The 144,179-nt window shown below is 41.9% G+C and overlaps 3 protein-coding genes across 4 annotated transcripts; 2 read left to right on the top strand and 1 right to left on the bottom strand.

The window, feature by feature from the left end:
• Positions 1 to 15,955: 15,955 nt before the first annotated feature.
• Positions 15,956 to 17,324, bottom strand: cartl (cocaine- and amphetamine-regulated transcript-like). The gene is made up of 3 exons (XM_072670981.1): positions 17,193 to 17,324; positions 16,985 to 17,059; positions 15,956 to 16,063 (listed from the first exon to the last, which is right to left on the bottom strand). Exons 1-3 carry the CDS (start codon positions 17,322 to 17,324, stop codon positions 15,956 to 15,958), a joined length of 315 nt encoding a protein of 104 aa, XP_072527082.1.
• A 6,022-nt stretch (positions 17,325 to 23,346) lies between these two features.
• Positions 23,347 to 86,743, top strand: iqgap1 (IQ motif containing GTPase activating protein 1). Its single transcript, XM_072671813.1, has 37 exons — positions 23,347 to 23,618; positions 28,238 to 28,340; positions 52,600 to 52,756; positions 52,880 to 52,957; positions 54,026 to 54,102; positions 56,282 to 56,349; positions 58,344 to 58,457; positions 58,649 to 58,827; positions 59,395 to 59,482; positions 59,589 to 59,752; positions 61,196 to 61,280; positions 61,589 to 61,752; positions 62,305 to 62,465; positions 64,913 to 65,037; positions 65,554 to 65,717; positions 71,772 to 71,862; positions 72,869 to 73,036; positions 73,136 to 73,278; positions 74,244 to 74,414; positions 74,614 to 74,697; positions 74,825 to 74,896; positions 75,030 to 75,099; positions 76,485 to 76,849; positions 78,360 to 78,523; positions 78,635 to 78,859; positions 79,182 to 79,322; positions 79,611 to 79,695; positions 81,356 to 81,588; positions 82,435 to 82,567; positions 82,680 to 82,782; positions 82,859 to 82,994; positions 83,498 to 83,585; positions 83,674 to 83,883; positions 84,206 to 84,372; positions 84,472 to 84,594; positions 85,104 to 85,212; positions 85,387 to 86,743. The coding sequence occupies exons 1-37, from the start codon at positions 23,573 to 23,575 to the stop codon at positions 85,498 to 85,500; spliced, it is 4,968 nt and encodes a 1,655-aa protein (XP_072527914.1). The 5' UTR covers positions 23,347 to 23,572; the 3' UTR covers positions 85,501 to 86,743.
• A 2,780-nt stretch (positions 86,744 to 89,523) lies between these two features.
• On the top strand, positions 89,524 to 136,530 carry crtc3 (CREB regulated transcription coactivator 3). Of its 2 annotated transcripts, XM_072671605.1 has the most exons (15): positions 89,524 to 90,975; positions 98,520 to 98,630; positions 100,394 to 100,522; positions 108,504 to 108,565; positions 117,845 to 117,907; positions 120,430 to 120,533; positions 126,685 to 126,723; positions 127,288 to 127,373; positions 129,125 to 129,174; positions 129,327 to 129,544; positions 131,776 to 132,041; positions 132,326 to 132,565; positions 134,190 to 134,273; positions 135,385 to 135,580; positions 136,281 to 136,530. In XM_072671605.1, exons 1-15 carry the CDS (start codon positions 90,844 to 90,846, stop codon positions 136,484 to 136,486), a joined length of 1,986 nt encoding a protein of 661 aa, XP_072527706.1. In that variant the 5' UTR covers positions 89,524 to 90,843; the 3' UTR covers positions 136,487 to 136,530. The 2 variants fall into 2 exon arrangements, with proteins under 2 accessions (XP_072527706.1, XP_072527707.1); XM_072671606.1 differs by lacking the exon at positions 117,845 to 117,907.
• The last annotated feature ends 7,649 nt before the right edge of the window (positions 136,531 to 144,179 follow it).

Genomic DNA, 144,179 nt, shown 5'->3' with positions numbered 1-144,179 from the left:
ACAGGGTTCCTCAAGGGTTTTTAGAACCACGACAACCCAACTGGTTTCATGATTCTTCTCTACGATTAAAAAAAAAACCCGTAGATGGTTCTGACCCGAGTCCCACTCAGGAACACACTCGTTAGAGCAGCAGGGGAGCTCTTTGTGACTGTCACATCAAGCTGGCTAAAAACAAAGACGAGCAATGGGACCAGGATGGATCCATCTACAAAAGCCAGAGAGACCTTTCAAGTGTTTCTATTCCCAGGTGACGGATTTGTACCTTGTATCCATGTGTCAAGCAAAAAAATACCTGCAATAGGGAACACAAAGCCGGGACCGAGGATGCGACGGGAACGCTCCCCGTGGCTTATCAAAGGCTGAGAAAGATGAAAAACAAAAAGTTACAGCAGTAACATGTGCCTGGTTTACGTAACCCGGCAGCACATCCAGTTCAGACTAACTTTGCGGAGACGGCCGAGCTGTGAGATTTCCCCTGTCAGCTGGAATCAGCTTTATTTTGACAAGATGTTTTTTCCCCATAAATGGTTCCTGTTAACAGCACTGAATAATTAATACTTCCCCCTTTTCGCAGCTTTAGTCCTAATGCATCAGATAAGCAGCTGGAAGCGGCCTGTCAAGCAGTCCTGCTGGGGGAGTCGTCCGTTCTGCTATGAGTTCTGCTATGAGTTCTGCTAATGCTGTGAGTTCAAATGAGATGCTACATACATATTGAATACATTGAGGGTCGGTCATGTGACCTCCACAATAAACAGACACGTCCCTCTGTTTGTGGTGAGACGCCCAACGCCGAAAAGCCTTTCCATGTCTCTCCTAAGCCTCACCTCTGTCCGCTCCTGTACAATTTATGGCCCGGGGCGCCTGTCGTCCCAGCACACTATTTTTCAGAAACGCCATGCGGAAGAGGCCGGGGGTCCGCAGCCGAGCCCTCGTGCGTCATCATGAGGTAATTAAGGGCCTTCGAAAAAATCAGCTTCAACGCTGAAGCTCTCGGTTCTGCCTCCACAGCTTTATTTGTGGCGATGAGACGCATGCTTATTTCTGTAATTGCACTGTATAACTACAAAGTCTGCGTTCTGTGCCATTAACCCTTAAAAGTTTGCTAAAAATCTCCTCCCATCCACCGCCTACATCGTCCTTTTTTAGTCGTTAGCCTTACATCTCGAAAGCCAGGCCTCCAGATTGGGGACAGTCAGGGAGAAAGAGAAGAAAGGCTGTGACTCTTAGATGCACTTAGGGTTCGACAAATACGTCTTACAGTTAAAAGAATGGCAGAGAAAACAGCTGATTCCAACGTGTTCAATATTTCTATATGGATGAAATGAGCACATCATCACAGCCAGTCCCAGAATGGTGTAGATAGTAACCCACAGTAACCCACAGATGTAGAAATGTTTGTAGACAGCCTTCCAATGAATACGGTCAGCTACTTTCAGCTTGGCAAGTTCCTGTAGGGAATTACTGCCAATAGAATAGGACTCTCTAGAGTAGACCTACATGAACCTCTTGGCCCCATGCTGCCTAATGCCAGGCGTGGGCCAGAGGGGTATAAAGCCCCCCAGCATTGAGCTGTGGAGGAGGAACTCTGTGTATTCTCTAGAATGATGGTGGTAGTGCAACATCCAGTACTATTGGGATGAGTTGGGGATTAATCAAGTCCTCACAGCAATGTTCCTCCAAAATCTAGTAGAAAGTAGAGACTGGATAAAGCTGGATACTCTCTTGAAGACCCTTGAAGAACAACGAAGCAGGTTCAGCAACAAGAGCGTTCGTGAGGTCAGGATGTTGGATGATCACCACCTCACCTCATCATCCCTAACTCCCCAGCTCATCACAATAGTACTGGATGGAGCTCCACCAGCCATCAATCCAGAGTACACAGTTTAATGCTTGAGGGTGGGTAGGTGGGTGGGGGGGGGGTGCTTTATACCCCTCTAGTCCACGCCTGGCATAAGAAATGAGTCCCATTCTATTCTAGTCCTATTCTTGTTCTATTGGCAGTACCAGTATGGCAATGGGTGCAACTTACAGCAGCTGAATGCATTCATTAGAAGGGGTGTCCACAAACATTTGGACATATGGTGCATATGTTTAGTTGATTGTAAGTTCAAGCTATGATTTTATCTAGAAAGCGCCTACAGTGGGCTATACAAGTAAAGTTTTACCACCTCTCCTGTTACTGGTGTGGTACTTGCCTCTAGATGTTCAGCTGTATTGTCAATCCTCAGATTCTCCCAATGATCCAAAAGATGGATCTACAGTATATCAGCCTGGAACTGTGGAGACGCCTTTGCACACGTTTTGAACATCCCATTAATGGCAAGTCAGAAAAGTGGACATCTTGACGTCATGCTGTGACGAGTATTTATTCCAGGAAGTGCTAAACGAGGCAATTATGCACATCCCTGGGATTAGGCTAAACATCCCCAGACTGATAGACCGCACAAACTCCGACTCGAGAAAAGTCTAATTACTGAAATGTCAGCACCACTATTAGAAACTCGGGGTTGTGGCTTTTTTGTGGCGTAGTTGCCTATTACGGTGTAGCTCGAGCTGAGATTAAGTGGACACAAGGTCACCGTGTCATACCTAGCGTAGCAAGACCAGAAAATTGGGCCAGTTGGTCAGGAAATGGACAGCACAGACTATTCACTTATTGGCACCACAGCTGCAATCAGGAAGCTACTTCTTCTACTTCTTCAGCTGTGTCCCAATTAGTGCACTTGTGGTGCTGTGGTCCCTACCCAGGGCCACATGGCTGTGGGCTGTTTGTTTTTTTGCAGTTCAAAGGGGCCCTCTATGTGCCCTTAGTAGGCTTTGATGGGGGACATTTCAGCTTTGTCCCAAAAGGGTGAGCCGACATGCTTAGAGGAAAGTGCAGGGTCCCCGGCTCTGCCACACCAGCAATCAGACGCCCCTGCAGGCCAACATTGCGTAAGAGTGATTAAGGGAGAGAGCGCCATCTACTCACCCGGAGAGAGCACGGACAATTGCGCTCTCTTGGACTCCGGCTGCTGATGGCAAAGAAGCCTGGCTCAGGATTCACGAACTCGTGAAAAAAACCCTACATTTTTGACCTATGTGGCATATACACTACATGGACAAAAGTATTGGGACACCTGCTCATTCTTTGCTGCTTCTAAAATTACGGGTATTAAAAACACGTTTTTCCTGCCTCTCTACTGTCCAGGGAAGAAGGCTTTTAGAGGACGATTGTTTTAAGGATTTGATAGCATCCAGCAACAAGAGCATTGGTTTATCTGTTTATCTGCCCCAGAGAGTCCTATTCTATTAGCAGTACTTCCCTACAGAAACTAGACAAGCTGTGTGTGTGTGCATTTGCACATCTGTAATGGTAAATGCAGATGTAAATGCAGCGTCTCGTAAGGGTCTGTAGAGTTTGTCCGGTCCAGAGGAAGTTGAGAGCGGAGAAAGGTCAGTTACCCTTTTACATAAATACAGATGTCATGCCTACACTCATGGGAGCTGTGTGTGTTTACGTCCTCAGTCAGGGCCTGGTGTTTTTATCTGGAAAAAGCCCATTACACCAGTCACCATCCTCCTCCGCCAACAGCACAAAATAACGGATAAATAATTAAGGAAGCCGTGTTCACTGCAGTGTGTGTAATGGTTTACATCACTCACTGTTTTCCCTTTGGAGACTTTGTGCAGCTACTGAGGTTGACAGCTAATTCGTTAACCAGCAAAATAGAACAATTTGCTTTAAGCAGGGAAAGGAAATCCTCTGTAATTGCACAGAAAAGCTTCTGATGAAATTGCGAGCTTCATCCTGGGATATGAGTTTGTGAACTGCTGAAAAGGAAATCCGTTGTTCTTCCCAAAATATAATTAAATTCCAATGAAGCCCTCGTTAGATGTGGTGCTATTAGCAACTCAGCCACAGTAGCACATTCTGTTACATTTAACAAACCAACTGCCCATAGACTAAAATTAGAACAGAGACTCGACCGTGAAGGTAAACTCACTGGCCACTTTAGTAGAAATGCCAAAAATGTACATACAGTCTACTGCCTATGTCATCCTACAGTCCGTTTAGGTGTTTTGTGGCATCACACAACCCAATACATGTAAATATAGTATATCCACCTATTTTATTCTGCAGCCCATTTTAACAGTCCTCTCGTTGCTTTTATCACCGCCTGTTCACAGCCTACAGTCTATTTTTAATGTATTGTTTTGTGACATCACAAATCTTTTATATACCACATACTGTATGTCATAACAGCATATCAGTCTGTACTAGCCCACGTCACAAAACCTTCAAAATGCGTAAAAAATTTAGCAAAACTGTCTGTTCTAGCCTACAGTTTATTTTGAATGTATTGTTTATGTGACATCACAAATACTGTATATACCAAATACTGCATATGATTACAGTATATCCACCCGTACTAGCCCACGTCCCTTTGGTAACTCATTGTTTTTGTGACATCACAAAGCCGTCAAAATTCGTCAAAAAAATTTCAAAAATGTGTCTAAATTTTGTCAAACCATAGGCTAGAGTAGGCGGGTGTGATGAATTTTTGACGAATTGTTGACAAAATTGTTTGATGAATTTTGACGGTTTTGTGAAATCACGTAAAATATTTTTGTCAACAATTCGTCAAAAAATCGTCAAAACTGCCTATTCTAGCCTACAGTTTATTTTGAATGTATTGTTTATGTGATTTCACGAAACCGTCAAAATTCGTCAAAAATCTGTCAAAAATTTGTAAAAAATGTTGTAAAAAATTTCATCAAAATCATCTCAAAATTTCGTCAAAATTTCATCCACATTTCGTAATCAATTTTGTCAACAATTTGTCAAAAATTCGTCACAGCCGCCTGTTCTAGCCTACAGTTTATTTTGAATGTATTGTTTATGTGACATCACAAATACTGTATATACCAAATACTGCATATGATTACAGTATATCCACCCATACTAGCCCACGTCCCTTTGGTAACTCATTGGTTTTGTGACATCACAAAACCGTCAAAATTAATCAAAGATTTGTCAAAAAAATCATCAAAATTTCGTCCACATTTCATAAAAAAATTGTTAACAATTCGTCAAAAATTTGTCACAGCCACCTATTCTAGCCTATGGTTTATTTTGAATGTATTGTTTTTGTGACATCACAAAACTGTCAGAATTCGTCAAAAATTTGTCAAAAATTCGTCCAAATTTCGTCCAAATTTCGTCAAATATTTTCAACAATTCATAAAAAAATTGTCACAGCCGCCTATTCTAGCCTACGGTTTATTTTGAATGTATTGTTTATGTGACATCACAAATACTGTATACACCAAATACTACATATGATTACAGTATATCCACCTGTACTAGCCTACATCCCTATTACCATATTGGTCATTTGTTGTCTTTGTGACATCACAAAACCCCATCTATTGTATGTCATTACAGTATACCTGCCTATTACCTTATCTTATAGTTGAATTGTTGCTGTGACATCACGAATCCCAATCCACCTACAGCCCTTTAAAATTGACTGTTTATGTGACATCACAAATATTATATACCGCATACTGTCTGTCATAACAGTATAGCCACCTATTTTAGCTTACAGTCCTTTAACAATAACAAAACCCCGTACTGTATGTCTGTATGTCATTACAGTATATCCATCTTTTATATCCATTCTGATGTTTTTTTTATGACATCACAAAACCCAATCCATGTACATTTATTCTACAGCCCATTTGACTTTTCACTGTATTTGTGACATCACAAAGCCCCATACACTGTTTGTCATTGTTATTTATTCATTTATTACATCCTACAGTACGTTCAGAATTGATTTTGTGACATCACAAAACCACACACATCTGCACGTCATATAATCCACCTGTTCTATCCTACAGCCCTTTATTAAATCATTATTAACCCCATATTTGTCAGTAACCCCGCCTATTTTTCATTTGTAGTTGTTGTGACAGTGATGGATGAGTTTGAGGTAGGCCGATAAATTGTGCAGCTGTGGGCTACAAGTCCGCTTTCCTGTGGACCAATGGGCTAATCCATAGTCATATGATCCCCACCGGATCACTCTACACTGGAGATCACCAACCCTGGTCCTCGAACTTTAGTTTCAAGCCAACTCTGCATGGATGTAAAAGTGTCACAGTGTCCACTGGCTTTACCAGAAGTCCTGCATGAGCTGTAGAACATGTGGTTGGCCTGTAGGTGGCAGCACATGGTTGTACAAAGCAGGGTTGGAAAAACAAGAAAATATTGGATGATTATGAGCTCTTAAAAACACACACACACACACACACACACACACACACACACACGCACACACATTCGCATTACATTTTAATTTCTAACACAGCAGCTAACAAAATGATGCAAGCAGACAAGGCTGTAGCCACGGAAACAGCACACAAAGCATTAAATCCAGAAACGAAAAAAAGAAGTGAAAAACAGCCTTGAGTTAGAAGAGAAGCGATGGAGAGTTGGGGCTTAGTGGCCGGTTTAAGATCAACTGCTGTAGCTGTGAACTGACTGCTGCTTTGACTCAGGCCTAAACCTTTAACATTAACGCCACACAGCCAATATTATCAATAATAAGCTTCTATAAACATTAAAGGATCAATCTAGTGTAAATACAGTAAATACAGTCGGCTATAATATGACTATATGATATGCACACAAGTATAGCTTGTAAACTGACTTCATAAATACGTATACAGTCATGTGGAAAAGTTAGGACACCCCGTCAAAACGTTTGTCTTTTTTAACACATTTAAACATCTGGACATTTGATCTTTGATCTCCTTTGATCTTGTGCTACAAAAGGTTCTTTGAGCGATGCCATAGCAGAACCCCTTTTAGTTCAATAAAGAACCCTTGTTGTAACAGAGATGTGAGCATTAAATTGATAAAGAACCTTTACATCAAGAGAAAGCTTTTGTTTAAATGAAGATCAAATGTCCAGATGTTTAAATGTGTTTAAATCAAAAAAGAACAAACGTTATGATGGGGTGTCCAAACTTTTTCACATGTGTCATCCCTGCCTCTGTTTTGTGTCACCATGTGCTCTCATTTCTTGTTTGTTCTAGCCCCTCCTGTTCATTAGTGTTCCCACCTGTGCTTTATACCTAGCCACGCCCCCTTTAAATTAAAGGTGCTTTAGAGAACCGTGTTTTTACATGGTGGCTTTGCGGGTTAGAGCAGCGGGCTATAGATGACAGTGTTTCGGGTTTGGGCCACTGTCGGGCCCTTGAGTAAAGCACTGACCCCTCTCTGGTCCTCAGGCACTGCAGCTACGGGCACATGTTCTCACTGTCAGTGTGTGTATTTGCGCACCAGTCTGTATGTGTGTGTGTGTTCACTGCATTGATGGGTAAAAGGTGGAGGCCAAATTCAATCTGTGTCCGACACTCCTGCCGAATAATTGTCTTTGTCTTTTAACATGTAAAGAACCATCACCAAACTGTGCTGGACTTTGGCCCCCATTGCCCACCGCTGCTCTATACCAATGAAGGTTTCTCCCACATCTAAGCCAAGAACAACTCAAAACCCTTCATATTTAAGAGTATAATCATACAGATCTTCACTATTGGAGACTTTGGGGATGTTGTGAATAACCCAGAACCCAGAGCTCAGCGGGTACATTTTCTCGGCCTTGGATGGTGATGGATCATTTTCATATAGCACAAAGTAGCCAGTGGTGATTTGCTGGAGAACAATGCTGAAATATTGATGGCTAGAGAGGGCTAGAGGATAAATCAGCTGTTCCCACCTCTTACTGAGTGAAAACAGCAGCACTGAAGCATCCCCGGTGTAGAAATATAATATAATTGTTCTCAGCGTTTTTATTCATTAGGAATTTGTTCAGGCAAATAAGCACACAGTTAGTGTTCAGTGCTTAGTGTCTTTCCCTGATGAGCTTAGAGAACAAACTAACGCCAAACTGAGAGCCTTTCTGAGCCTTCCTCTGTCATTACTGCTGTTAAAAACTGTAATTAGTGTTAGATGACTGTGACACATTACTGTGTTTCCTCGTTGCTTATCCAACACCTGCGGGGAATTAATAATGCAGAGCTTAATTAAAGTACACGACAAAGCTCATAAGATCGATGGCTTAATGTAAATAGAGGGATCAGCAGATCCCTGGTCTATCTGGGCTTGTCTTGAATTTATGAGCAGAGTCTTTTGGTATTACAAAAGATCAATTTCTGTCCTGATGTGAGCTGATTTAGTTCATTTATTACTTTTATTTAAGGAGTGTCGGGCCTGATTTCAATAATAGGGCTGATCTGGTATGCAGCATTGCACTCCTACACTGCCTCTTTGGGCTAAAGTGTGATTTGGAATTTAACCACTTTTAATTTGATAAAGAACAACTGGGCCTTATTCACCTACTGTAAATTTCTTCTTAAAGCAGCTGTCCTTAAGATCTTTTCATTGCAGTTGAAAGCAGTAGCCTTTCTCTATGGGGAGGGGTGAAACTATTGTACTAAATGGTGATAATGGTGAGTGGTCTGGTAGGTTTTCGTGGGAGTTTTCCTTTTCACAGCTTTACATACTGACGTCACATGCACAGCCTCTAAAAGAGAATCCACCTGAGCAACCGTGGCGCTGCCAGTGGCTCTGCTACAGATATCAGAACGGCTACTGCAACGGCTACTGTAAAAGCTACTGCAAACGCGGCTCAGCAGTTAGAGTGCTGGGCTGTCGGTAACAGGGTTGTGGGTTCGATTCCCGGGCTTGGCAAGCTGCCACTGTTGGGCCCTTGAGCACATTTTTGCTGTACAGTGACAAATACTGTGTGTTCACCCACTGTCCAGCCAAAGAAACTGACTGAATATACTATACGTGCAATCTTCAGAGTCATCCTCTCTGTAAGTAGACTGCACCACAATGCACAATTTAACAGTACTCTTCCACAGAGAGGTCTCTAACCCCCCCCCCCCCCCCCCAACTTACAGACAGTTGCTTTACAGACAGTTCGATTCCTGGTCTGGATGACTATGCTGCACTACAGTCCTTGGGTATGACTCCTAACACTACACTGGCCTAATCTGTAATACAGGTAACCTTATAAGTCGCTCTGGATAAGAGCGTCAGCTAAATGCCATAAATGTAAAAATGTAAAATAACTTGATGTTGGTGAATGAGGCCCAGTGTTTCTCAGGCCTATTGCACATGAACATGGTTCATGGTTTTATAGAACTAGTGATTTTTGTATGGCATCACTCAAAGAACCCTTTGAAGTATCTATTTTAAGAGTATTCCCCTTAGGCCTCAGAAGTTAAGGTTAAGGTTAGGCTTAATGAAGCTAATGAGTGTAGCAGGTTAGGTTTAGGTGTAGCAGGTTAGGTTTCGGTGTAGGTTTAGGTATAGCAGGTTAGGTGTAGGTGTAGGTTTAGGTGTAGCAGGTTAGGTTTAGGTGTAGGTTTAGGAATAGCAGGTTAGGTTTAGGTGTAGGTTTAGGAGTAGCAGGTTAGGTTTAGGTGCAGCAGGTTAGGTTTAGGTGTAGCAGGTTAGGTTTAGGTATAGCAGGTTAGGTTTAGGTGTAGGTTTAGGTATAGCAGGTTAGGTTTAGGTGTAGGTTTAGGTGTAGCAGGTTAGGTTTCGTTATAGGTTTAGGTGCAGCAGGTTAGGTTTAGGTGTAGGTTTAGGTGTAGCAGGTTAGGTTTAGGTGTAGGTTTAGGAATAGCAGGTTAGGTTTCGGTGTAGGTTTAGGTATAGCAGGTTAGGTTTTGGTGTAGGTTTAGGTATAGCAGGTTAGGTTTCAGTGTAGGTTTAGGTATAGCAGGTTAGGTTTAGGTGTAGTTTTAGGTTTAAGAACATGCTCTAAGAATTCTTCACATGTTTAGTGCGTTTATTAAAAGAGTGTTGGGTCTGATTCCCTCAGTGAACTCAGCCACTTTGGGCTAAAGACTGATTAGGAATTGGTTTTAACTTCAGTTTGTTTGTGTACAGCCATTTAGAGGGAATGTAAATTATGCACAAATGTCTCCTGGGGAATGATTAAAAGTTCTTCAGCCGCAGGTCAAGAAAGGTCGCACTCAACCGCCAGTATATTGACATTACTTTTCTCTCAAGAGCATCGTTAAAACCACACTCATGGTTATGGTTCTGGAGGTAATAGCTGAAAGAAAGCTGTTTGCTAACACATGCCAGTAATTGCTGATAATAAAGGTGGTCCCGGCTCTGTGTGGGGGTCAATAGCAGCAGACAATTATGGGTCGAATAGCAGAGGAATGAAGAATTATTCACATCCAACAATAGATTTTAGCCCTGAAGTGTCACAGAAGGCAATCTAAAGTGAAGTGAAGAAATAACGGATTACAGAAGTAATCAAACGCAGCTGACCATTAACACTGGGCAGCCAGCTGGCTATTACACTAGAGTTACTGTGACTTTAGTTTAAACAGTAGTTTATAAAAAAGACTTGTTTGAGCATATTTTAATGGGCATTTTAAGTAAAGCACCATTAAAAATAGCTCATCAGTACCCAGCCAGCATGCTCATGTGGGAGGGATGTGTGCTAAGTGGGTTCTAGATTTATATTTACAGCATTTAGCTGATGCTCTTATCCAGAGCGACTTACAAGGTACATCATATTACAGAGGTGTAGCATTAGGAGTCTTGCCCAACGACTCTTATCGGTGTAGCACAGCATAGTCACCCAGATTGGGAATCGAACCCCAGTCTCCTACATGATGTGGTGGCTCTCTGGCAGGTAGTGGTGTTATCTATTGCGCCACACCAACCACGATGGGTCCCAGGTGGGGTTTCAGGTGTGTGAGTTTGTACATACTGGGACCCAGTTGGGATGTCCAAATGGGCACCATTGTTACAGCCCACCTTAATCCCACAAGGGTCCTTTCTAAGCCCCATATGCTGTGTACAGCCCAGATGGGGCCCATGTTTAACCCCTCCTGTCCCATCACTGTACCTGGTGGGCATCCATATGAAGAGTTGGTGTTAGGGCACAATAGGGTGACAATGCGTCCTCTTTTCCCGGGACATGTCCTCTTTTTGAGAGGACATGTCTTGAGTTAATGTAGTGTTTATATAATAATAGGATTAGGTTAATACTAGGTTTAGGTGTAGCAGGTTAGGTTTAGGTTTAGGTTTAGGTGTAGCAGGTTAGGTTTAGGCGTAGGTTTAGGTGTAGCAGGTTAGGTTGAGGTATAGCAGGTTAGGTTTAGGTGTAGCAAGTTAGGTTTAGGTGTAAATTTAGGTATAGCAGGTTAGGTATAGGTGTAGGTTTAGGTATAGCAGGTTAGGTTTAGGTGTAGGTTGAGGTATAGCAGGTTAGGTCTAGGTGTAGCAGGTTAGGTATAGGTGTAGGTTTAGGTATAGCAGGTTAGGTTTAGGTGTAGTTTTAGGTATAGCAGGTTAGGTTTAGGTGTAGGTTTAGGTGTAGCAGGTTAGGTTTAGGTGTAAATTGAGGTATAGCAGGTTAGGTTTAGGTGTAGGTTTAGGTGTAGCAGGTTAGGTTTAGGTGTAGGTTTAGGTATAGCAGGTTAGGTTTAGGTGTAGGTTTAGGTGTAGCAGGTTAGATTTAGGTGTAGGTTTAGGTGTAGCATGTTAGGTTTAGGTGTAGTTTTAGGTGTAGCAGGTTAGGTTTAGGTGTAGCAGGTTAGGTTTAGGTGTAGGTTTAGGTGTAGCAGGTTAGGTTTAGGTGTAGTTTTAGGTGTAGCAGGTTAGGTTTAGGTGTAGGTTTAGTTAATACTAGCATATTAGTGCTGTGATAGTATTAATAGCAATATGACTCTGGCCCACATGATCTCCATCAACTTAATAACTGTAATACGTGGAATCAGTACCAATCAGTTCAGCAACACTGAGCCTCAATCAGAAATCTGAGCAGCTTTCAGTGCAGCAGCGAAGGGAATTTGAAGGTTCTTCTCCTTTAGATTGATCAAGTGAAGCATTAAGAAAATGCATTCTGCTCCTAAACTCTATTAACACGATCTCATTTGAGCTTCTGAGCTGGTTCAGAGAGACACAGAGAGAAACTATAACTTTATGAGGGCAGTCATTAGCACACAAAGCTCCTCTTGTCTCATTTAGTGAGCTGTAATGGAATCATGGAAGCTCTGGGGCCTCCGTGTTTAGCAGCAGGCTGTGCGGAGCCGTGGCAGGCCTGAGAGCAGATAGTCTACAGAGAGCAGATAACTAAAGGCAAGCTGGTCTTTATTAGGCCACAAAGGAGGCATTCATTTCCCTTTTGCCTTCTTATAACACATCAAACTGTTGCATAGCCTGACTAACAGTAGGCTGGGTCTACAGTCTTACACATCTCTAAGGAAGTAAAGAATGGTCTAATTTGCTTTAGCCTTCTGCTTCCCCTGAAAGAAAGGCAGATTCGCTCACTGAGCGCTTCATTAGGAACACTGTACTAATACCCTAACCCGCCTTTGGCTCTCAAATCAGCCTGAATTCTTAGAGGAACGGATTTCACAGGATGTTGGAATTGCTCCTTTGAGATTCAGGTCCAGGTTGACGTTGCACCAATCCAGAAAGTGTGAAGTATAAACAGACACCATTCTGACTCCCTATTGGTTTATAAGTGATCCATCACACCTGCACACGTCCCGTCACTCTCCAGCAAGCACTCAGCAGACGTCTGTAGTCTAGTATGAAGTCTAGTACTGTGTCCGTGGCAGAGACTCAAGAGAGCTGCAGTGAAACGTCCCGACTGAGCCCCACATTTACATTCCAATAAAGCTTATTGATCACACGCCTCTGAAGTTTGACTTTCTGCAGCTTTACAAAACTTCTAGACAACGACTCCTCATATTTTCCTCCATGAAGCTCATGTTAATGCTCAGTAGAGCACAGAGACGCTCCTTTAATAGAGCTGATATTACTGAAATGCTTCATTTTCAATGGGCAGATCTGCAGCTGAAACAGGAGCCTAGTGCAGCCCAACATTTTTAACATCAACATTTTAATAGATCATTCTCCTCATTATGACTTTTAGAGAAATGTTTGGTTTTTTTTGGGGGGGGGGGGTAGTTCACTATAGACCCCTGTGACGCGGCCTGAGCTTTCGGGCTTCGTTTTCCTTCCATTACTTTTACTTTTCTACTTGAAGTCGTTCTGAAACCAGTACTTTTACACTGTACTTTTACTGGAGTAAAAAGCTTAAGTTGAGGCTTCAGCTTCTATAGAAGTCTTATATTAAACCTTAGTATCTCCACGTCTACCTGAGGAATGAATGTCAATACTTTTGACACCTTTGTGTGAATCTCTATTCTACCACATCCCAATGGTGCTCGACTGGATTCAGATCTGGTGACTGGGAAGACCGCTGGAGAACCCTGACCTCATTGTCATTGTCATGTTCCAGTTCAAGACCATTTTGCCTGGTTGTTACATGGTGCATCATCATGCTGGAAGCAGCCCTTAGAAGATCAGGGTCAAATGGGGTCATGAAGAGATGCACATGGTCAGCAGTTTAAAGGGTTCTGATATCTTGCCAGCCTGGTAGGGAGGGGCAGAGTGGGCAGCGTGCAGCAGATCTCCCTGGCTATGGTGCTGCGTCAGGACCTCCCGTCCATCCCGGACACGAGGAGCTTTAGCTTTCCCAGTTTAGCTTTAGCTTTAGGTCTCCAGGTTGAGCATACTTGAAGACAAGGTGGAGTCATGTTAGCCTTGTGGTTGGCCAGGGCTGTCCTGACTACCTTTTGGACCACCCATTCCACATGGAGAGGAGAGCAATACTGGTCAAATACAGCAGACAGTTATTAGACTTTGGAAAGGTCTTCATAAGGCATATTCTGTACATTTACAATGGGGGGCCGAGGAGCCAGATTAACATCATGAAAACTTTAAGGAAACTCAGATTTAGGTTCCCAAGGGCTTTAAAATCAGTGGACTTGGTGGAACAGGGATAAGGAACTCCAATCCTGAAGGTCTTGAGGAAAGGAGTTGAGGAAAAACCCCAAACAGTGTAGGAATCCAGCCCAGAGTTCCTTATCCCTGCTAAGAAAGTCTACTAATTATCAGGAGAGTCAAACTGTGCTGGACTCCAGACCCTGGTTCCCCACCCCTGTCCTATGGTAGGAGTTTTTATTAAAGACAGTGACGATGTATTAACCATATTATCAATCCTTTGTGTTTCACACTGATAAACAATAACAAGGAGAGAGAAGTGTAGACCCTAATGCCCGGGATGCGTGGCTCTCAGCAAGAGAGCACTATGGCGCAAAAGATGCAGTGCAGTATTGATGTGCCTTTATTATGAGTCTGAAATGATGTCTTGCTGGAGATGCGCTGTTGTCCCTGAAGGCGATGCTTTAAATGAGTCATTTTATAGCTTATTGACTCCTAAAGATTTGCTGCATGTGTGTCTATAGCTCACCTCCGACCTGCTGCACCTCTCTGAGGAGTGCTGCTCACAGTGCTTTCATTTCCCTCATTCTGCATGGCTCATTCTCCACGGAACACTCCACACTACACACTGCCATCCAGTTGACAGTCGGAGCAAACGGAGCAATTTCAGATCTCAGTAGGCCGTTGGCTTTCTCACATTTCATAAACAAAGAGCAGTGATGCTACGCTTTATGCTTTATGGCTCACGTACAAATGATGAGGACTGTCTCTCTCAGCAGGCCACAACACTCTGTGTGCCATGACCCAGGTTGATACACTCAGGATTAGGCCTGCTGTTAACTCTATGACAAGAGTGGTCCATCTACCCATACATCTTCTAATCCACCTCTTCTTGGTCAGGGAAGCAGTGGGTCCAAAGCCTATCCGGAATAATTGGGCCCAGGGTAGGGACAGGGCACGTGCATGTGACATGGCTTCTCTGCGAGTAAGTCTATGATGCCAAAAATATTCAATATTCTATATTCTACATGGGTTTATCATTACCACCTACAGTCATCTGCACCTACAGTTTGGGCACCCTGTTCAAATGACAAAATATTTTTTTTATTTATAATTTATAAGTGTAAATAAGTTCATATCCTTTACAGAGAAGCACATCTGCCTGTTTATTTACTTAATTCAATATATTGCAAAATAAAAATAAATAATAAATAAATGTGTCAAATGTGTGCAAAAGTAACGACACATCAAATACTTTCTGCTTTAGTTTTTTTTTTAAGTATGATACATTCAGTAAATACATAGAAATGAGACTGGTTGTGTGTGTGTGTGTGTGTATGTGTTTTGGGTGGGTATTTGCTTTTTTATCTGCAACAGCATTTTCATGGAGTGTAAAGCAGCTTTTAGTGATTGGCTGCTGCACAGCTGTTCCTGCAGCTGATGACTGATATGGGATTAATAGTCCTCCATGCATTAATAAACACCCATTTAAATCCACTTTTAGAACAAAGGAAAGGTCATTAAAATGCTAAGGACAATTCAGAGGCTCAGTAAATGAGGGCTTTATTGTGAAAAAGTAAATTTCTTTATGTTTTGCATGCCGTACAGTGTTTTTCAAGAATTGCTCCAGCTGTCAAGCTGCTGGACTGCGACAACAGAAACTTTCCAACCACCATGACAATCTCTCAACTCTAAAACACAACCCCAGCCATGGAGAAAGGTACAATAACTGTATTGCTGTCTCCAAAAAAACTGAAATAGAGATTAGCTTTAGGGTTTTTTTTTACCTTCTTTCTTAACAATAGTTTTGTTTAGTTCAGTCCATATAGTTCAATTTGTTTAAATGGTGTTGTTAACCACCCAAATGTACACAGTTTCACATTTGTTCATCACACAAATATAATAAATTAGTTCAGGAACGTGGTAAGAAACCAAGAAACCAAGTATGCACGTCTCAGAAAAAGTAAACCCATGCTCACTGACTAAACAAAGCAAACCCCCTTCTCTACAACACAAAACTAAACACATGTCCTGCTGGAATATCCCCCTGAACAGGGTGTGTGTTGTACACTGAAACAAGTGGAGGTGTTCTTCAGGCAGGCGATGGAGCTCAGAGCTGCTGCTGGAGCTTTAGATACACTTGAGAAGGATCGAGTTGCAGTAGGTTCCTCGGCTGCATTCACACAGCGGACCAAAGCGTGGACCCAACCTCATCGCACAGCGAGACCCAACCAAGCACTAAACACAAAACATCTCATGACCATCTCAGAATATACAGCTTAACACTTTACAATAGAGCACGCTCAGAGAAGATCTACTTACATAGGAAAAAGAAGAGAAGAAGGAGGAAGAAGAGGGTGAAAGAGAAGGAGGTGGGTGAAAAACAGTGTGGTAGAAAAAAGAAAGGAGATGAAAGAAGATTGAAGAAAAAGTAGGAGGAAGAAAATGAAGAGGAGGAAGTAGAGGATGGAGATAAAGAGGGATAGTGAGGAAGAGGAAGAAGAAGAGGATGGAGATAAAGAGGGATGTTGAGGAAGAGGAAGAAGAAGAGGATGGAGATAAAGAGGGATGTTGAGGAAGAGGAAGAAGAAGAGGATGGAGGTAAAGAGGGATAAAGAGGAAGAGGAAGAAGAAGAGGATGGAGATAAAGAGTGATAAAGAGGAAGAGGAAGAAAAAGAGGATGGAGATAAAGAGGGATAGTAAGGAAGAGGAAGAAGAAGAGGATGAAGATAAAAAAGGGATAGTGAGGAAGAAGAAGATGAAGAGCAGGAAGTAGTAGGAGGAAGAACAAGAAGATGATGATGGAGATGAAGAAGGGTGGCAAGGAGGAAAAAGAAGGAGAAGAAAAGATAAAGAGGGATGGTGAAGAAGAAGAAGAAAGAAGAAGAGGAGGAGGAAGATAAAGAGGGATGGTGAAGAAGACGAGGTATGAGGAGAAGAGGAGGAAAACCAGAAAATGGACGGTGATGAAGGACAAGCAGAATAAGAATAAGAACCAGACTAAGAAGAAGAAGAAGAGGAAGAATAAGAAAAGGCGGATGAAGATGAAGAGGGATGATGAAGAAGAAAAATGAAGCAGAGGAAGAGGAGGAAGGCGAAGATGAGGATGGTAAAGAAGATGATGAAGATGATGAAGTAACAGTGTCAGAAGAACTTGCCCTGGGGATGCCTCGTTTTGCTGTTGATGGAAGGTTGTCCTGAAATCTTCCCAGAAGTTCCTCCATTGCTTCAATCTGCACCAATGAGAAATCAGCTCGTTACACTGTTGTAGTTCTTCTGCTCTGTCTGTCTGTCTGTCTGCCTGTCTGTCTGTCTGCCTGTCTCTCTCTCTCTATGCTGAGGACCAATACATTTGGTTTTACTCACCAGCTCTTTCTCAGAGGCCACGTCGGAGCTCCGTCCATCTTCTGCAGATAGGTCGGGGGAAACCTGCCCGTTGCAGATGAAGGTGAACAGAGTGATGAGGAGAAGTGCAGAGAGAAGTCCTGAGCTCTCCATGGTCCTGAGTCACACACACCACCTTGGAGGAGCAGGAGGTCAACAAACCCACGCAACGCAGCCTCACACCGGCCCAGCACTGGCTTTATAAAGAGAGATGCCCCCGCCCTCCAGCTCAGCTTTATGGACTGTAATAGGCAGGCTGCTGCATTGAGCGCAGGTCTCCAATAGATGCACAGCAAACATCTCCATCAGAGCACTGCAAGAAAGGTTCCCCTGATGTTTCTTTTACATCACTCTTTCACGGCAAACCTTATGGTTTATGGACAAGGATCAGACATGGAATTTCACCTTTGTTTTACTGTGAAAAAGAAAGAACACCTAAATGTCTTACAAAGTGCATTCAGGTATCATACAGATCGTGTGGTAACTGCTGGAGCGAGCCGTGGAGTTCTCTCAGAGCTTCTGCTGGAGACACCAGGTACGAAGGTTCTCAGGAATGGAAAACCCCATGCTCACTAAAGCCACATAAAGCAAATACCCCCCTCCTGTAGAACATGAACAGCTGCTATTTCCTGCTGAACATTGTGTTGTGGGCTGAAGCAAGCCTTAGTGTTCCTCTCTCAGAGCTGCTGCTGGACCCTCAGACACACTTGAGCAGGATAGAGTTGCAGTAGGTTCTTTGTGGACCAAACCATGGAGCCAGCCTCATCACACAGCAAGCCCCAAAACATCCCATTACCACCTCAGAATATACGGCTTAATACTTTACAAAAGGGCATGTTTGGAGACGATCCAGCTGATCTGGTGATCTGGAAGATGATGAAGGACAATAAGAAGAAGAGAAGGAAAAAGAAAAGCAGAGGGAAGAAGGAGAGGAAGAAGAGGAGGATGATGAATAAGAAGAAGATGATGAACAAGAAGAAAAGGATAAGGGTGAAAAGGGATATGTAGAATGGTTGCATAGCTTAAACGGTTCCCACTTTCTTCCAGGCTGTTGCTACGTGGTTGCTATGGTATCCCAATTGGTTATTTTGATGTTGCTAGCTGGTTGCTATGGTATCCCAAGTGGTTACTATGGTGTTGCTAGGTGGTTGCTATGGTATCCCTAAGATTCTGCACACTCTGGGTTTGTTTCCCGGTCAGGGAACACCTCTGTTTCTTGGGGCAGTGGTGCTCCAAGTACATTTGTCCATAAGTAATCGGACAGTGGCATGATTTTTGTTATTTTGCCTCTGTTTAACTACTCAATGGATCTGGAAAGAAGAAGTCATGACGTGATTGGAATGAAATATAAAAAAAAAATGTACAACCCTCAATTTTCACCTAATGGCAAACTGAAAATGATCATAAATAAAAGGATTACTATCAATGATAATGCTCGGATGCAGATCTTGTGCAGTCAGGATCTTTGTATTAGTGATTGCATGAAGCCTGGAACCCATGGACAACACCAAATGATGTTTCCTTCACTGAGATGGATTGCCAGGTCTTTATAATTCCTGGTGAATTAAAACCACTGAATTAAAGCTGAAATTCTACACGTCAATCATGCGTCCATCCAGTCATCTTCTTATTCTGGTCAGGCTCTATGAAGAAACGTCTGAAAGTTCTTATCTTCAAATGAACCTTTTAATGTGCGTTGAGGAACCTTCAAGAAAACAGTTTTAAGAAGAAGAAGGTTCCTTGATGGTTCCTCAGAGTACCTTAAGAGGTTCCTCCACAGTTTCAAACTGAACAACCTCCAAAACTTCCTGAAGGATCTCATACTTTTAACAGTGCGGGTCCAGGTCCTACCTGGAATTATTGGGCGCAGGGCAGTGATACCCCTGGACAGGGCGCACAGCCAGTTCACCTACCGTGTGATTTTGGTAGGTGAGAGGAAACCAGCGTACCCAGAGGATATGCTAGACTCCTCACAGACAGTGAACCTACAACCCCAGGCCCCTGGCTAATACCAACAGTGTCCTAAAGAAGGGACAAATCCAAAACTGAGGACAAGGTATTGGGGACTCATCAGACCAGGCAGCCTGCCTTCCATTGCTCCAAGGCCCAGTCTAGACTATCTTTGGCAGAACCAACAGAAGGGTTACTGTGGGACAAGTCTCAGAAATTGATGATAGTTACAGGAGGAAATGTGTCACAACACACAGTGCAGCGCCCCCTGCTGCATAGCTGCAGACCAGTCAGAAAGCCCATGCTAACCCCTGTCCACAGTTAAAAGGGGCTACACTTTGCTAACAAGTGTCTGAACTGGATCTTAAAGGATCTGGTGTAACTGCTGTCTTGGTGACAGATATCACAGGACGCCTTCAGAGGTCTCGTACAGTGAGTTTTGGTGGCATTCAGATGAATATCAGATGCGTCAGATTTCGGTTAGGCTGAAAAGTGATGTATCGTTTATTTAAAGGGCAGAGCGTCCAGCCTGTAGTCATACTGAAACCCATCAGTGTGCAGTGCTGCTAAACGCTGTGCTCAGAGGTCCTGCTGAACGATGCTCAGACATAAATGCACACTCTGAAAGGTATGAGAGAGCAGAACCGAAACACTGAGATATGTATGGGTCTTATCAGTATTAGAGAACTGAGCTGTGTGTGTTTACTGAACTTCTTCAAAGCCTTTTGTTTTGATATTAGACGACCGGTAAATGGAAGACAAGTGTTAGTACCAGTAAAGCTGCCCTCCGCCTGCATCGTCTTCACCCTTTTATGTTTTTCTCAGTGTCTTATTCAGTATTTAGTATTTTTCTCTGTATCATTTGCAGTATTTTGTATTTTCTAAGCTTCTTATTCAGTACTTAGTATTTTTCTAAACTTCTTATTTAGTATTTAGTATTTTCTAAGCTTCTTATTTAGTATTTAGTATTTTCTAAGCTTCTTATTCAGTACTTAGTATTTTTCTAAGCTTCTTATTCAGTACTTAGTATTTTTCTAAGCTTCTTATTTAGTATTTAGTATTTTCTAAGCTTCTTATTCAGTATTTTGTATTTTCTAAGCTTCTTGTTCAGTACTTAGTATTTTTCTAAACTTCTTATTCAGTATTTTGTATTTTCTAAACTTCTTATTCAGTATTTTGTATTTTCTAAGCTTCTTATTCAGTACTTAGTATTTTTCTAAGCTTCTTATTCAGTACTTAGTATTTTTCTAAGCTTCTTATTTAGTATTTAGTATTTTCTAAGCTTCTTATTCAGTATTTTGTATTTTCTAAGCTTCTTATTCAGTACTTAGTATTTTTCTAAACTTCTTATTCAGTATTTTGTATTTTCTAAGCTTCTTATTCAGTACTTAGTATTTTTCTAAACTTCTTATTCAGTATTTAGTATTTTCTAAGCTTCTTATTTAGTATTTAGTATTTTCTAAGCTTCTTATTCAGTACTTAGTATTTTTCTAAACTTCTTATTCAGTATTTAGTATTTTCTAAGCTTCTTATTCAGTACTTAGTATTTTTCTAAACTTCTTATTCAGTACTTAGTATTTTTCTAAGCTTCTTATTTAGTATTTAGTATTTTCTAAGCTTCCTATTCAGTATTTTGTATTTTCTAAGCTTCTTATTCAGTACTTAGTATTTTTCTAAGCTTCTTATTTAGTATTTAGTATTTTATAAGCTTCTTATTTAGTATTTAGTATTTTCTAAGCTTCTTATTTAGCATTTAGTATTTTCTAAGCTTCTTATTCAGTACTTAGTATTTTTCTAAACTTTTTATTCAGTATTTAGTATTTTATAAGCTTCTTATTCAGTACTTAGTATTTTTCTAAACTTTTTATTCAGTATTTAGTATTTTCTAAGCTTCTTATTCAGTACTTAGTATTTTTCTAAGCTTCTTATTCAGTACTTAGTATTTTTCTAAGCTTCTTATTTAGTATTTAGTATTTTCTAAGCTTCTTATTTAGTATTTTGTATTTTCTAAGCTTCTTATTCAGTATTTTGTGTCTTTCTAAACTTCTTACTTAGTATTTTGTATTTTCTAAGCTTCTTTCTTTGTATCTTTCTAAGCTTCTTTCTCTCTTCTTAGTATTATGTACATTTCCCTATATTGTATTCAGTCTTTTATATTTTTCTCAGTATCTTATTCAGTATTTAGTATTTTTCTCTGTATTATTTTCAGTATTTAGTATTTTTCTCTGTATCTTTTTCAGTAGTTAGTATTTAAGCTTTAAGTTAATAAGCTACGCTTCTTATTCAGTATTTAGTATTGTTTTCAGTATCATATTCAGTATTTAAGCATTTTCTCAGTACCTTTTTTGATATTTTATATATTCTCACTCTTTTTCAGTATGTTCTGTCTTTCTCATCTTCTTATTCAGTAGTTTGTATCTTTCTCAATATCATAATCAGTATTTTGTATTGTTTTCAATATTGTATATAGTATTTTGTATTTTTCTTAACACCTATTTTGTATTTTTTGTCTTTCTCAGCTTCTAATTCAGTATTTTGTATTTTTTCAGACTCTTTTTCAGTACTCTAAATATTTTATATCTTTCTAAACGTCTTATTCAGTAATTTGTATCTTTCTCAATATTGTATTTAGTATTTTATATTTTTTCTCAATATCATATTCAGTATTTTATATTGTTCTCAATTTTGTATTCAGTATTTTGTATTTTCCTCAGTATTGAATTCAGTATTTTGTATTTTCCTCAGTATCTATTTAGTATTTTGTGTCTTTCTCAGCTTCTCATTTTTTTCTTAATATTGTATTCAGTATTTTATATTGTTCTCAATTTAGTTTTCAGTATTTTGTATTTTCCTCAGTATCAAATTCAGTATTTTGTATTTTATCAGACTCCTTTTCAGTACTTAGTACTTTTCAGTTTTATATCTTTCTCAATATCGTATTTAGTATTTTACATTTTTCTCAATATTGTATTCAGTATTTTATATTGTTCTCAATTTTGTTTTCAGTACTTTGTATTTTCCTCAGTATCGAATTCAGTATTTTGTATTTTCCTCAGTATCGAATTCAGTACTCCGTACTTTTCAGTTTTATATCTTTCTCAACGTCTTATTCAGTATTTTGTATCTTTCTCAATATTGTATTCAGTATTTTATATTGTTCTCAATTTTGTTTTCAGTACTTTGTATTTTCCTCATTATCGAATTCAGTATTTTGTATTTTCCTCAGTATCGAATTCAGTACTCAGTACTTTTCAGTTTTATATCTTTCTCAACGTCTTATTCAGTATTTTGTATCTTTCTCAATATTGTATTCAGTATTTTATGTTGTTCTCAATTTTGTTTTCAGTACTTTGTATTTTCCTCAGTATCGAATTCAGTATTTTGTATTTTCCTCAGTATCAAATTCAGTACTCCATACTTTTCAGTTTTATATCTTTCTCAACGTCTTATTCAGTATTTTGTATCTTTCTCAATATTGTATTCAGTATTTTATGTTGTTCTCAATTTTGTTTTCAGTACTTTGTATTTTCCTCAGTATCGAATTCGGTATTTTGTATCTTTCTCAATGTTGTATTCAGTATTTTATATTGTTCTCAATTTAGTTTTCAGTACCTTGTATTTTCCTCAGTATAGAATTTAGTATTTTGTATTTTCCTCAGTATCAAATTCAGTACTCAGTACTTTTCAGTTTTATATCTTTCTCAACGTCTTATTCAGTATTTTGTATCTTTCTCAATATTGTATTCAGTATTTTATGTTGTTCTCAATTTTGTTTTCAGTACTTTGTATTTTCCTCAGTAACGAATTCAGTATTTTGTATCTTTCTCAATGTTGTATTCAGTATTTTATATTGTTCTCAATTTAGTTTTCAGTACCTTGTATTTTCCTCAGTATAGAATTTAGTATTTTGTATTTTCCTCAGTATCAAATTCAGTACTCAGTACTTTTCAGTTTTGTATCTCTCTCAATGTCTTATTCAGTATTTTGTATTTTCCTCAGCATCTATTTAGTATTCTCTCTCTCTCTCTCTCTCTCTCTCTCTCTCTCTCTCTCTCTCTCTCTCTCTCTCTCTCTCTCTCTCTCTCTCTCTCTCTCTCCAGCAGGGGGCGCTGCCTCCCCTCTCTCTCTCTCTCTCTCTCTCTCTCTCTCCCTCTCTCTCTCTCTCAGCGCATAGTTTAGGATTGGGGCAGGAACACACCCAGAGCTCAGAGCTTTGAAGAAGAAAAAAAAACAGAGAGAAGAAAACAGGGCAGAAAGTTTCGCTGCAGAGAGGAACTGAGGTGGCCAGAGAGGCGCCTTCACCCGTCCGAGGAGAAGGAAATCTGAGGGAAAGTGAGCACAGCCACACGCAGGAGCAGCAGGAGAGCGCAGAGCTGCACTGAGGACGGACTGTAACTCTGTAACTTCTCAACATGTCAACCTCGGAGGAGAACGACGCGCTGCGCCCGCGATATGGCTGTGAGTACCCCCCCTCCCCCCCCTCCCCCGCAGCCCCCCCAAAACCCCCAACACCGACCTAACGTGGTGGGGGGCTTTGGTTTCTCTCAGCTTTTCGCTCTTTAGGGGCATTTTGTGAGGTTTTGCTGCTGCTGCTCCTCTCCAACAACGTGCTGAAGGACTTCCGCGTTTCAGCAAAGTCTCTCAGCCCTCCAGACACAGCCCACTGCCTTATTTCAGCCCTGCATCCTTTAGCTTCTTTCATAAAAGCTGCAAATGAAGGCTGACCGTTCAGTGGTGACCTGAGCAGTGACCAGTTACCTGATCTTTAGCTGATCTTTAATGTAGGTGTGTAATAAAAAGCTGCCTGGGCTGTGGAGGATGGTGTAGGTGCAGGGCAGTGCTGCACTAATGCATGGGCCTGTGACAGAGTGGAGCTCTGTGAAGGCCACTGGTCCCATTACTGACTGGCAGGCCTTTAAAGGAGTAGTTCATTGAGAAATCAGAAGGACTCAGTTTTTACCTGATCATGAATAAAATCAGTGGCTCTGCCCATCTGTAGTGTCTGAAACCTGCTTTTTGAGTAATACATCACCTAAAATCACTTTTTTTGGGTGACCATAGCTACATATGGCGTTCCCCTTAGCCTCGTATGCAGCCTGAAGTCTGCGGAGCCGGTCTGCGGAGCCGGTCTGCTGCAGTGCTGAAAGAGGGAAGTCTGTAGGCGATGTTTGATTGCTGAGCCATCTTTCGGGGTTGGTCTGCTCAGTGACGGGACCTGAACTTGAAAAGCTGGTCTATAGAGAAGCGCTGTGGACGTTTCTAAAGCCTGTAAGGTCAGGCAGTGGGTCAGGAAGAGTGACCTGCTTTGGACCAGGTGTTTTTACCGTGCTGCTGTGAGTTAGAGGAGCTGGCGGGCGGGAAGAGCTTGCTCTGTTTCCGGCCTTTACTGAAGACAGCTGTACTGAAGTGGATGGTTGAAAGGACACGCCTCTCTCTCTCTCTCTGTCTGTCTGTCTGTCTGTCTGTCTGTCGCTGTCAGTCTCTCTCATATATCAATATCTCTCTCATCCCTTATGTGTCGATCTGTCTTTCTCTCCCCTTTATCTGTCTCACTCTCACTCTCGTTCTTTCTCTCCTCTTTATCTGTCTCACTCTCTCGCTCTCGTTCTTTCTCTGCACTTTATCTGTCTCACTCTCTCGCTCTCGTTCTCTTTCTCTGCACTTTATCTGTCTCACTCTCTCGCTCTCGTTCTCTTTCTCTCTTTATCTGTCTCACTCTCTCGCTCTCTAGTTCTCTTTCTATCCTCTTTATCTGTCTCACTCTCTCATTCTCTAGTTCTCTTTCTCTCCCCTTTATCTGTCTCACTCTCTCGCTCTCTTTCTCTCTCCTTTATCTGTCTCACTCTCTCTCTCGCTCTCTCTTTCTCTCTCCTTTATCTGTCTCACTCTCTCGCTCTCGTTCTCTTTCTCTGCACTTTATCTGTCTCACTCTCTCTCTCGCTCTCTCTTTCTCTCCACTTTATCTGTCTCACTCTCTCGCTCTCGTTCTCTTTCTCTCCACTTTATCTGTCTCACTCTCTCGCTCTCGTTCTCTTTCTCTCCACTTTATCTGTCTCACTCTCTCGCTCTCGTTCTTTCTCTCCACTTTATCTGTCTCACTCTCTCTCTCGCTCTCTCTTTCTCTCTCCTTTATCTGTCTCACTCTCGCTCTCGTTCTCTTTCTCTGCACTTTATCTGTCTCACTCTCTCTCTCGCTCTCTCTTTCTCTCCACTTTATCTGTCTCACTCTCTCTCTCGCTCTCTCTTTCTCTCCACTTTATCTGTCTCACTCTCTCGCTCTCGTTCTCTTTCTCTCCACTTTATCTGTCTCACTCTCTCGCTCTCGTTCTCTTTCTCTCCACTTTATCTGTCTCACTCTCTCGCTCTCGTTCTTTCTCTCCCCTTTCTGTCTCACTCTCTTGCTCTCGTTCTCTTTCTCTCCACTTTATCTGTCTCACTCTCTCTCTCGCTCTCTCTTTCTCTCTCCTTTATCTGTCTCACTCTCTCGCTCTCGTTCTCTTTCTCTGCACTTTATCTGTCTCACTCTCTCTCTCGCTCTCTCTTTCTCTCCACTTTATCTGTCTCACTCTCTCTCTCGCTCTCTCTTTCTCTCCACTTTATCTGTCTCACTCTCTCGCTCTCGTTCTCTTTCTCTCCACTTTATCTGTCTCACTCTCTCGCTCTCGTTCTTTCTCTCCCCTTTCTGTCTCACTCTCTTGCTCTCGTTCTCTTTCTCTCCCCTTTCTGTCTCACTCTCTTGCTCTCGTTCTCTTTCTCTCCACTTTATCTGTCTCACTCTCTTGCTCTCGTTCTCTTTCTCTCCACTTTATCTGTCTCACTCTCTCTCTCGCTCTCGTTCTCTTTCTCTGCACTTTATCTGTCTCACTCTCTCTCGCTCTCTCTTTCTCTCCACTTTATCTGTCTCACTCTCTCTCTCGCTCTCTCTTTCTCTCCACTTTATCTGTCTCACTCTCTCGCTCTCGTTCTCTTTCTCTCCACTTTATCTGTCTCACTCTCTCGCTCTCGTTCTCTTTCTCTCCACTTTATCTGTCTCACTCTCTCGCTCTCGTTCTTTCTCTCCCCTTTCTGTCTCACTCTCTCGCTCTCGTTCTCTTTCTCTCCACTTTATCTGTCTCACTCTCTTGCTCTCGTTCTCTTTCTCTCCACTTTATCTGTCTCGCTCTCATTCTCGTTCTCTTTCTCTCCCCTTTATCTATCTGGGTATTTCTTGATCCCCTTTTTGTATCTGTGTCTGTCTCACCTCCCCTTATGTATATGTCTCTCTGTCTGTCTGTCCGTCCTTCTACCTGTCAGTCTGTCTACCTGTTTGTGTCACATTTGTGTATCTGTCTCTCCCCTTCATGTAACTATCTTTCCCATGCCTTTCTCTCTCTCACACACACACGCACACACACACACACACACACACACACACACACATACACACACAGAGAACCCCATGATTCATGTTTTCTTAATCTCCCTTTAGAATATACTCCTAATACTCACTGACCCCTCCCACCCCATTTCAGTACATTACTCACACATTTTCCACACATTTCTTTTTAATAGGCAACAAAAACTTGTATCTCCAAAAAAGCCTTCTTCATTTTCTTTTGGGTCGAAATAAAAAAGGTTGTCATTTTGGAGCATTTCTATTGGTCTGTTCATCAAGAATTATTGACACAATACAAAGAACAACTGCCAAAATTCACAGTGTCAAAAAGTGAAAATACAGCAAAAATGGAGATGCAAGGTTTTGCATTTGTTATTTGTCTGTTACCAAAAAAAACTGTACTTCTGTACCATAATCCTGATTTCAGATGCTCAGATGAAGCGTATCTTTATCTCCAGGCTGGAATATGAGGACCTCAGTAATGAATCGTTTTTCACTGGCGTTCCACGAGACTTCAGGCCCCTTAAATCATTTCAGCATGTGGAACCGTAGAGCTGGAGGAAGCTGGAGCCAACGCTGCAGCCAAATTACGTAATGTGCAGTGCGTCGGCTCCCAAAGCAGCCTGGTCGTATATACAGCAGTTCATAAATTAGAGTTATGGCATTTAGATTTATGAATGAGGAAATAAACAAGAGATGTTTTCTGCACATCATGCATCGCTGTTGTGGTGCAGCCTTTCCGGACGTCACGTCCTGGTAAAATGGCTAAGGGGGGCGGGGGGGTCTCATGAGTTCGAACTCTTAACAAGTCAAATCACACTCCGTTTAGCCAATCATGGCCTTCTGAAGTTCTTCTGGGCTTCAGAATTTAGTTGGATCAGAATTGGAGGATTAAGGTTGGACTCAAAGGTGTCTCTCTCTAGGAGCTGGAGAGCACTGATGTTGACACTACATATAAATATATCATAATACTTCCACAATATGACACTTTCACAATACACAATATCTCTCAATACCAACCCCCCCCCCCCCCTTTTTCTCCCAATTCGGTACTTTCCTAATACTATTAACCCACCCATTCACCCCTATCACCAATCCCCCCTAGCACTAGCAATGCTCCCGACACTAGGCTAAGGCTAAGAACTTCACACACGTCTCCCCCAATACATGTGAATCCACCCATCGCCTCTTTTCAAACCGCCATCAATGGGGCAGCCGACACCCTCGGAGGAAAGTGCCGGGTCCCCAGCTCCACTGCACTGGCTAACAGACCCCAGCATTGCTTGTGAGGGGAGAGAGCGTCTACCCATCTACCCAGCTGGAGAGAGCACGGCATGGATTTGAACTTGTGACCCCTGGGCTGTAGTCATAGTGGACCAATATACCAACCATAATTACAGATTATTAATTACACTGATGTTTATTGAACATTTCACTCACTGCTGCACTAAACCCAATTAACCAGAGCTAATTACCCAGTCATTTGATTTGTGTTCTTTAAAAATTAATGATCTTAATGAAGCACATTTTAAATATCATTATCATGATCAATTATTCTATAAATCCTATTTGTCCCAGGGGCCTTCATTAGTAATGTACGCTGATTATTTACAGGCTCTTTATAGTTGGTTAAATCTGTCCTCTTTATGCCGTACGCAGGGCTTCATTACTGTGAATGTACTGACTTTGCTCTCCCCTGCAGCCGTTCTGGACGGCGTGGAGCGGCTCACAGCTGAGGAGATGGACGAGCGGCGACAGCAGAATATGGCCTATGAGTACCTGTGCCATCTGGAGGAGGCTAAACGGTAGGCTACAAACTTTGGGCACATTGGTCATGTGATGTGATGATTTCCACGACACTAAAGCCAACCATCATTCTCACAGAGGCAGCAGTGCCTGTTTATGAGCAGTTAGTAGGGGCGACTTTTCCAGCTGTAAAGACAGAGCCGGTTTCCCTGTATTGGCAGCGACGCTGTCTGTTTCCACAACATGCCAGCCACCATAACTCCGTGCTTTCCTGTACAGACGACTGATGATGGTGATGATATTCTGACGCGTATTAAAGATGCTAAACGTCTCTGACCGAGTGTCCGGCTGCGTTTGCACGTACAGCAAGTACAGAGCCTTTTTTTTTTTTGCTGTGTAATAAAAGAGAAACCTAACCAACCTCTCTTTTAAGCAAATGCTGAATAAACAACATGCTGATACCCGCACTGGCACCACAGCTGCTGGCACTCACGCAAATTTTCACGTGTAAAAATAAGCAGCCTGGGTCCCAACTAGAGCTGCTGCTCTGACTGTGTGACCAGTGACATGCTCTGTGCTGTCTCTGATCTGGTCTGAGCCAACATGGAGGAAGCTCTGATTGCTGCAGTTTCAAAACAGGAGGTGTTGGACAACTCGTTTCATGGGGATTTTAAAATACTACACAAGTGAGAGACGGGACGGTACACGGTTCGAGAGGTGGTGGTGGTGATTAGATGGGCGTCGACTGGTTAATGAAACTGGTGATGCTGTTTACACCGGTGATTTCCAGCCCTGTCGCAGCCATGCCCATATCATGAGTTGACACACAATGCAAAAACCCGGTGTGACCTCGGCTTAAGGCTAATAAGCAATCTGCATGTCTAATATATAACAGCTTTATTTGTAGACACCTAAAAATAATTATAGAAATAAAAGGTTTCTAAAATAAAAGAATCGGGCAGTTGTTCTTTATATTTAATTCAAATTGTATGATAAATGGACCAATAGAAATGCTCCAAAATGACCCAAATGGCTTTTTTTCCTTCTCCTGTAAAGCTGCTATTTTGAAGATAGGAGTTCTTATTGAACGATATTTTGATATTTGAAGTCTGGAAGTGAGACTGAGGATCACATGGAAAGCGTTTTAGCACTCGAACACTGTTTACCTGTGAGCTAACGAGATCTGTTCCATCACCGTAGCCCTAAATGATGAGCTTAAATGGAAAAAAATGGAAAAATGCTTAAGACTTAATTATGCCTATAATCCACAGATATCATTCAGTTCTATCAGTTTTTTATGTTCTTTATATTGTGTCCAAATTTCATAACAAATGGACCAATAGGAATGCTCCATAATGACTGGGGGAAGATTGATTGATTGATTGATTTGATTTATTAATTTATTAAATTTTTGGGGGAGATACAAGGATTTTGTATGATGCACTTTCAGATATACTATGCATTGGATGTGGTGTCCATGTACAGGTCGTCGCTTTAACCTCCATGAAACTGAATTATGGCCTGTTGTGGTTTGGATGAGTAGAAGGTTGAAGGCCGTAAAGCTTGGGGGTTGAGGGTGGGGGGGGTTATAACTGCAGTAAAGTGCAGGTGTTTATACGTAATGAAGAAACTGAGGTAGCATTAGCCCGTGGCGGTTGGGCTTAGTCTGTCAGTATTGTTTATGGAGTGAGTCAGAACCCCTTTCACATCGCGAGGCACGGCCTGGCCTTGGAGTTGTGCAACATGTATTTTTCCCAGTCTTCTGGAGAATGTGGAAGCTACAGACAGCTGCAGTGGCCTAGTGTGGAAAGACTGTAGTGTATCAGCGCATGTTCTTGCCTCATAGTCTCACCACACACACACACACACACACACACACACACACACACACACACACACACACACACACACACACACACAGTCCTGCACACGCATGCACACACGTACACACGCTGCGAGTGCAAGAGGAAGTGACTCAGCCTCTGTTGATTTTCAGTATCTCAGTCTGTAGCCATAGAAACCTTTGGTTGTCATAGAGACGGGTTCCGGTGTAAGTCTCTATCTGTACGTCTGTGTTTGAGGTAGTGAGTGTGTTTGAGAACCCGCTGATAAAAAAAGGGGTGTTCATGTCTCGGATGATCTTAATTGAAGCTGTATTGGATTCTGTGTTCAGCAATGGCTGCAGACGCTCGGAGAGGGTTAGGGGAGATTTGGTGGGTTTGGTGATCAACATGATTGATTACTGAGCTCAGATTTAGTCAATCAGCTAACAAAACCTGCACTTGCACTGTCACCAATCTCCTCTCTGTAAATGCACAACCGAAAACACCTCAGCCAGCTCTTAACCTTCTCAAAATACATCCACACTAGAGCTGGGCGATATGGAAAAAATCGATATTGCGATATTTTATATTTTACGATAGTATCGTAATATTTCGTCATGTAGACAAAATGCACAGCATCATTTTTTTTTTTTTAACTGCGGCCCAAATACTCTCCCCATACTGAGTACCGTGATTTTTACTAATTAAATAAGACTGATGACACTCTTTGTAATGAAACGTGCAGTTAATCAGTGCTCTTTAAGCACTGGCGATATTCTTTAAGCGCCGACAAGTGGCTCCGATTTTAGCCTTAATGTTTAAATGAGGTCTACCCAGGCCGTGTTACTAAACCATGTTTATAAAACTTGTTTTCTTAGCTTTTCTACGCGTTTTAAGCAAATAAGCGTCGATTGGTGACAGTCTAGGTCCAGTGTTTGTTAGCAACGTTAGCCTAGCATCTCCGGTTGTGAACTAAATCAGCAAACTTCAGATATCCAACAGGTCTCAGCTGATTAACTGCATCTAGGGTCAGAGATCTATCCTGTTTATTCCATTTTTTTGCTGAGCTATTCCTTTAATGTATCCGACTGTTACTGCAGATAATAAGACTATATTTGATCTGAACCATCTGATCTAAATAATCTGCGTCAGCATCGATTTCAGCAAAGACAGACGTGAAAAAAAAAGACATAAATTAGGCTACGTTCACATTACCAGACTAAAGCGAGTCAAATCTGAATCCCTCCCCAAAAAAGACCCCCCCCCCCCCAAATCTAACCGCTCACATTCATGTAGCATGACTGCAAATCGGATACGTATCTAGGACAACTTATAAAAGTAACTCTCATCTGATTTGGAAAGATCATGTTCGACACATCTTTGGTTCAGAATGGGAGATGCTACGCTAACATTGCTAATAAACACTGCACTCGGACTGTCACCAACCTCCTCTCTGTAAATAAATGCCCGAAAACTCTCACATGCATTAAAGATCTGCATGTCGAATGTTTTCAAATCAGATTTGGTCCTAGATCGGATGCGTATTCATTTCGTGGTCATGCAACATGGATGTGTACGGTCAGATTTAGAAGAATTTAATGCCTCTTGCATGCATGCGCTTAGTGATGATGTCTTTACTTTAATGTACACTTCTAAGGATCTGTTCTTTAGTATCAGCAGAGATGTAAAAGGCGTCCCCCTGCAGTTGCCAAATTGGTCCATCCTACCAATAAATCCATCAAAAGGTCACTTAAATGACTTCTCACTTAAATGACGTCACCGCTGAGCCATGCATCCTATGCGAGAGGTGGTTTGTGCCGAGTGTGAGAGAAAGTGACCGAGAGGGTGTTTGGAGGGCTGTAAACATTCCCACTCAGGTTTGGCTCTGGAATGCATTGAGCATGTGGTCATGCAAAGTGCTCTGCATGCTAGTATGAAAGGAATTTACCTGCAGGTAGTGTTACGAGTGTGTGTGTGTGTGTGTGTGTGTGTGTGGGCTTGGCAGGTGTAGGATAGGTGTGGAGTAGAATGATAGACTTGATATTTGTGTTTTAATGCAAACTTGGAAAGATCTCCTGATACTGAATTTCCGGTTAGGGGTGTAAGAAAATATCGCTATATCGAAGTATTGTGATATTATTATGTTTTATAATATTTGATATTTTTTAAAAACACAGTATTTATTGATTTACTCTGATTTTCTTGCATATAATTTATTTAATTATTAAAAAAAAAAAAAATCACTTTAGCCAGCATCGCGCTGAAGTGATGTGGGGAGAAAGTGCCGTCTACCCACCCTGGAGAGACACCAAGGCCAATTGTGCTCTCTCTGGCGCCCAGCTGCTGGATTCAAACTAGCAATCCTCTGGTCATAGTGAAAGTGCCACTGGACCACTCGAGCCCTGGATCACCAGGTCTTTGCCAGTAAACAGTCCTACTATGAAGATCACCAGAAATAGTGTGGTCCCTTGACCCTTGTGTCTTATTTGGAAATTTGCCCTTATCTCTGTGTGTCTTTCCTCGATGTGCAGCAGCGTCAGTTAGCTGTGCAATGCAAATCTTATACCCATGTTATCTTTTCTCGTTCCACTCATCGCCTTTTCAGCAGGCAGGGCCGTCCACAGCGAGAGCCGAGGTCCTCGTTTCACGAAGGCCGAATTTGACTAGCGTATAGATAAGCAGTTTAAATAAGTAGTATTTGTAATAAGTAAAGAAACATGACTGAGTGGGAGGAGCCCGGGGGCCATAACGCCGACCCCACGCTGATGCAGTGTCGTTCTTTTGCTGTGGTTGTTGGAGAGTGGTCCTGTAGAGCTGTGTTTCCTGAATGCTGTGGATGTTTCTAGGTGTAAGCTTTACATCAGAGCAGAGCAAGTTCAGCATCACCTCCTTCTTTCAGTTTTGGAGCTATTTTGGGACAGAGCGTGAGGCTGGTTCTGAGGCACTACAGTTGAGGCACTACATGCTCTAGAAATATGTGCTTCTTCACAGTCTGCTGAGAATGACAGGCTTTGAGAAAGCTCACAGAGTGTTGACCTCACTAACGATACCTCTAAATAAAGGAGAACGTCACACAAGCTCAAAATTTACATGCAGTCCGACGAAAAGATGGAAAATGAGAGCCTGTGCACACTTTAAACTCCATGTAATCATCTTTTAATTATACTTATATACTTAATACTAATATGTTATATGGACAAAAGTATTGGGACACCTACACTCATATTCAGGAGCATTAATAAGAGCTTTTTCCCCTGCAGTTATTGAGTCAGCAGAGCATTGGAGGCCTTTATATATATATATGGTGGTTGGTGTGGCGCAACAGATAACACCTCTACCTGCCAGTGAGCTACTACACCACGTTGGAGACTGGGGTTTGATTCCCAGTCTGGGTGGCTATGCTGCGCTACACCAATAAGAGTCCCTGGGCAAGACTCTGAACACTACACTGACCCACCTCTGTAATACAAGTAACCTTGTAAGTCTCTCTGGATAAGAGTGTCAGCTAAATGCCATAAATGTAAATGTTAATATATATTTATTAGTGGAAGTAAGAGAATTTGCAGTTACTGTTCTCCTCCTAATGTGTTGAGCTGTTGTGTTAGCTGCATTTTGAAAATATGTGGTGAAGCTTCACATGACCAAAGCACCACATGATGGCTTGATGGATAGATAAACAAACAAACAAACAAATAAATAAATAAATACATAGGGCAGACCTATTGAAGGTCTTCTGCCTTTCTTTGTGGTTGTGTGTAATGTGCAGTAGGGCGTCTTCCTTCTGTGTAATGGTCATGCATTCTGAGCGCTGATGTAATACCATCAGTCAGCCACATTTAGACAAGTGTGAAGCTTGTTTAGAAGTCCCTGTTAGGTAGTATACGAACATGCCCCCCCCCCCCCTCCAGGCCACCCACTGCTGCTCATCAGAGCATTACCACTCCTCAAAACCTCTCATTTGCTGGGCGTTGATTGCAGGTTTGCCTGCAGTAAATGTGGAGGAAAGGAGAGGGTGCAGACGCTGAGGCTTGGGAAATGAAGAGAAGCTCTGCACTTCATCCCTTATGTGCTTATGTTTTTCTGCATGAATCAAAATCTTTGTTTTTGCCTTTGGATTCGAAGGTGTTCAGATATGGAGGTTAATTTTCCTCAGCCTGCACAGTTTTGATCGGTATTGTGACGTTGGACTTTGCAGAGCACTGCATATCATTACTGTAAAGTGCACGTTGTGTTCAGTGAGCGTTCTGTCCGATCACAGATATTTGAAAAAAGGAAGGGAGTTGGAGTTTGAGTTAGAGGCCCAGGATCCATATAAGGCCCGTCTCTTAAAGGTGCCCTAAAATGGAAAACTGTATTTATCTCGGTCTAGTTGACTAATGACAGTTTGGGGCTTGGAAGTGACAAACTGTGAACCTCAAACACTGCTGTTCCTCTTTCAAAAGCACAGACCACTTAAGTGAAGTAGAGCTGTGGAACGGGCCAATTTCAAATCCCCAAATCCCCAAAACTCCCACATACCTGAGTAACATGAGTCAAACACAAGCTGTTCTGGACAAAACGCATCAGCCAGATGCTGTAAATGGCTTCCTGTAGCTGCTGCCCGCATCAGATTCAAAACCCTGACACTGGTCTACAAAGCCAAGAATGAACCAGCCAGCCCCTCCGTACTTGATGGCGATGGTCAAAGCCGAACCGCACCAAGAGCCCTTACAGCTTCAAGTACGGCTCGGCTCGACCCGCCATCCCTCAAAATCCAAAGAAGACAAGCGTCCAGTTTTTCTATCCTGCACCAAAGTGGTGGAACGAGCTTCCCCTGGGTGTCCGAACAGCAGAGTCCAACACTCGCTGTCTTCAAACCCAGACTGAAGACCCTCCTCTTCTGAGAGCACTTGGGCGAATAGCAGAGTGGTCTCCTTATATTAATAAATTATTGGTCTATTCAAACTAGCTGAGGTTTTTCTTGGGTAAATAGCAAAGCACTTTTGTAAGTCGCTCAGGATAAGAGTGTCTGCTAAATGCTGTATGTAAATGTAAATGTACAGTGTAGAACGTGTAGCAGCAGGGCAGCGTCCTTCAGAACACGTCCAGGTAAACGATAGGTGGACCTTTTTACACAATAAACTCACATCAAGTCAAACAGAGCTGGAAAACGGGGCTAATTCCCCAAAAACACTCCCAAACCTGTTACATAACAGTGTTGACTTCGGAAATATTATGTAGGTGACATAACACAATGGCTACTTCAGGAGAATATAGAAATGAGGCTAAAAAAAAAAAAGGCTGAAAGCTAATGCTTACCCGCCGATGTGAAGCACTGGTCGGAGGGGAGTTGCACATTGCGGGAAAGCCAGTGAAGCTAACCAGTTGCTATGTCCAGCCAGGGAGTGACTAGCCAGTTAGCTAGCCAACCAGGCGTGCAGAGCGAACCAATGACCGAACAAGAACAAAGCTATGTGGCTAACCCAGCCAATAAGAGCAGACCTTTATTGATTTAGATTTATTTATTTATTTCGTTTTCCAGCATAAAAAAATAACAGGGTTGTTTGTTCACCTGAGGCCATATAACAGGGTTGTAAATGGGCTTGATAGGCCAAATCTCAGCATTTATGTCCCAACCAAAGCCTAAAATACTCAATATATGAACTTTTGGCACCTTGATGATCTAAAAGTTATTAAATTTACCCCAAAAATCGTCCTCCCGCTGGTTTAGCGCTTTGTCCATATTGTGATCACCTGTTGGCAGGTGTCTATTAGCAGGTTGGTGATTGGTGTGGTGTAGTGTAGTGAGCTGTCCCCATAGCTGACTGCTGTTTGATTCCCCACCATGCTACACTAATAAGAGTGCCTAAAAAGACTCCTATGACTACATTTTCCTCAGTGTGTAACATGATTCATACGGAAGCTGCTCTGGATAAGAGCCTAAAGACAAACGGCATTACTGTAGAATGTGTAGCAGCAGGGCGGAGCCCTCGAGAATGCGTCCAGTTCAGAGACAGGGGAGGGCCACTCTCTTCGATTACTCTACAGAGATACAGTCCTTTACCCCAGACCTCATTTCTCAGTGGTTTTACTTAGACTGGATGATACTGAATGTTGCCTAGACTGGAGTGTAGGCCTCTAGGTTGTGCTCAGGGGAGGAAAAGGGCCTACTCTCATGCATACCATGAAGACAGCAGGGAAAATGATGTGGTAATCTGAGTCGTTTTTTCCAAAGTCTGTGCAGACATAACACGCCATCGGGCGCTCTTATAAATGAGCAGAAATGTCTCATAAGTCTTCATGACGACCTTTCCGGGTCAGAAAATGGCCATAATTTTCATTTCTCATGCAGGAGAGTCCGTTTGCTGAAGCATTGAAGCTCTTGTGCATTCTGGAAGCTGTAAACATAAACTGCTGAGATGCAATTCGGAGCTATTTGAGCAGCTACAGGCTGGATTACTCTCCTGGTGGAGTCAGGCTGAAGAAGAGCGTCTGATGATGTCCGATAAGAGAGGAATTCAAGCACTCCCAAGCACTGCTATTTATTAATGTTATAAATAAGAAGCTGTTTCAGTGTTTCTCTCTTCCTTCGGTCCTCTGTTGTAACCATTGCCGCCTAATTGCAAGACCATTTTCATGCAATTTCCTGTTGTGCTGCGAGGCAGGCTTACAGCTGGCTTCTCCGCTGAACCCTCGTCTCACTGGCAGTCTGTGGGGAATAAGGCTCTGTGCATAACACAATGCGGAGGATGTGAGCTCTGCAGTTCAGAGGCCTTTCCCATGTTTTTACCTCAACTCAGCCAGCTTTTACACTCTCGCTGCCATTTTACAAAGCCGAGATTAAAACCGCATTGACATTTAGGTGTTTCTGATTGACCTTGGATTCATCAGACCTCACCCTCTCTGTGAGTGAATCGGACCACATTCTGTCCCATTTAGCCTGGCTAATGGGCTCCTCTCATATTTAGAGACAGGCCTTGAGTTTAAACATTTACTGGCCAAACTTGGGCTGGGCGATATTGTAAAAATATATCTATATTATATCTATATATTATCTAATATATATTTAAAGACATTTTTATGATTGATAATAGACATGATCGCAGACCGAATGCATCAGCAGCGACAGATCTTTTAAAACTACCTTCCAAATACTCGCCCATACTTGGTACAAAACAATGTTGACCTTAAGCTTCAGCCGCTACTGTTTTTAGGTCTGGCTGCTTGGCGACAGTAGTGAAGGGGTGAATGTCAGGTGGAGAATGGCTTTAAGGGAGTAAAGGTTTGGCCTGGCTCCCTGAGGGGAGTGGTGGTGGTGGTGGTGCTGGTGGTGGTTGGTACACAGTCTGTCTAAATACCACCAGGTTTAAAGGAACATGAGAGCAAGTTACAGAAAAGTATCTTCATGTTCCTGTAAACCTCATTAGCTATTAGAGGAAGGGGGGTTGGCAATTTTCCTAATCTGATGACTTGGGTAGAAATGATCACAGTTTTCAGTCCCCTGACACATTTATATAGTCGTTTGTAATGTGTAGAAAAGGGTATTTGAGATGGACTCTTATTCAATCTCTCAATCTAGTGATATCCCATTTTCATTATTAACTATAGCAATGGTCAAACGCCAATGATGGCGATGGTCAAAAGTCGATCTGCACCAAGAGCCCTTCCAGCCTCAAGTATGGCTCGGCTCGACCCGCCATCCCTTAAGATCCATGGAAGATAAGCGTCCAGGCTTTTTTCTGTCCTGCACCGAAGGGGTGGAACGAGCTTCCCCTGGGTGTCTGAGTCGTTTGCTGTCTTCAAACGCAGACTGAAGACCCTCCTCTTCTAAGAGTACTTGGGCGAATAGTAGAGTATTATGATCTCCTTATTGACTTGTGTTTAGTAGAGTCTAAGATTAGAGATATCTTTGAATTTGTAGTTTATTTAAACTAGCTGAGGTTTTTCTTGAGTAATTAGCAAAGCACTTTTGTAAGTCACTCTGGATAAGAGCGTCTGCTAAATACCGGAAATGTAAATGTAAATTCAAAGCTTTTTGATACAGCTAGCGGGTAGAGGCAAACTAAATCTTGTGTATTGATTGATATGATTATTGTAAGGCAGAAAGTGCATAAAATATGTGGATGAGGTGTAAAAGAGCTGAAAAAAGGCAAAAAGGTGTATGGTTAATAGTGCTGTAGTTTTACATGCTGTTCTGGACAGTTCTGGATGCAGAGCTGAGCTACAGTTCCTGTAAAGTTCATTTCCCCAGTATAGGAGGAGCTCTAAATGTTGGCTACAATAGTCTGGGTTAATGAAACGTAACTGATAATGACTGAAAATGCATTTTGAAAAGGTCCATGGTGGGGTAATAGCAATAAAGGTGGACCATTTGATGATATGATGGACATCTCAGTAGGCTTTCCTGCTGAAATTGTCAGTCTGTACCACTAATCAGCTGCAGGTTTGTAGATCCTGGTGTCCTGGTGTAGGTCCAGTGTGGAGTATTTTTTTAATCCGAACAATTCTGAGAGTCCAAACGGAGCAAATCTAGCCCTGGGCAGGAAGGTACCGAGTCATGTCCGAATCGAATGTTAAGGTACCTTCATCTTGCTGATTTGTAAAGGCCTTACGCATCCCATGGTCCACTTGGTTAGAGCTGGTTCGTCTCGAGAGATTTCTGACAAGAGATTGTGTCTGAATTCTGACTTTGTCTAATGACTGACACACTGGCAGGTGTGCTTCTCGGGCGCAATCTGGTTGTAGGTTCCTTCATCACAATGCTGCCTTCTAGGGTGACTGACTTATTGTGACCGCATAGGCAGCAAGGCTTGGAGGCAGCTCGTATTTCGCACGCAGCCCTGGTCTCACCCGCTGAAGCTCCGCCCATGATCTGGATTTTCAGTAGCATTTTGATGGCATGCATGAGACTAAAGGTTAACCAGCTTTGCAAGGTGGTGCCTGCTCTGTGCGCCATGATCAGTATTTCAGACCAGCGGCGTTCCTCATAATGAGATTCCCATGAGTTTACCTACACAGTAAGGTGGGGTAGATCATTTTTGAAGATTTTTGTTATGGTGATAACAGTAAGCTTTTCTAAGTATATGGAGGAGACTGTCAGGGCTTAATAAACACTGATCAGCTGCAGGGTTCATTACTAACAGTGTAATTAGACTGGGTTCATTAGATGAAGAGCAGCAGATGTTGAGTATCAATCACTATATTTCATTTACATTTACATTTATGGCATTAAGCAGATGCTCTTATCCAAAAACGACTTACAAAGTGCTTTGCTATTTACCCAAGAAAAACCTCAGCTAGTTAGAATAGGCTAATAGTTCAAAGATACCTCTAAGCTTTAGACATTACTAAGCACAAGTCAATAAGGTGACCATAGTACTCTGCTATTCGCCCAAGTATTCTCAGAAGAGGAGGGTCTTCAGTCTGCGTTTGAAGACAGCGAGTGTTGGACTCTGCTGTTCAGACACCCAGGGGAAGCTCGTTCCACCACTTTGGTGCAGGACAGAAAAAAGCCTGGACGCTTGTCTTCCGTGGATTTAGAGGGATGGCAGGTCGAGCCGAGCCGTACTTGAAGCTGGAAGGGCTCTTGGTGCGGATCGGCTTTTGACCATTGCCATGAAGTATGGAGGGGCTGGTCCGTTCTTGGCTTTGTAGGCCAGTGTCAGGGTTTTAAATCTGAGTACAGGAGTACAGTATTCAGTACAGGAGAGGATCTGAATAGTAGTTTATAAGAATCTGTCGCTGCTACTGATGTTTTTGGTCTGTGGTTATTATATGTATCCTGATAAACATCATGTATTGCAAAAAAAGTCTTTAAATATCGTGATAGTCATTTTACCATGTCGCTCAGACTTTTTTTTTTTTTTTAAAGAATCAAACATTAGAAAATGGACTCTGTATCTGTCTATCCATCTATATTTATGTATCTTTGATGCTAATAAGGTGAGGAATGATTAAGTAAAGATGTAGTACAAAAAACACAGAAACAACTGCGTCACACACATTGAGATTTGAGAGGCTATGTCCAAAACCACATGGTCCATACTAAATAGTGTGTCAAAAAGACCAAAAGGGTAAAGCAGCATTATGCAATACTTGGTAATTAGTAGTAATTGCTCCAGGGCTCACTGTTATAGTTAGGGAGTGTAATTCACTTCTACACCACCGCTGTAAATGCAAATTGTGCTTTGAGCATCTGAAGGTAGAGAAGCATGTGGACTGAGCGGTGAGGAATACTGCTGGATTTTACACTGATATGACTCACAGTGATTACACAGCAGTTCTGGAGATGGTTCTGGTCTCCACCAAAGCTCCATAGTGTAGTAGAAGCATTCCAGCCCGGATTGGGAATGACGCGGATGCCAGTCAGAAGAGCATCCAGAGATAAAATTGCTACATAATGTTGCTTTAATTGCAACAGTAGTGCTGCACATGCATGGTAAACAGTTTGGGCAGCTGATGGTAGACTGTGTGGGCACTGAGAAACTAGCTTGGTTGTACCTGGAGGAAGCCGGGCTGGTGGTTTACCATGTGGGTGGCTGCCGTGTGTTTGAGCTGCTGTATGAATCTCCTCAGTACAGCTGCTTACTTGTTCAGTCCCTCTAAACCTCTCCCTTGTTTGGGCAGGAAAGGGCACACGCCCTGTTGTTTGTCTACCCCTCCCTTTATCCCCCCCTCTCTCTCTCTCTTACCCTTCCTCTTTGCTCACTGCTGCTGTGCCAGGCACTGTGACGGCCCACAACAAAGGCAGGTCAGACTGGGTTTGAGAGCAAACAAAATCCTTATGGGAAAGTCTGTATCTTGGTATTGCCCCAGGTCATATAAGATCAGACTCCTGTTTCCATGGATGAGGAGAGACCTCTTTAGTTGCAGCATACATACATAAGACTGTATCAAATATATATATATATATATATATATATATATATATATATATATATATATATATATATATATATATGTGTGTACACCCATTTAGATTAGTAATTCAGTGTTGCTAAAAGTTCTAAGCTAAGTTCGAGGCCTGTTAGTGATCGTGATTGGCTACAGCTCTCTGTTTCAGCATACAAACAAATGGGTGAGTTTGACAGCACTCATTACATTGACCAACACTAAGTACAATGGGGAAAGTACAGGGAGCTTAGTGCAGATCTGAAAAGGATAATTGTAGATTTACACAAGCCGGGAATGTCTCTGGGAGTCATTTCTAAACAACTGCAGGTTCCTAGATCATCAGTTCAAGCAATTACACATAAGTGTAAGTTATTTGGAGGTGTGGCCAACTTGCCAAGGTCTGGGAGTAGACCCAAACCTTTACAGTTGGTTGGTTCGGATGGCTAGGCAGGAGAACTGATGATCACCACCCCAGCTCATCCCAAAAGTATTAAATGGAGCATCATTCCAGAGAACACAGTTCTTCCACTGCTCCACAGGTCAATGCTTGGGGGCTTTATACCCCTCTAGCCCACCACGCCTGGCATTATTAGGCAGCATGGAGTCAATAGGTTCATGTTGATCTGCTCCTGAGAGTCCTATAGTATTCTAATCTACTTCTTTACAGGGACCAGACAGACCTGTGTGTGCATTTGCACATCGTTCTCAGCAGTGGCTGCAACTTAGAGTTGCTAAGTGCATTCATGGGTGATACAGGGGTGTCCACAAACATTTGGACATATAGTGTGTGTGTGTATATGTGGAGTAATTCTGCTGTAGAGGGCCTTGTCTCCATGGCCCGCTTGCCTCTGCCTCAAGGGTCAAGTGGTTGCCTCACATTTTAATGCATGTGTGGGTGTGTGATGCTGCCTCTGATCCAATGAATGGCTTTCTTTGCTCCATGGGTGTCCTACAGAGAAAGCAGGCAGGATATGCTGACCCTGCAGCTGTGTTATCAATGTGAGGAGCACACAGGAGGAGTCTATTTTCAGCAGGATGTGTAAATCCAGCTGAGTTGAGAATATCCTCAGTCATGCTGTAGGCCTACTCTTGGTGCTCTGGTGCACTGGGCTGCTCTACAGCCTGTAGGTTCATATAATTCATTATAACGTCATTGGTTAGTAAGACCGTCATTTTGTTGGGTTATAGCTGGGAAGTAGGATTGTGAAACTTGTGAGCTTGGGTTTACTGGGTCACGGCAGGAGTCTGCTGAGAGAGTTGAGTAAGAACAGTGAGCTCCTAGGTTCCACTGCTGGAGGATTACTCTACCACGTCCCATTCAGTGCCTCGCCCTGTTTCACACACTTGCTGGTGCTCCTCGCAGACTGGTATGACAGGGAATTGATGAAGAGCTGTAGTTCTAACCGTTGTACTTAAGTGCAAGTTAGTGGGAAGTGTAGCTGCTTTTGCCAGGAAGATCATAAAGAAGAGTCAGACTGTCAGCCTGAGAGGCGATTGGTTTAGATGGTCAGGGATAGCCCAGGAACCACCAAGACGTGGACCTGCTGTGATCTAATCTAATCAAATCAGATTTATTGGTATAGCACGTTTTACAACTGTTGTTGCATCACAAAGCAGCTTTACACAATCAGTAATTAGTAAAAGACAGTAATTAGTAAAATCAACAACACAAGAAAACATGCGAAACCTAAAGACCAGCCAGGGGCGACAGTGGCAAGGAAAACTCCCTCAGAGCTGGAGGTAGAAACCATAAGAGGAACCAAGACTCACAAGTGGAGACCCATCTATACCTATCTCCTCTGATCAAAACTATTTATCAATTATTGATAAAAGTCACCAAACCATCTGAACTGCTCAGGTGTGCAACCTAAAAAAATACAAAAAAAGATACAAAAATAAGTCTCTGTCCAGTGGGGATTTAAGGCTAGATATGCAGTTCTGCGCAACGAGAAAAGCCATGAAAATTGTGTGTTTTGTGTCAGTAAAATATATAAACTTTATACCTTTAATATAGAATTAATAGAAATAAACACAATTGTAGTAGTCAGCAGTTTAGCGTGTTTTTTGTTCGTTCCATTAACAGCAAAATTAATCATTATATAGTGCTGAAATATCATATGTAGTCTATCTAATTACTGTAGTGAAAATGTCTTTTAATGTGTTTTCCAACAGAACATGAACTGACTATAGATGGTGTTACAGTGTATATCAATATCTCTGAAGCCGAAGGCTTATAAACAGTACTGTAGATGGCCAGATGGTTGAGTAGTGTAGTGGATAACAACACTGCATTCCTTATGGCAGCCTGGGCTTCAATTCCCTTTTAGGCAAGCACACCCCACTTTACCAGTAAGAGTCCTTGGGCAAGACTCTAAATTCCTAACTCTACACTATTCATAATCATAATATAATAATCATGGTGTAGTATAACATAGTACAGTAATGGCAGTGATGGTCAGAGTAATGATCATAAGTTAATAGTGGTGATATTAATAGTGGCAGATAGTTAGAACATGGTCATTATGCAGGTAACAGTGGTGGGAGGGTGTTCAGCGGGTCTGGTATGGGTGGGGGGGTGGGGCCTGGTGGTCAGACTGGTAGGTGGCAGCTGGTCTGACGCAGGTAGAGGGGACCTCAGCGGGCAGTCTTCCAGCAGGTCGGGCTGGGTGACCATTTACTCGGAGAAGGTAAAGAGACCGAGTTAGGTGTGAATGGATTGATGGGGAGCAGAGAATGTTGAGCAACATCTGGAAGAGTTCTACATTGCTGTGGTCTGAGAAGATGCCACCCTGCTCCAGTATCCACACCTCAAAGCAGAAGATAAGACTAAATTGTGAAGGACGGAGCATGAAGAGAGTTACTGCAGGGTTCTGCTGAGAGCTCCAGCAGGGGAATTACTCCACCACGTCAGCTTGAGACCCCTTCAGAAGACTTGCCTGTGGCTTCCTCTGTTTATACACTTGCTGGCGTTTCCTCACAGGCTGTTATGACACGGGAATCGAGGAAGAGCCTCGATTCCCGTGTCATTGCCTGTGAATTGTCTGGGATTCTTTGGTTATTCGCTTTCGTCTCTCTCTCTCTCTCTCTCTCTCTCTCTCTCTCTCTCTCTCTGTCTCTCTCTCTCATTTCCACTCAGTCGCTCACACACAATACAGACCTTCTCTGCCCGCTCTGTGTCGCTTCAGGGCATTGAACAATGAGACAAGAGAAGCACAGGACAGAGAAAAGGGAGCGAGACAGGAGGACAGGTGTGCCTTTGACCCCTGCATTTCACTGTAGGCTGATAAGGTTCACCACACATTTGCTTCTCCTCACAGTAGGACGCTTAGGTAAACACGCTCGGTCCTGGAGGGATTAGCGCACACGGGCGCACAGGCAGCTGCACACACCAGGGGGGTTCAAATGCTTCAGTGTGTCACGATGAATTGATCCGAAGGCGGTGACTCAAGTGTGGTGGTTCAGGAATGTTTATGTCTGTTATAATTGATTAGGAGGATGATGATGATTATGATGATCTGCTGAAACATTTCTAGGGGCGCAATAATATGGGAATTATGGGCAGATGTCGACATCCAGTGGTGATTTTCCATGTACGTATTTTTCTGATCTCTCTGGTGCTCCTGCCGATAAACGTTTACAGTCATCTGCAAAAGTTTGGACGCCTTTGGCAAACAGCAGCAGAACTTTTACGGGACGGCAAAGTTTAGTGCGCACAGTCGTGTAGAGCATACATGGTACATTATAAGCTATAGACTAAGCCTCCATGCGGTGGACGTACTTGGATGAACGCGACGCAGAATCAGATTTCACAAGCACGAGTTCCACCTGGAAACCTAAAGCCGTAAGCCGCTAGCCGTCAGTGTGTTTTCGAAAGGACTGACAGTGTTTCCAACATTCTGGCCTTTTTCCATCTTCTTTCAACTCCTGAAATCGTGGTGCGTCGGATGAGGACGGTGCATCGGACGAGGACGATGTGCCTGCGTTATTTGTGTTTGTGCGTGCTTACAGTAAAAGCTGTACTGATTACCTCAGGGGGGCGCTATACAACACTAGTTGGAGCGAACTGGAACGCGCACCACTCTGTTCAAAATAAATAAAGGGAAATCTTTGTTGGGTTTTTTTTTTCTACCAAGCCAAAGTTTGACCCAAACACTGTATACCACTACACCCCTCTTCCATCTTACATAATGTAAAGGAAAACGGTCCAAATCATCAGTGCTTAGTGACGACCCCTTTGGCAGAAATCAGCTGGAAAGTTTTATCACAAGTCAAATTTCCTGTGCTGTTTAGCAGGGCTGACCCGTCGGTCGACTTAGGTTTGACTGAAGTTAAGGATTTTTTATTTGGTAAAACAAACTGCACAAGGATTACATTTTATTAAAGAATTATAAATGATGGGAATCATAAATATGTTTATACACTGGCGGGGCTGAATATCTGGCGCGCCTGCTAAAAGAAACCATGCATCTGCCTTGTAGTTTTTTTTTATAGGCCAGGCCGCTCTTTCAGTTTAGACCTATTAAGTGTTTGTTGTGCAGGCAAAAGAGACTAAAGACAAACATGTTCTGTTTCAGCTCTTCATTTATCTAGATTAAACGAAGAATACAGTTGAAAAATAATCCTGTAGATAATTATTGTTTGAAAGCTGGCGATGCTGCAACTTGCTATTAGTATTTTTTTTCTCAATATTATAGTTTTATTTATTTTATTTTTATTTATTTATTTTTTTTGTATTTTTTTTATGTTTAAAGAGGAATACAGACATAGGCTGGCTATGTTGAAACTATTTAATGTTCAAACTGAAATAAAAAAAATAAAATGGGCTGTTTGAGCTTATTTGAACCTAAATATGCTCCTATAAACATACTGCTGTCTGTCTTAATGTTCCACGATTTTATTTGGCAGCCCAACACTATGTCAGTAATCAAAATAGTCTAATACTTCATCTTCATACGCAGCCTCTTTTACTGATTTAAAAAAATATTTATTTATTTATTCTATATATCAGTAATCAAAATAGTCTAATATTTCATCTTCATACGCAGCCTCTCTTTAACTGATAAAAATTTATATATATTTTATTTTTTCTATGTCTGTAATCAAAATAGTCTAATATTTCATCTTCATACGCAGCCTCTTTTACTGATTAAAAAAATGTATATATTTGTTTATTTATTCTATATCAGTAATCAAAATAGTGTAATCTTTCATCTTCATATGCAGCCTCTTTTACTGATTTTTAAAGTATATTTATTTATTTTGAAATGTTTAAAAATATGTTCCCATATGGTGGGAAACAAATTATGAACTAATAGTCGAATTTTCCTATTGAACAGCCTAATCCGCTTAGTCTGGCAATCGGGTACAGCCCTAGTGTTTTGGTTGGGGAACTCTGTGAGGCTTGTTATCCTGTTGTGGAAGCCAGCCTCTTTGGAAAATATTGACCTTGTGGAAATGACTTGAAATACGGTGATATTTAAACCAAATCATGGTGGAATTAGAGCCGTCACGATGCGCCGAGTCCTCAAGAATCCACAATAGAACCTTTGTAAGGCTAGAGAGTTCCAGCCCTAGGCCAGGTCCTTCATTGGGGAGTATATGGGGACTGTTTACCCGTTTCATCACACTTTCCCTGCGAGTCATAAGCAGCTGCATTACGTCCTTTTCTCTCTGCTCTCCGCCCCCTCACGCACAGCTGGCCTGTGATTGGTGGAGGAAGCAGACACTTTGAAGTCCTTTGTGTAAGCACGGAAATGACTGTTTGTGGTCTGCAGCTGTGGAAACCTCTAGAACTGCACGGGAGAAACGGGCAGGCCGTGCTGTGGTGGGTATGCATAGAGATCCATTAGGCTTGACCTGCGGCCTGTGCTGATGGTGGGTGTTGCTGGTGGAGCATTGTCTGTGTGAGTGCTGGTGGCTGTGATGAATAAGGCGAATGGCTCCATGTTTCTTCCTCTGCAGACAGTGATCTCCCGCTGGCCTCTTCCTATTGAAGTGACCTCCGAACTTCATGGCTTGTGGTTTCCTGTCACACGAAAGGAAGCCTTATTCTTTCACCTCTGTTCTCTTCACTTTTCACAGCCTCTCCTCCGACTTCACACCTTTCCCACATGAAGAGGATGACGAACACTGAAGAAGTGGACGATAGGATCATGTGCAAATCACTGCTACGATAAACCTTTCTGAGCAGAGATGGATAGTAGAGACCCAGTGGACCGGGATTGGAGCATCCAGGCATATTTGAATTAGAGCTGGGCAATATGACTATTAGGGATGCACCGATACCACTTTTTTCTTTCAAGATACCGATATCGATACCAGATTTTCAAGTATCTGCCAATACTGAGTACAGATTCCGATACCAACTCTAACTTAAATATAGACGGCTCGATAGACGACAATAAATCCTGATACTCCTTAAAAAGAACAGCATGTACTGGTTGAGGAACTTCACATTTAAAAAGTTTCAGAGCTATGAAACAATGAAAATCGCCACAATGCAGTAAGCAAGTAGGGAAGCATAATCTTGCGAAGCTCGACCAGACAGCTTTTTATTTGGTGTTTAAAATTCACATTTTATTACAAGAACACGTCTCTATGTAAAAAAAAAATACTAAACTTCAGTGCGTGGCCTTAAAACAAGCTGCTTAAACTCTTAAACTTAACCAGCACATGAAAAGAAAATGTGCTAAAAGTTTAATTAAGCTTCTGGTTAATCGTAATAACTATTTAAGACTGGCTGTTTACTGGTTGTTTAAACGTTTGGTTTCATAAAGTCTGCAAACCAAAATTTTCTATGTTTATGTAACAAAAAAGTGTGTGTATATATATATATATATATATATATATATATATATATATATGTATATATGTATATGTGTATGTATGTATATATGTGTATATATATGTGTGTGTGTGTGTATATATATATATATATATATATATATATATATATATATATATATATATAATATGGCATCAGTAAGCTTCATGGTATCTGTGCTCTCTGTTGCCGATACCAATACAGTATCGGGGCAGCACTAATGACGATATTTTATCGTATCATGATAAATTTTGTTATGGTGATTTACAATAAGCTTCTCTAAACATATGGAGGAGACTGGTAGTGCTTAATAAACACTGATCAGCTGCAGGTTTCATTACTAACAGTGTAATTAGACTGGGTTCATTAGATGAAGAGCAGCAGATGTTGAGTATAAATCACTGTATTCAGTACGGGAGAGGATCTGAATAGCAGTTTATGAGAATCTGTTGCTACTGATGTTGTTTTTTAGTCCGTGATTTACATGTATCGTGATAAATATTGTGTATCGTGATAAAAGTCGTTAAATATCGTGATACAGTATTTTTACCATATCGCTCAGCCCTAGTTTGAATGGATTTTTATTAGCTATTTTAAACCTGTTGCAGTTCCTTCCCGATCCTTTGTTTTTTTTCGCTGTGTTCTAGCAGAGCGCCCTCTTGCGCCCTCAGTGCGCCACTAACGGACGTTATTCACAACCCGCAGCAGCTTACAATGCTCACACGAAATTTGGGTATGCCTCCCCGTGCCGGAATTGACCTGTGCTGAACATTCTCCAGCCCCGCTCCCAGCAGTGACTAATTGGCGGGTGTGCATCTGGTGTGTGCACAGCCGGGCGTGTCCCTGATATAGACCTATTAGTGAGTGCGTGTCGGTGTGGGAGACTGAAAGAACGACTGTTTCTCACAGCCTTTTAGTCCGGGAGCTGCAAGGCTGGCCGCTACCCCTTTCAATGCGGAGTTTGTGTGGGATCACAGGGCATGCAGACCTCCTGAGTGGGGGGTGGCGAAAGGAAGCTCAGTATACCACTATATTATGTGTAAAGTAAGTGTGTGTGTGTGTGTGTGTGTGTGTGTGTGTGTGTGTGTGTGTGTGTGTGTGTGTGTGTGTGTAAGCGAGACACAGCCTATTTGTCTGTGCTTGTTAACTAAGTGCACCAGCACTGGCCAAGGCCTGGGATTTGTGGTGTAGTAAAGCCTGGAGAGAAAGTCTGTTATGCAGTAGCTGTAACTGCCCAAACAAGCTCCAGTGGAGTTGTGCTCACAGCTAGGGAGGGGAGGATCTCCGAGAGCGATCCAGAGAAACCGAATACTTTGCATTTTACAAGATACTGTGACATACTTTCGCTCCAGGTAGGCGTGCAGTTGCGTTTCATCAGCTGGTGTGACGCCTACTCAAGAGTACCTCAAGTACCCTGATGCCTGAAAAAGGGTTCTTCCACTTAATAATAATCAGGGGTAGTCAAATAATAATTCATAATAATAGTGGAACCTTTATTTAGGACATTTTTGGTCCTATATAGAAATATAAATCTATTTAAGACATCACTGAAATGTTTCTCTTCAATCTGATGGACGCTTAAGTATTCAAACAGATCTTCAGTGGTTCTATAGTAAACTATAAACTCTCAAAGAACCCATTTATCTGCCCTCTGTGGTAGTCCTGTGATGTCTGCCTCCAAAATTTGCTGGTATTTCACTGAATCCATCCCTTTCCTCCACCAGTAAAATGTTGCCTGTGCCACTGGCTGCAATACAAGCCCAAGCATGATTGCTCCACCCCATGCTTAACAGTTGGAAATGTGTTCTTCTCATGAAACTCCTCTCCCTTTCTGCTCTCAAAACATACTTTTTCGTGGTCAGAAAGTTCTGTTTTAACTTCTGATGATAAAGTTTGATGATAAAGCAGCACCCCCCCCCCCCTTCCTCTTTATTATAACCAGCTAGTAAAAACACAGAGAGTGGACGGACAGTATGTCACATGCTACAAAAACAAAAACTGGTACTGGAACTGAGTTAGGCACATTAGGCTAATGCGGCTAACAAACAGTGGAACAAGCTTTTGAACACCATCTCCGCACCTCGTTTGCCTGCACACATTTGCCTCAAACGTCACGTCAGTTCTTTAGTAATGTGAAGCACACTTCCTTCTGTGGTTTCTGACTCTCAGCTATAATGCTTATTAGTGGGATATAAAGATCAGTTGCTTGTGGGAATATTGGGCTTAGAGCTTCACTGTAATGCTGAGGAAGCAGACTTGACACCAATGACAGTCTTGGTCAGACACCTGCATCATTTATTTATTTATTTATTTATTTATTTATTATTGCTTGAAGTCAACACCTTATATCATTTTAAGTTTTTTGGGAAATCCTAAAAGATCACATTCTACTTTCTTGTTTCACAAGCCACCCAATGGCAGATGGCATGGGGCAAGTATGTAGATATGGTGTGTTGGTCTGTAAACATTTAGAGATGTAACGATACCCGAAATATAGAATGTAATTTAATATGATATGGTTGCACTGTCAATTTTTTCATTTTGTTTATGATGAGAGTCAAATACGTTCAGAAAACTTGACAGAGAAATGATTAGTGGAGAATTGTGATATATGGATAATGTAGAACAATACTGTAGAAGATAAATATTGGGATCAGTGAGATTTTTCAGAATATATATATATATATATATATATATATATATATATTATTATTTTTATTATTTTTTTAAAATATTTTTTTTTTATTTATTGATATAGCATTTTTTAGCAGTACTACTTGATAAGAAGGAATAGTACCTGAATATCTGCTTGGGGTCGTCGTATTGTTTCCCCTAACCGGGCCGCTTATTAGAAGCGCTATACTTAATACTGAACTGGGCCTCCCTTTGCTCTCAAAAAGCACAGATTCCACAAGATGTTGGAAACGGCCCTTACAGACTGTGCTCCAAGTTCACATGATTGCATCACTTGCATCTGTTCCTGCAGATTTCTCAGGAGCACTCTCTCTCGTTCTACCACGTCCCAAAGGTGATCTGTTGTGTTCAGATCTGCTAACTGGGAAGAACCGCCGCTGAAGAGCACTGCCCTCATGTCCTGTTCATTAAACCAGTTTGAGATGTTTGCTTTGTGACATGATGCATCGCCGTGCTGGAAGGAGCCAATCAGGGAAGCACATGGTCAGAAACTATATATTAGAGATGCACCGATCCGGCTTTTTCAATTCCGATAACGATACAGATACATAAACTTTGCATATCTGTTAATACCCGAAACTGATCCGATACCATTGTTGAATTAATAAACCGTATACCTCACCATGCGGGAGAGACTTAAGGCATCAGGATTTACTTAAATATTTCTTTACTAACAAATTAACACATAGATATGAATGTACTTAATTGCTATTTATTTGTCACTAAAATAAACAATGGTGCAGGACCTTGACACAGCATTTAAATTTAAAATAAAAAAGGAGTCAAACTTCTTAAAAGATATGAAAATACATCAAATGTATCAGCCAAAACTGAAAATAAGTAGCTTCATTTTGTCAAACACTAAATATTTAGCGTAATTCAAAATAAAATCTAGCAGCTGCACCTCAGAATAAATAGGTAACTTGGTTAAACATACAGGCAGCAATCAAAAATTGCAAACATGTAATCATTTAGGTCAGTCTCACACCAACCAATTAAAGTGAAAGGATCGCTTCCATGGATCGGCCTAATTATCCGATACCCGTTCATGCTAGTTTTGTTAATATTGGGACCGATATCTGATCCTAATATTGAATCGGTGCCGCTCTACTATATATTTAAATAGGCTGTGGACTTGATTGGTACTAATGGGCTCAAAGTGTGCCAATAGAGCCTTCTCCACAGCATTACTTCACCTCCACAAGGCAGATCGGTGCCATGGATGCGTGCTGGAGGCACCAGATTCGGACCCTACCTCCTGTAGACCATGCACTAGGAGCATACTAATGCACAAGTTCTCCACCAATACAACCACCAGGCTCTCTCAACCTCCCTGTAACCAAATAATCCCCCAAAATCACAACAATTTATGGAAAGCCCAGATATTTACTCTGGTAAGCTGCACCCATGTGCATCGTTCTGATGATTGACGGTGTGTTCCACCAAATATGGCAAATGTGAGATGCTTTAAAGAGACCAGGGCTGCGTCGGCAAGCCTTCATGCAGTTTTCTGTAAATACGTGAGCTCATTGGATCGAAGTGCTTGAAGGAATTCGAAGAACTCGTGGGACATGTGAAGCAACCAGCTGGCATGTTGTTTTAGGTCTTCAGCCATAGAAACAGACAAAAGCTGAGAAGCAGTGCAGGATAAAATAAGACCCGATTAAAACGAGTGGTATGCTTCATCAGCCTGTCATTGTTTACACACTGAAAGAATACGAGCATTTGGCTCTGGGATGTGGCGGATTAATTAAAAGTGCATTTGTAGCTTTGTGTACTTTCTGATCTCTGTCGAGACGTTCAAATGAGCTGCTAAACAACATCAGGCAGCTTTTAGGCAGTCTATGAAATGCTAGTTTTGAATGCAGCGTCAGTTTCTGCAAATCCATTATACTAATGTTGTTACCATTACAAACCAACACTCAGCTGAACTGTCCCAGCGGCGTTCTTTTATCTCTGGGCTTTCAGCGCTCTGCTTTACATGGCTATTGTAATGCTAAACATGCCTGACTATTGGAAAACTGGTGTTATTGGAAGAGTGGGGGGTTTCCCTAGTGTGTAATCTCCATAATCTCTTATATCTGTGTATGTGTGTGTGTGTTATAGCTGGATGGAAGCCTGTCTAAACGAGGACCTGCCTCCCACCACAGAGCTGGAGGAGGGTCTGCGAAACGGCGTCTACCTGGCCAAGCTGGGCAACTTCTTCGCCCCCCACGTCGTCTCCATGAAGAGGATCTACGACCGCGAGCAGACGCGCTACAAGGTGAACGAATATCATCAGAATGTGATGGAAATGCGCTGTGTGTGTTTGTGCAGAGGGGTGGCGGCCTGCTGTTTCTGTCATGCACCAAGAATTCATGGCCTTTTTTCTGTGCATTGCTCGCAGGCTACTGGGCTCCACTTCAGACACACAGACAATGTCATTCAGTGGCTGAATGCAATGGCTGATAAAGGCCTTCCCAAGGTGAGCCATTCCGAGGAAGTCTTTGGGATAAGGAATGGATAATTTTTGAGGACTGCAAGAGGCATAAACGTTATTAATATTATTTTCTATATTATTTAAATTATTTTATTAATTATTTATTTGAATTAAAGGGGATTATGAATTATTTTTCCCATGTTTTATTTTATTTTGTGGCACTTGTGTGATTTATAGACTAATTCGTTTTTTTTGTAGTGTGTGTGTGTGTGTATATATATATATATATATATATATATATATATATATATATATATATATATATATATTATTATTATTTTTATTATTATTTATTTTTTTCCCCCCAACATGTTCTTAGCCCTTAATAACTGATTGGCTGTCCTATTTTGTGCCTCTTCCATACAGCAGTCTGGACTGAAATGCTCCTTTATAACTGCTGTTTGGCATTTTCATAATTTATAATGATATATAAATCTGATATGATATATAAATTATATAACATTTTATAATATTAATCACAATAATTACATCAATAAAATAATTATTAATTATATTATAATTTTTCTTTTCATTTTCCTTCTTTTGCTTGGTCGTGGTTGGATCCAAATAGGTGGGGCCAACCATGCAAATAAAATAAAAATAAAAATGTATAATATAAATTATAATAATTTTTATTTTATTTATTCATTGATTTAATTATAGACTTATTAAGGAGTGTTTCAGCATGGACTGTTATTCTGAATAAGGCTCAGGACACCCAATCAGATGAGACATGCTTATCAGTATATCAGATACAGAGACGCAACATTTTGTAGTTGGATTTCTCTTCACTGTAACATTACCATATAGGAGAATTGGAGGTTTTGTTAAAACAGTGATGATAATAAAGTTAATAAAGTTAACATACAGCATTCTGGTAAGGATTGGTCACAGCCGGTGAACCAAACACACTTGTCTAATACTAAGTCTGGATATCACCACCTGAGTCATGATTGGACTTGCCCAGAAGCTCTGGGCTGATTGTGTCATGACAATAGAGAGCACTCAGCGTTACCTCATCAAAGCCTGACTGTCCCTCCTCCCGCTCCTCAGATTTTCTACCCTGAGACAACAGACATCTACGACAGGAAGAACATGCCTCGCTGTATTTACTGCATCCATGCGCTCAGGTACTGATATTGTCTCCCTTCATGTCTCAGGCAGGCGGTTTCAGAACCCTGGGAAAGCTTCCCTCCCCTTCCTACATTTTCTTCATTGCTTTCAAATGTTTAAGTGCGGATAGACGGCCTTCCAAACTTGAGCACTGATGGGTGATAGGATAGCTTCAATTATCCCAGAAACGGCTGTTTTTCCCATATGATATAGCCTTAAAAAATCTGGAGTTTGGGATGTGAAGGTATGAGACCATCTGGATCATAGATTGTCTGTCTGCACCCAAGATGACCTCCTTCAGGAGCCTCAAATATGTGATGAATCAGTGCACGACTTCTCATCAGTCTTAGAGTTCAGTGTCAAGTCATTTATGTAAAGCAGAAATGTATAATTTGCCCCAACACCAAATTTAAAGTGAAAAATTACCATATTTTATCAAATATATAATTTGTTGTGATCAGTTATATCACAATATGCTTTTCTGATATTATCAGTACTTAAAGAACACAGATGAACGGTCATGTGTTCCTGCCTTAGGTGCCTAGTAAATATTCAATAACAAATGAAGAATATCAGATGTGACACTATTGGTATGTACATTGGTTAGCCATAACATTAAAACCACCTGTGTAATACTGTGTTAGTCCAGTTCACGCCACCAAAATAGCTCTAACCCAAAGTATGGACATAACAAGACTATTGCTATTGTGGAGTCATAAGACGAAAGTATTGTACACATGTATAGTGTTGATATTTTTATTGAGGCTGCACAAAATATTGTTTCAGCATCGTTATAATAATGTGCACTTGAATAAAAGTCACGTCATGGGACACATAATGTTTTGTGCAGCGTCAAATTAAATAAATATTTTTAAAAATTTCACCTTGCCATTATCTGACCAGTATTGTTTATTTTACTCCAATGTTAGATACACAGAATGCATTATTAATGTGCTGTCATGTTGGGTCGCTGACTTCTGGTGAAATCTGGTAGAAAATCCTGTATTTTTAGTATTGCAATATATAATGCAGAAAAAAAATATGAAAAAATCTATTTTACCATATCAAATCAGCCAAGACATGCTTGCTTTTTAAAATTTTGCACCATTGCCACAGCGCTAAAGTGGCGCAAATAGTGGAAGCTTATGCCCCACCAATTAGCTTGTATGCAAATATCATATATATGAAAATCATCTTGCCCTCAACCTCACTGAATTGTTATGTAATCTTAAACAGACAAAAGCCTGGACTCTGCTGTTATTAAACTATCTGTGTTTCAGATTACTTAACTTAATGCCAGTTAATGCCCCTTTATGCCAATGTGCCAACGTGGGATGAGCTTCCCGAACTTGCTGAACGTTAAACAGCACGGGACAATGCTGCTGTTGCCAATAATATGGGTTACTGATATGGCCTGGAATATATCTTAGGATATCTTAGGTTTGCTATTGCATTTCAATAATCCTGTAAGTAAGGGTATGTGTAGGGTACTTGGTGGGGTATAAGCTTCCTTTATTTCTGCACCGTCAGCTGTAATAAGAAAGGATAGAAACTAACATTGGACACCAGACTGGGCTCCATGGCTTGGTTTCCATTTGAGTCAATGGGGAAATTGTGTAAATAGGATCTTTTGCCAAATAACTGCTTAAATGGCTTTTCTCAAGAACGTCAATACTTACCAATCCCAGTGGTGGAAGTGTAGCAGATACACCAAAGATGCAGACTGTCTCAGTCAGCCTTAAATATAAACAATAAAAAAATCAGGGAAATGAAGCTCTGTGTTGGAATTCAGTCTTAAGTGAGGAGGAAACCTCTCAGACATGTAGTGGAGGTATTTAGCGCAAGGGTGGAAAAGCTGGAGCAGACGCAGAGGCTGTGTTAAAGACGCATTCCAGCCATGTACAGAGTGCGTGTGCAGCCCACAGGTCATAAATCTGGCCTTGCAGAGGCAGGAAGTCGCAGCCCAGCGGGGGCGAGAGGTTGGCAGGGGTCTTTAGCTGCACGAGTGGCTCCCTGTAGAACATGTATGCAGCAAGAAAAAAAAAAAGCATGTTTCTCAGGTGTTAAGATGATTACCACGCTGGACTAATTGGCTGAGGGAGTTCTGATAAGGTATTTAACACCAATAGGAGTATATGAGTAAATCAGGCCTATGTATTGCATTGAATAAACCTTGCCTTTTCCATTCCTTTGCAGTCTATACCTGTTCAAACTTGGTCTTGCCCCCCAGATCACTGACCTGTATGGCAAGGTCGCTTTCACAGGTGAGTTTGCTGACCTTCTCAATGAAAAGTGTGCTTTAGTGACCTCTCAGTGAGTTATGTTCCTATCAGCAGAAGGAAAGCACCAGAACTTTCTGATGCCATTAGCGATTGTGTGCGCTTCCTGTCATTTCGACCAACCGGCTGTGGCTGCTGAGCTCATAGCAAGGGGAAGGCTATTTAAGTCATGGCAGGCCCAGGAAAAAACACTAGATTGTAACACAACCAGGTCTGCGTGATAACTGATGGTAAATCACCAGTCATGAGTTATCACAATGTGAGTTTCCATGATAAAGGCATTAGGAGCTGCGATGACGGATCATGTGGAGTGCGGGAATGTAGCCTTAGAAGCCCAAACAAGTGCTTTCCAGGCCTAAACCGGGCGCTCTCACATGCAGAGTGACTAAACAGCCAAATTGCAAAATACACACATGGACAGCTCAGAAAAACATCATATACGTAACTAGAAGGCTTTAAAATAAGCATTGATAACATATATAGCATCATTGAGCCTTGTTTTCCAGTCCCCAAGGGCTAATATACCCTACCTACCCTTAGCATTACTCAAAAATCTGCAATTGCTCTGCTGGTATTGAGTTTCCTTGCCTGTTTCTCCTCTCCTCTCACCCCTTTAGCCCTTATTTAGCTGTTAGTCTTTAGTTTAGCTGCAGCTTAACTTAAGACTAACTAGACTTAATTTAAGACTAAGACTAACTTAAGACTACTTAAGTCATAGCTGGTTGCTATAGTTGCTAGCCTCGAGGCCTGGTTTGTGTTTAGCCTGAGCTTTAGTGCTTAGGGTTTGTTGTTTGTAACTTTTGCAGCAGCTTTGCATAATTATATTAGCCTCTGTTTGCTATTAGTAAAACTATACTAATAATACTAATAGTAAACAGCCTCGGTTAGCTTTTAGCCGTAGCTTTAGCTCTTAGAGTTTGTTATTTTTCTATCTTCCTGCTTCATTCAAACTTGCGTTGTCCTTTTGTTTGTTCACCGTTTTACCTATTGTGGGTCCATATTGTCAGTAAACCCTGCACTAGTGACCGTTACCCTCTCCGGTCTGTCTCAGTCCTCACAGTGGAGTATTTTTAGGACTGTTGGCTACAGTGAACAAAAATGTGCTTTCAGTTCTCAACCTCGCTGCTTTAAGGAGAGGTTTCTGTTTTAGTCATAATTCATCACTCATACAGTATACCAAATATGTCGAAATGTTTGTGGACACCCCTTCTAATGAATGCATTCAGCTACTTTAAGCTGCATCCATTGCTGACACAGGTGTGCAAATGTGCACACACAAAGCTTGTCTAGTCCCTGCAGAGAAGTATTGGCAATAGAATAGAATAGGACTCTGTGGAGCAGATAAACCTGAACCTATTGGCACCATACTGCCTAATGTCAGGCGTGGGCTAGAGGGGTATAAAGCCCCCCAGCATTGAGCTGTGGGGCAGTGCAAGAGCTGTGTTCCCTGTAATAATGGATGGTGGTCCATCCAATACTTTTGGGATGAGACGGGATGGTGTTTGTTATTGTTCAGAGCATTTGTCATCACTAATGCTCCGGTTATTAAATGCAAGTCCTCACCACAGTGCTCCAAATTATATTAGAAAGCCTTCCCTGGACACTAGAGACAGTTATGCCAACAAAAGCAGGATACACTTTTTTAATTTTAGGACAGAAACAGTGATGTTCTAATACTTTTGTCCATGTAGTGTATAAAGATGTACAACTGCTTTATTAATCAGGGCATTTTATTTACTTATCCAGCTTATATAAGCTTATATTAATAAACTTATCCACTTATTACTAGAGTAATAGTCTAGTAGGGCTTAATCCCTGTATGAACCTCCGATACGACGCATTCACACTGGTGGGTTGTAGCAAAGCTTTGTAGAAGTAAACAGTGGGTTCCAAATATGTCCTTCATGCTATGTAATCCTAATGTTTTGGCTATTAGTGTCATTTGTCTAATATGCATGTTCCTAATCATTGTCTTGCAGAGGAGGAAATTAACAACATGAAAAGTGAGCTGGAGAAGTACAACATTCAGATGCCGGCGTTCAGCAAGATCGGCGGGATCCTGGCCAACGAGCTTTCTGTGGATGAAGCAGCTTGTGAGAGCTGTTTACATGTCCTACTGTGAACTGTGGTGTCAGAATGTCCAATATAATAACCAACATGATTGATCATAATAATTGCGGAATTTAAATATTTGGACATTTATTGAACTTCACAGAACTTTCTGTGTTTTTCAGATAAACAGTGACTTAGCTTTTGCTTTCTTTTTATTATTGCGTTCTTTCAGTGCATGCAGCGGTGATCGCCATCAATGAGGCTATTGACCATGGAGAGCCCCAGGGCACTCTGGCAGCCATGAGGAACCCCAACGCTATGCTGCTTAATCTGGACGAGAGCGCGGCCCAGCACTACCAGGACACACTGTTCCAGGCCAAAGCTGAGAAAGTAGCCAACTCTAGAAAGAGGGTATGAGAGTCTGAGCTGGACTGAAACACTTTCTTAGAAGGACTTACCTTGCAGGTCCACTCACTGGTCACTTCATAAGGCCCACCTGCACGTAGTGTCCTTTATTTAGCTGTACAGTAACAAACCAGTCATATATTGCTGCACAGTTTGTCAACTACCTACCTACCCTGTTCATGAACCCTGTCAGTTTATGATTACAGTGCATCTTCACAGCAGTGAAACTGATATGGCATGGTAGTGTGTGTGTGTGTGTGTGTGTGTGTGTGTCGGCGGGGGGGGGAGGGTGCCGCTACGAGTGTATCAGGCACAGCGGTGTTGCTGTGGTTTTTACACATCGTTGCTATTGCTTGGTTGAAAGTGGGTCCACCACCCAGAACTGTTTTAGCCAAGAGCAGCTCTGTGGTCAGAAGCTGACCATGGTTGGAGGGTTAGAAGGTGGTGTATATATAGATGTAGGTGAGCTACACTCTCTAACGCTACACCAGCATGGTGGGCTGTTGTGCAGCAGTATCATGTCCTGTATAATCTTCTAATGTCATTTCATGAATTCTACACTCTGTGCTGCAGATCGGGGAGAATGCAGATGCAGAGAGGGACGTCTACGAGGAACTGCTCACACAGGCTGAAATTCAGGGAAATGTCACCAAAGTGAACTGTAGGTGTCCTGCAGATCTTTATTCTAGAGAGGTTCCTGTAACTTCTTGCTGTACGTTTTTTTTGTTGGCCGTCAGTCCTGAGAAATTTGCCCTTATGTGTTCCAGTGACCAATGCCCTGAGTTCGACGGAGCAGGCCCTGCTCAGTGGCGACGAGGACAGGCTTTATGAGGCCCTCTCCTCCCCAGCTTTGGGCCTGCAGTCCTTGAAGTCAAAAAACAAGGGCTGGTACCTTAAACAGCTGATGGCAGATCGTGAGGCTAAGGAGCAGGTAACGGACATGCTGACATACAGTACCGTGCAGAGGTTTTAGGCACCTAACACATGATCCAGAGCGTTTCTCTGAGCAATAAGAGAGTTTTTACAGTGGAAGCTCCAGATCTCATCAGAACAGATAAAGCAGGTGAAGATAAATCCAGTAAAAAGGAGAATCAAGAGCTTCTCATTCTGAAGAAAGAAAGTAGTGAGATCTTGTCGGTGATCTAGTCTAAAGAACAGAGCTCGGTTCCTCCAGGTTTCTCCTGGACGCCCCCGCCCCAGTCAAGCCAGCACAGCATGGTGGATGTGTTCAACTCCATCAGCAGCAGTAGCAGCAGCAGCTCACCTGATTTACCATCATTAAGCCCTGATTTACCACCAAACCAGGTGTTGATCTGAGGAGAACTCTAAATAATACTAGACTCCATGAGGAGAACTTTGGAGATGTTCTAATGATGAACACAGTGATGGAGAACCTCCACCACTTTCTGTAGGAATGTTATTATTAGTGTTTATTCTAATATCAGTATTCAATATCAATATATCAATATATCAGTATATCAATATTCTAATACCTGGCAGTGTTTTACTGAGGAAATAAACACTTACTGTCCAGATAAAAAAGTTTTTTATTTCGGTTTGTATTTGCACAGGTGTTAAAAACTTTTGCACAGTGCTGGATTAGTGCTGGATTGCCACGATTTCACAGTTTTGCAGCTGGTGTTGCTTGTTACTAGTTGGCTAAAGTGGCACATTTACTGTTCTGGTGATTAGAATATTTTGTCTCTGGTAGGGGAACAGGCAGACAGATTGAAAGATGCAGACAGACACCTACAGATAAACAGATACGCTAAATGGCCAAAAGTATTGGGACACCTGTCGTTCATTGTTTCTTCTTAAATCAAGGATTTAAAAAAAATCTTGCTTTTGTCGGAGGAATGTCTTTCTTTCTGGGAGTAAGGCTTTCTACTAGATTTTGGAGGAGCATTGCTGTGAGGATTTAATGGAATTCAGCGACAAGAGCATTTGTTATATTGGATGATCAAATCCCCAACTCATCCCAAAAGTATTGGACGGAGCACAGTTTCACTATTATACAGCTCATTGCTGGCGGGCTTTATGCCTCTCTAGCCCATGCCTGGCATTAGGCAGCAGGTAGGGTTATTTGCTCCAGAGAGTCCTATTCTATTGGCAGTACTTTTCTATAGGGACTAGACAAGCTGTGTGTGCGTTTCACATCTGTGACAACAGTGGGTGTACATTTGGACATAGGGTGTATAATGTAAATGGACAGATTGATAGGTAGACTGGTCGGTACAGATGGACAGATGTATACAAATAGACCAGTAGACAGACAGACAGACAGACAGACACATAGAGATCGACAGAGATGCAGTTACTACTTGTTTGTTTGTTTACTGTGTATTTCTGTAATATTCTCCTGTATTTCATTCAGAATACCCCAGGAGAGTCACTGACCAAAGACGAGTTGCAGAGTGGGGTGGATGTTGCCAATGGAATTGCAGACAGTTATCTGAAAAGTATGAACTCTCCTCTGTTTTCACCCACAGTCGTCAGTCAGTGTTCAACACGTTTGAGAATTTCCTGTATTACTTTCGCCCATTTCATTTAATAATGCTCTTTTGCTCTCTCTCTCTCTGTCTCTCTCTCTGTCTCTCTCTTTGTCTCTCTCTTTGTCTCTCTCTCTCTGTCTCTCTCTCTTTGTCTCTCTCTCTTTGTCTCTCTCTCTCTGTCTCTCTCTCTGTCTCTCTCTCTGTCTCTCTCTATGTCTCTCTCTATGTCTCTCTCTGTCTCTCTCTCTGTCTCTCTCTTTGTCTCTCTCTCTCAGTGCTGCAGGCTGTTGACAGGATAAATGCAGCCATTAGAAAGGGTGTGGCTGAGGACACCGTGAATGAACTGATGAACCCTGAGGCTCAGTTGCCGCAAGTCTACCCCAGTGCTGCAGAGCTCTACCAGAGAGAGCTCTTCAGCCTTCAGCAGCAAAGCCAAGAGGTCAGAAAAGTGGCGGGATGTGAGGTCATGCATATAATGCAGATGACTGATATAAATTATATACCTGTAACTACTTATGCTTATGGATTAAACACTGAGCACTTTATTAGGAACACTATACAATGGGTAATGGGTAGGGCCTCTTTTTGCTGTCAGAACAGCTTGAAGTCTTTGGATGGATTCAGTTCCTCAGGCATGGATTCCACAAGATGTAGGAAATGTTCCTTTAAAATTCTGGTGTTGGCATGATTGACTGACCTGATTCCTGCGGATCACTATTTTTTGTACCTTAGCAAACTGGAACCTCCAGATTCATCAGACCAGTATACATTTCCAGTCTTTAACTGTCCAGTTTTGGTGAGCCTGTGACCACTGCACCATCAGCTTCCTGGTGTTGCAAATCCCAGGAAATCAGAAGTTCTGGAAATACTGAAATACTGCCAGTAAAAAAAAAAAAAAAAAAAAAAAAAAATTTCACTGGTCTTAACAATGTAGGTTAGCCCAAGACCCCCAAGATTGTGATTGATTGTGGTGTTGTGTCTGGATGGACAGGGCTCGCTCACACACCCGGAGCTGCTAGTTGCTGTGGAGATGCTGTCTTCTGTGGTCCTGATAAACGAGGCTCTGAATGTGGGTGACCGAGCAGCCGTTTGGAAGCAGCTCAGCAGCTCCGTCACCGGCCTCAGCAACGTGGAGGACGAGTACGCCCAGAGGTAAGACACATGGAACCAAGCAGATTCACAAGACACTTAAAACAGACACAGTCAAGTGTTTTCAAAGACAGTCTCAAGTGAAGCACGTCTGCCTGGTAGTAATAACACAGAATACTGGACAGAATAATGCAAATTTATGACTCGGAAAAAGATTTGGCAGAAACTGCAGCCAAGCGAATCTGTGGGACTATAGCAACAACTCAAGTGGCAGCAATCGTGAGTCCAAACATTCTCAAGTGCCCATTTTATTTGATTGCGTAGACACATGTCTACAGTGGACATCAGCAACAAGGTCATAGTTATTATACAGTTACTCATAAAGCCTTTCTGAATTATGTAGGGTTCCATTACAAATCATGGCGTCTCATGCCATAACTCTGTATACTTGCACAAACACAAGTCAGTAAGAATCTCTGGCACTGTCAGGTGACATGTAGGAAGTCTGGTCTGTAACACCATCCTGCAGCCAAGGCAAATGAGCATGTCTGCCTTTGACATTTTGAGCAAGTCTGATGACTTACTTAAAGAAGGTTTACTCCAGGGACGATATTGGCTGGGTGAAACAGTGTGATTCAGGAAATGGATGCAAAGTTAACGCCAAGACGTCCGTCTTCACGGTCTTCTGATCAGAAAGCGAGAGGAAATGAGAGACAGAGAGGACGGTGCAGAGGAAAGTCAAGTCCAGGTTTATTCCTCATTTGCATATCCTGTCAGGGCATGCATTCATTGAAATGCTTGTGGTGAGGCTCAGGTCATTTCTCATCAGCAGGATAGCACTTATATAGAGATAGATATTAAATTAAATATACATAGAGATACAGAATATAAATAAATACAGTAAATATAAAGAACAAAATATACATATATATATATATATATATATATATGGAATAAATAAATACAGTAAATATATAGAACTAAATATGCATAAAATATACTGAATATACTTACTTATGGCAAATATACATAAGGGCCTGATGTGTGGAACTCTATACTGTGTACCAAATAGACGATATATATAATCTGGGGGGAAATAAATAAATAAATAAATAAATAAAGGTATGAACCAACAGTTGTCAAGTAAAAATCATGTATCTAGGGGTTTCACTTTGACATAATGTAAATCTGGCAGTTCTTTACATAAAATACAATTTTATGATAAATGGACCAATATAAATGCTCCAAAATGCCTTTTTATATTAACTTATATAATTTCTGTGTCAATTTTACAAATATTTAGGAGACTAAAAGTAAAACATGATTAAAACATATTACACGTAAAATAAAAAATGCTGTAGCAACACTGCCGGTTTAAACCGCATATAAGTGTTAATGGAAGTTCTTACTCTACTTTTTAAAGTGGCTTGTGTCCATAGCACCAATATATCTTAACTAAGTCACAGCGTGACAATTGTATTGGAAATTAACTCATGACTCATCCAGTAGCCAAATAGCCTGTGGGTAGAGACTGTTCATTAGCCTGTTTGTTCTGGCCTGGATGCTGTGGTTCCCCCTGCCAGATGGCCATGCTCTGGATGACTACTGTCCAACCTGACTTTGTGGGTTTATCCTATTTTGTAACCGGGTAGATGTCCTGTAAAGCTGGGAGGGTGTTACCTATGATGGATTCTACTGTACTCTCCACTCTCTGAGGGGTCTTGCGGTCACAGGAGGTGCAGATGAGGAGAAAAGGAGAGCTCAAGACTAATAGAGTGTGAAGTAATAGTAATAGGTGTAAATCTTTGACCTTGCGATTTGAGCAGGATTCTTCAGGAACGATTTGGTGCTTAGATTTCACTGCTTTTGACATGATATTGTTGTACACTGTATACACAGGTAATGTGGGCAGTGTTTATACAGTTGTGTAATATAATCCAAAGTATCAGTTTCCCTAAAAAAAAAAAGGTGCTTAGGCCGACAGTGTTGACTAACTTAAAAAAGTAATATTAAGAAATATTGACAATAAAAGCAATAAACACACACATTTGTCACTGGGAAGTCTTCAATACTGTAGCTAGTGAGTATAATTGGTAAATTCGGTTGCAGACTCCGACTCTGTAAAGCCTGGCTTGGCTCCATGTGAATGTAGTGCAGCTTTAAAAATCACTCATGGTCCACAACTGAGCATTAATAGAACTGCAAATTTTATTTATTTAATATTTATGTTGTTTAATGCATAAATAGTATGTGTGTGACTGGTTAGGGCAAAAAAATGCTCAGATGTTATTTAACCACCCTGTTATCCTACCTCTGTATGAAACGTGCTGATTTGTTATTGTGTCCTCTCTGCATTATGTGCTGTTAGAAAGCTAACGGGATTGTGGCCGGGTACCCGCTGATCCTCTTTGCTGTTCTGATGAGGCTCTGGAGTTTGGCTTGTTTTTATTGTGAGCTGAACAATCGAAGCCCTGATGGTGCTGATTTGCTTATATAAACGTTTCTCCCAGGTATATGGACGAGCTCATGCGTCTCAAGGCTGCGGCGAGAGAAGAGGGCAGCGAGTACCTCACCTGGAATGACATTCAGGCCTGTGTGGACCAGGTCAACAGCACTGTCCAGGAGGAGCACGAGAGTAAGTCAGATACACGCTGCAGCCTTGTTTACATTACAGAGCTGATTCAGATTTTTCAGAGCAATTGGATTAAAAATGACTGTAAATATTTGATATTTCCAAAGGATAATTTTGCAAATTTAAGGAATCCCAGTGTTTCCAGTTCCCATTCAATTCATAGTTGATCTAATCAGTCCTTTATTGAGGTAGAGCAGGTGAGCTGCTGGTGGAACTGAGTCAGGATCCAAGCTTGTGTTGTTTTAACTGTGCTCCTCTAACCAACTTGAACCAGTAACTTGGCCTTGAATACTGACCAACAACATATCTGACCAATGACTTTATAGATGGGTAGATAGATTATTAAATTGCTAAGCAACACATTAACTGTGGTGATAAACATGTTAATTGTGGGGCGGCTTTCTAAAAAAACTGCAGTCATCTATATTCACACTGATGCCAGATGTAGATATAGATGGTTGTGCCTTTTTTGAGGCAGAAGGGCCTCACTAATGACAACCTGATGTTTTGTGCATTTAGGAGTCGCTGCTATTGGTCTAATTAACGAGGCTCTGGATGAAGGGGACCCGAAGAAGACACTGGAAGCTTTGCAGAACCCCGCAGCCAAGCTAACAGACGTGGATCCGTCTATAGCTCAACATTATTTCGACAAACTGCTGGAGGCTCGCAGGGAAAAGGCTCATGTAAGTCATGTCAGAGTCCTTATTATAAAGCATATCACCAGCGTTTTTGTGCAAATACCTCACATCTTACAAATGGCAGCCTTTCTATCCAGCTTTTCTATTGGTCCATTCATCATGACATTTTGACACAGTGTATATAACTGCTAGATTCTTATTATGTCCAAATGAAAAGCATCCAAAATGGAGACACAAGGTTTCTGCGTGCTGGCAGCGCTATGCAGCATATATTATTGTGTCCCTTGGTCGTTCTACTAGCAGGAGGTTATGCCTTGATGCAGTGATGTTTACAGCTATTTGAGAGATCAGTATCTCGGTCTCATTTATAGTTTCAGTTTGCCAGTCACTGTGGTTTTCCCCTGAGTGGCCTAGTAGTTGAAGCTCTGAAGCTCTGCTTTTTTGAGCGCTCCACTTCATGTGATTCAGCACCCCATGACTTTAGCCAGATGACATCATTAACACTCACTCTGTCTCATGCTCTGTCTCATCCATCACCTCCTCATTTCTATAGGAGTTTTTTTTTAACCTTCTATTTCCTTTTTCCATTTTAATAATTTACCTGAAAGTCTTTGGAGAAAATGCCTGGCTCTTCTTTATGGTACACACACACACACTATACAGACCTAATAAAACACTTTGGTGCTCAATTGTCACTGATTGATTTTCACAAACCGCCCTGCGAGTGTGAATAAGGTCAATAGGCAGCAACTAGCTCTTCACGCTCAGTTTCACATGAAGTCACGGTTGGGCCGCCAGTTCCAGTGAAGTGTAGATATGCAGGTAAAAGTTTAGAGCGGTGGGTGAAAGCACTGCAGTATGATTGTTAATCTTTCAATCCGAGCCCTTTTACTTCCACTTCCAATAGAGAAGCCAGTAAAAGTCAAGCTAAGGTTGATTTGTCATTTGCACAACCTGTCAGGACATTCACGCTTTGACAAGCTTGTGGTGAGGCTCAGGTAATCACTCCTCAGCAGGACAGCACTAATGTACACAACTAAATATACACAAATAAATATACTGAAACTAGTTCATATAGAGAACTAAGTATACAGAAATGGTTCATAAATAGACGTAAATATACTTAAATATACGTAATATTTCCAGATGTAAATATACATACATATACAAAATATTTTCAGACGTAAATATACAGAAATATATGTAATATTTCCAGATTTAAATATACAGAAATATACATAAATATACAAAATATTTTCAGACGTAAATATACATAAATATACCAAATATAAACTAAATATTCAGACTGTGCAGAACTAATTAAAATAGAGATCTAAATATACAGAAATGGTTCATATACAGAAATATACTAAATGTACAGACCTAAACGAACAGAACTAAATATATTAAATATACAGATCTAAATTTGCTACATATGCAGAATTAATGTACAAACTATACAGATAAAACTTTTACTGAATATTCAGAACGAAGCATATTTAATATATAGAAATATACTAATTATGCTGAACAAAATATACAAATAAACAAAAACAAACAAACAAAATATATTTATACACACACATATACAGAAACTATAAAGTCCAATGTAAGGAACTGTCTACTATGTACAAATACACAGATCAGCCACAACATTAGTACCACTTGCCTAATATTAAATCGGTCCCGCTCATGCCACCACAACAAACCCGACTATTCAAAGCACGGACTCCACAAGACCTCTGAAGGTGTCCTGTGGTATCTTGGCAACAGATCCTTTAAGTCCTGTAAGTTGTGAGGTATGGCCTCCATGGATCACATCAGCGAGCCTTGGGCGCATGTGGTTCTTTTGTGGTTCTGACCCAGTAGTGTCTCAGATTTTTATGCTTCCTTATTTTTCCTACTTTAACACCAAGATCACCTTCAAGAACCTTACTTCCCTCCTGACATATCCAGCCCTTGTTAGATCTGTGCTCCTGTAGATGCTACTGTAGATGCTACTGTAGATGAAGATAATCATTGTGTTTCACTTCACCTGTCAGGGGTGCTAATGTTATGGCTGATGGCAGATCATCTGAGAGAAAAGCTGCCGTAAATGACGTCATGCAGACTGGCGGCTTTTAGCATGCTAAGGACATGTCTTTCAAATCTGTCACATCCAGTGGCCGCTGACTGTCAGCTGACGTCAGCTGCAGCTGTACTGTTGCCTTGTCGTTTTAGGCCTGTTCCTTTGAAAAAGTAAATTTGGTACTCTCACAAACTCATCAGTAGTCATCAGCAGATCAGCTTTCAACTCTGATTCCTATCTGCTGTGTACGTGTTCCTGAAATTCGAGCTTTAATTGTTTGCCATGGCCCATTTCAGAGTCATGCCAGACTCAAAATGGCTATGAAAACAAAGTCTTCCTTCATGCGCCACTTTGCACAACAGTAGGAAATAACGGGCCGATGACCACATCGCTGCCATAAATGGGCAAAACTGTGGTCGTCCAGGCTGGAGCAGTGTGTTTTTAGGCCCTGAGCTCACTTGGAGTGGTGATTCCTGGGTGTGTGATGCTTACATAGATGTCTCCACATCTGTGAAATACTGAGGAAGTGGTTACAGGAGGAAGTTCTTGGATTTTTTTTTTTTTTTCTACAATTTTTTGCAAACTCATGTGCGGTGCAGCTGAGGGATGTGAGGGGATGTGAGAATTTCACTCAGATTCTCAGAGCAGACGGGAGCAGGTGGACAGCAGACTATAGACAGGCACTTTATTCATTACAGCATTCAGGGATAAAATTAGAAATGCCATAAGTAATTGGACACCCCCTTTTTTTAACCTCTGAGGCAGTTTACTTTTCACTGTTAGATTTTAAGGATTACTATTACTAAAGTCAACGACCAGATTAGTTGGCAAATTTAGTAGTAATTACTGATTCTTGTGCTAACTAGGAACAGTTCGGGATGAATGGGAATTTCGTATTAATTTGCAAAATGTAGCTATAAGAGTGTGGAATGAAGGTTTACTCCCACAGTTACTTCTTACAGTATTCATTCCCTCAGTCTGGACACAGAGCTGCAGTGAGAACACCGACTGAGCAGCTGTCGGTCACTAGCTTGTTTGTGGGCCTTAGTTTCGTCTTCAGTAAGTGAAAAGCTGATAAACTGGGTTGAGGTCAGATGATTGCCTCTTTAAGAGCATTCTATTTATTTGACTTAAGAGGCTCTTGGGTTGCTGTCCTATCAGTTTTGCAGCACCTGACTGAATCTGAGCAGTCTATTCTATCAGCCTTCACCTCTTCAATAAGCACCAATGATAGAGTTCCACTGGCAGACCATGTCTTAACATGGCCTCCACCATGTTTGGCAGATACTGAGATACTGTATGTGGTAAGCTTTGGTTGATGGGTTCTTCTTTTACTTCTCTATACTATTTCCTTCCCATCATTTTGGTACAAGTTAATTGTGGTTTCATCTGTATGAGAATCTAGTTTCAGAACCGGACAGGCCACCCCCCAACCCCCTCCCAACCACAGTCTGCTCTGGCTGTTCTGTTCTGCAGTGTTACCAGTGCTAAACCTTCTGTGTTTACATTTTTTCATTAAAATTTTATTTTCAATCATTTATTTATTTATTTAGTTATTTTTTTACCCATTTTCTCCCCAATTTGGATCACCAATTACCCAGCCCGACACTAGTAACACTAGCCCCTCCGACACTTGTGCAGCCAGCCAGCAACTCTTTTTATTTTTTATTTTTTTTGAGCCGCTCCTGATCACGGGGCAACTAGCGCGCCTGGAGGGAAGCGCTGTATACCTGGCTCCGATGCACCAGCCAGCAGACGCCAGTGTCGGCCAGCACTCCACTAAAGTGATGTGGGGAGAGAGCGCCATCTATTCACCCTGGAGAGAGCAAGGCTAGTTGTGCTCTTTTGGTGCCCGGCTGCCGATGGCTAGCACCATGACCAGCGATCCTCTGGTCACTTTTTTAAGTAAAGAATTCTGCATTTGTCTAGTTTTCCCTTTGTCTTTCAGGCCTTTTGGTGGTGATGAGCTTGCCAGTGCCTTCCTTCATCTACAATCTACCTGATTATTGATTTGGCCACTCCTAGAGTCACTGCTTTCTCTCTTTCGTCTCTTTCGTTTCGTTCATAAGTTCGTTTTCAGTCTATTGAAGGCCTCCTTCACTTGCATTCACTTGTGGACCATTCAGAATTCCCCAGAATTCAGGAGTTCCCACGACCAAATATGAATTCAACACTTGTAATCAACTCCAGACCTTTTCATCTCCTTAATTTCTCATTAGATGATGAGGGAACGGAACGCTTTGGTGTAATACGGCTTATCCGTCAACTGTCCAATTACTTTTGAGCCTGTGAAAATTGAGATGCAGTAATTTTGTTAAAAATGGAGAAAATTAAAAGTCTACAGTTCAATCACACCTCGGTTTCTTCATTTGAAGCCTGCCGAGATGGTGTACTGAGGCCAGATGACCAGCATTGTCACTTCTGGGCCCGACAGTATGTGAGAGAGTCCAGTTAAAATAGCTGATAAGCATCTAATCTGGTAGACGTTCACAGCCGTTAGCTTTGATATATAATAAGTTCCTTTATTGTTGTGCTGTCATGCTGTGGCAGGCCCTGGAGAGACAGAAACGCAATCTTGGACATTTCGCCACACCCTGTTTCACTTCCTCAATTATGATTGGCAGTTGTTCAGAAGTGCTGATAACTTTGTTTTTCAGTCATAGCATCGCATCTCTGCCCATGGCCCTGTTTGTACAACCACCCGTTATTGGCCCTCGGAGTGTGAAAGCGGAGCCAGAGTTGGCGATCACAGGCTTGTTTATGAGAAGACCTGTTACACTCTCGAAGAAGACAAATTTCCTCTGTGTTTAGCAGCGCGCCACACCCTCAGGTCTGGTGTCGAGCTCCAGTGCTCTGAGAGTGGCAGGCAGAGGCACAAAGAGGGGCCTGTGCTCGCAGCCAATTAGCAGAGAGCACAGCTCACTCCGGAAACGATGCTCAGCATGCGGGCTGGGACTGTTGGAGAGAAACGCCGCCACCTGGTGGTAGAAATGTGCCACAGCAAAGGCCGCAGCCAGACAGACAGACATGTTTTATCTAAACTGACATCAGCCTTGGCCTTTTTCTTATTTATGGCTCTTAGCTTTCCATCCAGAGAGACACTATCTGGTTCCTGAATCGCTCCATGTTGTATGATCACTTTCACAGTCATGCAGCCCTGACATCATGTGGCTCTAATGCACAATTCAGTTAACTTTAATAACGGTGAACTCTCTTCAGTTTTGGGAGTTTATTAATATCACATGTCTGGCTTTCACTTTGATCAGATATTTCGGATTCAGCTCATGATAACCGACAGTAGAAACTGCAGGCATGTGTGTTTACAAAATGAACGTTTCAGAATAGAAGGACGTTTCGCCCTCTAGTGGTCACAGTGAAGCGATACTCTAGTAAACAGTTGAATTTTAAAAAAAAAATTATCACTGTACAGTGTACAGCAAAATGTGTCCTCCGCATTTGACCCATCTGTGGTAGTGAACACACACACACACACACACACACACACACACACACACACACACACACACACACTGGTGAACTAGGGGCAGTGAGCACACACACACCCAGAGCAGTGGGCAGCCAACTCCAGCGCCCGGGGAGCAGAGAGGGTGAAGGGCCTTGCTCAAGGGCCCAACAGTGACAGCTTGCCGAGCCCGGGAATCGAACCCACAACCCTGTTATCGATAGCCTGGAGCTCTAACCACAATGAGCCACCACTGCCCCTGTTGTATATATATATGTGTGTGTGTGTGTGTGTGTGTGTGTGTGTTTTTTTTCTTTTGGAAGATGTTTGTATTTTAAAAATAAATAAATAAATAAGACCCTCAGAATAATACCCTTTATTGTTTATCCAAGGTGTGTACTCCAGTAAAACCCCATATTATACCTACAATAGAGAGTAGTAGACTCGTAATCCATGGGAGAGGTTGGTCGACCACCAAGTCTTTGGATAGAGTTTCACGCCCAAAGCCAAGCGGATGTTGGAAACAGTCCTGTCTGACTCTGTGTTTGTGTGTGTTTTGTTGGTGTAGGAGACCCGTGATCCCTCAGCTGTGCTGTGGCTGGATGAGATTCAGGAGGCCATTCTGAAGGCCAACAAGGACACAGAGGAGGCCCTACAGTGTAAGACTGCATTTAAACCAGCTGTTTCTAACCATCAGCGTCATCCCGTCTCGAGTGGTGTTGTGATTTTATCATTATTTGAGTTACAATTAATAAAATTGAACATGCAGGAGATCAAAGCATCTTCTAATGTAGGGTAACGTAACACAATTAATGTTATATATTTAAATAGGACCTGCTTTTGGGCGTCTTCTCAAATTTTCTCGAATCTTTAGCTAAAAGTAGCTTATTATTACAGTTTTAGTCACTTTTGTAGTGGCTCTAATCAATAGTTGATTTTAATGCATCCTTACAACTAAGCCTCAGCAAATTACACACCTATGCAAATGTTTGTGGACACCCCTTTTAATGAATGCAGTCAGCTTCTTTAAGTTGCACCTGTTGCTGACACACATACACAGCTTGTATAGTCCCACTAGAGAAGTCCTGCCAATAGAACAGGACTGGCACCATGTTTAAAGCCATGCCTGGGCTAGAGGGGTATAAAGCCCCCCAGCATTGAGCTGTGGAGCAGTGGAAGAACTGTGTTCTCTGGAATGATGGTGGAGGAGCTCCATCCAGTACTTTTGGGATGGGATGAGGTGGTGATCCTAATTTCACTAATGCTCTGGTTGCTGAATGCAATCAGATCCTCACCACAAAGCTCCTCCAACACCTAGTAGAAAGCTTTCTTCCCTGGACAGTAGAGACAGTTACTCCAACAAAAGCAGGATAAAAACGATGAACAAGCAAGCGTCCCAATACTTTTGTCTATATAGTGTACCAAAGACGGCTCTTGTTTTCATAAAGAAGTAATTTTGGGTTGGTCTCTGATTTCTCTTTGATGCCCCCAGCCGTGACATAAATTAACCACACCAGGCATTAGATGATTAACTAAAGTTTTTATGTATTTTTATGTAAATTATTTTGACTGTTTTTCTGAGCAAATCAGCATTTAATAGTTTTTTTATATCATTTTCTCCTGTGCCTAAACTTTGCTCTTTACTGAGAATGTATTTATCCACAGTCTCTCAGGCAATCCAGGCTATTAACGAGGCTGTGGACAGTGGAGATGCGTCCCAGACACTGGCTGCCCTGCGAGCTCCTGGCGCCAGCCTGTATGGGGTGACCCCAGAATGTGCACAGACCTACCAGCAAGACCTGGTCAAAATTAAGGAGGACAAGAAGTCTGAGGGTAGGAGAGATGTTAATTTCGTAGCATAAGTACTGTCCATCACTGTAAATGACCACTGTAAATTGGGATAGACCTGAAAGCTGTGGCTGTTTTCCTTAGGTGATAACGGCAGTGAGTGGATGAAGCACTGGGTGAAGGGAGGTCATAACTATTATTACAACCTGAAGACTAATGAGGGCACTTGGGACGAGCCGACTGAGTTTGTGCAGAACAACACGCAGCTGAATAAGGACGAAATCCAGGTGAGTGCTGATACGAGACCGCTCACAAAAGCAGCTTTACTGGAGTAGGAATGGCGATACAGGGTTTTTACATGTACTGCGTCTGAACGGTGGCAATTACCTGCACGTGCTGGTCATTCATACCTACAGAGTTTGCACTGTGGAGTGATACAGTGGACTTAATGTCATAAATGGCACTGGTTATAGGCAACTTCTGCAGACGTTACTTTTCAAAAAGGATAAACGGTCAAAAAAACAGTACCAATATATTTTTAACAGGACATTAAAAAATATATATTTATCATGTAAATTATACAATTTTTAAATGTATGCATGACATGAGAGTAAATGCAGTCAGTATTTCAGTTTTCTTTCCTCAAGATTGTTAATCAGGGTGTAAAGATGAATATTAAGTTAGAGTCATAAATAGGATTGCACTTATAGAAATTGTGGGGCAGGTGATTTGATATAGGATATTTTTATAATACACACACACACACACACTATAGAAACCCAAATACCAGCACATTCACCCACTATAAACCAGTTATTATTATTATTATTATTACCACAGATATCAGTCCAGAGTGTGTACCACCACACACACACACACACACACACACACACACACACACACACACACACACACAGAGGAAGTGATTAGACTGCAGTGTTGTAAAGGAGCTGGGAGCTGATTGGTCAGGGAGGAGAGTCAGACTGGATTATAAGATATTAAACACTATAAAAGTCATTTTAAGAAAAAAAAATTACTGATCGGATTAATCAGCAGCTCGTCTGATCTAGACTGTGGAGCTGGATTATTATTTATACACACAGAGATCAGATCGGTTTAGGCTGATACTCAGCATTAAGAGACTCTGATCAAGGGAGGATCAGATCAGGTGAGGATCAGATCAGGTGGGCAACATGACATCTCTTGTACATCTCTTGGCTTCACTAATGCCTGTATATCTGTTCTTCACTAGTCCGTTGTATCAGGAGTGACTGCAGCCTACAACCGCGAGCAGCTATGGTTGGCCAATGAGAGCCTGATCGCTAAGCTGCAGGCCCGTTGCCGTGGTTACCTGGTGAGGCGAGGTATGAAAGAGCGTCTCGACTTCCTGAAAACCCAAGATCCAGCCATTAAATGCATTCAGGTGAGTCCTGGCCTTTATTCTGCTGTGACCAAAGAACTACATGCGTCAAATTAAAGAGCCTAGGAAAGCACTGCAGGCTGTATCCTTGATAAAGTATCCTCAAAGAGTCGTAGAACATGTAGCCATGTGTTGCACTCCCACATGGAGTCCGTATGTCATTGATGGTGAGAAGTTTGTATTGACTCAATATGATCTACAGGCCCACTGGAAGGGTTACAAAGAGAGGAAGACGTTTAACGAGAGAAAGCAGTACTTGAAGGACCACACGGAGGATGCTGTCAAGGTATGTAGCCGTGAAGTCTTGAATGATATGAAAGACTCGGATGAGGATGATTCAGTTGAGTGATAATAGGGCTGTTATTCCTCAACCAACTAAGCTTGTTTTTATACTGCGTTCATAACGTCCTCAGATCCAGTCAATGGTTAGGATGCAGCAGGCTCGCAAGAAGTACAGAGACCGGCTGAAGTATTTCAAGGACCATGTGAGTAACTCTTTCCTCTGCGTTGGTTGTTGAACCTTTATGATTTTTTTATTTCAGATGGCAAAATAACATCTACAGATGCATTTGTCTTTCTTTGATCACTTGTTTTATCTTGTGTTGTTTTGAATCTCAGATCGATGATGTGGTGAAAATACAAGCTTTCATCAGAGCCAATAAAGCCAGGGATGACTACAAGACTCTCAGTAAGGGCCATGCTATTCTGCAATTCATGCTGTTCTGTTGTTCGAGTGTAAATCAAGACTTTTCAGGAAAGGAATTCATCATACATTTATATTTATATATATATATATATATATATATATATATATATATATATATATATATATATATATATATATATATACATACTGAATTAGACACTTACATCATACATTTATTTATTTATATATATATATATATATATACACATACTGAATTAGACACTGAATTGTGACATCATAGCTTTTACAAGCTAATTTTAAGTATTTTGGAATAGGGATGTCTCGATCAGGCTATTTTGCCCCCCTGATCCGAGTCTCTTAATGCTGAATATCAACTGGTAACGATCCAATCTTTCTGTTTGGATAAATAATCCAGCTCCACAGTTTAGATCAGATGAGCTGCTGATTAATTGGTTCAGTAAATCTCTTTATTTTCAGTCTCAGTTTCTATAATCAGACTTTCTGGACTGACTGATTTAGTTTAGTCGAGACTTTTCTTAAAATTATATTTTATACTGTTTAATATCTTATAATCCAGTCTGACTCTCCTCCCTCCTGACCAATCAGCTCCCAGCTCCTTTACAACACTGCAGTCTGATCACTTCCTGTGTGTATGTGTGTGTGTGTGTGTGTAGTGGTACACACTCTGGACTGATATCTGTAGTTGTTGGTCTGCTGGTGTGTAATAACTGGTTTATAGTGGGGGAATGTGCTGTGTGTGGTTTCTGTAGCATGTGTGTATTAGCATTAGTGTTAGTGGTTTTTCAGTGCTGGTTTATGAACAGAAGAAGGCGAAAGGTTCTGCAGTTCTCCAGCCAGTAAAACGTATTGTTTCATGGATGGTTTCATATTCCACTGTAAAATAGCTCCACACTGCAGAACCTCAACTCCTTTATTAATCTTCTGAGAATGATAATGTCTGTTAATGGTGCTTTGGGGGCTCTAGGTGGCACTCTGAACACAGCGGTAAAAACAAAGACTGATACTTTCCAGTCAAATATGCCTGGATCGGACCAGGACATCCCTATTTTGGGGAAAACTGTGTTTTTGAAGGTTAAATCACATACTGTGATTCTCTGTTTACAGTATTTTGGCCTGTAAATGAAGCATTCTGGATATTTTAGATAATTGGGTAATTGGATAGATTTTAGATTGTAAAATTGTAATTGTAACTTTATGCTTTTTAGCTTTGTCAGTCATTTTTAGAAGCATCTACAACTGGATCCTTCTTTGTATTTACAGCTTTGTAGCTTCCAACCAATTATTTGACACCTATAGAGTTTGCACATGACTAACATATTGGAATCAAACTTGGATTACAAAAAAATCCATACATCTTTACATTGTGTTCTGCTCTTCCCACGCAGTCAATGCGGACGATCCACCAATGGCCGTTGTCCGTAAGTTTGTGCACCTGCTGGACCACAGTGACCAGGACTTCCAGGAAGAGCTTGAACTGATGCGTCTGAGAGAGGAAGTGATCACCAACATCCGCTCCAACCAGCAGCTGGAGAACGACCTTAACCTGATGGACATCAAGATCGGCCTGCTGGTGAAGAACAAAATCACCCTGCAGGAGGTGGTCTCCCACAGCAAGAAGCTGACCAAGAAGAACAAGGGCGAGCTGTCCAACCTCATGATGATGAACAAGCAGAAGGGAGGACTGAAGGCTCTCAGCAAAGAGAAGAGGGAGAAGCTGGAGGCCTATCAGTACCTTTTCTACCTGTTACAGGTGTGTTCACATCCATCATGGAAACAAAGTTGACTCTTCATAGACTCTTGAAAACTAGGTGCTCTAAAAGGTTCTTTGAGTGATACCATACAAGAACCACTTTCTGGGTCTGTTGGGCCATGTTAAGTCAGTTTCTGTTCTGGAGAGCCCAGTCAGCACAGTTTGGAGATCTCTTGCTCAAACACTCTTGGTGCAATTTGACACGTAAGTACCAGGTTCAGTCCAGCCCTCCAGGACTGGAATTAAATGAACTCCCTAAAGGTTTCATACCGACTTAAAGGTGCTTTCCAGAACCTTTACATTTTAAAACCAGCAGACTCCGAGTTGCTCAGCAGTCTAATGTGCTGTAACTATGGCCCGGGGTCACTAGAGTCCTAGAGAGCACAACTGGCTTTTCTCCGGGTGGACAGATGGCACTCCCTCCTCTCATCACCCTTAAGCGATCTTGGTGTCTATTAGCATTTTTGGTCATTTTAAAAAGAGGCAGTGGCTGGCTTTGCATGTATCAGAGCAGATGTGCTTACCCTCCTAGTGTTGGAAGCATTGCTAGTGCTAGAGGGAGCTCTAAATGTGTGACAAACATGTACACACACATTCATATATATATATATTTCATATAGAATATTTAAAATGGCAATCCACAGAGATCCCTACTAATCACAATCTAGCCTTTGTTAAGAGATTATGCTCAAAAGTAAAGGTATAATGCTCTGTAACATCTCTGAACCATAAATTCAATGTTCAGTCCTGGATCACATGTGTAGGTTTGACACTAGTTGGCCAGTTGGTCACATAAGCAGTTTACTGAATCCTTTATTTTTCACACTGAATCGTTTATTTTTGACACTGAATCACGTAGGGTAGGTACGGAATCGTGTAGGGTAGGTAAGGAATCGTTTAGGGTAGGTACGAAATCGTGTAGGGTAGGTAAGGAATCGTGTAGGGTAGGTACGAAATCGTGTAGGGTAGGTACGGAATCGTGTAGGGTAGGTACGGAATCGTGTAGGGTAGGTACGGAATCGTGTAGGGTAGGTACGAAATCGTGTAGGGTAGGTACGGAATCGTGTAGGGTAGGTACGGAATCGTGTAGGGTAGGTACGGAATCGTGTAGGGTAGGTACAGAATCGTGTAGGGTAGGTACGGAATCGTGTAGGGTAGGTACAGAATCGTGTAGGGTAGGTACGGAATCGTGTAGGGTAGGTACGGAATCGTTTATTTTTGATACTGAATCTTTTTAGTGTAGGTATGAAATCTTTTTTGTGTAGGTACGGAATCCATTAATGTAGGTACTGAATCCAGTAGTGTAGTGCTACTGAATCACTTAATGTAGATACTTTGTAGAAACCCGTGACTACAGGATCCAGGACTAGAACCTGTGTTCGAGGACTGCAAAATGACGCGTTCAGGGCAATATGGCTTTACTTGTTTAATTGTACCATGAAAGGAGAAATCACCTTCACTCTTGTTGAGAAACTCTGAAGTAAATGCAGTCTTTCTTACCTTTTCCCAGACTAATCCCACCTACTTGGCCAAGCTGATCTTCCAGATGCCCCAGAACAAGTCCACCAAGTTCATGGACTCTGTGATTTTCACGTTATACAACTACGCCTCCAACCAGCGTGAAGAGTACCTGCTGCTTAAGCTCTTCAAAACAGCACTGCAGGAGGAAATCAAGTAAGGTCCCACCGACACGCAGTCATGTTTCAGCCTGTGGATGAGAATTGCATTGTTTACTTTAATGAACGAGTCAGTAGATCACCACTAATGTTTGCCATGTTTGAACAGATCTAAAGTGGACCAGATCCAGGAGATTGTAACTGGAAACCCCACAGTCATAAAGATGGTGGTGAGCTTCAACAGAGGAGCTCGGGGTCAGAACGCCCTGAGGCAGATTCTGGCTCCCGTTGTAAAAGAAATTATGGACGACAAGACGCTAAACATCAAAACTGACCCAGTGGACATTTACAAGAGCTGGGTGAATCAGATGGAGTCTCAAACAGGAGAAGCCAGGTGAGAATTATAATTTCAGCAGATATTTAGCATAAATCTGCATGTTGACATTGACTAATGATGACGGATGATATCAAATAATACGTGTAAAAAGAGTTTGAGGACTAAGAGGGAGAAAATTCCTCTTTATTTTGTAAAAACCTTGTATCTCCATTTTTTTTGATAACTTTTTGACATAATTTGAATCTCTCATGATGAATTGACCAATAGAAATGCTCCAAAATGACTTGCCATACATTGACTTCCAAAGAAAGTGAAGTTTCCAGATTTTGGATTTTGGGTCCAAATATGCAACAACTTTGCATCCCTCTGCCCTGTACAGCAAACTGCCTTACGACGTCACTCCTGAGCAAGCAATGAGCCACGAGGAGGTTCGCAACCGGCTGGAGGCGTCCATCAAAAACATGCGCACTGTTACAGACAAGTTCCTGTCGGCCATTGTCGTATCTGTTGACAAAATCCCGTGAGTAGACACCACTGGGATGTATCCTGGTCTTGCGTGTGTGTGTGTGTGTGTATTTGTATTTGTGTGTATGAGAGGGATTTCCGTCTCCACTGTGTTGTCTGCCTTTACCCATCACCCTCTGTAATACATCAGCCTATAATGTATGAAAATGACCATTACCATGTTCCTATTTGAATATGCAAACGCCGGCCGGTTATATGACCTGCTTCTTTGTTCAGGCTGTGGGAGGAGGCCTCAGTGTTGCTGACAAACTGTCTGACTGGGACTGATTGTGTTCATCCACAGGTATGGGATGCGTTTCATTGCCAAGGTGCTGAAGGACACACTTCATGAGAAGTTCCCTGATGCCACTGAGGACGAGCTTTTGAAGGTTTGTGGTCAGAGGCATCTCGTAAATCACTGAGGACCTGCCTCTGCTTTGCTTAAGACAAATTCTAATGTTCTTTATTTTTCTTGGGACATCTTGGCATTTCTTCACTATAAGCACCACCTGGCTTAAATCTGTTCCTTTTGCATGCATGAAGGTGCCTGAAACACACTGTCTATCTATCTGTATAATATAAATATCGATATATATGAGAGTATCACAATGTTATGTTTTGCAATTCTGGATCGATTCTCAAAAACACGGTATCATTTTTTAAATTAATTATGTACATGCAAAGATTAGTGGCAGCTCTGATAACCCATCTAATGTCCATGTGGGGCCTGTGTGGCTAGCCCAATTGGGAACCAGGACCCCAATTTTGTCTATGGGTTGCACGTTGGCCCCACATATGGATGCCCACCAGGGTCAGCCATAAGATCAGGGGGAGTTAAACATGAGCCCCATCTGGGTTGTACACTGGATACTGGAGCATAATGGAACCCATGTAAGATTAAGATGTGGGCCCATTTGGGAAGCCCAACTGGGTCCCAGTGAAAACGCATGCACAAATTCACTTTTCAGAGCCCATGCCCACCTGGAACCCACCTAGGTCACATTCTACCCATGTAAGAGCCCCACATGAGCAGGTTGGCTGAGAGACGGTGATTCAATTACCCCAACCACTAGATAGCAGTGTTGTGCTCTTCAGGGAGTCCTGATTGGATTCGGAATTCTGATTGGATAAGAAAACACACCATTATTTGCGTAAAATCTGAGCTAAAGAAAATTAGATTTTTTATCCAATCCAAAATTTGGTTAAAAAATCGTAATATCGCCTTGCTTACATTGAATCGGAGCCCCTGTATTGTGGTATGTATCATAGGTTCTTGCCAATACGCTGCTCTATGGCACATGCAGATTAGGTCCATTCTCGGAGGGAATTGCAATCGGGACCCCCTGATGGAATCCTTTTGGGAGCCTTGCTATTATTTCTAATCTGCTGTGGTGCTCCTTGCTCCTCTCAATGCTGCCTCTGTCTCTGTCTCTGCGGCACCTTTCTCGCTCCATCTTCCCTTCTCCCAATCTCTCTCTTTCTCTCTCTCTCTCCTGGCTCCAGCTACCCTCTTTGTCCTTGCCTTCGCTGCTCTCTGGAGGCCTCTGCTCCTCTGTGCCTACCACACAAGGTGAGCCACACCCCTGTGCCACACTCTGTCATGCTCTCTGTCCTGTTTCCTGCACTGCCCTACAAACCTTATTAGAAAAGAATACAAATGAGACCCTTTTAAGGTTTTCTAGGCAGATTGTACAGTTAGTGAAGCTCACACTGCAAAACATGCAACATTGACATTGCTTGATTCCAATATGTGCATCATTTCCATGTTCATAAAATATGGCCTTTAATTCATGTATTTGTTTATTTAATTTGCATATTTTGACCTCACGAGTTCTCAACTACTTTCTTGTTCCTTTTTACTGGATTTATGTTCACCTGCATCTGTTCTAATGGATTCTGGAGCTTCTACAGTATAAACTCTGGGTTTAAATAATGGGATATAAATAATGGGATAAATAAGGGGTGTGGAAATGATGGACATGTATAATCAAGTAAGTTCAAGTCAATTCTTCATCGTCTGCAGTTTTTACAGCCCTTTTCTCTTTTTAGATTGTTGGAAACCTGCTGTATTATCGCTACATGAACCCTGCCATTGTGGCCCCCGATGCTTTCGACATCATTGACATGTCAGCTGGAGGTCAGCTGACCACTGACCAGCGTCGGAACCTGGGCTCCATCGCCAAAATGCTGCAGCACGCTGCCTCAAATAAGATGTTCCTCGGAGATAATGCCCATCTAAACCCCATCAATGAGTACCTCACAAACTCCTACCAGAAATTTAGGTAAAGGAGCTTCTTGGTCTGCTCAGATCATCTCGTTTGTTCTTTTCTTGCTGAAAAACATGAATGGCACGATTTGTCTGATGCTGTTATCCAGAAGGGCTTAAGGTCGATTTATGCTTCTGAGTCTGTGCCGTAGCCTGAGTAAGAGTTTCTGCCAGTGTGTTGGTGCATCTGCGTTGTTCTGCAGTTGCACTACAAACGATGGCTGCTGAAACTGAGCGTATTAGAAGGTTAATTTTCTGTGCTTGTCCAGCCACTGAGAGACATGGACGAGGAAATGCAGGTAGATCTGTGTACACACAATCCATGATCCATGCCACGATCATGTGGCATCAGGGTGCCACAAAGTGTAGTTACATTTCAGTGGGTTGTGGCATTGATTTGACGCAGAGGCATAAATTGGCCTTTACATGTGAATCATGTTACACAGGTAGGAGAATGTAGAGTTAAAAGTCTTGCCCAAGGACCAGGATTGGTGTAGCGTGGAGTGCTTTCTAGGCCTTAGAATCAAACCCCAGTCTGCCATGGTGAATGCAGTGCAGTTAGCCACTATGCTACACCATCCACCATTAAATAAAGAATGCTGAAAATGTATAAATGCTCAATAATACTATTACAATGATGAACAAAAATAAGCACTTATTACACCAATAAATGCACTTCATTAACAGTTGGTTATGGTTGCTTAACAACATTTATTTTTGTTAATATCCCAAATTCAATTGATGTGGTTGTTTCTATAAATACAGTATATAACAATTTTTTGACCTCAGCCTGAAACATGACTCCAATGCCATGACTATGCCCCAATACTCGCTTCTACAACCTCTTATTCCTTTCCCACAGACGCTTCTTTCTGGCAGCTTGCGACGTCCCGTCACTGGAGGAGAAATTTAACGTGGATCAGTACTCAGACCTGGTCACAGTGTCCAAGCCTGTTATTTATATCTCCATCGGCGAAATCATCAATACTCACACGGTATGTGTGTGAAGCACGTGGCAGCAGTCACACACATCCCCAGCAGTATTGAGCTATTTTCATGACTCAGTGGGTTGTTTTTGTTTCCCCCCCTGTGCCTTATCTCTCATAGCTCTTGCTAGATCACCAGGATGCCATCGCTCCGGAGCACAATGACCCCATTCATGAGCTGCTGGAGGATTTGGGAGAGGTGCCTACCATTGAAAGTCTAATAGGTGAGTTACTGAGGAAAGCTCCAGAACATGGTAACTGAGGAGTTGTTTACATGTGCTAATGACACTACAATTGCAGGTGAGAATCCACTGCCCCCTGATGACCCTAATAAGGAGATGATGGGCAAGACGGAGGTGTCCCTCACCCTTACCAACAAGTTTGATGTCCCTGGTGAAGCCAATGCTGAAATGGATGCCAAGACTCTTCTTCTGAAGTGTGTTCCACTTCTCACTGTTTTACATTACAGCAGGATTATGTATATATATATATAAGGGGATGCTCTCTAATGTTATTCGGGAGATCAAGCTTTTTTAAATTACCTCAGATGGTCAAGTTTTCATCATTACCATGAGGTCAGTTCAAACATGAAAATTGCTGAGGAAAGGAAGGTCACTCATGCTGGATTCACTACTGGAGTTCTGAAAACTGTTAAAGTCGTACATCTAGGCCAGTGGTCTTCAACCCTGCTCCTGGAGAGCAACCTTCCAGCAGACGTCAGATCTGACCCTAATCTAACTAATCACGGCCTTCAGAAGCCTTCTGATTGGCCAAATAGGGTATGATAGATGAGGGTTTGACTTTAAACCTACAGGAAGCTAGGCTGTAATATCTGAAGACCTCACCACATAAACCTAATCCAGCATAACTTTGGCTGCGGTTAATAATAATAAGATGATAAAACAGAATAATAACACTGTAAAATAAATTTCCTTTCAGCACCAAGAGGCTTATCGTAGATGTGATCAGGTTCCAACCCGGAGAAACGCTCTCTGAAATCCTGGAAACTGCTGCATCCCCAGAACAGGTAAACAGCACAGAAGAACATAAAGCTGCACAGCTAGTATAACCAGACATGCCCTTTACTAATACCTCCATTTATATGTGGCCCACAGGAGGTAGAGTACCAGCGTGCCATGCAGCGGCGAGCCATTCGCGATGCTAAAACTCCAGAGAAGATGAAGCAGGCCAAGCCAGTGGTGGACGACAGCCTCACCCTGCAAGGCAAGAAGGACAAGATCAAGAGCAACCTCCAGAGACTGGCAGAGCTGGGCAAAGTCCATCCAGAGAACAGATACCAGGATCTTATCAATGACATTGCTAAGGTATTATGTCTGAGATGCACTGATTTGTAGATCTTCAATGCTGCTGAAAAAAAACCCTGATAATGTACCTAAACGTTAAAAAATGAAGGTTCTTCATATGGTTCTTTGAGTGATGCCACTTTTGAAGAACCACTTTTGGTTCCAGTACTGTTTGTATTAGAGATTTAGGAGTGTGAAGAATCTTGTGAAGGTTGCTCAGACCTTAAAAAGGTCCTCACACACTCATATTTATCTTAAACATGTTTTTAATGGAGCTAAAAGTGGTTCTTCTATGGCAGATAAGTCGATGTACCCTATACAAACTCTTGTTGCATTTACGCAGGATATCAGAAATCAGAGGAGGTATCGTCAGAGAAGGAAGGCCGAGCTGGTGAAGCTTCAGCAGACCAATTCTGCCCTAAACTCAAAGACCAGTTTCTACAATGTGCAGATCGACTACTACAACCAGTACATCAAGACCTGCATGGACAATCTAGCCAGCAAGGGCAAGTAAGTGTGAATTCCCTCTGATTCTGTATGTGCTCTTAGAGAAAAGGCTTTTATTCTCTTCAAACTGATGTTACGGATTTTTTCTTATTTTTTTCTTAGGGTGTCGAAGAAGCCTGGAGATAACAAGGCCAAGAAGGGCAAGCAGGCGTCACAGAAGTACACAGCAGCCCGGCTGCATGAGAAGGGAGTGCTGATCGAGATTGAGGATGTTCAAACAAATCAGTGAGTTTTCACTGTTTTGGGTTTTCTGGGATTTTATTTATTTATTTACTTTTTTAGCATTTAGAAACAGGCTTTCAGACATACACAAAAATATTCAACATACTTAAAAATAACAATACAAATATTGTTTTAAATTATATTATATCTTATATCTAATATTTCATATAATATTATATAAAATATATACTTTTTTTTTCTTTTTTTTAATTTTTTTTTTTACAAATAAGCTGGCATGTATATTAACATAAAACCCTATAACATCCCTTTCAATTCCTTCCTCCTTTATATATTACATAATTATTCATATATTATACAAGAAAGAATGTGCTATTTCTTATAGTGAGAGAGACTTATTGTAGAATTGAATAAAAAATTTCATTATTTGTATATATGAAGACATTACATGAACGTTACTGCACTAGAATGTACAGTAAATATTTTTATTTAATATTTTTTATAATTCGTTTTTTCTAGTTTTATAATATATTTTTTTCCTCAATCCTTCACAGATTTAAGAATGTGCATTTTGAGATCTCCCCCTCTGAGGTTGTGGGAGTGTTTGAAATAAAGGCCAAGTTCATGGGAGTGCATTTGGAGACGCTAATGTTAGAATACCAGGTAATTATTCCCCCATTCTTTTAAATCCAATCATTTTATTTATGTGCACAGTCTTTTCTTGCATGCTGTTTTATTATATTTTCTAATTCTGCAAATCATTCAAATATTCGCATAATTGTTTATGATCACTGACCTCCACATTGCTAATGTAAAATGCATTGTTTTTAATTGCAGGATCTTCTGCAGTTACAGTACGAGGGAGTGGCAGTCATGAAACTCTTTGACCGAGCCACCGTCAACGTCAACCTGCTCATTTTCCTGCTTAATAAGAAATTTTACGGCAAATAGAAGAGACTCTGAGGGCTTTACAGACTGTTGCATATAAAGATATGCTCACACCACATAAACGCCTGCTCCTGCAGTTCTGTCATTTGTCTTTTCTGCACTACCTGGAAAGAAATACCATTGGTGCCTTGCTGTTAAGGGACGTTTCCCTAAATGCGCTGTCGAGGACGGTTCTACGGTTGCTGGAAACTTTCATAATTTGGTCAACGTTTAAACGTACCTGCGTTAGTTAGTTTTGCTTGCGTGAGCTTTCAGCACCATGTAAATGTAAAGAAAGGAAAAAAAAAGAAAGAATGCGTTTTGGTTAACGTTAAATTTTTATGCCTTGGGAGAACAGACCATGCTTCTTGGTATCCCTGTCCTGTAGGAAGGTTTCAGCTGGAGAACTCGACCCCTCTCGCTTTAGACAGCCAAAAATTTCTATTTATCAGAGGGATCTTTGTTACAGACTCTACTCAAAGTTTTGAAACGCAAACCTGGTTGTATTATCTTGTCAAATTGTAATTTATTGGAAAAAGTAGATATTTCCCTTCCCAGCTCTCAGAGGCTATATGCTGGATGGATTTTACGTTTACGTCCTTCTAATTTCTTAGCTGTTCTTTTTTTCTCTCATTTCATTTTATATTGCCTTAACTTGAATAAACTGAGTGAAAGATATTTTCATGTAATCTTGAGAGAACTTTTACATTCCTACTGTATGGTAGCCAAATGTGGACAGTCTTGTCCCAGTCGTTGCTTATTGCTCTCTGTCTTTGATAGAAAAATACAGTTACTGCTGGAAATGGAAGGGAAGTGTTGCATAATCATGCAAATCACCTTAGCTGTCTTTACTCATATCTATGTTGGCCACATGATTGTAGAATTCAAATGCTTTTTCAAGTAACTGTAGTAAATAGAGCCATCTGACTACTACCCATCTGATCCTCTCATCCGATTTCTTCATTAGTAGTCAGTTTGGCTTGGTTTTTCCTTTCTAAAAACTGCCACCACTTAACCAGCTTTTTCTTTCCACATGCATTCACTGTATATTGCCATCTCGACCGAACCTACGCCGGACTGCGTACTTAAATGTGAGCACTCAGATTTGTACAATTTTTTGTTTTGTTTTTGTTTTTTTTACCTTCCAGTATATTGCAATCTTTCCAAACGTCTGGTGTTAAATGGCCCCAGGAGCAACAAAACGATAAATACAACAAAACGTATAATTGAAAATAAATAAATAAATAAACAGGAAAATTTCTTTGCACCTTTTGTCTTTTGTCTAATTTTATTTATTTATTTGTTCTTTTCTTGTATCTGATTTTTCTTATTAGCATTACACAGATTTTTCCACGTGTTTATAAATGCAATGGCAATTTTGTGTTGATGTCACAGCCCTTACACCGTTTTCATCACCACCAGTACGTTTATTGTGGCTTATTGTAGAGAAACGTACTGGTGGTGATGAAAACTAGGGCTAGGGTTGTGACGTCTATAACACAAACATTGCCATTGCATTTATTAGCTGAAACAACCAGCAAACCTACATTGTCTTGTTTATGTAAATTAAAGATAAATCTAAAAATAAAAGTTTTAAAAAATGGCCTTCAGCAAAAAAAAATACTTAAATACATGTAATACTTAAAAAACAATGTATTAGAGGCCAAACAGGGTACTGTGACTATTTCATTAAATATTACCTGTCCTTTTTCAGCTATCTGCCTTCATTCACCACAACTTTGAACAATTCTGACTTGGTTTCTATTAAAATAAAACATTTTAGAGAAACATTTAAACACTGTTGACTTTGTTTATTAATTGAACCTCAAATTAATATGAGAAAAATAATATAATATATATATATATGTGTGTAAGTATACACTGTGTGCAGAATTATTAGGCAAATGAGTATTTTGATCACATCATCCTTTTTATACATGTTGTCCTACTCCAAGCTCTATAGGCTTGAAAGCCAACACTACCAATCAAGTAAATCAGGTGATGTCCATCTCTGTAATGTGAAGGGGTGTGGTCTAATGACATCAACACCTTATATAAGGTGTGCTTAATTATTATAACTTAATTATTCCTTTGGCAAAATGGGTCAGAAGAGAGATTTGACGGACTCTGAAAAGTCAGAAATTGTGAGACGTCTTGCAGAGGGATGCAGCAGTCTTGAAATTGCCAAACTTTTGAAGCGTGATCACCGAACAATCAAGCGTTTCATGGCAAATAGCCAACAGGGTCGCAAGAAACGTGTTGAAAAAAAAAGGTGCAAAATAACTGCCCATGAATTGAGGAAAATCAAGCGTGAAGCTGCCAAGATGCCATTTGCCACCAGTTTTGCCATATTTCAGAGCTGCAACGTTACTGGAGTATCAAAAAGCACAAGGTGTGCGATACTCAGGGACATGGCCAAGGTAAGGAAGGCTGAAAAACGACCACCTTTGAACAAGAAACATAAGATAAAACATCAAGACTGGGCCAAGAAATATCTTAAGACTGATTTTTCTGAGGTTTTATGGACTGATGAAATGCGAGTGACTCTTGATGGGCCAGGTGGATGGGCCCGAGGCTGGATCAGTGAAGGGCAGAGAGCTCCACTCCGACTCAGACACCAGCAAGGTGGAGGTGGGGTACTGGTATGGGCTGGTATCATCAAAGATGAACTTGTGGGACCTTTTCAGGTTGAGGATGGAGTGAAGCTCAACTCCCAGACCTATTGCCAGTTTCTGGAAGACACCTTCTTCAAGCAGTGGTACAGAAAGAAGTCGGTCTCGTTCAAGAAAACCATGATTTTCATGCAGGACAATGCTCCATCACATGCATCCAAATACCCCACAGCGTGGCTGGCCAGTAAGGGTCTAAAAGAAGAGAAAATGATGACATGGCCCCCTTGTTCACCTGATCTGAACCCCATAGAGAACCTGTGGTCCCTCATAAAATGTGAGATCAACAGGGAGGGAAAACAGTCCACCTCTCTGAACAGTGTCTGGGAGGCTGTGGTGTCTGCTGCACGCAATGCTGATCATAAACAGATCAAGCAACTGACAGAATCTCTGGATGGAAGGCTTTTGAGTGTCATGGTAAAGAAAGGTGGCTATATTGGTCACTGATTTGTTTGTGGTTTTGTTTTTGAATGTCAGAAATGTTTATTTCTGAATGTTATATTGGTTTACCTGGTGAAAATAAACAAGTGAGATGGGTATATATTTGTTTTTTATGAATTAATTTTCTAATAATTCTGCACAGTAATGGTTACCTGCACAAACCGATATCCTCCTAAGATAGCCAAATCTAAAAAAAAAAACCACTCCAACTTCCAAAAATATTAAGCTTTGATATTTATGGGTCTTTTGGGTTGATTGAGAACATAGTTGTTCAATAATACAAAGAATCCTCTCAAATACAACTTGCCTAATAATTCTGCACACACTGTATATATGTATGTATCTATATCTATCTATCTATCTATATATATCTATCTCTCTATATCTATATATATCTATATCTATCTATATATATATATATATATATATATATATATATATATATATATATATATATATATATATATATATCTCTCTCTCTCTCTCTCTCTCTCTCTCTCTCTATATATATATATATATATATATATTTTATTAATGACTGACTGCTGGATATATGGGTAACAACCAAGCATAGGCTTTTTTTTCCCAAGGCAATTCTATGGAAAACCCAGCTAAGCAGACATGCCATTAAGGAATAACAATTTGCATTTATTTGTTAAAGCACAGAATGCAAATCTATTGCACGTTCAAGCAAATGCCTTACAAGTGTACAGCTGTTATTTGCGTTTCTACACTTTCTTCAGTTACCCTTTTCCTCATCTGTGTCGTATTAAAGCAGCAGGGCGGGACACAGCGGAGACGCCGGGGCTGATGGTGTTACTGTACCTTTAAGGGATCTACATCGCCCTCCTGCGGACGCTCACGGGTCTGGAGTGGAGTGGGCTCGTAGGTGTATTTTCCCCTTCTGCTGTTTTCACTCTGCCTGAGCGAATCGGAGTAAAACCAAAGTGAAAACAAGTGCTTGCGAGAGGAGCCAGCATCTTCCCCCAATTCCCCCCAGCACATACGGATGGACTGGAGGAGGACGGCGGCTCTGTGAAGGAGGAGAGTACAGCCAGCCTTTTTATTTTTAATTTTTTAATGATCAGATTTGAGAATTGCGTCTGACGAATAACTGCTATTTTGCTGTAGCTCGGTGTCGTTTTTCTGCCAGTGTCGGATGGTGGTGTAACCGCGGATTACCGGGGTGTAAATCAGCGTGTCTTGCGCCGGCCGTGTCGCGGAGGCTGGCCGCAGAGTGCTGCAGTCCTCCGCGCGTAACATTGAGGCTTACGGTCAGCGGCTTGGACCCACTTGTTGAACATGTATTAAAACACGCGGAAAAGCTGGATAACAGCTCAGAAATGCGCGATTTTTCTAGCTTAACTGCATTTAAGTGGCGACAACCCTTTGCATTACTGCGCGTTGACTTGCCCCAACAACAAGGCGGTGGAAGGAAGGGGGTGAAACCTGTGAGATAGGCAGCGGCCAGCGGGCAGCGGAGGCAGCGGGGAGCGGGCAGCGGGCAGCGGAGGCAGCCAGCAGGTTCAAGCTGCTGTTCGGGGATTTTTAAAAGTCTCAAACACAATTTATCACATCTAAAATATATATTTACACTTAACACTTCCTTAACATCTTCATTAAAGTTAGCAGTGGAGGCGAGTTTGCTGCCAGTTTGTGGCCAGTTGCTGTAGCTGGATCGCCAGGCTGGCCACGGCTTAACGAATTGGGAGTTGTGCGAAGTGTCCTATGGTGCCATAAATCAATTAATTAATACATATTTCATTAATCTTCATTAATTTCATTAAATTCATTTCGGAAAACGTCGTTGTGAGCAAAAGCTCGTAGGTAGAAACGATGGCTAACGTTAGCTAGCAGGCTAGCTAAGCCAGCTAACGAGGGTTGTAGGTAGCGCTAGCTAGCTTGTGTTGCTTGAGTCAAGCTTCCCTCACAAAACCCTTAATATAAAGTTATATAGCGAGTATTTCACACGGATTCCCGATTCTATTATTTTGCCTAGAGTCTTTCAGACTCCCCTTCGACCCGATAATCCTCCTCTGTTCATTAGAAACCACTTTGTTTGGCTTTCTTCGGAGTTTGACAGCTCGCTGGCTGCCTTCACAACAACCCGTTCTGAGCGCGATTTGCACCGCAAGCTCGCAAAAATGTGGACAGTGGGAGGACATTTGAGGTGCCTCTGAGCTTTAAACCGAGAGCAGAGTGTTGCTAAACTGTGTTTCCTGCGAAAGTGTTCATCTGCAAAACTCCGCGGCCCGCCATGTCCGGATCCCCGGGCTCGAGTGGCTCGAACCCGCGGAAGTTCAGCGAGAAGATCGCGCTGCACAACCAGAAGCAAGCCGAGGAGACGCGGGCCTTCGAGCAGCTTATGACGGATCTCACCGTCTCAAGGGTAAGGCAGCTCCAAAGTCCGCGAATTTTACTCCTCGCTTTGGTCTGGTAGAGCACAATGAATCAGATATTTTACTAAGTGTCTTTTTTTAAAGATGAGCTTAAATTGAGCATTGCCCTGGCTGCTGTCCTAGCTAGCAATGCTAGCTACAGTGGCTGGAAGTTGTCAAACCTGTCACGGTAGCAGTACTCATACACGTGTTTCTCAAATACTGCGTTAAAGAGAGTTATATGTGAGGAAATCTTACGATTTTAATCCTTGTTGTTTATTTTTCAGCAATTCTACATCTTCAAACTAGCAAAGAAGGGCTGACCAACTGTTGAATGTATGGGAGAGTGAATGTGGAGGGTAGGGGAGGCAGTGTTTCCCTGCTCCTACAGAGGAGTGGAGGATGTGTAGATATGGCAGGGATCTCATCTCACAATAATTAAAGATGTTATATGATATAAATCATAATATTTGACTTATTTACAGCTTGATGATTTGATCCCAGTGGTGGCTCAGCGGTTAGAGCGCCGGGATGTCGATAACAAGGTTGTGGGTTCGATTCCCGGGCTCGGCAAGCTGCCACTGTTGGGCCCTTGAGCAAGGCCCTTTACCCTCTCTGGAGTTGGCTGCCCACCGCTCTGGGTGTGTGTGTGAGTGTGTGTGCGGAGGACACATTTCGCTGTACACTATACAGTGTACAGTACACTATACACTATACAGTGACAAATACGCTATACTATATACTATATATACTATATAGTATATACTATATACACTATACAGTGACAAATACACTATATATACACTATATATATACTATATATACACTATACAGTGGCATATACACTATATATATACTATATATACACTATACAGTGGCATATACACTATATATATATACTATACACTATACAGTGGCATATACACTATATATACACTATATATATATATACTATATACACTATACAGTGACAAATACACTATATATACACTATATATATACTATATATACACTATACAGTGACAAATACACTATATATATACTATATATACACTATACAGTGGCATATACACTATATATACACTATATATATACTATATATACACTATACAGTGGCATATACACTATATATATACTATATATACACTATACAGTGACAAATACACTATATATACACTATATATATACTATATATACACTATACAGTGACAAATACACTATATATACACTATATATATACTATATATACACTATACAGTGACAAATACGTGCACCTTGCACCTTACCTTACCTAGTGCAGTACATTAGCTGTGCCATGTTACAGTGCATTCAGACTCGATTCAGGCGATTATGGGTCAAATGCAGTACCTGCAGAAATGTGCCAGCTGACAAAACTCATAGGACAGATTAGATCAGTCTTGTTTTTTCTTACGTTGTGCTTTTGAGAATTAGGCTCCTCCGTCTGCTGCATTACAGACCCTGCTGGAAGGGGTCAAACCAGCAGCAGCAGCTGTCCGGTCGTTCATTCATTTAATATAAACCTGTGTTTTGGAAACGCACACGTGAGGAAGGAAGTCTTGGATTAAAATTTGTACATTTGTCAAGATCATACAGTTGACTGGCTGTGTCTCCCTGTCCTCCTAATGCGGTCTATAGTGTTTGTATATCACTAACTAAACTAGCTGTGTCCTAAACGGTGACCTGTTCACTGTCCCCTACATGCGGAAATCTAGATCCCTCTATAGGGAGCAGAATTCGTCAAGGTAGTGAACGATTTCGGACGTGTGTGTGTGTGTGTGTGTGTGTGTGTGTATGTGAGTGAGTGAGCGAGCGAGCAGTGCTGAGAGTGAGTCGCATAAACAGTCTGACGGTCGGCCTTCCGGCTGTGTGTGAATCTTCAAACCAAGCGATGCAAATAATTATGGGTATTCAATGTCTGTTTAGTGTGCGTCGTAAGCAATATTGCGGTGCATTGTGGGATTGTTACAGCGTACTAACAGTTTAGCAATGCCGAGAAGAAGAAAAAAAAAAGAAGGGGGAACCCCAAAATAGTGCACTATATAGTGAATAGGGCACAGCTACTGTTCTATGGCCCATGCCTTCTGTAACATGCCCATCTAAACTCAGGAATGGCTTTTTGATTGACTGATTAGTTGGATCAGGGGTGTTTGGGACGGGCCGTACTGAAAAGTGTGGGGACGGGGTACTCCAGAAGTATTGGACCTTCCCTGAACCTTCCCAGTTGCTTAATACTGATCTGTAGTTGGCTTTTGATTGGCTGTGTTGGCTCAGCCCCCAGTATGCAGGCACGTGTTTGTGTGTGTGTGTGTGTGTGTGTGTGTGTGTGTGTGTGTGTGTGTGTGTGTGTGTGTGTGTGTACATCTAGGTTCAGTGATAAGCTCATTGAACAGCCATGCTTCATTGGCTAAGTTGGAGTAAGTCCTGGAGGAAATGCCCGTGGCCCTGCCGGATCAGTGGGATCACTGTCCTTTGTTACTCTACTCTCACACACACACTTAATTTATCTCTTAAATTAATCTGAATGAATGTCTTTTATGACGCCACAATTAAATAAGAAACTAAGGCTGCACAGTATATCCTTTATTAATCATAATCACACTGTCCGCCTTCACTGGACTAGTGTTTATAAGTGGGCGATGTAGCCTGAATACACCAATAACATTAAAAGTACCTGTCTAATACCGCATAGGTCCGCTTCACGCCACTGAAACAGCTCTGACCCATCAAGGTATGGACTCCACAAGACCTTTGAAGGAGTCCTGTGGTATCTGAGGCAAAAAGACTAACGTTAGTTAGTGTGAGGTGTGAGGTAGGGCCTCTATGAGCATCAATTAGCCTCGGGCACCCATGATCCTGGTCCCTACTTGGCACACTTTTTGTAGGTGCTGACCACTGCATACCTACAAAACACCCCTTTATGTATATATACCTATATGCCTTATGTTTTGGAGATGTTCTGATCCAGTCATCTAGCCGTCACAGTTTGCTTCTTGTCTTTCTGCAGCACCTTCAGCACCTTCAAGACTGTTCACTTGCTGCCTAATTTGTAGGGTTACTTGTATGTCTCTAAGGACTTTTTCACACCTGAAAGTCCGGACCAAGGTTCTTAGCTTTGCTGCGTTGTATACGTTTGGTTGTTTGGGTTTTACACTGCAGTTTAGTGACTGAGCGCACTAAAGAACATTGCTATGTCCAGTCGTAATCGCATACGTGGGCTATATCTTCCTATACTTACATAAACCAGGTTGTAAAAGGATGTGCGTCGAATAGAAGTTGCCTTCTGTTGTTTAATGGGTGACGATAGCCGGCCTCAACTTCATGTAATTGGTCTGGAAATCCGAACCATCCAGAAAGTGTTGCAAACCAACCAAATCATGGTTCAGTTGGTCTGGGCCGAGGCTCACAGCACCTGCTGTTTTGATTTGGACAAAGTGAAAAGACAGAAGGTCCTTGTGAAAGCACCCTTGATGAAACAGGCAAGAGTAGACCATTCCTGAACACAATATTTCATATATTTATTTTATTTTTATAATATATATATTTTTATTTCACTAAAATGATCTCACTAGTCTCACTTCCTGTGCAAGATCAGTCACACTTGGAACTAGCGACATCAACTCCTATTCTGTCAGAATTCACTAATGATGAAATCACAGAGCAGAAGGAGGAGTCTGGAGGCCTTTGAGAAGATTGTGATGGTCTGTCGAGCAGGTCTTCTTTGTAGCTCAGGGATGCCAGTTGTAAACCTGCAGATGAAGGCAGTCCAGTAAGAGTCTACAGTTTGATCGGATGCTACTTTGTACTTTGATGTTGGTTGGACTGATGTTGGGAACTCCTGACCGAGTACAATCAAACAATCTGATTAAGCTGATAAGGCTGTTGAATCTGTAATTCTGGCCAAAAACCTACAAGATTAGTGTGTTTGGTGGCCAGGTACTCCCTGATGCAGGTGTGTTGTGACTATAGCAAGGGTGAGCGATCTGGTAGAAATCTAACATTGTGGTATATTTTTTACAATAAATAATATGCATCATGATATTTTGACACTGTCTTTAATTAAACAGGGCTAATTATGCTGTCGCTCGTTATACTGCCGAAGTCTACCGTATGTCTAGACGAGCATGTTGTTAATCACAATACAATTTAACATGTTAGAAATATCATGCTGCCCTCCTTTAGACTGTATCAGCATAATTCTGATTATGCATAATTCTGACTGTTCTGATGGGGTTTATATTCTGGGAGTGAGAGAAATCATAACCTAAAGTATTTTTGCAGGCTTCGTAACGAAGCACAGTTTAGTGTAGAGCGGTTCTGATTGGTTTTATAATTGCCTATTTAGCCAAATGGTTGAGTGTTACTCTCAGGAGAACATGGTTCAAACCCCATATTGAAAAATTCCCATATCGGAAAGCACTACAGTCCCACCAAACGAATCACGTCACTCTGGCTCGGCGCGTGAGGTAATTTGATCCGTTCTGTCATCGCAGCCCTTAACACTGCGTATATTGTGTAAACTCTCATCGCAATAACGCTAAAAACGAGTCATGTGGAGCCCACAAGTGTAATTCTAATATATTGCAAGCCATGTTATAATCACAGTATGCATCATTACGACCACAACACAGTACTCTGTCCCTGTTAGAAACCCCTAGACTCAACACTTAGCAAACCTACTTGCAATCTGCCTAATTGATACAGTATGTTATTTGGTTGCTGTAAAACCTGCAGGGATGCTTTATGACGACCCAGTTGGTCTCAGTTGCAGCTCTTTGTGAAGTCCACTGATCTCAGGTCTCCGTGAAGTAATTTGTCACTAAACAGATTATAACAATGTTTTTGGGCTGTAATCTGGTGGTTACAGTGCTGGGTTATTGATCGCAGGGTTATGGGTTCAATACCCAGGCCGCTGTTGGGGCCCATTTAGTAAGGCTGTCCCTGCGCTCTGACCCCAGCTTTCTAAGCTTTAGCAAAGGCTGGTGAGTACAGTAGTCTGGAGCTCTGGTACTGATGGGCTCTGAGGTAAACTGTTAACTGCAGATCCAACAATAACTGATCAGATTCTGTGTAATAATCATTGATATGATCTTAGAGACGTTAGTACACCATTTGGCTGACATACAAATGGGAAACATTCTCTGATCCAGTCACTGAGCTGTAGAATAGAAGTACCCTAAAGGTTCATTAGGCTGAAATTGGAGTTCTCTGAAAAGTGCAAAGGAAGAGTGAGTAGCTTTTTCCTCCATCAGCAGTGGGCTTGCGATTGTACTCTTACCTAAGCTCTGATTATTTGCCCCAGCTTGCTAAATATGTTAACTGAGGGATAAATCTGTGCCTTTTTCATGTGTGCCTTTAAACTGCCTCCTGAAAGACAAACCCCGGGACTTGGTGTACATGGAAATGACAGTCCCAGCTGCTTTTCTGACATCGTTTAATCAAATCCTGATGAACGAACAATGTAGAAGGTCCTAAAAGACTTACATTACATACATTAGATTAATTTATATATATAAAAATTAAATGATACTTAAAAAAATGAACTATATAGAAAAAAATTAACTGCTATTAATAAGAATATTCTTTCTACACTGTTCTTCCTATCTTTATTAGAAGGCCTCTGCTGGCTGGTTGCATGATGTGTAGCTCTGCCATCACCATATGTTTCAATGACAAAATGGTCTATTTTCCATCTTGTTCTCCTCCTCCTTCCAGCAGTTCGTTTTCCCCAGTTTTCCCCAAGAAGGCGGGGTTGCACGTAGGAATAAAGTGATTGACAGCCATGGCTGGAAGAGACTGGTTGTTCTGTTGTTTACATGGAGTAGCGGCGTTGTAGTGCAACTTGCATGAACTGCAATTTTACTGTGAAGACATTCCACTTGCTGGACAAACCTCTGCGCTGGAAGCTCAGTGAAGGTGGTCTGAGACACGTCTGGTCTGGGGAAATGAGTAGGCGAGTCTGGTTACGCCTCTGGTCTCTACTGTGCAGGATGTGGTTGAAAATTTGACAACATGGTGCCTTCATTTCGAAAGGACACACAGTGTTTATGTTTTTCTACAGTCATTGGTTCGTATGGATCGACTCTCGTAGATGAATAAGTGGTTGCCTTATATGAGTTAAACTGATTGTAGATCTCAGGAATGCACTGGAATTTGGGAATTTTGTTCCTGTTGCTAAATTCAGGATTTTTCATGAACACTTCTGACCAATAACATTGGTTTTGGAAAAACCTTGTATCTCCATTTTTGCTGCTCTTTGATTTTTGACATAATGTGAATCTGGCGGTCATTCTTTACATTGTGTCAAAATTACATGGTGTATTGATCAATAGAAATGCTCCAAAATGACTTCAAATAAAATCATTTTACACAGATTTTGGAGATCTGAATTTTTTGTATATACATAATCGGGTTTTTATAAAATGTAAATGAACCAGGATTAGCATTGCAGAGAAATATAGCATTTTATTTATGGCATTTATTTATTTATAAATGCAAATGCCTGAACGTTCAAATCTGTCTTTGAAAGATCAGTTAAGTCTGTCCGATGCTGCTCATTGTTTTAAAGAAAGGATCTGCCCATACTGATATGGTTCAGAGATCATCCCTACTTATTTACATATTCATTCCCAATTGTTCAAAATGGATATTTCCCTTGGTGTGACCTACACACGATGTAAGACTGTGGTGCAGAACTCCCAGAATCACAAGCATTTGCAGTTAGTCCCTTGCGGACACTGCACTCTGCCCATGTATTTGCTTAAGGGAAGAAACTCGCCTGACAACTGCAATCCAGAACTAATGACTGACCAGCAAAAACCTCTGACTCATCCCCTGGTTGCACAGAATGAGAGCTTTGAGTTAACACATGCCGTTGACTAGCACGTTGTGATGTAGCGCTAGTCTACTAAACGAAGACAAAACAGTCTTCACCCATTGATAATATTAAATGAGGTCAGTCTTTGAGATTCAAATTTTGGCCTTTTGCTTAGTGTGAGGAAGGAGTGTACGCCAATTTGCTTATTCCTGATCAGAATTGATAATTTACATGTTTACCTTAGACTGAACAAAACCTACATTGTCCTCTTGCCAGGCCTCAGTGTACCTAAAACTGAATTACTTTAGCCATTTCTAAGAATTTCTGTTCTCATTGTGTGTATTGACCTTTTAGTTTATTGACAAATGCCTGGTAATGAAGTCTCACTTCAGTTCCTCGTGTAAAGTACTTTTAGTTTTTAAGCACAGCTGTCCCAATCCCAGCATATTTGATACTATTGGAAAGTGTAGTATCATAATAATTGATTCCAAATGATACAATGGCAGGTGATCATCTTTAAAATTGTATGTATGGGTTTAAACACTGAAGAATATAGCAATTTACAGTATTAATTTAATTGAAGGAGTTACATTTTTTTTAAGCTTTGTATTATATCATTTTTTAAATAAAAATACTGTATTATGTATTTAATATATTTAACACTTTAACTTCTAAAGCCCATTATAATCTCAAATCTCACTTCTTCAATTTCTCTTAAAGGTCCAGTTTCAGAAGATTCAACAGCTACGTTTGTCTCAGAACCGCGCCCAGTACTACGGAGGTTCCCTTCCCAATGTCAACCAGATAGGCAACGCCAGCACCGACTTCCAGGTAAATAGACTGCACTCCTCCTTATCTAAGCCAAGTCAGTCAAGCTCGATGCACTCATTTAGAAAAAGATAAGCTTAGTATCTTTTTCTTTGCTACACTTACATAAACATTGTTCGAGATGGTAATTGCGAGTCTTGTCCATGTAATGAAACGAAGACCGGTGTGGCCCCCCCCCCCCTCGAGTCAGACCTCAGTTGGCGCACTCGATTAGTGGCCGGTGAAGCCCAGTGCTAAACTTGATACGGCAGAGCGCTCCAAGAGCTGAACAACTGTATCTGTTTGGGTCCCCCGTGGAGAGTAGTGTTGTGTATCTCCAGGTGAAAGTGCTCTTGTTGCAGTGAATAAAGGTGCTTTTCAGCTTTTGGGCACAGATCCCTAGATTACAGGCTGTCATCAGAAACCGAATCTAGTGAGGTAAAACCATGCTTTCGAGTAGTCTGCTCACTTGGGTGGAAAAATAAGGCTGAATGGTTGTTTTTATTTATTTATCTAATTTGCATTTGCATAGTTTGCACAAACATGTTTGGACATTCACTCTTTTTACCCTTTTTATTTTATTCTTTGCCATATATATTTTATTTGTGTGTGTGTGTGTGTGTGTGTGTGTGTATATGTGAAGATCAAATGTCCATATATTTAAAAATTAAAATAATTTAAAAACATATATATATATATATATATATTGTGTGTGTGTAAATTATTTTAATTATTAAATATATGGACATTTGATCTTTATTTGAACAATATTGAGAGATTAAGGCAATAACCATAATCATGTACTGAATAAATATATATCATTTATAAAATAAATACTATAGAAAGAATATAATTATAATTGTAGTCATTTATAGAAATACTGTTCTAGGAAATTAGGGCACCTTACATTATATATGTATATATATTTATATATTTGAATATTTTTAAAAACTGAGGTGAGGTGCCTGTGTTTTGGCCTCCCGTCCATGCGAAAATGCTGCTCTCCAAGGTGTAGATTTTTGAAAACCTGGTTTTCAATGTTGTCGTGTGGACGGGGAGACCAGAGATTTATGACCATGCTGACGTCACAACGCATGCATGTTTATGGCTGGATCTCAAATTCCTTCTTACTCCCTATGTAGTGAACTACATAAGTCAGAAAACTACAATGTCTACATGCAGGCAGCACCAGATTTCAGCTTTTCTCATATGGATAACTGTTAATACTGTTCTAATACAAATAAATAAAGCCCTGTTTAGATTGTTAATCCGTAATTCTGTGACGTGTATAGTACACTACATAGGGAGCAGAGTGTCATTTTCCCTTCCTTTCCTTTCTTCTTCGTGGTGTTTTGTCATGTCTGTCTTTTATGAGGTACTGTCGCCCCGTACAGGGCTAGCACACTCATGCACTCAAGGGTTTTTGTCTCTATGTGGACGGAAACATTGTCAGAAATGGAGGGAAATTGTTTCAAATATTTGTTTTAAACATATCCAGACACGTGTGGACGGGACCTTAGCATAGTTTGCCTTCAGAAAGAAGGTTGTAGATGCAGGTGAGTCTGGTGAGGTCAGCTCAGGTCAGGCTGTCCTAACGAGGTCAGCCCAAATGCAGACCACTGGATGTGAAGTCTGTGTGACCGTTTGTGTGAAGATCAAATGTCCACATGTTTAAATATGTTAAAGACAGAGGTTTTTTAATGGGTGTTCTGTTTTCTCAGACATAACTGTGTATGTAGATTAAAATCCATGATACTTTCTAATCCTTTCTTCATGCCTCTTTTCAGGGCGCGTTTCCCTCTGGTCTTGACTCGGTGAGAGGGACCAGGCACCATGGTCTGGTGGAGAGAGTCCAACGGGACCGCAACCGCATTAACTCGCCACATCGCAGACCTATCGACAAACATGGACGGCAAATATCCTTTACCTGCCAAGAAAACTAGCGTCTCTGTAGGCCTGATTGCTAACATTCACCATAGAAAGGCGAGCTCCTTCCTAGGGTCTCCGTCCTAGTCTCTTGTTTTCTTTCTTTTTCCATCCTTGAAACTTGTCTAGGAGCTCAGTTTTCTAAACAGGCTTTATGCATGTGTGTGTGTGTGTGTGTGTGTGTGTGTGTGTGTGTGTGTGTGTGTGTGTGAGAGTATTTGGGTGTATGCATGTGTGCAGGTTGACATTTGTTTGTGTGGGCAGCCATTTGTAAGGCCCTAGGCCCTGTGATGGTCTTCACTGTATCATTATACTGTGCAGCTCCCATGAAAGTATATTATTGTGGGAGTGAAATAGCCAGGCTTTATATTGACCTGTATGTTTGTGTCTTTTCTAGTTTTGCTGTTCGAAATAGCTGTGATGATGTTATAAGAGGCGCAGAAAGGCTAATTGGACTGAAATGACAGTGTAACTTGACCTTCAGAAGAGAAAAGCTGTGAAAAGTACTCACTTAAACAGAAATGTGGCACTGATTGGAAGTTAAACCCTTTGTGAGGTGAAGATATTTTGTTCTCATGTTATATGAAGTGTCTTGTTCAATTAATTAAGATGAGAGAGAGTTTATTGTCATTATACAAGTGTATAAAGACAATTGACCGTCTTCCAGGCAGCAGAACATATATTTGCAGGTAGAAGTTTACATGGGCAGCAGAATAGTGAGCAATGGAATTATGAGCAGTGTTAAGGGAGGTACTGCAGTAGTAAATAAAGTGTAATCTGTATGTACCTCAAAACAGTGGAATACAAATCCAGTAGTAATAAATACATTGGTTTTATTTACATTGGTCACAGTGCACTTGCTGTGCAATAGGTATTGCTGAATAAACAGGGCATGGCCTTGTGCTCTGCTTATGTACTGTAATGTGAAGTGTCACTGATTGGGTCGTTAAACAGTGTAACTGCTTGTTTTTTATTTTTTATTGTTATAGATGCATTACAGTACTACAGCATATAACATGTGTGATCACCCTATTACACAGCTCTCATCCCATATTCAGAAAGAGGTACTGAAATTTGCTATAAACAGTGCTGGGAACATGTCCATAGTTAATGATCTTGGGGCTGTGCTAGAACTGCCCAGTCTCTTCTGATGCTCAAGCATTCATAGACAAACCGAGAACGAGAGTTACGAAGACTGCAGCGTTATAAAAGGGCAGTGTGCGACAGAGTGATCTCGTGCGGGGAGCAGCAGCGGGCTTTATTCTTCGAGCGGTTGGAGGCCTTTGTGATTGTAACCGCGGCTATTGTAAGAACTGCGGGATCTGTTGTTCAAAGCTCTGCCTGTGTGCTCTTTAAGGACTGAGGCACAGTGTCGTCTCAGTGGAGAGTCGGATCAGTTGGCTCCTTAAATGACATACGGTGATGGATTGTCCAATCTAAAGTTGCTACTTAGCCTATATGCATTTACAGAAGCTATACTACTACAGTAAAAGTAACCAGTACCTGTACCATCACCAGTAGTTCAATTACTGTTGCATGGATTATTAATGTGCAACTATTCAGTAATTAGCGAGGCTTACTATAAGGTGTGGTCTATTTTTTACGGTTCTTAAATCCCTCTAAGACAGGTGGTTGTTATGTACAGTCTTGTTTTGTGGAAATGCAAAGAAAACCTGGCCCCCTTTACCTTAGGAACAACCAGAAAAATGATGGAATGTAATTTGAGGAATTAAGTAATTAGTATAGCATATAGTTTGAATGCCAGGTTGCCATGCTCCCAGCGACCAGAGCCTGAGAAATTCTCTCTTCCCACATCAACGCTGGTGTCTTGCTAGCCGATGCATGAGAGATGGGTACCTGGTGCTTTCGTCCAAATGCTTAGGTTGCATTGGCGGTGGCTGGTTGAGCATGTGTCAGTCCTCAGGGTGTATGTCTCCTCTGGAGCAGTACATGTGATCGGGGGAGAGTACTGATGTATAACAAAAATAGTATATCTGCTCAAAATGCCCTGGAGGGTCTCGAAGGCCCTCCAGAAAGTTACCAAAACCACACCCTCCGCTCCATTGAGAGAGCCAAGGTCTCCTTACTGTCGCACAAAAACCTTGTGTTTTAAAAATGACAAATTTAAGGAGAAATCCTTCTTAACCATTATTGGAAGTTGGTGTAAAAAGATTTTATTCCAAGTTATTCAGTTTCTGTTGGTCCTGTTCTATCACACAATGTATGGATAGATGCCAGAATTACATTACGCCATACAGTGAAAAGCTACAGAAATTGCAATGTGAGGTTTTTACGTGTCAGTGACAAGTTTCTATTCTATTTATAAACTGTTCTCGAATTCTTATTTTACTTGTAGATTTGTATTTCAAAGCATTTTAGCAACAAAACATGGTGTACAATTAAGATTACTGCCCTATCCAGTCTTTTTGACCCAGCCTCAAGCCCAGAAGTTTAGGCACCCCTGTTCTCAATGTTAAAATAGTATCAAATAATGTTTAGAAACTAGCTCCAGTGTATTAGGATGACCACAAACACACACACACACACACACACACACACTCTCCATGCTAGATAACTTGAGGTTCACCGAGATGTTGGACGAAGCTGCTTGAGATGCTGACTGTGCTTCAGTCCAGAATTGCTTGTTTCTGTCTTTGAAGCCATGAAGCACGTCCAGGTTTTGAATTATCTATAAACAGTGCTGGGAACATATCCATAGTTAATGATGTTGGGGCTGTGCTAGAACTGCCCAGTCTCTTCTGATGCTCAAGCATTTACAGACAAACCGAGAACGAGAGTTACGAAGACTGCAGCGTTATAAAAGGGCAGTGTGCGACAGAGTGATCTCGTGCGGGGAGCAGCAGCGGGCTTTATTCTTCGAGCGGTTGGAGGCCTTTGTGATTGTAACCGCGGCTATTGTAAGAACTGCGGGATCTGTTGTTCAAAGCTCTGCCTGTGTGCTCTTTAAGGACTGAGGCACAGTGTCGTCTCAGTGGAGAGTCGGATCATATTGCTCCTTAAATGACATACGGTGATGGATTTCCTGCAGTACGTACTAAGAATTAGGCTATGCTGTAATAGGAACCGTTCTACCGTCCCATGTTATATAACCAGTCTAGTTCTTTGGGACGGTAAAGTGGGATCGCATCTTCTTGCATCAGTTTGCTGTTTTATTTTAACGAGCACATTTTTCTTCTGTTCATCTCTGTTGCTCAGTTGTGGCGACTGGAGGTCTAAGGGTATACAGAAGTCACAGTTCAGTTCACACTGCGTTTGGACCTTACAGGTCAGTGCAATGACCCACACATACTCCCAAAAAGGCTTGAGTTCATTGTCTTTGAACAGACATTAGTGCAAGTTACAGTTGTACAGTTATAGTGTGTTAACATTAGCATGTTCATAGCCTACCCTAGTTGTCTAACAGCGCTGACATACCTTCCTTGTCCAATCCACCATGATTTAATGAGCCGAATGAAGATGGAAGAAGGCAGAATGTTGAAGTACTTATTTATTGATGTTTATTGTCGTTTCCCCGCAAACAGTTTTAATAAGAGATAAAGAATAACTGAAGACGCGTTAATACAATACACTCATAAATCCACTACAATTCCCACAATCCTGTGCAAATCCCAAAGTTTTCCAGTGTGAAATTTGTGGTTGTGAAATTCCGTCCCGCAATACATTCGTCACTCTTCGTCCGGCTTGTAGGTGTTTCGTATATAGCTTACTGCATACAGTGTCGTTTCCATGGGACTCGGCACGCTGAGCTGTACCGCCCCTGCCGTCTGCACCATGACCTTTCAGTACGTTGTTCGGTCTCACCTGTATAGACTACACTCCATACAGATGAAGTTTGCACTGATCTGATACCAGGTATTGGTCAGCAGAAATGCTGGATGGAATATTAGAGGGAAGAATTTCTTGTCCTGAAATTGTCCACTGTATGTCCTCGTACTGTATAATTTGTTACACTGCTGCTGTCCATCTTTCACTGCGGGGTTAAGAAGTGGGGGATAAAAATAGCTGATTGTAAAGCTTTGCCGTTTTTAAGATGAGCCCTCCAATCGAAACAGATCAATACAAAAGCCAAAGAAAAAGTGGTGTCACGTTAAGTTACGAATGTTGAAGACTTATTTATTGATGTTTATTGTCGCTTCCCCGCAAACAGTTTTAATAAGAGATGAAGAATAACTGGAGACATGTGAATACGATACACTCCCACACTACAATTCCCACAATCCTGTGCAAATCCCAAAGTTTTCCTGTGTGAAACACCGTAAACTCTTGTAAAGCTTTGAAGTTTTTAAGATGAGCCCTCCAATACAAAAGTCAAAGGAAAAGTAGCGTCATGTTAAAGTTACTTCTCTTGAATGATTTTGACCTCTCAAACCTCGAACAGCCAAAACTCGACTTTACTGTGTTTTTTTTTTTTTTTTTTGGATGGGTCGGGGTGGGGGGGTTCTTTCCCCTTCAGCACCAGATGTTTCTCACAGTGGCTTGTGGCTTTTTTTTTCTTTTCACAAATCAATTCAGCTGTATTTGCCAAGATTAAGCAAGCTGTGGTAAACACTCAGCAAATCTCTCCACCGACCATGTCTTTCCCTAACTGGTAGTCTGCTCCAAGGGTAGGCAAAATGGGAAAAGTGCAGTACTTAGATATACTTTTACATTCCGACTCATTTCATTTTAATATTTCAATATCCGTAAAAGTTACAAAAAAACGTTTAGTATGTTTGTATATTAATTTAATTAGATACGTTTTTAAACTGTTTTCAACCGTTTTATTATTTAAAAATAATAGCTAGTGTCTGTTTCTGTGTCTTGAAAGTGACAGAATCCCCTGTAACATCTGTGCAGTAAGCCAGTACGTTTCCGGACATTACCCAGAGGAATATATGTGAGGCTGCAAATGTCCAAATCAGTAGTACCGGACATTACCTGGACTTTATCCTGACAGCTCTCTAGTACAAAGTCCAATGTGTGAAAAGAGCAGGTAGTTTTCTGGAGAATTCACAGTTGGCTTGTTGATGACCTCAGCAGTCTGTAGCCTCGTCCGCCATCTTTGATTGGCTGTAATCAACACACAGCAAACTTTTTGCCCTCTGTCGTGCCTCCATGTGCTACGCAGGGTACCGTCCCTTGCCTAAACCATGCCGAATATTTCCTGTAGCGAGAACGCCTGTAAAAAAAAAAAAAAAAAAAAAAGAAATCTCCGCAAGTACGCTCGCTAATGTGTGGAAGGGTAGCTATGAACATTGGGTGGACCTGATTCTCTAGACGTTTCCCCAAGTTCATATGTGAAAATAGTCAGAGGCTGCCCCTTCACATGAGTCACTGAGCTAAAACTGAAATGCTAACCCTTGAACCAGTTGCTGACGAGGACTCGTGGTCTTCTGCACAAGGTCTTCCCTCATTAGTAGTTTGTTGGAGAAATGTATTTTCACTCTGCTGCCTATACCTAGCTAACATCATCTAGCTAATATCTCATGATATTTAGCTTTTTTAAGTACAGACACAACAGTGTTCAAGAGGGTTTGCTGGAAAAGATACTAAAATGACTAAATATGACATAATAGATAAAATACAGATTTATTTGAGCTGAAACATACGAGCTGTACAGGGCTAGAATAGTGACATTAGTAACAGCCACCCAGCCGGACCTGCTGGAAGACTGCCCGCTGAGGTCCCCTCTGCCTGCGTCAGACCAGCTGCCCCCCACCGGTCCGACCAGCAAGCCCCCCACCCACCACCACCCATGCCAGACCAGCGGCACACCCTCCTACCACGCTATACTAATAAATTTGACTTGACTAACATTAGCTAAGTCAACCTGGCCGTGGCATTTGTTTGTTTACCAAAAGCCTGGCTGCTACTGTGGCTTTCTGTTGTCTCTATGTGGCTTTAGTTTAATGCAGGACTCTGAAAATGCTGCGTGGCGCGTTGTGGCGCGCCAAGGAATTTGAAAGTGCTTGAAGTCATGTAGCCCCTATGTGCGCTGACGTGCAGAGCCGGCGTCCGTGTGCAGGCCTCCATTACAAACAATGGTGTGGTATTGTTAAACATGGCACAGTGCAGCGTTTCCGGTGCGCGGTGGCTTTACGTTACACTACGACTGTGAAACCTCTCTGAATTCACATCAGCCAATCTACCTTTCTCTCTTCTCGCCTCTCCCTGTCTTTATCCTGCCTACTTCTTGTCTGGTGCATAGGGATGGAAGACTGGCTTGGGCATCATCATGTCTCCGCTTCCTGTGTCCGTAATGTTAGTGGAAAAATATTTAAAAAGGACCGGGAGGCAAAATGATGTATTTGATAAAAATAAATGAATAGAGAAATATTGTGGGATAATGGGCTGAAATCCAATCAGCTGCTTGCTGCTCTGCAGGTTTTTGCAGTTCCTATACATTGTCGGGCTGCACGATATTGGAAAAAATTGACATTGCATATATTTTTTTTTGTGTGATATTATAAAAATTTTACCAAATTTCTCCTGAAGTCAGTGATTAACAGGTCATGAAATTAATAATAAGCTTTGGGAATCCAAAATTGGACTAAAATAAATGATTTTGAACAGATATACATACATGTGGTATATGTGTAAGGGAAATTGAGAATAGAAAAGAAAGTAATAATAATCAAAAAATGTATATATAATTAATAATTTGACTTTGCAGATATTGCACATCCTGCAATGTGATGCTTTACAGTAAGGATGCAGGAATGATAATATAGGCTCTCAGTAACTGATCTAAATCTACTAAATCTTTTTAGTGCATGCTGCAGAAAAAAAAATGACATAAGAACTAATAATAAGAAAAAATGAAAGTACAGTAGACTTCTACAGTAAGTAACCGAGGCAGAAGAGGTGAGAAGAAAGGATCCAGAAAGACCCAGAGTGACTCAGATGTCTGGTTTATTTGCCACAAAAGGAAAAATTCAGTGGTCAGTTTTGGATGCTGGAGGTTAAGTTAGTCATGTGGTGCCATGACCCAGGTCAGTACATGAAGATGCTGGCTTTGTGGTGGTTAAGCCTTGCTTGTGGACTCCAGTCTCTCAGTGAAGAACTGCTGAGTCGGTGCTCCGGTCCTGAGCAGATGTTGAGCAGAGAAAGCGCCAGACTCTCTCCTGCACTGTGTTCCTTTAGGGGTTTTTGTTTTTTCTCAGGTTCTCTCTGACGAGAGATTTGGCGCAGGCCGTCATGATGAGTCAGTATTGTCAACATTGGTTAGAGCAGCAGTCGAAGAAACAATGTTTACTTAAGATGTTCTGTAACTTCTTTGTACGCTTTGTTAATTCTTGCTCCATTTTGCTTTGTTTTTTGGTTTCGATCCGGATCCTTAAAAACCAAACCGCAGTTGCAGCTTGTTTTCTCATGGAGAGTACTCCCCTGTCTTGCACTAGGATCATTCAGTCACTGATGATATTATATAAATCGGAGAATTGCGAATATACACTGATCAGCCATAAAATTAGAACCACTTGCCCAACATTGTGTAGGCCACCAAAACAGCTCTGGCCTGTCGAGGCATGGACTCCACTGAACGACCTCTGAAAGGTGGGCTGTGGAATCTGGCACCAAAAGCAATATCAGCAGATCCTATATTATAAGTCCGGTAAGTTGTGATCTTAATGGATCTCATTAGTCAGTGGGCCTTGGGCGCCCATGATACTGTCGTTGGTTGGCTACTGACCACTGCATACGTTTTGGAGATGTTCTGACCCAGTTGTCTCGTCCTCACAATCTGGACTTTCTCAAAGTGTCTCAGATTCATGTGTTTGCCCGAAAACTGACTGTTCACTCGATGTCTACTATATATGTCCCACCCTTGATAGATGTCACTGGTAGCAGATAATCAGTGCTTTTCATCTGTGGGAACGTTCTAATGGCATGACTGGCTGGCGTATAATTTGTGTTGGTCTGATTTTGAGAAATACTCCAGTTTACTTTGGCAGTTTTCCTTGACTAAACCACGCAGAGAGCTCTCCATATGGAACAGTGTACCTGTCGCCTCCGCCGGACAACAGCTGGAGAAGGTGAGTCCTGCTTGTCTTGTCTCTGTTCCCTACACAAATTAATGCCTTCAGCTGGGCAGCCATCACTGGATGAAATGAGTTGTTGTTTAAAATGTCACATGGGCATTAAGTAGATCGTTAGTGCTTTGCATATGCATCCTAACTGATGCCGCCAATGGTTGTGTAATGAGGTTTTTTTTTTTGGGAGCAGGTAAAAAGGGATTCAGTTGGCTTGAAGGAAAAGCTCACACTAAATGCATATCACTCAAGTACAGTACTGTGCAGTAATTGTAGGCACCTGTGATTAGAAATTTTAATAAAAAGCTCCTTATCTGTGTTTATTTCCTCAGTAAATCACTGCTATTAGAATAAACACTAATAATAACACTCCTACAGAAAGTGGTGGAGGTTCTCCATCACTGTGTTCATCATTAGAACATCTCCAAAGTTCTCCTCTCTCATGGAGTCTAGTATTATTTAGAGTTCTCCTCAGATCAACACCTGGTTTGGTGGTAAATCAGGGCTTAATGATGGTGAATCAGGTGAGCTGCTGCTGCTGCTGCTGATGGAGTCGAACACATCCTCCACGCTGTGCTGGAGAAACCTGGAGGAACCGAGCTCTGTTCTTCAGACTAGCTCACCGACAAGATCTCACTACTTTCTTTCTTCAGAATGAGAAGCTCTTGATTCTCCTTTTCACTGGATTTATGTAAACCTGCTTTATTTGTTCTGATGAGATCTGGAGCTTCTACTGTAAAGACTCTCTCACTGCTGAGAGACATGAGTTTAAATAATTAGGTGCCTAAAACTTCTGCACAGTACCGTGTATGTGTGTATATATCTGTAGTGGGACCACAGGACAGGACAACGCAGCATAACACAAGCTGTCTAAACCTCTAGCAGGGTTCAGATCCCAAAAACAAACACTAGTAAGTCTGCCCAGCACAAACAGCACTTTCTCTCCCGGGTTCAGTCTCGCTAAAGCATAATCAGTGGCCGATTTTTCTCCTTGTGTTTACCAGAGAGTGAATTACAGCCTGCAATAAAAGGCTTAATGCAGCTCCTCCTCTGTACAGTCATGTTTTGAATGTTGGCCTGGCCACTGGCCAACGTGGCTTCTTCCCAACAGCCGATCCGCTGCAAACTGCTCGACACTCCATGTTGACTCTGCTCGACTTGTAAAACTGAATGAGTCCACGCCCTCTGTCACTGTTTACACCTGAAAACAGGTTGGCCGGCGTAGCTTCAGCCCGACCTTCTGTTCCCCGAGTGCTGGCGTGCCGCTGTGACGGCCATATGCTGCAGTGCATGTCGCTGCCTACGCTAGGAGCCACACTCTAATTAAAATAGCTTTCTAATGGTTTTTAAAGATACGGTGGCCTTGTTTTAACTATTAGAGGTGAAGTAAAGAAGGAGAAGAGCTCTGAAGCACAAACTTGCGCTGAGGATAGACTTGCACATTCTGGCCTTTGAGATCCGCTCGAGGCAACCAGAGAGAGAAGGGAATGCTGAGCTTATTAGGTATTTTTTCTGTCATGCAGACGTCAAACTTAAAGCCCATCATTACACATGCAGCAAGCGCTTCGTTTCATGCGGTCTTACATCAAAGACCAAAAGGATGTGCGCTGAGTTACATGATAAATTATGTAACACAAGATTCAGCGGGAATTGCACCAAGTGTAGCCAGATCTCCATATTTAATTTTTTATTAATATCTTTCTTTTGTAAACTTATGTCATTTTGTCAGAGTTGAATGTATTTTTAATTTTGTCCAATTAATGTCCTGTATTTTCAGATGTGTAGCATCTCGTTACTATTCAGTGAATTATTTTATACAGTTATTATAATGTTATTTTTATCAACTCCTGGCAAAGTCCCAGTACTAACTGAAGCTTTCCTCTCTAATCTAACCAGCTTTTTCTCTTTCTCAAAGGGTGAATGTGTGGCTATTTCTACAGTATACAAGTATGTGTGAGTGCGTGTGTGTGCGCGTGCTCCCCCAGTGCGAACAGCACTAACTAATTCTGCCAGATCTGTGCACCGCCAAGCTTTTGCCTTCTGCTCCCCCCCTACAACAGGCTGGGTTCTTACTGTGTTCTAGTGGTTTGCTTCCCTTCTGTACAGGACCTTCAGGAGTGGGACCAGTAGTAATATGGGCTCTGTGCCTGCTGAGGGCGTTTCGCTGTCTGTTTGAACAAATGCAGCGAGGTGTTTGTGGTATTTGGTTATTTGGTTTTCCTGCTTTGTGCTTTTCAACTGATTGTGGCGGTTTCTGTTTCAGTTTTGAGTTCACGGCCCAATGCCACCACTGGTTTAGTCTCTATTTTTGCAGCAGTTAAAGAATGCTTCATCAAAACAATCAGATATACACAATTTTCCACATTATACTATATGGTCAGAAGTATTTGGACACCCGCTCGTTCCTTGTTTCTTCAGAAATCAAAGGTATTGATTGAGTACTCTCTACTGTCTCTAGTGTCCAGGGATGGCTTTTTTTCTACTTGATTTTGGAGGAGCATTGCTGTGAGGATTTAATGGCATTCAGCGAGGTCGGGATGTTCACCACCCCACCTCGTCATCCCCAACCCCCCCTAGCCCACGTCTGGTATTAGACATGTTGCCAATAGGTTCACATTTACCTGCTCCAGACAGACAGTGCAGTTTAGTACTCTTCTCTACAGAGACTAGACAAGCTGTGAGTGTGCATTTGCACATCTGTGTCACCAGTGGGTGCAACTTAAAGTAGCTAAGTGCATTCATTAGAAGGGGTGTCCACAAACATTTGAAAAATGAGTGTATCTTTGACATAGTCTGTCAGTCAGGACGTGTTTGGAGCCCGCTATTGCTTCTGCAGTTCTAGACTATGAATACCTTCAAACGCAGTAAGTCGAAATTCACCCGAATCTTTTTGTAAATACAGGCTGGGAACGTCTCTCGACCCACTCAAACCACATCTACATGTTTAGACAGTTTGGACTCGCGGTATAACTTGCGGGGAACTGTTAAGAGTTCTACAGTAGTCCACTTTATCCCCTTTATCGCCATCACGCTGCAGAATTCAGCCTCCGCATTTAAGTCATCCGTGGGAGTGAGAACACTCACCAGGAGTGGAAGGCAGCCAGCTCAGCGCCCTGGGTGCACTCGGGGGTCAGGTGCCTTGCTCAAGGGCACCTCAGCAGTCGGGGCTGGTCCTGGGGATCGAACCCGTGTCCCATGTCCAGTCTAAATGGATGCAGTTTAAGTATGTTGAGCAAGGTTTTGGACATAAGTTTATAGACATCATTTCAGTGACTGTTGACTTTGTGTGCAAGGTTCGTGTTATCATAGATATTAACCATTTAAGCAACATTTGGACACTAAATATGGCTTGGCTAAGGTGGATAAGTGGCAAATTGACATTCAGACCATTACACTTCCCTCAGCAGTGTGAGATCGGGAAGTTTGGAGCTGCAGTTTATTCCAAATTGTGTAGAGAACTGTAAAAAACAGTGTTTGCAGTATAAGAGTTAATAGCATGTCTTAGTTTGAGCTGAGATTCTGTGTGTTTGCCAAAGCTTGAATGAATATTCAGCAAGGGACTGAAGGGTTAGAGGAGAGCTAAAGGCTAAGCAATTAATTTTTTAGATTGTGTTCGACTCCATGGTTTGGAGTTTGCTAGAGGCTAAGCCAAGCTTTTATGAGCCATATTCCAAGCGTTCCCACGTCTGATTTTCGATGCCGTTAGTAGCAGGAGAAGCAGTATCCTTTAGTCTCTGAATTCAGACACTGAGCACGTAGCCACAGTTCTGCAGAGTTCTGCTCTGTCTGACTTGGAAGAGGATGCGGCAGTGGGCAGCGAGGTTAGCTGTCGTCAGTCGTAGGCTGATAGGATTGTAATGGCTTCTCCTGGGACATCAGTGGGCTTTCGGGTTAGTGTAGCTGCTGCAGGGGCAATAGTGGGCTGTGGGTTTTAGCATTACCACGGCAGGGTTGGCAGTGGGCTTTTAGGTTCGCTGTAGTCGCTACGCTAAGGCCAGTGTTTGGGCGGTGGAGGTGGAGAGCCCTGTTCGATTGCGAGGCAGATGCTAATGTGCGGTCCCTGGGGAAAGAGGAGCAGGAAATGTTTACAACACTCTCCACATCTGTAATGCATTACTTCAGGACATGCTGGAGGCAATCCACACTATCCTTTAACCCTCTGCTGCCCGAACTGCGTTTACGGCTCTGTAAACACTGGTTATCTTCACAGGATGGCCTTTTTCGTTATAATGTTGAGCTTGCTGGGATTCGAGGACTCTGTAAGTGTTTGATTTGCTGTGCTGTCCCAGTTGTTCAGAATTAGACGTCCGAAGGTGAGTCCGGGGTGCTTGGACGGCACTGCAGTGGAAGGAGGAGTTAGGCTCTGTTAAGGATGTCCTGATCTTATCCAAGCGTATTTCATTGGATTGGCTATTGATTATATTAAGTCAATCTCTTATCAAATCTCATGGAATCAATAAAGTTATTGGTTTTGCGTATCATCCTCCCCTATTTTATAGCCAAAAAAGGACCAAATACTACAATCACTCAATAAAAGTTAAACCATCAGTCTGATCATTACGAATATTCAACTGCTCTAAACCGAGAGGGAGAAGCTGGTTAGCATTAGCTTAGCTAGCAGCAAAACTGTCTGGCTGACAAAAGGCCCACTTACAAGTGTTTACACGATGATGACTAATGATCGAGCGATGCTGTTAAAACGACAGAAAGCTGAATTTGATTGGGGTTTTTTCCTGTGGTTTTGAATGTGTAGCCACTCGCTAAGCTAGCCTTTGCTTAACTAGCCCGGCTACAGCTCCACCGAGTATCAGGCAGCCCAGATCAGTGGGCAGTGTGATGATAGTTATTGATATGATGTGATAAATTGTGCCATGTTTGGTTATGATATGCTTTTCTGAGGAAGCCTAGTAAGTAAAAAAGAGATAGCTGGTACCATTTAACTGGGTTTAGGTCTAGTTAAAAGTGATACACTTTAAAAATAAAGGTGCTACAAAGAGATATTTGAGTTGATTTCATAAAAGAACCATTTTTGGTTTCATAAAGAAGCATTTTTGTGATAAAAAAAAACTGAGAGTATGAAGAACCTTAATTTGGTGAAGAACCTTTACTTTGACTTCTTAAACCCCTGAACCCACACATTCACACTCTGACATGGTTTTTGAGCAATGCTATAGAAAAACAAACACCTTTTATATATGTGTGTTATTGATAGTATTTTGTAAATGTGGCAGTGCTGGTACTTGATCTCCTCCAGTTTATCATTCGGCTCATAACCTTTGGTTTGTGCTTGTGAAAGAATAGATTTGCAAACTCGAGCAATGAGCTGTGAAGGTGCTCAGACCAGGAACACCCAAGAACAGCTGTACAAACATCGAATAATGCATGGGATCACAGTATCACAGAGTATTGGAAGCTTGTGGGAGCTTGTAAAACTAAGCTTCTAACTAGATCTAATCTGAAAAACCTACACGATGACAAACTGTACAGTGGACTAAAATGCACTGCAATGCAATGGTGCGTGTGTTGACTATGGCAGTATGACTGGTTATTGAATATCGGCCTGTTTAGAGCAGATACTCTATACTGAAGGACTCTGATTGGGAGCGGGGCATAAATACTGCATCAGCAAATGCCTAATAAGTGCCTTGTCGACATGTAGAGCTCTTGAGCGCTTCTTGTCCAAATATTCCAGTCTCCTTATTTTTGCTTCTTTACATATTTCTGATGCTATTTGCTATTTTTGCTGGACCGTTTTCTCACATGAAAATAATGATGCATGACCCTGTGAAGTCCAGTCAGATAAGAATATTTATGTAGTGTAAAAGGGGTAAGGTCTTCGTGCAATGAGGATGGGTATTTTAGCTCAAGCACTGTGCGTTCGGTGAGCTCCAGCTTTTAGTTGTTGAAGGCTCCGTTCTCCCAGGAGAGCAGCAGTCCCTCTGGAGTCTGGGTAGGGGTGGGGGATGATGGTCTGGTTCTGAGGCTTGGACAGGGTCTGTATGCTGTCCCAGTGGAGCCCAGCTGGACTGGGTCACTTCTGGGGTCATCGCTGTTCTCCTAGTCCCACGCTCCTCCATCCTTCCTTTGCTTTGGTCACTACTCTTCCTAGGCAGGCTTCTCCTGGGAGGGCACCCTTGAAGGCATTCCGTCCTAGAGACATGAGTGCGACTCTGGTCCAATATGTGGTCGTTTAAATGGCCTGTCCAGTGTCTTGGTGGCCGGAGGGGCAAGGGGGGGTGGGTTGAAGCCAGCCTCAGAACATCTGCTTTTCAGATCAGTGGCCGGTTTGGACTGAAATGACTCTGAATAAAAACAAGTGGCGCTCACTTGCGGTGGGGCGGCAGCTTTGTATAGGTTGGACCGGTCAGTTGTCTCGCCTCATGGATCTCTGTATTTTCCTACTCGTCCTCTCATGTCTACGACTTTAATCTCCGTGTCTATTTTGAGAGTGCCATCTTTAATTTACACTCCCAGATATCTCTGTGGAGATGGGAGACGAGGCTGGCCGCTTGGCCTCAGCACTCCATATGGCATGTGCTGCTAAGCCCTAATACAGTTCAGTGGGTGGGGGTAAAAAGGCTTTACGGGGTAATGTGAAACAAAGCTGATGTCCAGTGTATGACAGGCAGCGAGGACAGTCGGCCCAGCCTGGTCGGTTCTCTTCTGCTGGGTGTTGTGTTGGTAAACCATTGTATTTTTCCCGGATATCCCCCCAAAAATAGCCGTGGCCTACATAGCCCTCTACACACCTGCTTCGTAGACAGGCTGATGGGTTGTTGCTGTTTATTTTCTGTTCCCCAGAGGATTTCGTGTTGATAAAATATGCAGAACTCGTGGTAGAAAAATCAGAGAGCAGCAGCAGTCTTTTCTAAAGCTGCAAGAAGAGATAAATTGTCCTTTTTTTTTTTTGCAGCTTCAGGTTCTGTATCTGAGCTGTGTGATGGATGGACAGTAGGTGGGTATAGAAACCATGCCTATTACTGATCTAGTATCATTTACTTTTAAATACTTTGTACTGTAATGAATAAACACACCTTTCAAAAAGTTTGGATACACTTGTCCTATTAATATTCGTTGTATATTCAGTAATGATAAGTGTGAAAAATACCTAGACGTGATTTTACAAGCATGTGTACCACCCTGTTATTATACCTCATTATAACAGACTGTTGGGGGTGGGGGCTTTGCTTTTATTGGCTGATTTACCGAACCACAGTGGCTCACAGTAGCCAATAATTCCCAATCTTTCCAGATAGATAGTTGCTCTTATAGTGTGCTGTTAGCTAGCTAAACAGATGGTTGTAGTTAGTTGACTGGGTTAGCCTTTTAGGATGTTGTAGGTCGGTTCCCTTATTCCAGACCATTTAAGAATATGGTACACTGTTACATTTCAGCCCTGGTTTGCGTTGCGTTCATACTGACATATCGAAACATGACCTCGACATACGACTTATGTCAAAGCTGTAAAATGTAATGTTGCCGCGGCTGCATCCCAAATCACACACACGTCTTTACTTTACTGAGCAGTTCTAATAGTGGCTACTCTTCATACACTGTGTGGTACTGTGTGGCTTGGGACACAGCCCTGCCAAAGTACAGCGTCAGACAGAAGAAGCTCAGAGACAAGGACAGGTCTGCACGGAGATGCATCCATGCACAACTCTAGCTGCACCAGCTCCTACAACACAACCCTCTTGTCACCTCACGTCCTGCCTCGGCTTCGTTTAGGTGCCTTTGGTTAGCACTGTGTTAAAACGTCAAAGAACCGCACCAGAGTCCATTTAGAAACGGACCGAGACCCACCTTTGAAAGGCAGCGTTCCCACTTACTGTAACGACCCGTACTAATAGAGCAATCGCACCGGGGTTCGTTTTAAATGAACCAAAGCTTGCAAGTATAAACACAGCCTTAATGTAACAGCCGACTAGTACCCACTCGTTCTCTGGGCTGTGTTTTAATTATTTATATATTTGTATATGGACACCCTTATTGGTGCATCCTCTGCTCGACCCTACTCCTGAGTGGTGCTTCAGAATTGGCCCGTTTTACACCTCTGTTTTGGGTCTTGCTTTATTATCTTTTCAGTCGAGAGACTGCAGTGCTTGAGGTTTGTCAGTTCCATGTCCTATGTTCCAATGGGGTGGAGGTGTGATGATGGAGAGGAGAGAGAGCTTGTGGACTGTGGACCGGTACACTGCACTATTGTTTGTTCAGCAGCCTAAAGGGCTTGAGGGTAGAAGCTGTCTATGACCGACTGGTTCTGATCTTCGTGCTTCTATACCTCCTGCCGCTGGGCAGCTGTGCGAACAGGCAGTGGCTTGGGTGGGTGGAGTCTTTAATAAACCTCTTTGACTTGGTGTATAAATCTAGGAGGTGTGGAAGCTGAACTCCAATGATGTGGGGTGGTTGGTGTGGCGCAACAGATAGCCCCACTATCTGCCACTGAGCTATCTGCCACCATATATCATATCATGTGGGAGACTGGGGTTCGATTCCCGGTGACTGTGCTGCGCTACACCAATCAGAGTCCTTGGGCAAGACTCCTAACACTACAGTGGTCCAGCTCTGTAATATGAGTTACCTTGTAAGTCTCTCTGGATAAGAGCGTCAGCTAAATGCCATAAATGTATATGTAATGATGTGCTGGTTTAGGGTTGCTGTAGGCTGCTTGTTTCTGTGCACTTTATGCAGATACAGTATTCTAGGTTTTGTGGGTTACAGATTGCTGTAATTGGCTTAAACTATGGATATTTTATTTCTTTATTTTTGTAACATTTAGGTGTTCAGGTATTTTACACATACTTGCAATACCCATAATATACTCCGTAAAAATGTATTGTGGTGTCATTTATCACTATAGCAATACCGTACCGCTGCAAAGGTGTTTGTTGATCATATTCAGCCCATTAGAAGCTGTGGATGTTGCAGCACTTGTGTTTGTTCTCTGTTCTGTTCCCAGACGTGGCGGTCCCTGTAGTAAATGGGCAAGATTGGCCCCCACTTACACTAACAAGAGGGACTTGGCTGTGATTTGTGTAGTTTTGTTTGTGTGCGCTCACAGGGCCTACCGAGGATACTGTTTACTGCAGCGTGCCATATTAGCCCGCCACTCTTTCTTCTGCCTCCATGGCTTTCTGTCTTTCCCTCTCTCTCTCTCTCTTTGTGTCCTCTTGCTCATCTCCCTCTACTAACCCCAAGCCAGGGTGAGCTCCAAGCCCTGTATGTGTGTGTGTGTATGTATGTGTGACAGTGAGTAACACATGATTGTTTCCGTTTCCAAAGGGAGCAGCAGCCCTGGACTGAGGAGAAACGGCCCGGGTTTAGATTAATATCACAGCTCAACAGGTGACCTTTTGAACTTCTGCTGAACTCCTGTCACAGATCAGCCGCTCTGGATTTCTGGCTTTCTTTCCCCCTCTTTGTAGCTTTTTCTCTTTTTTTCAGACACTGACGTTCTGTCCCCCACTCACACACATACACACACACACTTCTACTTTTTTTCTTGATTATGCCATTTCTTGATTATGATCAGGTCTCCTCTGACAAGGTCGAGATGATTGCTAGCACATCACTAATCATGGCCCCTTTTGTCCTTTTCTGTATCGATCCCTGTTTGACTCTGAAGAACAAAAATAAGTGACTGTGTCGGTAAGGCAGTCAGATCTACAAACTAACGCAGATTAGGCTTCTTTGCTAATCTGCACTTCCTTTTAACTTCGACATGCTGTTGGACTTGAATCTTCCAACTGGAGAGTAAAGCATGAACTTGGAAATGCTGTATGATTGTGATTTAATGAAGAGTTACAAATTGATATTGATTTGTAGATCACTGTTCATTTGATCAGTTTATATGATTAGCCGTTGAATTATTATTATTCTAGCGGATGATTTAAGAATTTAGCAGAATTTTATCAAATGTTTTACAATTAAAAACTATAGCAAAGAAAGCATATATTTGCTAAATAATACACAAAATAATATACAAACCTTATAAAAAAGGGGGTTTTAATAGCAGTGTCATTTAATGCACTGTCCTGCTGAAGCTGTGGTCACACCAGACCTCTGCAGGAGGTTTTTCTTAAGTGAATTACATTAATTAGAATAATTTTGAATGGGAAAACTTTGCATTAAGTTCAACTTCAGTGAACTTTGACACACAAATCTGTGTCCACTATCAGTACAACGCATCTGCTCATACTGTGCTGACCTGTGAAGGCCCATGTCTGAAGATCTCTGAAGGAGGTGTCTGTTTAATATGAAACATCTTTTCGTTTCCAATTATGGGACAGTTTGGATTTTTAGGTCATTTGGTCAGATAGCATACTAATCGTTAAATGACCTCCTAGGCAGGGCCCCAAGTGGTCCAGCGGAGCAAAGTGCTGTCACTATGACCTATGGTCGCTAATTCGAATCCCGGTCATGCTGCTAGCCATCTGCAGCTGGAGCCCTGAGAGAGCACAATTGGCCTTGCTTTCTCCAAGGTGGGTATACGGCACTCCGCATCATTCCAGTGCGATGCTGGCCTGGCACTGGTGTCTGCTGGCCGATGCAGCAGAGCCGGGTACACGGCGCCCTCCTCCAAGCGCTTTGTTTGCCCGGTGACCTAAAACTTTTGAGTTGGGTTAGCCAGCCTACTCATTTTTAGGTAGTTAGTTAGTTCCATGCAAAGCTCGGCTCCAGATAGAGCTCCTACTTCAACTCAAGTTAGCTAACATTAACATTTTGGTGGCCAGGTTCATAGTTCAGCCCCAGTTGATGCCCATTGCGCTTGGTCACACAAACCTCAAATGTCTAGTGTGACCACGGCTTATTATTATTATTATTATTATTATTATATACCCACAACATGTCGAAATGTGCATGGGCACCTCTTTTAATGACTACAGCTACTTTAAGCTGCGCCCATTGCTGACACAGATTGTGCAAATGCACAAACACAGAGCTTGTCTGGTCCTTGTAGAGAAGGAGAGATTTCCAATCGAATAGCCCTCTCCGGGCGGGTAAACACGAACCCACTGGCACCCTGCTTGATCTCGGGGGAATAGGGCCCTCCAGCATTGAGCTGTGGCGCTGTGGTGCTCCCTCCAATACCTCCCTGTACAGTAGACACAGTTACTCCAACAAAAGCAGGATAAACCTTTTTAAATACAGAAAAAAAAAATCAAAAAACAGTTAATGTGCAAGTGTCTCAATACTTTTGTCCATATGGGGAATATGTTGTTCTAATGTTTCTACCCTAAATAAAATAAGTTAGATTAAAGATTAACATGTACCTGTTAAAGAGGAGTAAATTGGAAGCCTTCTGTTCATCCCAGTATGATATAATCTTCAGTGAAGTTCATGTTTTCATTCTGAATGGAGATTTGAGCCTGGTCTCTGTGTTTGTCTCCAAAAGCACCGCAGCCTGACATCGAAACCAACTCGCTTTCATGCTTTGTTGCTGCAGTTTTTATTCTGCTGTGATGCATAATGCACTTAAAACCCTGGCTGCTTTTGGAGACAAATGCACTGCATTCACCTTTTCATGTGCAGTGATTAATGTTGGAGCTCTGTCCTGAGCGTGTGCTCTGCAGAGAGAGCCAGAAAAGCACTGAAGCTTCCTGAAGAGCCCTTGAGAGAGAGCTCATGTGTAACTGGTTAAAGAGAGCAGTGAGTGGATGGGTTGGGTTATGTTGGGTGGGGTTGGGTTGGGAGGGGGTTGAGGTTTTATTTACCTGCTTGTGTGCTCAGGCTTTCACTCAGCCTCAGCTGGCTGCTCTGAAAGGAACTGGCCATTGTTGTTCATCCACTGTGCCAGTAGCTAATGCCATATTCCACCCCCCCCCCCTCTCACCCCACTCTCTCACTTTCTCCTCTGTACTCGACAGAACCAACTCCGACTCGGCTCTGCACACAAGTGCGATGAACCCCAACCCACAGGATCCCTTCGGCATGAACCAGCAGATGGGTAGAGGCCCTCCCCAGCGCAACGGTGAGCTCAATCAATCCCCCTTACCACTTTACCTGGCCAGTGAGAGTGCTGTGATAAATGGGCCGTCATTCTGTCACAGGGGTTGCAAACTGAGTTCCTTGAGGGCCACAGCTTTGTAGAGTTTAGCTTTCGGCCTCTTTAAACACACCTAACTGTGACCTGAGTTAAAAGAGGCAAATGCTCATCTCTGCAGAGCTAGTAGGGCTGGGCGATATGGTAAAAATACTATATCACGATATTTACACAATATTTATATCCCGGTACATGTAATCAGAGACTAAAAACATCAATAGCGTGTTATTAAACCAGTCTAATTACACTGTTTGTACTGAAACCTGCAGCTGATCAGTGTTTATTAAGCACTAACTGTCTCCTCCATATGCTCAAAAAAGCATATTGTAACAATAACAAAATTGATCACAATAGGATAAAATATTGTCATATTGCCCAGGTCTACTTTTTAGATTTTGGAACAATCGTGCTCATGTCATACTCATGTTGATAAACTGATACTCACTGCTTGTTTACCTCAATGATGCATGCCTCCTCCGAGACATTCACAGCCAGCCTCCGCCTCTTTTTCAAACTGCCGCCAACGCAACATTCTCCTCAGAGGAAAAAGCACCAGATACCCAGCTCTGACGCCTAGGCTAGCAGACGGAAGTGACGTGGGTGGAGAGGGAGAGAGAGAGAGACAATTGTGGCCAATTGTGCTCGCTCTGGCTCCGGCTGCTGATGGCAGGCAGCATGATTTGGGATTCGAACCTGCAACCCTGGGGTCATAGTGGTTGTAGGTGTAGGTTTAACGGTGTGTGTGTTCATATAGCCATGGTGTGGTGCAGGCAGTCACACAGAGACATGTAGAAGCAGATTTCACAAATGCGAGTTCTACCCAGAAGCCTTTAGCAAGTAAAGTTTGGATTTGTGGGAATTGTAGTGCTTTAGGGAGTATCACTATGGTAGTGGTAGTTCTGTTGCCTCTACCTGCCTCTAGGACTCTGCTTAAATCTATTACAGTTTTTAAAATTTTAGTAGACAAGGACAAGGAGGTGTCACCTTTTTGTTTGACAGTTGTAGGTTGTTGTGTATGCGGAAACATTTACACACTGCAGGCCATACCAGCTACCTCAGGGGGGCGCTGTACGACACCAGGTGGAGCAAACCGAAACTTTCTGAAAGTTGCCTGACTTTCTCTTTAAGATAAATAAAAATTTAGGTTCATCGTTATGCCTTCGAGGTTTATTTTTTGTACTGATCTTGTAGCGACATGTGACTTTTGAATAGCGCTACAACACAAGTGCCTTGATACTTTTACCAGTACGACAAAAATAATAAGCGTCTTAAAATGTGACTTTAATTTTTAGATATTAATATGATAATATTTACATCATAAACACAACTTTTAAACTAGAAGTTTTCAGATCAGATTTGCAGTTCTGAGGTCACATTACTTTCTAAAAAGTTCTCTGCCTTTCATACTCTGCCCCAGTGGCACTCCTACTGTCTAGTGTGGGCGGGCTGGAGGCTGGGTCACAGCACTCTCTGCAGGGGTGTGTGGCGCTGTGTCTGTGTCAGCATTAATACATCCGTACTGTGATCATCACCGTTCTCATTCTCTCAGGCATCTGTGACAAAGTTGTAACTGCGGGTGTGTTTGTGGTGTTCTCTGAGACGCTGGCGTGGGCTGCTGTAGTGCTGCAGATTACACGGTGCTGAAGTCTTCTGCTGCGCTCGTGTGAAGGTGGTTGCGGTTGTTCGCTGTGTTTATTTAGAAAGCCCTGGATCACTGATTAACAGACAACACCGTTGCAGTTCATGTGCTGTAACATAGATTTCCCTAGTGTGTGCAGAGCCTGGACCCCTGGGAAGAACTGTGTGTGGTGGGCTTTTCCTGAGTTCTCCTTGGGTTTTAGCTGTAGTTTACTGTCTTAGCTTTATATATGTGCTGGTCCTGCTCTGTCCCGCCCGACTCCCATCAGGTCATTATCAAGTCATTATCATAGCAGGGAAAAGGCAGAGATGTCTGGGATCTGGAGCTTTTGGACTAGGATTTAGATCCAGGGTATTAAAGTATTGTGAAGTATGGATTATAATATCCAGGGACGTTTCTTTGTTCTTTTGCTTCCTGTATTATTTTTGTTGTTGTGGCTGGAGAACGGATTGATGCTGTGTAATCTGTGGATGTTGTTCTCTTACTCTTACTCAACCGTCTAAAGCTATTTTTACCCTCGAACCCCAAACTCAAACATTACCAGGATCCTTTTTTCAGCTAGTGTATGAGGAACCACTGGGATACCACAACAACCACATAACACCATAGCGGCCACCTTGCAACATAATAGCAACCACCTGCAATACCATTGCAGACACTTATACAGCAATACTATAGGAACCACTTGTACTGCCATAGCGACCACCTATCAACACCACAGGGACCATGTCGCATATCAAGCTTGTAGTAACACCAGCAACCTCTTAGCAACAACCTAGCAACACTATAGTGAACACCGAGTAACACCATAACAACACCCTGTAACGCTATAGTGACCATCTAGCTACCTTATATAGACCTCATAGCAACCACCTATGATGCAGTAGTAACCACCTACCAACATTACTGCAACCATTTACCAACACCAAAGTATCCACCTATCACTACCCCATATCGAGCTTGTAGCAACACTATAGCAACACCATAGAAGCCTCCTGTGATACCATAGCAAACACCTAACACTGACAACCACCTAGCACAAACTACTACTAAACAACTCCATAGCAACCACCTAGCAACACCATAAAAACCACTGGTGATACCATAGCGACTATCTAGCAACACTATATTGACCTCATATCACACTATAGCAACCACCTAATAACACTATAGCAACCATTTAGCAACATCATATCTACGAATGAACTTCTTGTTACTTGGTACTTTTAGTCGATCATGTTGGCCTCGTAGCTCCAGGGCAAGTATTTTTCCCACCGTACCGAACTCCAAAGCACAGTGTGAACTGACCCGTGATGGGGGAGAGGGTGGCTGATAGTAGACGGGCTACAGTCAGTAATTGTAAACCTGTATAGTGGGTGTATCTGGGACAATGGACAATATGCATGGATTTAGCCAATAAACTGTCTGCATTTCTGTTCTCTCATTGGGTGAAGGGTGGGCCAAATCAAACCTCTTCTTGGGCCTACTCTGGTCTGGGTCATAAAAATGATGAACTGTCAGTATATCGTCACGGTCACGCAAGATCTGTGTATCTCTATTTTTGGAGATCTCTGTTGTTTTTCATTTTTTTTATCTAACTTCAATCTGGCAGCTGTTTTTTATGTAGTGTGTAAGTGTCGAGAGGAACGGACCAATAGAAATGCTCCAAAATGACTTTCGGAATCTAATCTTTATACATTGACTTCCATTGAAAGTTAAGCTGTTTTTCCATTCTCTTGTAAAGTTGCTGTTAGATACAAGGCAACGATTTACTAATTGCACACTGTGTGTGTGTGTGTGTGTGTGTGTGTGTGTGTGTGTGTGTGTGTGTGTGTGTGTGTGTGTGTGTGCGCAAGTAATGAACAAGGGTAAAGCTTAGCTCTACTGAGCAGTGAGGGCTGAACCTGCAGAGCTCTGTGTGTGTGTGTGTGTGTCTCTCTCTCTCTCTCTCTCGCTTTCTCTCTCTCTCACATTCTCTCTCTCTCTCTCTCTCTCTCTCTCGCTTTCTCTCTCTCTCACTCTCTCTCTCTCTCTCTCTCACACACACACTCTCTCTCTCAGCAAGCAGAGAGTTTATGTAGCTGTAACACCGGAGATGTAGTTTATCAGATCTGTGTTGGGGCGGGCAGGATTACATCGCTGTTTTCCTGATGGATTATTCCTCTCTTTGTTTAGTCAACAAGTTTAAGCAGGATGTTGCGTGAAGGATCCAGGGCAGGTATGAGTCTGCAGCAGATGAGGCACAGAGTCTGTAGCCCGGGGCACTTGTCTTCTGCAGAGATGTGTTGGCTGATAAGGGAAAAGTTACAGTTCTGACTGACAGTTGGGATTAAATCTGCTTTTGGCACCCAGACTCCAGACTGCAGACTCCGCAGTGCAGCCGTGCAGCCTTCCACACTGTTAGATGAGCTGGAACTGGCTGGACAGAACAAACACCAACCAGCTTTTTGAATTCACGTCCATCTGTCTGACTAAACACCTACCGTTGCAGTGTTATTATGCTGAAGCAGAGTTAGCCCCCCCCCTCCCGACCCTACAGGAGTCTATTTCTGTAAGCTCCTCTAGTGCAAAATATTCATTATGTGCACTGCTGGCTCCTCCTCTGGGTGTTGCAGTGTACCAGTGGTCATACTCTTGAGTATCTGCCCCCTAACTAGTATTTACTAACGTTTGTGACGCAGCTTAAATTTTGTTCTTACATAAGCCTTTCATCCAAGATATCGTTACAAGAATTATTTTGGATTTTGTTGCTAAGCAGAGCAACTCATGCCCTGCACTAATTCAGATGTAGATTTAGGGTTAGATTCAGATCACTAGCACAGGCTCGAAAGCAGAGTTTGTAAAGACGGGGAAATTACTGTAATTAAAATGCTGCAGTTTAGGGTTTTATCTTCTCAATCAGTTGTCAGTGATTAGTCAGCAGTTTGCATGGTCAATTTGCATGGACAATTCTTCTGCAGTCTTAAAATGAAGGTGCTACAAATGGTTCTTTGAGCGATGCCAGAGAAGGACCACTTTTGGGTGCTTAAAGTACCAAAATAGAGGTACTTATGTAAGTGTGAAGAACCTTAAACTGGAAAATTCCTTTTCTTTAGACCTTCTGAAGGTTTTTCACACTCTCACATGTCTTTTACAGGCACAGTTCTTTTATGCAACCAAGTAGTTCTTCTGTGGCGTTGCTCAAAAAAACATTTGTTGCACTGTTGTTTTTAAGAGAGTGCCTTTTTACATGCTTTTTTTTTAACCATTCTGCTTTTTAAAGACTTTCTTGTTGCATTATTGTATTTTTGGAAGCTTTTTAAAGCTCATTTTAAATGTTTGCCGCCTTTTAAACTCCTCAAAAAATGATTAATTAATTATTACTATAATCGATAATAACCTCTCTAATACAGACATGGTCCCAGGCTGAGCGTCTTCCACCCTAGTTGTTTTTTTTCCCCTGTTGGGAGAATTTCAAAGGTTTGATATCCTCAGCCTTTGAGGTCCTGCCGGACATTAGTTTGCTCCCAGTGTGTGTGTCTGCTCTCTGCCGGGTGTCTGAGCCCAGTTGCCCTGCTGGAGCTGTAGAGCAGGGAGTCTGGCTCCAGGCCTACGCTGAGCCCACACTCTGCGCCAGCACTGGCCCAACACACCCCAGAGAAGGAGAAAGAAGGCCTGTTCTCTTAAGGATCTTTCTAATGCTCACCACACAATGGCTGTCCTTTGATTCTCACAGCACTTTCTGCTTCACAGGAGGCCTTTTTTTTTTCTTCTCTCGCTTGAAGCCGCTCCTCATATGGTTGTCTTACAGAGACACTGAAGCAATGCGCCTTCCTGTTCGAGTCCAGCCCGCAGCGGAAGGCTGCCGCTTGGGCCTCCAGACCCAGTAGTGGGCGGAGCTAAGCGTGCACTCTAAGTGACTCAGTTTGTATGAATTAAATATTTGTGCTGGGAGTGCGAAAGCTCTCCCAGCGGGGTTTAACATCCAGCACTGCAGCTTAAAGCTATAAAGAGCCTTCTTATACAGAAATAAAAATAAACATATTAGTTATCCTGCCTCAAGCGCCTTTTCCCTCTTAGTTCTGTTGCTTTTGGGATGCGGAGAATCCACGTTCTGCACCGCGTTCAGTCCAGAGTGTGAATATTTCATAATGTAAAAAAAAATAAATAAAAGAAAAGTTAGCTGTCACTCACACTGACAACCAGAGTCGCATGGATTATTAAAGTCTGGACCTTATGCAGGATTTGTGTTTGATTATTTATAAGCCATGTGGTATGACTTTTTATTTTTATTTGTGTAATATTGAAGTGCTGTATTTTTGCTAGTGCTGACGGACACTCGTGCTAAATCCAGTGTATTTAAGGAATGTTTGTTTAAGTTTAAAGAGATTTTGTGATGATAAATGAATTCCTCTCTTCTCCTGTCTTCTGTGCTGTGTCTGTGTGGTTCTGGTGGTGCAGCCAGCATGAACGAAGCAGAGGTGGATGGTACAGGAGATGGTAAGTGTGTATGTACTTGTGTGTGTGGGTGCAGGTGAAGAGAGTCTGGAGCTGTATGTAGATCTGTTACAGGTTGCTGACCCTGCTGGAGGCCTTCTTCACACTCTGCACTCTTTGCTGAACTTTTTCTGGAACCGTAACTAACTATGTGGCCCAGCAGCTTGGAGGTGTTTTTTCCTGTCTGATGAAACTGGCTTCAGGTTTTACCAGAGCTGGTTCGGTGTATTTATGTGCAGCTAGAGTGATAATTGTTAGTGTTGGTGTCCCCTGCTGGCAAGAATGGTCAGACACAGGGAGAGTGCCATTTTGGTACTTAATTAGAATCTCTCTTCGTCTTTTGTTCATTTTCTGCTGAGATATTTGGAGAATGGAGAGCAATTCAGGAGCTTTTTAAAGACTTTTTTATAATTAATATTTTATAATTAATTTTATAAATAAGATTTTTAATAGCTTGAGTGGATTTTATGACTAAAACCAGGTCATCAGCTCACTATTTTCTTCTTTCTGAAGACCTAAGCATCCTGTGTGATGTGACTAATGGATTTTCTTTCCTTTTTCCTGCAGTCTTCTCATTCCCTGCCATCCCTAATGAGGAGAGTCTGATTGGTGTGAGCAAGCCATTGCCCAAGCAGCTGTGGGAAGCCAAAAAGGTGAGTGAGCGAGTGAATGGGTTATAGTGAGTGAGGTGCGGAATGGGGTTGGTGCAGTAGTGCAACTGGGCTTATATATTAGCTTCTGCGGACTGAGCCTGGAACATTTTGCACTGTGTTATTGTGAACATTGTGAACATAATGATTGATGTTGCCTTGATTAATGCTTAGCTTCCTCCAGCCTGACCGTTCTTCATAATTTATCTTACATTCATGGCACTTGTATATTTCATGTACAAGCACTCTGTATTTCGCCATATTGTAGTCATAGGAACACTTTATTTATTAGACCTTTCTAAATGATTTATTGAGTATGCATTAAACTATTATATTCATTATGACCTTCATTAATACATAGCTGGAGGTCTGTTATGTGAGAATCTCTAATACTTGCATTATTAGTTGTAATTTAGCCTATAATTAGTAATACGTAGAATCCATAGCACAGGAAATGGCCTTCAAACAACATTCACGCTGGGTAGATGTTAGTAGGGAGGGTTAGGTGGGTGAGGACTGACCCATGCCTCCGCTTGCGCATGTGCAACCAGCTATCTGCTCTTTTCAAACTGCTGCCAATGCAGTTTTATTGGACAACCAACGCTCTCAGAGGAAAGTGCCAGGTACCCTGCTTTGATGCATCGGCTAGCAGATGCCCGTTTTGGCCAGCATCACCCCAAAGTAAAGTGGGAAGAAAGAGCGAGGGCCATCCACTTACCAAGAGAGAGCAAGGCCAGTTGTGCTCTCTCAGGCTCCGGCTGCTGATGGCAGGCAGCAAGATGTTCGTTTTAATCCTTTTTAACAACCAAGTTCTGATAAACTGAGCACCTGTATGTTTTGCTACCAAAGTTTCATACATATTCCGTGCTTTTAGTCTCTAATTAGTGATGAGTAAAACCTCAATTTAGAATATGGAACTTCTTGGTGTATTAGTGATTATTTACTTTAGCTTAATAAATCTTAATAAAATCATTCACATGAATCATTAACCTGGAACTACTAATTATTAATGTATATTAATATGTGCATAACAGGGTGGTATTTATGTGTGTATTGTGCACTATTACAACTAATCATCAGGTTCAGTGATTTTTCACACTGACTTATTAGACTTATGAGACTTATTACATAGTGGAAAAAGTATAATAAATAAGAGTTTATTAGGGTCTTTGTTTTGTGTTCGATCAATTTCAAATAGATATAACATTTAATATGTAATAAAAAATTTAATATTTATGTTAGCTTAATAAATCTTAACTTAATAAATTTATTCACATGAATCATTAACCTGGAACTACTAATTATTAATGTATATTAACATATGCATAACAGGGTGGTATGTATGTATGTATTGTGCACTATTACAACTAATCATCAGGTTATCAGTGATTTTCACACATTATCATATTATTATTACTTTCTAAAGATTATAAAGAGTATTATGACTTATTACATAGTGGAAAAAGTCATTTAGTAATAAATAAGAGTTTATTAGGATCTTTGTTTTGTGTTCCTTAAAATAAAGTTTAACTGTTATCACACATGCATATTGCACTGCCCTCAAGGGTTTTATCTTTATTGCATTCAGCAGATTTAGGAACTCTGTGAAAGAAAGCCTTGTTTTTGTGCTATTAGTGTGTGTGTGTGTGTGTGTGTGTGCGCACGCATTACTCTTTGTGGTCTGATTGGGAGAGTCCTTTTAAGTGTGCTGGGTGAAACACACCAGCCTAACATTCTGCGTCCCTCTGCGGCAGGTGCAGTCCCTGTCGTCACGGCCCAAATCCTGTGAAGTGCCTGGAATCAAGTATGTCTGAATGGCTTCCTTATACATAGCTCACTGTGATCTCTGTGCTTCAAATGAGTGCTGATTGTTTAATACACTGTGGAACCACAGTCTCAGGCCTGTTATTAGTATTGACCATGTCCGTGTTTGTCCTGCTTCTCTTTTATTTACAGTATATTCCTGTCTCCAGAGCAGAATGCTGGTCTCTCTCACTACCAGGGCACCTTGAACACAGGCGGCTCTCTGCCTGACCTCAGTAACCTGCACTTCCCCTCTCCTCTACCCACCCCACTGGACCCTGAGGAGGTGGGGTATCCCAACCTGAGTGGGGGCAGCAGCACAGGAAATCTTCCTGCAGCCATGATGCACCTGGGCATCGGAAACTCTCAGGGTGAGCGTGAGGGTCCATGCATGTATGAGAGGAGAACATAGTGGAGTTTAGGGCTGTGACCATTTATTTGATCTTGAACTGCACATTCTTAACTTTACTGAAATTTAACTTTATTTTGGACCATTTCTGTTGGCCCTTTCAGCACAAAATTTGCATATCGTGTTAATGGAAGCTGGCATATTTAATTTATATGGGAAAAAATAGGAAATACAAAAACCTGAAACCCAAATTTGTGTTTGACAGCGATGATATCTAAAATAATATTAGTCATTTGTATATACATACAGTACTATGCAGATATTTACATAAATAAAATGTAAAAATAATAATAATAATAAATAAATAAATCAATCAATAAATAAATGTAATAGTCATGGTAAAATAACAAACAGAAATACAGTACAAAGGTACACAAACGTCTCACTCTGAAGAAAGTAGTGAGATCTTGTCGGTGAGCTAGTCTGAAGAACAGAGCTCGGTTCCTCCAGGTTTCTCCTGGACGTCCCCCAGTCCAGCCAGCACAGCGTGGAGGATGTGTTCAACTCCATCAGCAGCAGCAGCAGCTCACCTGATTTACCATCATTAAGCCCTGATTTACCAAACCAGGTGTTGATCTGAGGAGAACTCTAAATAATACTAGATTCCATGAGCGAGGAGAACTTTGGAGATGTTCTAATGAACACAGTGATGGAGAACCACCTCTAATTGAACTAATTGTATTCTTAAGATGGTTGAGATGGTACACTTCAATCAGTATCTTTTTTTAGTTGAGCAGGGAAGTGTAAAAGTGAGCATAAAGATTGAAAAATGACTGAAGAAATAAGAAGTGTTTTTAGAGCAGAGATGAACTGAAATGAATGATGCAAAGGGACAGAAGCTGTGAGACCTAATATGCTTGTGACCGATACTTAACGCCACACATGCAAGTTTCCTGAGCTGAACTCCGCAGCAGCCGTGCTACCCAAGCCCCTGTGTGAACACTCCACCCTTTGTTCTGGGGCTACTCTAGACTGAATGAATGCAGTTTGTCCTCTGCAGACCCATGTCCATGCATAAGAGCAGCCGGGCTCCCCTCCCTCCGCCCACCCCCATGCTTTCCGCTATCTGATTGCTCTCATTCACTTCCACTCTCTTGAGCTTTGGACCTTCCATTCAGACCCATGTCTGGGAACGGCTTGCGCTGGCCCGCTGCTCCTGCCCATGTCGGCTGAACTGGATGCAGGTTGGCTGAAGCCCAGAGTCACGGCGAACTTTGACCTGACTGAATTGGCTGCACATAAACAGCTCTGTTCTCCCTGTATTCAGTGGTCTGGCCGCTCACAAACAATCCCTCAGTGTCTTACTAAGGGAGAGGACACCAGGCTGAGACTGTAGACGTCCAGCAGGATTGGACTTGTTGTATAGGACCATTATTGGCGATATGCTGTATCTCCAAGTTAGGATTTTATTGACTGTAATGAGTGCTGTTGCTAAAGCAATGAGTGTAATAATGATGATAAGAACAAAACCTATAATAATAATCATAATAATAATACAAGGTAGATGAAGCATGAATATATATATATATATATATATATATATATATATATATATATTTTTTTTTTTTTTTTTTTTTTTTTTTTTTTTTTTTTTTTTCTTCCTTGCACACCTCCCATAATGGTCAAATTTTCCGCTGTTGTATGATCTACCTGTTTTTACATTTTAGGACTGTTGGAGACTTTTTTTTTTTTGTGGTCTGCTCTTAGGCTGAACTTGCTCAGACGGTCTGATCTGGCCATGCTGGCAGTAGTTTTACTCGTGGATAGTTTAGTGGACAGTGGAACGGCTTATTTCTAATTGCTCTGAGATCTTTTTAAACCCCTTCCCAGACTCCTCTGTATCTACAACCTTCTTTCTGAAGGCCTCAGAGAGTTCTACGGATCAGCCATGATGATCTTCACCACTCACTTCAGCTATCAAGAGCAGACCAGACTAAAAGTCTGAGGTTTAAATAAGACAGACTCCTCCAGAATCCTCTCTAACCATGTTCTGATCATCTGCAGCTGATGTGCTGCACCTGATTCTAATTCTACACATTTTAAGTTGTGATAAATGTGGTGTGTCCTGATTGTCCTTAATTATATTACTTCCATGTTTCAATAATGTTCAGATGTTAAAAAAATATATATAAAATTTTCCGGTTTTCATGGTGTCCTAGGTCCTAACTTTTTTTATTTTATTTTTTATGGTAGGCCTTTCCTCCTCTCTAAGCAACCCCTCCATCCAGGCATCACTCTCCGGCTCTCAGCTGCACTCGTCTCTCAGCAATCCCTCCATCCACTCATCCCTGCGGCTTTCTTCGCTCTCCAACCCTCCTCCCGGAGGCATGGCCACCTCGCCCAGGAGACGGCCTGCCCCCATAAGCCCTCTGACCCTCTCTCCCGGGTCTGAGCAGCGCCGCAGCCTGGGGAAGCAGCTGTCGCCCACCATGTCGCCCTCTCTCTCCCCCATCACTCAGGTACAGTTACTCGAGTGTGCATTTCTCCCAGAGCGCACTTCTTATTACCATTACTCTAGAACAGCTAAATCGTGGCTCCTCAGCTTTAGGTGCAAGCTGATGAGAAGTTTCCCAGACTTCCTGGAAGGCTTTTGTAAACTGCTGAGTTGAGATTTTGGCACCTGCTCGGAGAGAAAGGCCAGGGACACACTGTCCTGAAACATCCTGTGGCAGACTTGCAAATGCCCTGATTTTTTTGTGCTTCCTCACTCGCGCGCTCCCTCTCTCTTTCTCTGTCTTGACAGGGGGTTGCCTTGGACACCAGCAACCTACCAATGGAGCCACCTCCTCCCTACCCACTCTACCAGCAGTCCCAGCAGTCCTTACAACAGCAGCCGCCTCAGTCCCATCCATCCATGCCACAGGGCTCTCAGCATGCTGTGGGGCAACAGCGCCAACCTCAGGGAGGGCAACAACAACAGCAACAGCATCAGCCGCCTGTTTCTCCTTTACAGAATGTACACCTGGACTTCAACTCTGGAGCTGTAAGTACCTGTTTGAACTTATCGAACTGGGATTTAAAGACTGGAATCATCGAATATAAAAAAGTGGTGTTTACCTTTAACCTTCTTCAGCCTCACATACCTACGCACACTGCTTACCATTCTCTCTTCCAACTTCTGTGGCTTTGGTGATCTTCGCCAGACTTGCTCCGCGCCTCTGGAACTCTGTCCCACCACAACTTTAACAGTCAAGCTCTCTCTCTCTCTGTTCAAATTCAACCTTTAAAAACACTCAATTTCTCTCACATACAGCCTTCCTCTGTCTCATCATTTCCTCCTCTGTGCTCATTTCCTCATCTGTGTGGTTTTCTGATGTTTTGTCATTTCCATTGTCCTTACAGTTGTAATCAGCAGCATCTTTGGGTCTTTGAAAAAGTACTTTTCAAATTTTATATATTATAAATATTATATAATATATGTTTATATATTTTTGTTTTTATAATATTTACATTATGTATTTTTGTATTATCAGAATCTCTTTATTTTGCCAAGTATGTTACACATACAAGGAATTTTACTTGTAACATGTTACAAACAAACAGAGATTTTACACTAAGAGAGAAAAATACACTAAACAATAAACAGAAAAAGAATAATACGTTTTAAAAAGTACTAAAAGTAATAGGTGCTGTAACAACAAAAAAACAAATGTTTTTAGTTTTTTTTTTGTGTGTGTGTCTGTGTGAACGCATACGTTATGTCCAAATGTTTGTGGACACACCTTCTAATGAATGCATTCAGCTACATTAAGATATGCAAATGCACACAAACAGCTTTTCTAGTCCCTGCAGAGAGGTATTGCCAATAGAATAGGACTCTCTGGAGGAGATAAACATGAACCTTTTGGCACCATGCCTAACACCAGGTGTAGTCTAGAGGGGTATAAAGCCCCCCAGCATGTAGAGCAGATGAACTGTGTACTCTGGAATGATGGTGGTGCTCCATCCAATACTTTTGGGATGAGGTGGGGAGTTGGGGATGATGAGGTGGGGTGGTGATCATCCAACATCCTCACCTCACTAACGCTCTTGTTGCTAAATGCTGTCAAATCCCTGGGCTTGATCAAAGGAGGCTTGGACCCGGATCCCCGTACAGCTCTGATAAGCTTTGTGACTATATTTGTTGTGAAAAACGCTTTCGAACTAAATTTGATTTGAATGTTTTGACAGAAATCATGAAATCAGCCTTTTTTTACATTAAATGCTACATGCTAAAGATGGAACAACTTTAAATCAGGATACAAGTTGTGTTTAACTTTATGGCTGAGTTTGCTTCCTCTTTTTAACAATACCACTCTCAGCTGATGGTGGAATATCTAAAAGGGAAGAAATTTCACCAGCTGACTTGTTGTTGCGACAGTGACATCCTATTACAGAACCACTCTGGAGTTCAGTGAGCTCTTTAGAACCTCCCATTCTTTCACTTATGTGTGTAAGAGAGGCAGACTGCATGGCTAGGGACATAATGTTGTACACCTGTGGCAATGGGACTGAGTTAAACCCCTGAACTCAGAGATTAAGAGGTGTGTCCCAATACTTTTGTCCATTTATTGTATTTATGTACAATACAATCTAACAGTTGACTTGCTCTGTTTGTTTCTTTAAAGCCAAACAACATGGGCGCATTCTGCAACGATCCATTCATGGATCCACAATTCTCTGGTCGCCAGTCCAAGTGTCCCTCATATCAGGTAAGAACAAAGGTTGTTGTCAAGATATCTCACAGACCATAAATGCCCCTCAATTCCTTGTCTTACTTTATCAAGGCATGCTAATACCCACACCATTAGGCTTGACAAGTTTATTTATAACTCTCCTCAGTACCTGTTGTGTTTACAGGTTCACATTCGCACAGGTGTAGATAGTATAGTGAAAGTATGGTGTAAATGAGTGATTCACATCGCTCCTGCGTCATCGAATGAATAGACTTGGTTTTCACAGGATGGTCGTTAGATGAGTGGAAGATCCTTGTTAAAGCATGGTGAACATCTGCTGGAAGGATCAGTAATTGGTTTGGGCCCAACAATCATAATTGCTGATCAATTTTGCTACAATTTGTGTTGAAATTATGAAATTATGAACAGCCTCAGTTCTTCAGGCCGTCTTCAGCTGCAACAATCACATCAGCATTGGGTTGGTGGCCTTCGCATTATCATTGAGAGTACATCCACCTTCAGTATCAGCAGCATCTTTAGAAGGCTTTCTGCTAGATTTTGGAGGAGCTGTGAGGATTTGATTGCATTCAGCAAAAAGAGTGTTAGTAAGGTTACCACCCCACTTCACCCCCAGATTATCCCAAAAGTATTGGATGGAGCACCATCCATCATTCCATACAACACTCCAGTTCCACTGCTCCACAGCTCAATGCTGGGGGTTTATACCCCTTTTGCCCTTTCCTGGCATTAGGCAGCAGGGTGCCAATAGTTTCATGTTTATGTGCTCCTGAGAGTCCTATTCTTTTGGCAGTACCTCTCTGCAGGGATGTTGCATCTCCCTGTCAGCAGTGCGTGCAACATACTGTAGCTGAATGCATTCATTGGAAAGAAAAATAGTTTGCAATATTAAGCAATAACTAGGCAGTACATATTGGCTCGTTCTCGCCCAAATGGGTTCTCATGCTCATTTGCATAGTCTTATTTTCAACGGCTGTTTTCACTCCATATCCTTAAGCAGAGATGATTAACAAGGGTGCTGCTTCTGTTCCTTCTGGCACCAGCAGCGCTGATGATGTTACAGGAGTAAGGGGGGGTTGAAGTCTTTTGATTGCCTGTTTGTTTTCCTCTTTTCCAACTCCTGCTGCAGGACCAGTACAGCGCGTTGGAGCATGCCATGAGCTCTGTGGCCGGAGGATTTGACCCATCCTCTAACCTTTACTGCTCTCAAGCGTCCCTTATGGGCCTGGGTGGTAGTCATGGCAACCTGCAGGACCCTCTGTCGATGAAGCCCAACATGTTGTACTCTAACTGTGGAGGTGGAGTGCCCAACATCATTCTCACAGGTGCGGTATGTGCTGGGAGTCACTGAGCGAAACTGAACGGTTGACCTAACAGTCGGCAAAATCAAAAATCTGGTGCCAGCAGTTTTCAGTTCTCGGTCTTACTCAGGCTTTTTTCTGCGTTTTACTTCCTTATGTGTAACTGTTTCTTCACTACCATTTAAAGCGGGGATGTCCCACTTCAGGTTTTTTTGCTCTGTGATTCATTCAGCTTCACAACCTCAGTGTTGCGTATTGGCCAATACCCATCTGATCTTTGTGTTTTCATAGATAATACAGCCACATAACTCCGATAGGACAGGCTAAGCTGTGTATGTGCATATTGTGACATTATATTTTTGCCATTTCTTACCATAGTGTGTTTAAATATTGGCTTTGATTGAATTTGATTTGATTACTAGTTACATTAATATTGTCCAGTAAAATCACATTAATATATATATATATTAGTAGAGATTGTTAAACACTGTACTTTCACTCATAAAACACTTATTTGTACTTTCAGTAACCATTTTATGACACCATGAGCCTGTTTACACCTGGAATTAACATGCATTTTGAGTAGCGTGAATATATATTTCACGTCTACAATTCAAAATCCATTAGTAATCATCTTTTTTTTAACACCCAACGATCTTCTTTCTCCAATACAATTGAAAATAAATAAACAAATAAGTATTATTATCTTTCTCCCCTCTTTCAGATGACTCAAACCCCAGCCTGTCTAAGGACATCAGCAGCGTGTTATCGTCAGTTCCAGAGTGTTTCGATTCGGAGGGAGTTTTCCCCCTGGAGGACGAGCTTCGCATTGAGCCTCTCAGCTTGGATGGACTGAGCATGCTGAGTGACCCCGACATGGTTCTGCCAGACCCCTCAGTGGAGGACAGCTTTCGCAGCGACAGACTCTGAAGAGCCGCGTTTGGGCCCACATATTCATACTCACCCAGTGTCTCTCCCCCTGTTTTTTTTTTTTTTTTTTTTTTTTTTTTTTTTTTTTTTTTTTCTTTCTCTCTCTTTCAACAACACATCCGCATGAGAAGCAGCTCATCCACATGCACGAAACTCCAGCAGCAGCACCCCACCCTGCTTTTTACACACATGCTTGTAGGTAAAGCCTTTTTTGCATTTTAATTTTGTACATTCATGAAATACACAGACACTACATCTTAATGTATAATGACTGACGAGCCAATTACTGCGACTGGCTTACAAGCGGCGTCTCTCAGGGGCCATTCTCACTCTGCGTTCTCCATCTGCCGCTCGAGACGGTGATGATTATGATGCTCACGCTGAGCCGAGAGCTCAAAGGGGGGAGAGACGTGCAAAGTCAATCTGAATGCTTCACTCAATCATTTGCCACACCCAGAGTAAGCCTGGTCCTAGACTTCCAGCAAGGACTTTCAATGGGAAATCCTCACTGACCGTGTCATTTAGACCAAGCTTAATCTGTGCCATATGTAACGTCTGTTGAAGGCCCGACTGGGGATTACTGAAGGTCCCCAAGACTCTGATTCTGAATTGATTCTAAATATCAAAGCTTGGTGAATGTGTGAGCAGTCTTTTTTTTTTTTTTGGTTGCAAAATGACCTTTCAGGAGCGTCACCAGCATCACTGTGGTTATTTTTTTCCAAAGCCTTAGTTGTTGCTGACCTGCCCGTTGCAGCGGTTCAAGACTGCGGCTAGGAAGTGAACCCACCCAACACAAGCAAATTTGCATCAAAGCGATTGTAAATCCATGCACGGCAATGTGACAATCAAGACACCAGACACTATCGGCACTGTCGGAAGGGTGCAGCTACAGACCTGACTGTCCTGGTCCCCACCGAATCGCTGTAACCAAAAGAATGTCACCATTTTTGGATGTTCTCATAAAGTTGTATTTTGCGTCAGATTCATGAAAAGCAGGACGAAGGTTTGGCTGATTGTGTGCCACATAGCTGCAGCCCCTGGAGCCCTCACTGCAGGGTGTGATTATGTAGAGAGAGAATACACAACAGTATGGTGTGTTACGGAACAGAAGGAGTCAGCAGCCTGCCTGCTCCCAGCTCATATTGATGCGCCACATGCTTCAGTCTCGTGCACCAGCAAGATCGCTCAAGTTGCTCCCCTCCAATCTGCCCTTTTGCCCTCCCCTCCCCTCCACTTCTCTGCTCCTCTCCTGCCCTTCTCTTGTCTGCACCCTTCTAATCATCTCATCCCTCTCATTTCCTTCTTTTCCACCCTCCTCTCTTCTCTTCTGCACTTTTCTGCTTTCAATCCCAACACTCTTTTCCAGCCTCCTTCCCTTCCTTACTCAGATTTCTGCCCTCATCTCCTCCCCTCCATTCTTTTCCACTTTGCTCCCCTGATTTTGACCCTTGTATCCTCTCTAACCTCTCTTATCCACCCTCATCTCTCATCTGTACCCATTCCCCCACCCTCTTACCCTCCCCTTTTTTCCACCCTCACCCCTTCCCATACCCTTTTTTTTTACACCCTAATATCTCCCCTTTTTTACACTCTCATCTCCTCATAACCTCCTGTACCCTCTTTTCCACCCTCCTCCCCAACCCTTCTGTTTTCTGCTCTCCTCCCTGTTCCTCCCCTCCCCCTTTTTGATGCATGATTTGAAATTTTAACACATACATGGCTAATATCCTGACCAAAGAGAGACATGTCTGTGTGTGTGTGTCTCTGTGTGTGTGTGTGTGTGCGCGCATGCTAGACCAGTAAGTGGTTGCTTTAGTGGCTGTAGATGAGCTTAAATCATAGGACAAGCTAAAAGCCCTTCAGATGTCAAAAGATGCATGTCAAAATCCCCTATACGTTTTAGCAGTGGAGAGCTGAGGGGATCAGTCGTTTCTGTACAGAACATTCTTTTCATTTTCCTTGAATATTTTTTTTATTATTGAAAAGATTATGAGAGACGTTTGTCACAAATTATATATGCCTCATAATTTCAGTCTGACTAGAATGTATTTTTAAAGCCGAAAAAAGGGAAAACTGTTTACAAAAAGTTTAAGAACTAAAATGTATAAGTAGAAGTTGAAATTTTTATGGTTTTGGTAAAAAAAAATAAATAAAAGAATATATTTGTATCCTTTATTGGTCCAGTCAGTTGGAAGTGAATGGAAGCCCTCCTCATGCTATGGCTATGCAGAATTCAGCATCGGAGTAATTCACATGGCTGGAATAACTTAGTCCATGAGAAAGGAACTATTTTACTTGTATGTGTCTGTAATTAATATATATATATATATAATTCTCTTATTCTACATTTTATACTGACTTGTAATTTGTGTTGTATGTTTTTGTTTATTTGTTGATCTGTTTCGCTCTGAATTTTCTATGGGTGTGTCGTTTGTGGTGACTGTTTAGATGTTTGGCCTGGATTTGCTCTGTGGTCAAGATGTTTAATAGTGGACATGGTATACATTAGCCATTGCTTTATTTGCTGGTTTCAAAGTTTGCACTGATCATTGGAACAAAGCTTACCCATTTAGACTTGTGAGGTAAATTCTGTCCCCACTTTGGCCATCAGTTTCTGCCCACTGTCATTTTGCACACTGTGTACGCCTTTGGAACGGATGCACTTTGGAACTCGTTTTTCTTTTTTTTGTTGTTTTATTAATTGTGTTTTGTTTTTTGTGTTTTGTTTCTTTATGTCGTAGACCCCAATGACCAAAAATAGTTTCTAATGAAACTGTAGTGCATTAATGTTGCTCAGGAATGCATTTTCAGTCGTGGCATGTTGCATATCAGTAATGTTATTACTTTAAAATCTCACTTTAAAGGAGCATTAGTCAACATTCAAGAAATGCAACATTAGAGTCTTTCATTCTCTGCCATGAACACAAAGCATGCCCCTAAAATCTTTTTTTTATCTAATCATTTACATTTGTGGCATTTAGCTGACCCTCTTATCCAGAGCGACTTATAAGGTTACTCGTATTACAGATGTGGGCCAACATAGTGTTCGGAGTCTTGCCCAAGGACTCTTATTAGTGTAGCACAGCATACGGTCACCCAGACTGGGAATTGAACCCTCCATCTTCCCCATGGTGTAATAGCTCACTGGCAGATAGTGGTGTTATCTGTTACGCCACACCAACCACATGCTCACCACGCACACCCCTGTCTGATTTTAGCAATTTAGCCTGATATGTGATGCTGCCCATTTCAACATTCAGCTTCTTGATAGTAAAAATATAAACCTATAAACACTTAGATTTTGGCTTAGAATAGCTCCCATGAGTTTATCGGTCACTACCTGTGTTGGGGAGTTGCTGCAGTAGCTGCAGCTTGCGATTTTTATAGCAGGAGGTTCAGCCATAACTTTACTTTACTCAGCTCTGTAAGTGATAATTATCTGCTTCATTCATTATGTAGTGTTCAGTGAGTTATACAGATTTACAGCGCTTATACACCTTACTTCATCCCTTAGTGCATAGTAATTCTGTCCATTTTGGAAAAGCACTTCCAGTGTTAAAGCAGCATTATGTAGCATTTTCACCTTAAAATAGCAGCTTCAACATTATTCTAAAGTGCCACTGATTGTAAAAGGAAGAGTATCGTCTCTGCCGTTGCTACACCTGGCTTGGGACACTTCTAACTGCACTATGTAACTTCAGTAAGACGGGCTGAATAACGCTTCCAAAAACTTTGTAACACTGCGTAACCCGAGTCATAACCATGTGGAGTCCTGCCTCACGCCACACGCTTCTTTCACTTTCAGTTGCTGGTTCTGTTTATCTCATCTTTTAAAATGCAAGTCATCATTGCAGTGGAGCAAAAGTGAACTACACTCTCCACCTGTAGGGGGAGCCCAGGGGCAAAATGGCAATTCTCCATAATGCTGCTTTAATTCCCATACAGACTAACAGGAAATCAGTGTAAACCATTGCTAAAATAATAATTATTCTGTTATGATCTACATATTTTATGATCTGCGTGTTTTGATTTCGTGAGAAAAGGGAGAGAATATCGGCTAATGCTCCTTTAAAGACCCAGTTCTTTATGGTAAATGTATAAAAATAGAAAAAATCAGATCAGTACTTTAGTTGGAAGTGTTTCCATCCTTGCTTTAGTTCATTAGGCAGTGGCAATGTCGTGTATACCATGACCACACTTTCTTAATCAACACTCTGTGGTCCACGCACTCGAGCGAAGGGGGCGCAGAAGGGGAGAGACTTGAGAGTGTGTTTTAAAGGGTTACTGTGAGCAAAAAAAAGAAGCAAAAACAGAGATTAGATCGGCACTCTGCAGTTGAAGATGTGGTGTTTTTTGTTTGTTTTTATTTTATTTTTTTTACTAATGGTTTGTACTTGTATTAACAGCATTTACTGACGCTTGTGTTTAAGATTTTTACCTCTATGGAGGGCGAAGATGCAGCTGTGAGGTCAGGGGTTATGGAGCATGTTTCTGCTGCATCCTGTTAGCATAGCATCTTTTTTTTTGTTTCGTATGACTTTCCTACTCCCTTAATCTTCTTTGTTCTTCCTGTTTCATGTTTGACTTTGTGTTCAGTGTATGTGTGTGTGTGTGTGTATGTGTGTGTGTGTGCACACGAACGTGGATGCTGGCAGTTCAGGAGAGCATTCAGTCCTGAACTGCTTGGTCTAAGACCAGCTTTATCTACTGGACAGTTTACGATTGAGCTCCAGCTGTAATGGAGTCACATGCAGGCTGTTCTCTGTGCTCCCTCTGCGCCCCCTTCTTGGAAGACGTCTCGTCTTCTGCTGCCTTATTCTCACTCTCTCTCTCACTCTCTCTCTTACGCTCTTACTCACTCTCTCTCTCTCTCTCTCACCCTCTCTCTCTCTCTCTCTCTCTCTCTCTCTCTCTCTCTCTCTCTCTCTCTCTCTCTCTCTCTCTCTCTCTCTCTCTCTCTCTCTCTCTCTCTCTCTGGGCTTTGACCTCTTGCTGTCCCTCTGATTGTACTGTGATTTTATTTGTATTATTTTTCCTGTCCTGATTCCAAGCCCTGTGCTAAAAATGTTGCTTTTATTTTTGGCTTGTTTGGTTTTGCTTTTTTTTTTTTATTCTGATCTATATTACAGATACTAGTGATGGTGTATTTTGTTTTTGTAGAAACAGTTTAAGTCCTTTTTCTGTGGATTTTTTGTTTTGTTTTGTTTTTTTTTCTGTTTTTTTAGTCACCTTTTAAAAAATGTACAGTTATTATTATTATTTAAAGAATGTTTCTTGTTCACTAGTGTTACTACTTTTTTGTAATGCCATTTTAAACCTTTCTTTTTCAGATATTAAAATATTACTACACCACAAGGCTTTTGGTTTGTGACCTATGTTATTATAGTGCTTATCTTTTGATTTAATATAAACAATAAAACTCTTTATCGTCTCTCAGTCTTCAGCGTTGTTTATCTTTTTCAATTTTCCAATTTAGCTCTTTTTTTCCTGCTTTTCTTTTTTATTTTATTATTATTTTAAATAAATAATTTTGTCAAATCTTTCCCTTTTTCCCCCCAATTTGGTGCTGCCAATTAACCCACCTCTTCATAGCTCCCCCCAGCACTAGCAATGCTCCCAACAGTGCCACTAATGTGGCATCAGAGGAAAGAACCGGGTCTCCAGCTCCACCGCACCAGCTTAGAGACTCCTGTGCTGGCCAACATCGTTTAAGAAGGTTGAGGGAAGAGAGCGACATCTACCCACCCAGAGAGAGAACGGCCACTCGGACTCTGGCTGCGGATGTGGCACAGTGGCACGGCTTCATTCAAACTCTAGTGGACAAGTTTGGCTCGGGATTCAAACTGGCGACCTCCAGACCATAGTGGTAACGTGTTGGACTGCTGAGCCACTCGAAGCCCCCAGTTCTTCATTTTACATGATGATCATCTCAATGCATTTAATCCATCCTCTTTATCTGTTTCCTTCTGGTCAGGCTCGCGCTGGGGCCGGATCTTGCCTGGAATCACTGAGCGCAAGACAGGAATACCTTGTGGATATGGTGCCATTCCACTGCAGGGTACCACACTCAACCGTTCACTCACACTCCGAATAATTAAGATGCTACATAGGATTCTTTGAGCGATAGCATAGAAGAACCGTTAAGAGGCAAGTTTGTAGAAGAGAAGTGGGAGTGTGAAGAACCTGTAGAATGTTTTAAGAACCAGCGCTTCTTATGTAAAGGTTCTTCTTTTGGTTCTTCCATGGCACCGCTTAAAGAACTGTGCTTGTAATAGAGAACCTTTGTACTGATGTGAAGGTTCTTCACCAATTGAAATGTTCTTCACCCTCAAACTTCTTGGTTTGTTCATGGAACCTAAAGTGGTTCTTCAGCGGCATCACTCAAAGAACCATGCTTGTAATCGAGAACCTTTCACTTGATTCCCTATTGAAGGTTCCCTATTACAAACGTTCTACACACTTAAACATCTCTCTTACAAACACCTTTTGGTTCTTTATGGAACCAAAAATGGTTGTTCTAGCATTACTCAGAGTGTACGTGTGTTTTTGGGAGGTGGGAGGATACCAGAGTACCTGGGGGGAAACCCACGCCGACATGTGGAGAACACAACAAGCTCCTTACAGCGAGGCTCGAATCCACAAACCCTAGGCCCTGGAGCTCTGCGACACACACACACACACACACACACACACACACACACGGACTGTAGTAAATGCAAAGGAATCTTGTAAACCACGTTTAAAAAGATTCCTCAAAGGCTCCTTAAGGGGTCCCACCAGTCTGGCAAGCTGAGGAACCCCAAAAGATGCCTCAAGTATCCTTTCTGTTTCTACCGTGTACCCGTAGCGCCACCATGCCCTCGTGACCTCAGTGCAGTTAGTTTTCACTGTTGGCCTGTTTTTCCCACTAGATGGAGACAGTGAGATGCCTGTGGCTGCTGAGGGCCGAGCGCGGTCAGTGAGCAGCACTGGTGGGCAGTCCTGTAAACCAGCCTGTTCATGCTGAGCTTGTTGTTACATGATGTTTCAATCAAACAGTGCAGCAAAGATGCACAGGCCACATATTCACGACCCTGCTAATGCTTTCCGTCCCGCTCTTAATTACTGCAGTCTTACTGGGAGATGAAAATTCCTTTCTGTCAATAACGTGGCCCTTTTCCATTCCCAGTGCTGAAATACACGTTGCTTACATTACATAGTTTACGCACTGTGAAATGTGTACAATGATTCCATGGACTGGGCAGGAAAAGCTCTTTTATGGTCAGCACAGTTTAATTCAGTGAGTTCCGTCCTTTCCTTTGAGGTTTTCTCTGTGGTGGTCACACTGTCCTCTCTGCCTGTTTGCATTTATATGCTTTCACTCTTTTTTTATTGTTTTTTTTATTTGTCGCTCTCACATGCTCTCATCCACAGTGGAAAATCTGTTGGTCGGCTTCAAAGGCGGCGGAGTGCGTGCCATTCCCCCGAATGTGGAGAGATGCCTCGGCAAGGCTGTTATTAACTGTGTGATACAGAACCTCAGATAATGGATTTGAAAACACAGGTAACCCAGTAATAACATGGTACACCGAGCGGAGGGGACAGGCAGGGTACAAGCGCGCTGTTTACACTTGCCGACTCTGGTATTCTCATAAACCATTAGCAGGCCGAGCACATGGCCAAGCGTGGCTTTCTCTTTTTCTAATGTGTAATT

Source organism: Salminus brasiliensis, chromosome 25 (assembly GCF_030463535.1).
Source record: "Salminus brasiliensis chromosome 25, fSalBra1.hap2, whole genome shotgun sequence".
Taxonomy (NCBI): Eukaryota; Metazoa; Chordata; class Actinopteri; order Characiformes; family Bryconidae; genus Salminus; species Salminus brasiliensis.
The sequence above is the reverse complement of the archived record's forward strand: the minus strand, read 5'-3'. Positions and strand labels throughout refer to the sequence as shown.

Excerpts from the sequence above, each read along its gene's own strand:
- crtc3 (XM_072671605.1), top strand. The coding sequence starts at position 90,844 with ATGTCCGGATCCCCGGGCTCGAGTGGCTCGAACCCGCGGAAGTTCAGC. Across the intron at positions 98,631-100,393 it reads ACGCCAGCACCGACTTCCAG|GGCGCGTTTCCCTCTGGTCT; the intron begins GTAAATAGACTG and ends GCCTCTTTTCAG. Across the intron at positions 108,566-117,844 it reads CCGGACAACAGCTGGAGAAG|GGAGCAGCAGCCCTGGACTG; the intron begins GTGAGTCCTGCT and ends CCGTTTCCAAAG.
- iqgap1 (XM_072671813.1), top strand. The coding sequence starts at position 23,573 with ATGTCAACCTCGGAGGAGAACGACGCGCTGCGCCCGCGATATGGCT. Across the intron at positions 28,341-52,599 it reads CATCTGGAGGAGGCTAAACG|CTGGATGGAAGCCTGTCTAA; the intron begins GTAGGCTACAAA and ends TGTGTGTTATAG. Across the intron at positions 74,897-75,029 it reads TGAAGTATTTCAAGGACCAT|ATCGATGATGTGGTGAAAAT; the intron begins GTGAGTAACTCT and ends TTTGAATCTCAG.
- cartl (XM_072670981.1), bottom strand. The coding sequence starts at position 17,324 with ATGGAGAGCTCAGGACTTCTCTCTGCACTTCTCCTCATCACTCTGTTC. Across the intron at positions 17,060-17,192 it reads TGGCCTCTGAGAAAGAGCTG|ATTGAAGCAATGGAGGAACT; the intron begins GTGAGTAAAACC and ends TCATTGGTGCAG. Across the intron at positions 16,064-16,984 it reads CAAAACGAGGCATCCCCAGG|TGCTTGGTTGGGTCTCGCTG; the intron begins GCAAGTTCTTCT and ends TTTTGTGTTTAG.